Source organism: Salmo trutta, chromosome 25 (genome assembly GCF_901001165.1).
Source record: "Salmo trutta chromosome 25, fSalTru1.1, whole genome shotgun sequence".
NCBI classification, from domain to species: Eukaryota; Metazoa; Chordata; class Actinopteri; order Salmoniformes; family Salmonidae; genus Salmo; species Salmo trutta.
Window position 1 is genome coordinate 35,403,498 of NC_042981.1, and position 144,179 is coordinate 35,547,676.

At 42.4% G+C, this 144,179-nt stretch overlaps 4 protein-coding genes across 12 annotated transcripts; 2 read left to right on the top strand and 2 right to left on the bottom strand.

Annotated features, from left to right (window-relative positions):
• Positions 1 to 19,690: 19,690 nt before the first annotated feature.
• LOC115162491 (C-C chemokine receptor type 6) lies at positions 19,691 to 32,703 on the bottom strand. 2 transcript variants are annotated; one of them, XM_029713840.1, is made up of 4 exons: positions 29,127 to 29,470; positions 21,404 to 21,760; positions 20,855 to 21,265; positions 19,691 to 20,737 (listed from the first exon to the last, which is right to left on the bottom strand). In XM_029713840.1, exons 2-4 carry the CDS (start codon positions 21,749 to 21,751, stop codon positions 20,363 to 20,365), a joined length of 1,134 nt encoding a protein of 377 aa, XP_029569700.1. In that variant the 5' UTR covers positions 21,752 to 21,760; positions 29,127 to 29,470; the 3' UTR covers positions 19,691 to 20,362. The 2 variants fall into 2 exon arrangements, with proteins under 2 accessions (XP_029569700.1, XP_029569701.1); XM_029713841.1 differs by lacking the exon at positions 29,127 to 29,470 and adding an exon at positions 32,667 to 32,703 and having other exon boundaries at positions 19,703 to 20,737.
• Positions 32,704 to 32,804: 101 nt separating this feature from the next.
• Positions 32,805 to 91,495, top strand: LOC115162488 (beta/gamma crystallin domain-containing protein 1). Of its 8 annotated transcripts, none has more exons than XM_029713829.1 (22): positions 32,805 to 33,296; positions 56,050 to 56,188; positions 59,165 to 60,552; positions 62,777 to 63,927; positions 64,194 to 66,889; positions 69,561 to 69,599; positions 70,734 to 70,852; positions 71,088 to 71,402; positions 76,964 to 77,090; positions 77,204 to 77,239; positions 78,060 to 78,247; positions 78,426 to 78,552; positions 78,755 to 78,900; positions 86,190 to 86,316; positions 86,533 to 86,562; positions 88,142 to 88,254; positions 88,460 to 88,592; positions 88,769 to 88,908; positions 89,360 to 89,483; positions 89,768 to 89,926; positions 90,179 to 90,344; positions 90,788 to 91,495. In XM_029713829.1, the coding sequence occupies exons 1-22, from the start codon at positions 32,953 to 32,955 to the stop codon at positions 90,874 to 90,876; spliced, it is 7,896 nt and encodes a 2,631-aa protein (XP_029569689.1). In that variant the 5' UTR covers positions 32,805 to 32,952; the 3' UTR covers positions 90,877 to 91,495. The 8 variants fall into 8 exon arrangements, with proteins under 8 accessions (XP_029569689.1, XP_029569691.1, XP_029569695.1 ...); XM_029713831.1 differs by lacking the exon at positions 32,805 to 33,296 and adding an exon at positions 34,768 to 34,976; XM_029713835.1 differs by lacking the exon at positions 32,805 to 33,296 and adding an exon at positions 54,944 to 54,960.
• A 281-nt stretch (positions 91,496 to 91,776) lies between these two features.
• rtn4ip1 (reticulon 4 interacting protein 1) lies at positions 91,777 to 116,861 on the bottom strand. Its single transcript, XM_029713839.1, has 9 exons — positions 116,339 to 116,861; positions 115,388 to 115,545; positions 112,594 to 112,662; positions 109,909 to 110,033; positions 108,980 to 109,028; positions 108,340 to 108,476; positions 107,880 to 108,063; positions 103,511 to 103,603; positions 91,777 to 92,037 (listed from the first exon to the last, which is right to left on the bottom strand). Exons 1-9 carry the CDS (start codon positions 116,616 to 116,618, stop codon positions 91,909 to 91,911), a joined length of 1,224 nt encoding a protein of 407 aa, XP_029569699.1. The 5' UTR covers positions 116,619 to 116,861; the 3' UTR covers positions 91,777 to 91,908.
• Positions 116,862 to 116,931: 70 nt separating this feature from the next.
• qrsl1 (glutaminyl-tRNA amidotransferase subunit QRSL1) lies at positions 116,932 to 120,874 on the top strand. Its single transcript, XM_029713838.1, has 10 exons — positions 116,932 to 117,042; positions 117,411 to 117,570; positions 117,682 to 117,780; positions 117,873 to 117,969; positions 118,093 to 118,254; positions 118,364 to 118,655; positions 118,766 to 118,958; positions 119,556 to 119,673; positions 119,858 to 120,063; positions 120,359 to 120,874. Exons 1-10 carry the CDS (start codon positions 117,019 to 117,021, stop codon positions 120,574 to 120,576), a joined length of 1,569 nt encoding a protein of 522 aa, XP_029569698.1. The 5' UTR covers positions 116,932 to 117,018; the 3' UTR covers positions 120,577 to 120,874.
• The last annotated feature ends 23,305 nt before the right edge of the window (positions 120,875 to 144,179 follow it).

Genomic DNA, 144,179 nt, shown 5'->3' on the forward strand with positions numbered 1-144,179 from the left:
AGTGATACAGAATAAACGTGTAATTAAGCTGACAAATGGATGTCGTAATTGTTAATAATATTGGCTCCTCGCTGTTTGTGCGAAAGCTGACGATACGCAGGAGCGCAGATTTGAAACACTGGTGGGTCTGTCATTACAAAATTGCTTTGATGTTGCTACCTTGAGTTTTTGAATTAAAAATTGAATTTGGGGTGATTTTTATTAAGGACGGGATTCACTTGCTAATTGGCCCATATTTCAGACTTCTAAGCATGACCAGTGCCAGCAGCATCACTATGGATAATAATCACGAAAGCCAGCTCTGTCTACTGGTAAGTGAGGAAAGCTAGCTAGCAAATTTAGCTGGCTAACAAACAGATATATCCACACACGATTGCTTGCAAATGTGTATATCCTACCGGCGGTTGATTAGCCTACAGCCAAATAAACATTCAGGCACTTGCAAACTTTGCTGGAGTTGCTAGCTGCTAACGTAATTGTTGTCCTCTTGGATGTAGTCGAGTTTACTATTTATTCAACCCAATAGTTGCTGAGGATCGACAAGAGATCAAGCAGATAATGACACTGCTGGTGCACGGCAATAGGCGGCCTATATTATTGTTGAACTTGTCTAGCTATGTACATTTGAATTACATTTTACTGCTGTAACGTTCAAAGCAGACTCAACATGTAAATTGTAATTTTCATACAGTAGAGTAACTTACATGCTTGTTGTAGGCTACAAGCAAACTTGAACACCAGCTGTCTGATAGGCTACTGACTGATCTAAGGCTGGGTGGTAGCCCAGCGGCCGCTTGAGAACTCTCAGAGCACGTTATTAAGTCTTGCCTGGGTTTGTTTATATTATGTCTTGCTTGGGTTTGTTTTGTCTCCCGACAGTTTGATATTTCATCATCACAAATATGTAAATGAGAATTACTGGGTCTGGCAGGATACACACTTACGCTCTAACCAAACTGCTTGCCGCCTTTGCGCTCATGTTGATGTTGTACCCCCACACCAGACAAGATCAGGGAACACAGGTTGAAATATCAAAACAAACTCTGAACCAATTATTTTAACTTGGGGACAGGTCGAAAAGCATTAAACATTTTTGGCAATTTAGCTAGCTAGCTTGTTGTTACTAGATCATTTGTCCTGGGATATAAAAATGGATTGTTATTTTACCTGAAATGCACAAGGTCCTCTACTCCCACCATTAATCCACAGATAAAACGGTAAACCAAATGTGTTTCTCATCATCTCTCCTCCTTCCTTCAAGCTTCTTTTTCTTCTTTTGACTTTATACGGCGTTTGGCAACTAACTAACAACTAAGGTGCATTACTACAACCGACTGCAGTGTGGACGTCAGCTCATCTTTCAATCACCCACAAGGGTATATGTTCCTAAAAACCAATGAGGAGATTTGAGAGGCAGGACTTGCAGCCCGTTGAGCATCACAAATAGAACCAAGTTCTATTTTAGCGCCTGGCCACGCAGATGCTAGCAGCAGTGTGGGTGCAATGACTGAATAACATGTATGTGTATGTTTATTTTGCAACGTACGTGACGTGTCCGCTCTGGTCAGCATGTTAGGCTACATTACCCTGCCCTGATCACAGTCAACACACATAGGGCCTATTTAAGAATTAATATCATGGAATATAACAGAATAAAATACACAAGCCCACACAATTTGAGTTTCAAAAGTGTGGAATTGCTGTCATATAGGCCAAGGCCTAACTAAAAAGGTTGTATTTCAAAACAGAACCCACGTCCTCATTTTTTGCCCATCCTCTTTATTTTTGCCCGTAAATTCGGAAGTGGGACACTTTCTGCATTTCCATCTTCTGTAACCTCTTTCAGTGTGCAGTCCCCCAGATTAAATGCCAAAGCAAATTAATAAAATGACCACACAGAGTTTTTACGTTAGTTTAGTTTATTTTGTAAATATTTTCTAAACACTATTTTCTTAAAACTGAATTGTTGGTTAAGGGCTTGTAAGTAAGCATTTCACAGTAAGGAGCCTCGGGGACTACACCTGTTGTATTCAGCAATTTTATTGATTTGATTTACTAGGGGGTAACTAGCCCCCACTAAGAACAATGTCTTATTGCTGACACAAAAAAGCAATGTTTGGGGGGAAAAAATGGTATGTGGAGGAAGGTCATGCTTAGCCGAATACACTATAAAGATAAATAAATGGCTGCAGTTTACAGTTTTTTTAGCTATTTCATGAAATGTTGTTTTTAGAAAAGGGGTGTTTTTTAAAAAAAGTAACGGGGTAAGTACGCGGGGGGCCATTTTCCCCGGTAGAAGATTATGGCATACGGTTTCGCACAAGTGTGTTAAAATTAATTAAATCCGTTTTATTTAGAAATGAGTATGTAATACTTAAAAGCTAAGTCTAGTTTAATTATATGGGGGTAATGGTGTTGCACATGTCACTATTAGTATCCGCACTATGAGGAGACTTGATGTAAAGTCTCTTTTTTATCTCACCTGCACATACATTTTCTTTGTTCTTCTTTGTTGTTCCTTTTCCATACAATCCATTATGTACAATTGCACCAAATATTATTGGAATAATGCAAGATTTGAAATCCCAGCAGTCTTTAAAATGACATTCTGGAGCAAAAGGTTTTCAATAGTTGTTTTTAATTCATAAAAAAATAATATTCATTGGAATATAATATTGGAATGGAATATAACTAATAAAATGAAATAACATTGGAATATAACATTTAAAAACAATAAATCATAACTTAACTAATTCAGTGTAACATTGATGTTGCAACTATTATGCTCTACTATTGCGCAATTCTAATTTGTACATAGGTCACAAATCAAGCTCCAGTAAAATTGGAGCACAACTCATGAGCCCACCTAATCCAGTCCCCACCTGGGACTGAAAACAGCTCCTCGCAGAAAAGACACCCCACATCCCCTTCTTTAGTGGCTGATGTGGCTTGTTCTACTGATGTTGATGTTTCTACTTTTTGTTTATGTCAGTACCGCCGCAGACTCTGCCTTCGTCTTCCTCGGCCTAGCCTCCTGGAGCCTCGGGGACAACTCCAATAGGACTGCTGCAGCTGGTGGTTGTTGTTGGTTTAAGCAAAAACAAACAAACAACAAGTACACATGTGTATTGGTACAATAGACACTTCTAATCACTATATGCAAGTATATACCCCCCCCAACAAAAAATGTATAAATCGTACCAACATTTGGAGCAAGGGTAGGCTGCAGGGTGAAGGTTGTGGCGGTAGAGCTGGTGGCTGTATCGGCAGAGGTGGCAGCGGCGGCAGTAGAGCACTGTGGTTGAATGGATTCTTTGCACTGAAAATAAACAACAAAAACAATACATTGGTGTTAGTACAATAAACACTTTCTACCAAGTACATGCTGCTTCTGCTACTTTTCGTTAATTGAAATTACTTTTTCTTATGGGCTCATTGCTCCTCTATAACGGCCACAAAGTCCGCCCACTGGCCCGGAAGGCCTCCACTCCTCTCTCCACACTGGCCACCTTGTTATAGGCCTTTGCGAAGAGGCCAACCATTTGGTATATACCGATCCTTTTCCCAGGATGGGTCGTCATCCACTGATCTGCTTCCCTGTTGGAAAAGGCCTTCAGACCCTTGGAGACGATAGGGTCTAATGGCTGCATCTTGTGGCTGCAGTGGGGTGGCAGAGTGATCCCTGGCCTCTTGCTGTGAGAACAGCCTCCAGGGTCTTATGGGAGTGGTGCCCATCAGGGACGCAACCAACACTGTGGGCGAAGTGGTAGAGCCAGTTGACAAAGATGGTACTGTCGACCCAACCTGAGTCACTCACCCTTCCAACGGACCCAGGAGTTGCTCCAACCAGCAGCTGTTTGTTCATCCTCTTCCGGGGGAAGATGAAGAGGGGCAGTACATACTGTCCCGCTGCACTGATATCACAAATTACTGTGACTGTGAAGCCCCTCTCTGCGCTGGTCATCTGTGCAACCTGCTGTTCCAAAAGGAATGTTAATCAAATAAAACAATTGACAGATCTTTTACCAAATGGTGGTGCTCTAAACATGCGCAAATTCCTATTGGAACACAGTCATTGTAATAGTGCAGGGCATGTGCAACGTGCCCTACCTTCATGTTTTGTCTTACAGGAATTATACACATATGAGGAGAAAGCTGAAGTCTCTACCTGTCCTCTGTCTGATTCCCAGTTCGTCCACTAGATGGAGGTAGGAGATCACATGTCTTTGCTTGGCCACTTGAAATCAGTTGCATCTGGTTTGGGTAGTGAGTCACCATGCCACAATGGCTGAACGGATTTTCAACCCCCCAAACTCAGGCCCTGTACTGGGCCCAAAACAACCACTCAGATACTTTACACCACTGACTGTATATATATATTACCTTATGAGTAATGGAATAATGAATGAATTACGGTCTCAAATGTTGTAATATTAGTCACTACTGGACTCCCTGACTAGCCATGTTATCATCACCCATAGTAGTTTGAGGCAATCTCTACCTACTCCCATCTTCACATGGTGAACAAAGAGCCATTCTCATTGTTGGATCCATCATTGGAGCGACCAAAGGGTAGATGTACTTCCTGCCCATGCATCACAGGTCCAAGAGGATCTTCCTGAAGTGGTTCCTGATCTTGCCCCCAATGAAGGTGTCGAGAATGGGGTTGAGGCAGCAGTGGAGGTAAGCGGTCGTAAAATACCTTACAGGAATTTTCTCTCCCTTGCCATGCAGCATTGATGGGAAAGAACCCTTTGTTACAAAGAGATACTTCCCGCTAAAACTCCAACATCCAAAAGTGGATAATGAAACAATATTTCTAACACAAAGAATGTGGGAAATGGTTGGGAGGGACTTAAAAAACAACAATGTCAAATAATTTATTGGTTTGTGACATCATTAAAGACGTTATAACAGAAACATTGTAACTTTAAGAGCTTTCACAATATATATATTTCTAAATGTTGTAAAACTTATATGATTAAATATGAAACTATTTGTTAGAAGATGACATGTGATTTTAGCCTTCTAAATTAGATAATTGTTTTTCATATAAAGTTTTACCCAGCCAGTAACCACGCCCACATGAGCACAGACATTATGCCAAAAGGATGGAACGCCCCTTTTGCCAGAGTGCTTATAAAGGACTCCTAAAGAATTATCATATTAGACCAAAACATGCCAGTTGCTGCCGGTGTGTAAAGTGGTTGTAGCTGTACCCTAAATAATCAACCATTGAGGCCAGACAGCATGGAGCGGTGGCTACACGGCTGACAAATGTTTTAAAAATACAAGACCAGAAAGCATGGAGCGGTGGTTATACGTTGAAATGGTTGCAATTTAAATACAGACCAGCGTGACCGACTGCGTGAGCTGAACGTTATGAAATGGTAAGACCCTCTGAAAGTCAACAGAGAAGAAGAAGACTAGACTAAGACATGGACCACCTGCAGCTCTGTATGTAATGTAGTCTAGGAAACTCGACCGAAGACGAGAAAAGAAGAACATTTCCCTCTCAACACCGTGCGGTACGTCTGATGTATCCTGTCAAAAAAACAGTCATGAACAAAGAAAGCCTACTACTACAACTGAGGACATTGTGACTTCTGGTGGACAACCAGAGACTTACACAACCAGAGACTTCTGTTGAACTGACTCCCCATAGATGGACCGGGCGATTTCAACAGAGGTACGACAAAGACATACATGCGTAAATATGTGTTGCATTTCTAAATCTGAATGAGCGGTGGTTAAGGTGCTAAATATCCATATTTACGCTAAGCGTATTTTCCACATGTATGTACAATGGGTCCCCTCTCTGTCTCTCCCACTCTTTCTTTCCCCACCCCTTTCATTGTGTAACAAGCCATCATATCGGGTTAGTCCACGAGGGGCATTTCATTAAATTATGTTAATAATCAATGTATAACCTATCCTGTGTGTGTGTGTTTCTGTAATTCTGTGTGATTATTTAGTTCATTAGTAAATAAATGATTAAGCCAATTTGTGTATCGCTGAATCATCATTTAGACTAGAGTTCATGCAGATTTGAAGTCAACAACGTTCAGAATGAGACTGATATGAGGTAATAATAATTAATGGATGACTAATATGATAACGGTATATTCTGATATATTCTTGAGTTAATTCGGGAAACGGTATTAAACAAACTTTTTCCGTGATGCCCCAAGATTGCTAATGAGTTAATTGTTACATGATTAATAATTAAGAGGCAAGTAGAAGGGAAAAAAAGTAAGGAACTTGTATGTCGGCCCTGTATTAATGAACATAAATGGTTAAAGAAAAGTGTGATAAATAAAAACATATACCAATTTTATTTAAGGACCAAAAAACTGATAGCTGTGCCATATAAATTGCAAAATACTTGGGAAGAGATTTTCGATGTGCCCAATCCATGGCACATGGTTTATGAATTGATACGCAAAACAACGCCGGATTCAAAACTTAGAATTTTTCAATTTAAATTACTATACAAAATTCTTGCAACTAATAGAATGTTACATATATGGGGGATACAATCTTCCCAGCTCTGCAGATTCTGCTGTAAGGAGGCAGAGTCATTAGATAATTTATTTTGGTACTGTCCATATGTAGCTCGTTTTTGGTCACAGGTCCAGGAATGGCTGAAGAATTGCAACATTTGCCTAGAACTAACGCTGCAGATAGCAATACTGGGTGATTTGAAAAGCCATAGTCAATCAATCAATAATATAATAATTATTTTAGCAAAAATGTTTATTTTTAATTTACAATCCGTAGAAGCTATGAGAATAGAAAGGTTCAATTGTTTTGTGAAGCATCACAGCACAGTTGAAAAATATATGGCAAATAGAAATCCGAAATGGATGATGTTGATGGATAGATGGGAGGGGTTGAATGGAGCTGAAGGGTGGGACTTATAACAAGATAAACAATGTGAAACATACAGGGTCTGTAAAATGTATATAGGTTCAGAACTTTTGTGATATAGCACAGTTACAAATAGAAATCAAACTGGATGGATATCAGAAATAGAGGAAGGACTAAAAACAAACAAAAAATAACTATTGTAAAATAGACTGTGTCTGTAAAATGTGTATAAGATGAATACATTGAAGGTAAAAGCCAAAGTGTTTATTAGTTTACTCCAATTGGGCGATCGGTGGTAGGGTTTGCGGGGAATAATAATAAAGGTATATTCTTTAAAAAAGTATGTATGTCTATATAGGTATGTATATGTATATATGTGTATATGTATGCATGCGTGTATGGATATTTATATTTACCAAAAAAATAAATGGGGGATTGGAAATGATGCAGACAATTACATTGACGGAAGCAATATTCTTTCCGCAATATTAAGCCCCTAAAATCTTTTTTTTAGGTAAAAAAAATACATAAATACGATTTTTTTTAAAGAAATTGTTACATGATTAATTTAATCACGTAATAATTAAACATAGTTAATCGATTTGATAAAATAATCGTCATCACATTAATGATAGTCACGTCACAACACGTCACAACAAATCTGCCTCTGACTTTACTGTGACATGAACGACATTGAAACATCAGGAGCTTTATTAGGAACTGCATCAGGAACCGCACCAAACCCGTACCTTGCAGACCACTGAGCCCATGCTCCAGTCATGCTGCTCATTGTAGATGATGAGTGGCAGGGCCACGATGAACAGCAGATCTGCCACAGCCACGTTCAGAAGGTACACGTCCGTCATGGTCTTGGCTTTCTTGTAGAAGGCATATGTGACAATCACCAACGCATTGCCACAGAGACCGAATGCACAGATGAAGGAATGGATGTAGGTCTGTATGACTATCTCCATATCACGGTTAAGATTAAGGTTACAGATATATTCTGTTTCGCTTTCATCAGGATAACCTTTAGTGTAGTCTTTTGGGTCACAATAATCATATTCATCTGTTTGCATCTCATTATGCACCTCCATGTTTATCACCTGTGGAGAAAAATATATATTTCTGCAGAAAATAGTAGGCCTTCTATCATGATTTAGTTATCGAATGTCATGATGTACAATCAAGTCCATGACAAAAAGAGAAGATATAAACATCACAGTAATTGTGAACTATTGTCTGTAGCTTCAATGTGACATGTCCTATTTTACACATACAGCAGTGAAAGTGTTCAACTGCGGAGTGCAAACCCTATTTACTGAGAAACCAACATGTCTGAGAGCTTGAGAACATCCGTTAGTTGTGAATGACCCCATTTTCTGTTTTGACCGAGAGTACATCAAGGCATGTGTAGGTGTATTTGTATTTCCTGATCTAAAGCACTGATCAGATCCTTATCAGACCCAAGGCTAGAGAAACTGAGACACATTGTACACAGCATCTCAGATCTGTTCCCACATCAACACTGAGAACACAGAGGAAGGTCTTAATGTGTCTTGTGGTGATGATAATGGACATGGGTTAGTGAATGGAGTACTATGTTTGCTTTAGTAAATATAGTGTACTGTTAGCCAAGGCTGTACTGACTTGTAGCTCAGGGGATTCAGTAATATTCCCTCCTATCACCAATAAGATCACACCATGTTATTGTTATTTTATTGTGTTACTTTTTATTATTCTTTACTTTAGTTTATTTAGTTAATATTTTCTTAACTCTTCTTGAACTGCACTGTTGGTTAAGGGCTTGTAAGTAAGCATTTCACGGTCTACACTTGTTGCATTTGGCGCATGTGACAAATAAAGTTTGATTTGATTTGACCATGCTTCATAGTAAGCACCTGTCAGGCCTTTCTGTTCAAAAGCTTTGGCATCATATCATTTCTAAGGTCTGAAAACACACGTCTTCAAAGAGTATCTTAAATAATACATCCCAGTCTTATTCCCCCCCCCACCACACAAACAACCTTGCACTTGTCTTTTCCTACTAGTACTGACCTTTCTGATAACTTCTTTATTGAGGAAACTTGTACTTACTACTGTGATATGTGGTTGTCCCACCTTGCTATCTTAAGATGAATTAACTAACTGTAAGTCACTTGGGATAAGAGCGTCTGCTAAAGGACTAAAATGGAAATGTCAAAATGTAACTTTTACTGAAAAGACTGGTTAATGCAAATCATCCCATGGCTTTGTATAATGTGCAATATTTTGGTGAAAAAGTGTACATGCGCTCCTCCCCACCAGCAATAGTAGAGGAATGGGAGGTATCCTCCCCACCAGCAATAGGTAATAGTAGAGGTTTGGGACATATCCTCCCCACCAGCAATAGTAGAGGTTTGGGATGGTATCCTCCCCACCAGCAATAGTAGAGGTTTGGGAGGTATCCTCCCCACCAGCAATAGTAGAGGTTTGGGAGGTATCCTCCACACCAGCAATAGGTAATAGTAGAGGTTTGGGAGGTATCCTCCCCACCAGCAATAGTAGAGGTTTGGGAGGTATCCACCCCACCAGCAATAGTAGAGGTTTGGGAGGTATCCTCCCCACCAGCAATAGTAGAGGTTTGGGAGGTATCCTCCCCACCAGCAATAGGTAATAGTAGAGGTTTGGGAGGTATCCTCCCCACCAACAATAGGTAATAGGAGAGGTTTGGGAGGTATCCTCCCCACCAGCAATAGGTAATAGTAGAGGTTTGGGAGGTATCCTCCCCACCAGCAATAGTAGAGGTTTGGGAGGTATCCTCCCCACCAGCAATAGTAGAGGTTTGGGAGGTATCCTCCCCACCAGCAATAGGTAATAGTAGAGGTTTGGGAGGTATCCTCCCCACCAGCAATAGTAGAGGTTTGGGAGGTATCCACCCCACCAGCAATAGTAGAGGTTTGGGAGGTATCCTCCCCACCAGCAATAGTAGAGGTTTGGGAGGTATCCTCCCCACCAGCAATAGGTAATAGTAGAGGTTTGGGAGGTATCCTCCCCACCAGCAATAGGTAATAGTAGAGGTTTGGGAGGTAAATCTAGTGGATTCTATGCCATGTTACTGTGTCTTACTGCTGCTTGCTTCACTCCTTAGCACAATCAGAATACAGAACCTATGTGGTTGGTTTATGCAAGAAGCTGTATGCAATGTTGTATATAGCAGCTTTTATGTATTATGCTTTATACTTTAACCTCTCTCGGGTATGTGGGACGATTTCGTCCCACCTACGTAACAGCTACTGAAATTCCAGTGGCGCGATTTTTGAATCGTTAGAAATACTATTACTTCAATTTCTCAAACATATGACTATTTTACAGCTATTTAAAGACAAGAATCTCGTTAATCTAACCCCACTGTCCGATTTCAAAAAGGCTTTACAACGAAAGCAAAACATTAGATTATGTCAGCAGAGTGCCCAGCCAGAAAAAATCAGACAGCCATTTTTCAAGCTAGCATATCATGTCACATAAACCCAAACCACAGCTAAATGCAGCACTAACCTTTGATGATCTTCATCAGATGACACACCTAGGACATTGTGTTATACAATACATGCATGTCTGTTCAATCAAGTTCATATTTATATCAAAAAACAGCTTTTTGCATTAGCATGTGACGTTCAGAAAAAGCATAACCCCCGCAAACTTCCGGAGAATTTACTAACAGTTTGCTAAATTACTCACGATAAACGTTCACAAAAAGCATAACAATTATTTTAAGAATTATAGATACATTACTCCTCTATGCACTCGATATGTCCGATTTTAAAATAGCTTTTCGGATGAAGCACATTTTGCAATAATCTAAGTACATAGCCCGGCATTACAGGGCTAGCTATTTAGATACCCACCCAGGTCAGCCTCCACCAAAATCACATTTCCTATAAGAAAAATGTTCTTACCTTGCTTGTTCTTCATCAGAATACACTGCCAGGACTTCTACTTCAATAACAAATGTTGGTTTGGTCCCAAATAATCCATCGTTATATCCAAACAGCGACGTTTTGTTTGTGAGTTCTAGAATGCTTCTTCACGGTCTTGCGCATGGCGCATTGGCGTGTCAAAAATGTCTAAATATTCCATTACCGTACTTCGAAGCATGTCAACCGCTGTTTAAAACCAATTTTTATGCCATTCAACTCGTAGATTAGTGATAATATTCCGACCGGGAGTATGCATTGAGCCTAAACAGCCGAATAAAATTTCTCCTCAGGAGCGACTCGTGCACGCGCCTCATTCAAAGGTCCTCTGAGTCGACACTTACAAAAGGTGATAATGTGTTTCAGCCTGAGGCTCCCTCGTAAACCTTCAGGTTTTTCGCGGGTTCTGAGAGCCTATTGGAGCCCTGGGAATTGTCACGTTACAGCTAAGATCCTTATTTTCAATAAAAAGATGCAAGACGCACGACTCCTTGTCAGACAGGGTACTTCCTGCTTGAAACCTTGTCAGGTTTTTGCCTGCCATAGGAGTTCTGTTATACTCACAGACACCATTCAAACAGTTTTAGAAAATTCAGTGTTTTCTATCCAAACCTGAACAATAATATGCATATTCTAGCTTCTGAGTTGGTGTAGGAGGCAGTTAAAAATGGGAACATATTTTTTCCAAAATTCTCAATACTGCCCCCTAGCCCAGACAGGTTAAACATTATTTTGTGTTTTTCTCAACGTTTTTTATTGCTATAATACTTTGAATATTACACAGTGCTTTATGCAATAAACTTGTCAAGAATACAACCTCAATTCTGAGTACATTATCAGTACTGAATCCAAAGGCTTTAGTATCGATATGCATAGTAACAGTTCCCCACTATTGGTGGATGTGAACCTTCCTCATGGTGCAGGAAACTTCAGTCTGGGGGAAGACCCTCAAGTCTCTACAGTATCACTTTGTCTCTCTATACTAAGGCCCTATTCCCCCTACGATACGACAGATAAAGGACAGTCTGAGGAGTGGATTGGCGAAAGAGATTTTTACTTTACATCCTTGCCTTGTCTTACGTTTCATTGTGGCTGTCAAGACAACATTCTTGGTCCTCAGCTCAAATTGACCGTAAATATCACAATAGCCAATAGACAGTAAGCACAAACTATTTAACAATCCAAGCAACTTTTCTTCTAAAACGTATTACACTATTGAATAATTCAACTAAACCATATTACACTCTTGAATAATGCAACAATTCACAAGCATGTCCTAGCACATTAAATTAGTCGACAATACACAGCTAACTCCCGCAAGCTAGCGAGATAGATAGCTAACTAACAACATGCTTCATGATCAAGTAATGTTAGTGTGGCAATAATTAACGTTTACCCCTCCCGTAGCTACGAATATAAAAGTACAGAAACATTATCATACAGTGTTATTCCTATTATAATATAGGCTCTACAGCTAGGTAACATTAGCTAGCTAAGCAAAATTATTTCTGCATCCTCCTCACATCACCGTGCTGGCTGTTAGCTGAATGCTGATGTTTAGCTGAGCCATAGCTAGATAGGACCGCTTACACTTGTTAGCGTATTACATTTATCGTAGAACAAACCATGCTTCATTTTATAAATATCATGGAAGTCATTATATGAGGAAAAAAATCACATGAGGTAAAAGCAAATTGCTAATGAAAACGTTAATTCCTCAGGGGTGCATGCTTATTCCCATCCTGTACTCCCTGTTCACCCACGACTGCATGGCTGGGCACGACTCCAACGCCATCATTGAGTTTGCTGACGACACAACGGTGGTTGGCCTGATCACCGACGATAATGAGACAGCCTATAGTGACCTGGTAGTGTGGAGCTGATCGTGGACTACAGGAAACGGATCCCCGAACATGCCCCCATCGACGGGGCTGTAGTGGAGCAGGTCGAGAGCGTCAAGTTCCTCGTGTCCACGTCACTAAAGAATTATCATGGTCCACACACACCAACGCAGTCGTGAAGAAGGCTGAAAATATTTGGCATGGGCCCTCAGATCCTCAAAAAGTTCTACAGCTGCACCATTGAGAGCATCTTGACTGGGTGCATCACCGCTTGGTATGGCAACTGCTTAGCATCAGACCGCAAGGTGCTACAGAGGGTAGTGCGTAAGACCCGTTACATCACTGGGGCCGAGCAACATGCCATCCAGGACCTTGACACCAGGCTGTGTCAAAAGGATGGCCCTAAAAATATTCAAAGACTCCAGTCACCCAAATCATAGACTTTTCTCTCTGCTACCGCACGGCAAGTGGTACCGTTGCACCAAGTCTGGAACCAACAGGACCCTGAACAGCTTCTACCCCCAGGCAACAAGACTGCTAAATAGTTAGTCTGGGTAGCTATTAAGTATTTAACTATCTGCATTGACCCTTTTAGCACTAACTAGTTTGACTCGCTGCTGCTACTGTTTATCCAACCTGCAGTTGAAGTCGGAAGTTTACATACACCTTAGCCAAATACATTTAAACTCAGTTTTTCACAATTAATTTTTTTATTTTTTTATTTCACCTTTATTTAACCAGGTAGGCTAGTTGAGAACAAGTTCTCATTTACAACTGCAACCTGGCCAAGATAAAGCAAAGCAGTGTGACACAGACAACAACACAGAGTTACACATGGAGTAAACAATAAACAAGCCAATAACACAATAAATAAGTCAATGACACAGTAGAGAAAAGGAAAGTCTATATACAGTGTGTGCAAAAGGCATGAGGAGGTAGGCAATGAATAGGCCATAGGAGCGAATAATTACAATTTAGCAGATTAACACTGGAGTGATAAATGAGCATATGATGATGTGCAAGTAGAAATACTGGTGTGCAAAAGAGCAGAAAAGTAAATAAAATAAAAACAGTATGGGGATGAAATAGAAATAGAAAACTAGAAATAAACATAGAAATAGATAACATAGAACCTAAACCCAAAAACACCGAAACACACAAAACAAACACCCTCTGCCAGGCCCTAACCAAACTACAATGACAAATAACCCCTTTTACTGGTCAGGACGTGACACCATGTGCAGTTGCAAACCGTAGTCTGGCTTTTTTATCGCAGTTTTGGAGCAGTGGCTTCTTCCTTGCTGAGCGGTCTTTCAGTTTATGTCGATATAGGACTCATTTTACTGTGGATATAGATACTTAGGTACCTGTTTCTTCCAGCATCTTCACAAGGTCCTTTGCTGTTGTTCTGAGAAGTATTTCCACTTTTCGCACAAAAGTACGTTCATCTCCAAGAGACAGAGCGCGTCTCCTTCCTGAGCGGTATGACGGCTGCGTGGTCCCATTGTGTTTATACTTGCGTACTATTGTTTGTATGATGAACATGGTACCTTCAGGTGTTTGAAAATTGCTCCCAAGGATGAACCAGATTTGTGGAGGTCTACAATTTTTTTTCTGAGGTCTTGGCTGATTTCTTTAGATTTTCCCATGATGTCAAGCAAAGAGGCACTGAGTTTGAAGGTAGGCCTTGAAATTCATCCACAGGTACACCTCCAATTGACTCAAATGATGTCAATTAGCCTCTTACATCTACACGTTCCGCTAGCGGAACGTCTGCTCCAATATCCAATGATGGGCGGGGCGCGAAATTCAAACTCCTCTAAATCCGAAAACTTACACTTTTCAAACATATGACTATGTTACAGCTATTTAAAGACAAGACTCTCCTTTATCTAACCAAACTGTCCGATTTCAAAAAGGCTTTACAGCGAAAGCAAAACATTAGATTATGTCAGCAGAGTACCCAGCCAGGAATAATCACACAGCCATTTTTCAAGCTAGCATATCATGTCACATAAACCCAAACCATATCTAAATGCAGCACTAACCTTTGATGATCTTCATCAGATGACACACCTAGGACATTGTGTTATACAATACATGCATGTCTGTTCAATCAAGTTCATATTTATATCAAAAACCAGCTTTTTACATTAGCATGTGACGTTCAGAACTAGCATTCCCACCGAACACTTCCGGTGATTTTACTAAATTACTCACGATAAACGTTCACAAAAAGCATAACAATTATTTTAAGAATTATAGATACAGAACTCCTCTATGCACTCGATATGTCCGATTTTAAAATAGCTTTTCGGATGAAGCACATTTTGCAATAATGTAAGTACATAGCCCGGCGTTACAGGGCTAGCTATTTAGACACCCACCCAGTGTAGCCTTCACCAAAATCACATTTCCTATAAGAAAAATGTTCTTACCTTGCTTGTTCTTCATCAGAATACACTGCCAGGACTTCTACTTCAATAACAAATGTAGGTTTGGTCCCAAATAATCCATCGTTATATCCAAACAGCGACGTTTTGTTCGTGCGTTCTAGACACTATCCCAACGCTAAATCTCGGCCACGAGCATGACGCAAAATATGACAAAAAATTTCGAAATATTCCATTACCGTACTTCGAAGCATGTCAACCGCTGTTTAAAACCAATATTTATGCAATTTATCTCGTAGAGAAGCGATAATATTCCGACCGGGAATCTGCCTGTCTGTAAACTGAGGAAAAAACCGAAAGCCGGGGGCGGGGCGTGTCACGCGCCTAAGGCTTAGTCCATTGACTGACCACTCAGCTTTTGCTCTCGTGTGCTTCAGCCAGGGCTTTGAATGACATCATTCCTGTTTTTCCCGGGCTGTGAGACTCCATTGTTGACGTGAGAAGTGTCACGTAAGAGCAGAGATCCTTTGTAAACGATAGAGAGAATCAAGAAGGGCAAGAAATGTTCAGACAGGGTACTTCCTGAACAGAAGCATCTCAGGTTTTTGCCTGCCATAGGAGTTCTGTTATACTCACAGACACCATTCAAACAGTTTCAGAAACTTTGGAGTGTTTTCTCTCCAAAGCTAATAATTATATGCATATTCCAGTTTCTGGGCAGGACTAATAATCAGATTAAATCGGGTACGTTTTTTATCCAGCCGTGAAATTACTGCCCCCTAGATGTAAGAGGTTAACCTATCAGAAACTTCTAAAGCCATGACATCATTTTCTGGAATTTTCCAAGCTGTTTAAAGGCACAGTTAACTTAGTGTTTGTAAACTTCGGACCCACTGGAATTGTGATACAGTGAGTTGTATCTGTATGTAAACAATTGTTGGAAAAATGACTTGTGTCATGCACAAAGTAGATGTCCTAACCGACTTGCCAAAACTATAGTTTGTTAACAAGAAATTTGTGGAGTGGTTGAAAAACAAGTTTTAATGACTAGGTGTATGTAAACTTCCGACTCTAACTGTACATACCTCAATTACATTGTACCCCTGCACATAGAATTGGCACTAGTACCTCGTGTATATAGTCAGGCTATCGTTACTCATTGTGTATTTATTCCTTGTGTTATTGTTTTTCTTTTATTTAAAAAAATGTCTCTCTGCATAAGTAATCATTTCACTGTTAGTCTACACCTGTTCTTTACGAAGCATGTGAGTTGCTTCTTTCCTGGACATCGGAGGCTCAGTGCAGTCACGCAAAAACTACACCGTTGAAATTTAAATATATGGTGACAATTTCAGAATGTAACAGGCTTTTACTTCAATTTCATCAAGTTAAAACTCAATAAAGCAAGTCTCAAAAAGAAGGAAAATATCTGTACATTTCAGCTGTTTCAAAAACATTGCTCAGCTATTACATGTTTTCATGTAAGACTGCTGGCTCAACGAGACATCTGTTTTCACTGCCCTGCTTAGAGGGGGGCAACTGTCAGGTTAGTCTCCTGTGCTCCTTCCGGATGTAGCGGTTGAGTTGTGACAAGTTCAAAAGTTTACATTGAAGTAAAATGTGTAGTCAAGATTATTTTTGCGAAAAGTCCAGTTAGTGTGAAGACCCTTTACTAATTCTTGTAAATCATCATAGGGAGTTTTGTGAAAAATGTACCTTTATGTTCAAGGTTGCCCTAACAACACATGTTGCATACAATGGTTTCAGCAGTGTCTTTTACACTCGATCAAGATTCTTGCACTCTGTGGTGTTGTGATTTTGATCTTTGTGAACTCAAATCCAGTCTTATGTAGGTCAGAAAAGGGGGCCAACTGTAAGTGTCCCTTTCCTGCAGTCACTGACCAAAACCGCCCTTTTTTGTCCCAAAGGAGATTATTAATAATTTTCATAATTAAAAATAATTAAAAATGTAACCAATGGAAATCTGGTGTTTCAGTCTTCTGTGATGTACTGTATATAACGTGTAATATTGGGATGCAAACTCAAAATTCAATACATTTCAACTCTATATCTGTCACGTTGGTATGAAGAGTTGAGAGACAAGCGCAGGAATGCATAATAGGGGTTTTTATTACCCCAAATTACAGTGTGCCATGTAAAGGCACGGGGACGAAGACCAGGGATCCGTAACAGTACCCCCGCCTGTGCAACGCAACGACACCGGCCTCGAGGACAATCACAGGAACGCAGTGCGGGTCGATCAGGACCCGATGCAAATGCCGAAGTTGCGTCGTCATTGGACGGGCCAGTTGCAGCTGCCGAAGTTGCGGTGCGTCAGACGGACCAGTAGCAGTGGCGTCGGACGGACTGGTTGTGGCGGGTGTCGGACCAGCCAGTTGTAGCAGCTGAAGTTGCGTCGTCGGACGGGCCATTCCCGCTGTCTCCCTTATTGGTCGATTATTCTGTCACATCAGTATGAATGATTCGGGAGACAGGCGCAGGAATGCGTAATGCAGATTTTTTATTTCACCCAAATTACAGTGTTCCGTGTAAAGGCACGGGGATGAAGACCAAACAAACACTATACAAAACACAGGGTTGAAACCCAAACAAAAGAACGAGGACGAGGAGTACCTCAAATAAATACACAATCGCACAATGATTATCACAGGGGATGAAAACCGTAATCATCTGCACAATACAAGTGGCACAAAAGCCAAAACAACACTGCACAGGTACTCACGCGCACCAAAGGACATTGTAACAATAATCTACAGCCCAATGGAACCAAAGGGCACACTTATACAAGTACTAATCAGTGGGAATAGGGGACATGTGTGCGTAATGAAAGTTCCCGGAGGGATCCATGACAATATCTGACATGGTACAGGTGTCTTCTTTTTTTAAGCCCATAACCATGTGTGTGAGGTGTATAAGTTTGTTTCAAAGTAGATTTGTTTAAGACTACCAAGAATCACTCTGTGTGACCCTGATTTAGCCTACTGCAGTAATTAACCAACAGCTACATAGCCACCTAAACAATGCTGCTCACAGCTCAGCTCGAAGACAGTTTCATGTCTACAGATATTGTTCTCTTAGGAAGTGTCAAGCTTGGGTGTAGTGGGTGAGGAATCAAATGCAGGAAGCTGCGATACAGGGTAGTGGCTTTAATAAGCACAACGGCAAAAACACAAGCCTTCCCAAAACAGCGATCAAAGCGCACAACAAAACAAGGTGCTCCAAACACAGGGGACAAAACACTGTTGGTGCAAACACACGCACTACTGCAAAATACAAAATCAGAGTGTCACCAAGCAAAGCAAACAGAGAAACACAATCACGTACAAAAACCATACATCCTACGCTAACCTAAATAACCCCCCCTTTCTAATGACTAACCTAAAACAGGTGCGTGCCTACCTAGACCTAACCAAACGAAAGTGAAACAAAACAGGGATCGATGGCAGCTAGTAGTTCGGCGACGACGACCGCCGAGCCCCGCCCGGCCGAGGAGGGGCGCCACCATCCGTCACAGTCGTGACAGGAAGATAAGAGGTGAACTGTGTGACTGAAAAGCTCAAAGCATTTTCTATCCTCTTGGAGTCTGTTGTACTGCTATATAGCACATTTTCGATTCTTCTGCCATATTTATAGCTATAGTTTATAGTGCATATAATACACCATATGATATCACTGATTGTCATGACAACCTGAAATCAGTCAAAAATACACTATTCACAATGAGTACGTATCTCAAGCAGCCTAAGGATGCTTTGACTGTCTATATGATTAGATTTTGTTGAAGTGTGTCATCATTAGGTGGCGTCTGTGACACAAATACTGTAGACCTTCTCCTATTATGAAATCATTCCAATTATACCGCAGTTGTACAGCTGTGTTGTCGTCTCTACTTTTAGCTTCCGTTCCTCCACTCTATCTATGCCTATTGACTCTGCTCATCCTTGAACGCTTTCATGTGGAAACTTAGTATGAAGTTGTTTTATTTTCTCTTACCCTCCTCTAATTTTGCTCAAACCAAAACTCTATTTGTTGTTCAAAGGTGTCTTACCTGAAAAGCTTATAAATATAATAAAAAACAGGATGTTAAGAAAATAAAGTGGAAGGTCTTAATGGGTCTTGTAGGGATTATGAGCACAGAGAAGGGAGAGTACTATGCTTGCTTTTGTAAATACAGTATACTGTATTCAAAGGCTTCAGGGGAGAGTGGGGTAAGTTGAAGCATTTTTTAAATTCAGCACACTCCGTCAAGGGAAATATAGTATTATTTCTAACAAAGATATCTACATATATTTCAGGATGTTGTGTATCCCTGGAAATAATCAGAGGTCATGTAACCATTACAGTTGTGAAAACATAGCTTATCCCAAAAAATGTGTTCTCTTGAGACAACTTGTAGGGTAAATTGTGCCGCGGGACAGAGTGTGCAAAGCTTTCATCAAGGCAAAGGGTGGCTACTTTGAAGAATCTCAAATATAAAATATATGTTGGTTTAACACTTTTTTGGTTACTACATGATTCCGTATGTGCTATTTCATAATTGTGATGTCTTCACTTGTATTCTACAACGTAGAATATAGTACAAATATAGAAAAACCCTTGAATGAGTAGGTGTGTCCAAACATTTGACTGGTACTGTATATATATTTTTTAACAATACAAACTTACACATACAAACGACAACATCACACAAGCATCAACTACATCACACCTGCTCAGACCCACATGCTCACACCCCCATCTCCAGCTCCTGCATCACTCTCCACCATATGGCCTCAAACTGCAGCATTTTGTATCTCTCCGTAGCCCACACACTTTAATTTGGAAAGCTCCCCTTTGGGACCACATTACTTTTACTGAAAGACTGGTTTATGCAAAACATCCCATGGAACTAGTGAATGCTTATTTGTATTTTAGAGAGATGAGATCTGTTCTAGACAAATACATTTACTTTAAAGACACATAGCGTCATTGTATTCTATTAGATTGCATCCAGTACATTTTTATTCAATTGTTTTTATGTTTTAGTAATTCTTGGCTATATTTTGACAAAAAGCAGTATCATGCTGTGAAACAAATTGGCATTGATAAGCAAAGAGGAATATTGGACATTAGAGCAATTTCAATACATAATGATCAGCATCCATATGACAAATACCATGTACTGTAGCTACAGCATCAAACAAATGCTCATATTGAACATAACAGTCACTACTGGACTTCCTGACTAACCATGTTATCATCACCCGTAGTAGTTGGAGGTAATCTCAACCTACTCCCATCTTCACATGGTGAACGAGGAGCCATTCTCGTTGTTGGATCCGTCAGTGGACTTGCGAGTTGGGATATAGAGGTCAGAGGTCATGCGTGAGGAGCGACCCGAGGGGTAGATGTACTTCCTGCCCAGGCACCACAGATCCGCCAGGATCTTCCTGAAGTGGTTCCTGAACTTGACTCCGATGAAGGCGTACAGGATGGGGTTGAGGCAGCAGTGGAGGTAGGCCACGCTCTTGGTGGCGGTGAGGGCGGTGAGGATGACCTTCTCCCCCTCACACTCCCTCTGCTGGAACAGAGCCACTGTGTGGTAGAGCAGGGTCATGTTGTAGGGCAAGTGGCACAAGATGAAGACCACGACCACGGCTAGGACCACACGCACTGCCTTAAGTGAGAGAAGAAACAACAAGATAAACTTAATTGCCCCTATAAGAAACATTGACTGTATTCTTAAAATTAAACATTCTAATTCTATGACTAGAACTTAGGTGGATACTGGAACCTTGTGCCTCTGGGTGCTGTGGGCCCTCAGGAGGGTCCAGATGATGCTGGCATAACAGAGGACCATGACCAGGATGGGCAGGAAGAACCCCATGGTCACCTGCAGACTGGGTACCAGCACTTTAATCAGCCGGGCGGTCTTGTTACTTTCGAACTGCACCTGGCACACGACTATAGTCTTTCCCAACCTGTTGTTCTCCTCAACCCGCTCGTTGTAGATGACTGTGGGGATAGACAAGGCTATGGCCAGAGTCCAGATGGCTGTGCAGATGAGGCGGCTGTAGATCAGGGTCCGGGAGCGGAGGCCGAAGGAGCGCCTGGCCTGGACGACGGAGATGTAGCGGTCTCCACTGATGCAGGCCAGCAGGAGCATGCCACTGTACAGGTTGATACTGTAGGCTCCTCGTAGGGCCTTAGAGAATGAAGAACATATTCTTAGAATTCCATGCAATGTGGACATCTGCCTCTGACTTCACTGTATAACATGAACGACATTGAAACATCAGGAGCTTTATTAGGAACTGCATCAGGAACTGCACCAAACCCGTACCTTGCAGACCACTGAGCCCATGCTCCAGTCATGCTGCTCATTGTAGATGATGAGTGGCAGGGCCACGATGAACAGCAGATCTGCCACAGCCACGTTCAGAAGGTACACGTCTGTCATGGTCTTGGCTTTCTTGTAGAAGGCATATGTGACAATCACCAACGCATTGCCACAGAGACCGAATGCACAGATGAAGGAATGGACGTAGGTCTGTATGACTATCTCCATATCACGGTTGAGATTCAGGTTACAGATATATTCTGTTTCGCTATCATAAGGATAACCTTCAGTGTAGTCTTTTGGGTAATAATAATCATATTCATCTGTTTGCGTCTCATTATGCACCTCCATGTTTATCACCTGTGGAGAAAAAATAGATACTGCTCAAAAAAATAAAGGGAACACTTAAACAACACATCCTACATCTGAATGAATGAAATAATCTTATTAAATGCTTTTTTCTTTACATAGTTGAATGTGCTGACAACAAAATCACACAACAATAATCAATGGAAATCCAATTTATCAACCCATGGAGATCTGGATTTGGAGTCACACTCCAAATTAAAGTGGAAAACCACACTACAGGCTGATCCAACTTTGATGTAATGTCCTTAAAACAAGTCAAAATGAGGCTCAGTAGTGTGTGTGGCCTCCACGTGCCTGTATGACCTCCCTACAACGCCTGGGCATGCTCCTGATGAGGTGGTGGATCTCCTGAGGGATCTCATGAGGGATCTCCTCCCAGACCTGGACTAAAGCATCCGCCAACTCCTGGACAGTCTGTGGTGCAATGTGGCGTTGGTGGATGGAGCGAGACTTGATGTCCCAGATGTGCTCAATTGGATTCAGGTTTGGGGAACGGGCGGGCCAGTCCATAGCATCAATGCCTTCCTCTTGCAGGAACTGCTGACACACTCCAGCCACATGAGATCTAGCATTGTCTTGCATTAGGAGGAACCCAGGGCCAACCGCACCAGCATATGGTCTCACAAGGGGTCTGAGGATCTCATCTCGGTACCTAATGGCAGTCAGGCTACTTCTGGCGAGCACATGGAGGGCTGTGCGGCCCCCCAAAGAAATGCCACCACACACCATGACTGACCCACCGCCAAACCGGTCATGCTGTAGGATGTTGCAGGCAGCAGAACGTTCCCCACGGCGTCTCCAGACTCTGTCACGTCTGTCACGTGCTCAGTGTGAACCTGCTTTCATCTGTGAAGAGCACAGGGCGCCAGTGGCGAATTTGCCAATCTTGGTGTTCTCTGGCAAATGCCAAACGTCCTGCACGGTGTTGGGCTGTAAGCACAACCCCCACCTGTGGATGTCGGGCCCTCATACCACCCTCATGGAGTCTGTTTCTGACCGTTTGAGCAGACACATGCACATTTGTGGCCTGCTGGAGGTCATTTTGCAGGGTTCTGGCAGTGCTTCTCCTGCTCCTCCTTGCACAAAGTCGGAGGTAGCGGTCCTGCTGCTGGGTTGTTGCCCTCCTACGGCCTCCTCCACGTCTCCTGATGTACTGGCCTGTCTCCTGGTAGCGCCTCCATGCTCTGGACACTACGCTGACAGACACAGCAAACCTTCTTGCCACAGCTCGCATTGATGTGCCATCCTGGATGAGCTGCACTACCTGAGCCACTTGTGTGGGTTGTAGACTTTGTCTCATGCTACCACTAGAGTGAAAGCACCGCCAGCATTCAAAAGTGACCAAAACATCAGCCAGGAAGCATAGGAACTGAGAAGTGGTCTGTGGTCCCCACCTGCAGAACCACTCCTTTATTGGGGGTGTCTTGCTAATTGCCTATAATTTCCACCTGTTGTCTATTCCATTTGCACAACAGCATGTGAAATGTATTGTTAATCAGTGTTGCTTCCTAAGTGGATAGTTTGATTTCACAGAAGTGTGATTGACTTGGAGTTACATTGTGTTGTTTAAGTGTTCCCTTTATTTTTTTGAGCAGTGTATTTCTGCAGAAAATAGTAGGCCTTCTATCATGATTTAATTATCAAATGTCATGATGTACAATCAAGTCCATGACAAAAAGAGAAGATATAAACATCACAGTAACTGTGAACTATTGTCTGTAGCTTCAATGTGGCATGTCCTATTTTACACATACAGCAGTGAAAGTGTTCAACTGCGGAGTGCAAACCCTATTTACTGAGAAACTAACATGTCTGAGAGCTTGAGAACATCCGTCAGTTGTGAATGACCCCATTTTCTGTTTTGACCGAGAGTACATCAAGGCGCGTGTAGGTGTATTTGTATTTGTCAGATCTAAAGCACTGATCAGATCCTTATCAGACCCAAGGCTAGAGAAACTGAGACACATTGTACACAGCATCTCAGATATGTTCTCACGTCAACACTGATGTGACTAAAACAGGTCAACATGATGCCAGTGAAGCCTGCTTGTCACATACAGATGAGACAAGCACATTGAGAATCAGCTCCCACACGGAATTATCATGACTGTCATGACTTCTGTTTGATAAGAATGATAAACATGACCGAAAAGACAAATTGTTTAAAGCATTGTAAACTACACTATATTACGCAAGTACTGTAGCTATATATAAGGGATAATAGTCAAATAGCTGTAGAGATGTACAGTGACATACTGTATGAGGAACAATCTGACTACGGTGTGATATTGTCATGCTACCACTCATATGTTACACACGTGCTATGTTAAAAGACTCTTCCCTGTCTTTCACTCAACAAATGTTCCTGTTTCACATTTAGCTTCCCAACCACACTCTGTATCTCACTGACAGCCATTTAAATGCAATTAATTGCAAGATTCTCTGTGCTCAGTGTCACAATAGTGCTGGTCCACAGTGTGAAGACATTCATCTCTCAATCATCTAAGAACGGTTACGAATGAATGTGCTCATAGTGCTCAAGGATTTGCTCGTGCCTTGGAATGTAATGTGATTAATTGCAGATCCTCTTCAAATAGTAAAAATAATACACGGGACTTATACAGTATAGAGCTTTTCAAGGACCCAAAATTGCTTTACAACCATAGAAACAAAACATTCATCTGAGCTCTAAACCAGAGGTGGGACCAAGTCACTATTATTCGAGTCACAAGCAAGTCACAAGGTCCAAGTCTCAAGTCAAGTCCGAAGTAGAACAGGTCAAGTCCAAGTCGTGCAAGTTTTATCAAGTCCAGTCTCAATTTAAAAAAATACATATTTGTGCAATTATTTGTTCAACTACAAATCTTTGTCTACATATTGAGGCTAGCAGACAGCCATTTTTATTAGCTGAATTATCCTATGTAATTGTAAAATATAGACCTTGTAGCAGTGGTAAGGGCCTGTAATCAGCAGAAGGCAGGGCAGGCTGAAGTGCTCAGAGTGTAGATTTATTTCCAGGTCTTGGTGATCCAATGGTGAAAGTGTCATATTATACAAAATATACAAGTAGATTTACCAAATATTCACGGATATACACGGGCAATAGCCCAAAATAAATACCCTCTGTGTCAGGCTTAACCTGTCCTATCTGAACCAACACAGGTTGAGGGCAAGACCGCACAGCCTTCCCTTGAGAAACCACATTGAATCTGTCTAACAGAAGCTCAAACAGGTAGCCTACACACACTGAGTGTACAAAACATTAGGAACACCGTCCTAATATTTAGTTGCACCCCCTTTTCCTCTTAGAACAGCCTCAATTTGTCAGGGCATGGACTCTACAGTACAAGGTGTCAAAAGCGTTCCACAGGGATGCTGGCCCATGTTGATTCCAATGCATCCCACAGTTGTGTCAGGTTGGCTGGATGTCCATTGGGTGGTGGACCATTCTTGATGCACACGGGACACTGTTGAGCATGAAAAACCCAACAGCGTTGCAGTTCTTGACACACTCAAACCGGTGCGCCTGGCACCTACTACCATACCCAGTTCAAAGGCACTTAAATCTTTTGTCTTTTGATTTATTATATATTTTTTCAGGGGGTGGCTCAGCATTAATATATGCTGATATATTAATATATTCATATCAATGTAATTGTCTGCATCATTTCCAATCCCCAATATATTTTGGGGGTAAATGTATCTATATACATACATACATACATACATACATACATACATACATACATACATACATACATACATACATACATACATACCCATATATATATATATACTGCTCAAAAAAATAAAGGGAACACTTAAACAACACATCCTAGATCTGAATGAAAGAAATAATCTTATGAAATACTTTTTTCTTTACATAGTTGAATGTGCTGACAACAAAATCACACATAAATAATCAATGGAAATCCAATTTATCAACCCATGGAGGTCTGGATTTGGAGTCACACGCAAAAGTAAAGTGGAAAACCACACTACAGGCTGATCCAACTTTGATGTAATGTCCTTAAAACAAGTCAAAATGAGGCTCAGTAGTGTGTGTGGCCTCCACGTGCCTGTATGACCTCCCTACAACGCCTGGGCATGCTCCTGATGAGGTGGCGGATGGTCTCCTGAGGGATCTCCTCCCAGACCTGGACTAAAGCATCCGCCAACTCCTGGACAGTCTGTGGTGCAACGTGGCGTTGGTGGATGGAGCGAGACATGATGTCCCAGATGTGCTCAATTGGATTCAGGTCTGGGGAACGGGCGGGCCAGTCCATAGCATCAATGCCTTCCTCTTGCAGGAACTGCTGACACACTCCAGCCACATGAGGTCTAGCATTGTGTTGCATTAGGAGGAACCCAGGGCCAACCGCACCAGCATATGGTCTCACAAGGGGTCTGAGGATCTCATCTCGGTACCTAATGGCAGTCAGGCTATCTCTGGCAAGCACATGGAGGGCTGTGCGGCCCCCCAAAGAAATGACTGACCCACCGCCAAACCGGTCATGCTGGAGGATATTGCAGGCAGCAGAACGTTCTCCACGGCGTCTCCAGACTCTGTCACCTCTGTCACGTGCTCAGTGTGAACCTGCTTTCATCTGTGAAGAGCACAGGGCGCCAGTGGCGAATTTGCCAATCTTGGTGTTCTCTGGCAATTGCCAAACGTCCTGCACGGTGTTGGGCTGTAAGCACAACCCCCACCTGTGGACGTCGGGCCCTCATACCACCCTCATGGAGTCTGTTTCTGACCGTTTGAGCAGACACATGCACATTTGTGGCCTGCTGGAGGTCATTTTGCAGGGCTCTGGCAGTGCTTCTCCTGCTCCTCCTTGCACAAAGGTGGAGGTAGAGGTTCTGCTGCTGGGTTGTTGCCCTCCTACGGCCTCCTCCACGTCTCCTGATGTACTGGCCTGTCTCCTGGTAGCGCCTCCATGCTCTGGACACTATGCTGACAGACACAGCAAACCTTGTTGCCACAGCTCGCATTGATGTGCCATCCTGGATGAGCTGCACTACCTGAGCCACTTGTGTGGGTTGTAGACTCCGTCTCATGCTACCACTAGAGTGAAAGCACCACCAGCATTCAAAAGTGACCAAAACATCAGCCAGGAAGCATAGGAACTGAGAAGTGGTCTGTGGTCCCCACTTGCAGAACCACTCCTTTATTGGGGGTGTCTTGCTAATTGCCTATAATTTCCACCTGTTGTCTATTCCATTTGCACAACAGCATGTGAAATTTATTGTCAATCAGTGTTGCTTCCTAAGTGGACAGTTTGATTTCACAGAAGTGTGATTGACTTGGAGTTACATTGTGTTGTTTAAGTGTTTTGAGCAGTGTATATACACATACATAGACATACATACACATATACACTTTTTTTAGAATATACCTTTATTATTCCCCGCAAACCCTACCACCCCTTCCCCCAATTGGAGTAATCTAATAAACAATAACACTTAGGCTTCTACCTTCAGTTCATACATACTATACACATTTTACAGACACAATCTATGTTACAATAGTTATATTTTGTTTGTTTTTAGTCCTTCCTATATTTCTGATGTCCATCCAGTTTGATTTCTATTTGTTACTGTGCTATTTCACAACATTTCTGAACCTACAGTATATACCATTTACAGACCCTGTATGTTTTACACTGGTCTTGTTATTATTAGTCCTACCCTTCAGCTCCATTCAACCCCTCCCATATATTTTTATTAATCACAAATTTCTTTATCCATTTTTGGTCTTTAATGCAGGGCCGACAGACAAGTTCCTTACTTTTTCCCCCTTCCACTTGGTAATGCTGCAATTAGTTGGTTGCAATTTTGGGTAGAGCAGACATTTCCATATGTCTGTGTTAGCTGCATGTGTGACATCACTCCACCAGTCCTACTTATGATATCATTTACAAAAATTATACTTAATAAAAACATATATATATATATAAAAAAATGTTTTAATCAATTAGTATATTTGAGTTTAACCACAATATTTGTTGTTTTATTTGTTATGTCTTTTCAGGTGTATTAAACTGAAATTGCAACCAACTTTCTAAGGCTTGTTTAAAAAATAACGATATTTTGGAGATGAATTCATTTTCAAATAACTGAAAGTGAGCAGTCTTCCCTGTAGCTCAGTTGGTAGAGCATGGTGTTTGCAACACCAGGGTTGTGGGTTCGATTCCCATGGGGGGCCAGCACAGGAAAAAATGTATGAAATGTATGCATTCACTACTGTAAGTTGCTCTGGATAAGAGTATCTGCTAAATTTGTAAATGTAATCTGAATAAAGGGAAAAAGGCCATTCTTGAACATGGGGTGAGACATTTTTACTCATTTACTAGAGAGCCATTTCGGATTCAAGTATAACTTTTGTATGACTGATGCCTTTACTGAGAGGTCTAATGCTTTAACATTTAATATTTTCTGCCATCTGAATTCATATTCGTTATATAAATAGGCCCTTTTAATTTTGTCTGGCTTGCCATTCCAAATAAAATTGAATATTTTTTGTTCATATAATTTAAAAAGCAGGTCACTAGGTGTAGGAAAAACCATAAGCAAATAGATTAACTGTGATATGACTAAAAATGTAATCAGGGTGATTTTTCCACAGACAGGTATTTTCCTTTCCATGGTAGCAAGATCTTATCTATTTTTGCTAACTTTCTATTAAAATGTATTGGAGTGAGATAATTTCTTTCTTCCGGGATATGTATGTAAATCTTTTGTCTTGATGGTTCACCACCCTCTGGCACACATATACAATCCATGTCTCAATTGTCTGCCTCAAAGCTTAAAAATCCTTCTTTAACCTGTCTACTCCCCTTCATCTACACAGACTTTAGTGAATCATACAGTAGCTTTCACCTGGATTCCCCTGGTCAGTGTATGTAATGGAAAGTCAGCTAACGTTAGCCACCAAGCTAGAATTCACAACATATCATACGTTTTGCAAATTTGTAACATATTGCACGTTTTGAAAATTTGGGAACACATAATACGAATTGTAATTTGTAACATATCATACAAAATGGGTAATGTAAGTCCACAAATTAATACATACCATACAAAACGCAACATATAATGCTAAATGGGGTGTCCCGGATTTATGTACAGAATAATATGAAATGCTCTGAGACCAGGTTGCAGGCTCAAGGAAGGGAAAGCCTGTGGTGTGTCAGTGAATGAGTGAGCGAGCAGGTGTTGTGCATGTGTGTGTGAGAAATAACACTATTTTGCTACGTCAAAGGTTTTACAAGCCTCATTCATTACTAGACATTATTTCAGATGTAACTAAGAACCAGTTTATATCAAATACACTTCATAAGTTATCAGTACATACCTGTAGACAAGCCCTTGAGAGGACAGGTTGCTAGGATACAAAACAGTTGATGAAAAATGTTCTGGTCAGGTTAAGCCCAAAATAAAGCCTTCTAAATCAAATCAGGCAAAGCCTGGTCAATCTTGTAAGCTAGGATGCCCAGATATATTAACTTGATTTGAGAGTACTCCTGTTAGGCTATAGTCTGGGATATCCCAGACATTGGAGCAATGTAAGCTAGCATTGGTATATTGCCTGATGCAACGGTCTGTCTACAGAGACTAGTTTGGCTACCTTACGATCTCTGCAGACAGAAGTTACTGTGTGTGGGGATCAGGGTAGAGAGGTTCAGTCTGGTTGGTTGTGTCTCTCCTGGGAGGTGGAAACCTCACAGTGTCACAGCTACTAGCTTCTGCACAGATAATCTTATCTCTGTTTATCTGATCTCTCTTTTTTGATCTCATCTCCTGCACATCTGCATCTCGCCTGTGTTCAAAGATACATAGGCTTTTATGTAATGCCTACACACACCCAGTGACATCTTGATATGCAAATCAAACGTTCAATTGGTAGTTTGAGCATTTTCAGTTCCACATGAAAATGAATTGACATTTGAATTTACATACATGAACACTTAGGCCCAACATTGTAGGCATAAGGTCTGAAAGGATATGATGGGAATAGGCACTATGACAATAGCTCCACCTTGCCCTCTGACAGGCTCAATAGAGTTTTTACCACATTGCTTATACTTATAGTACTAACCTCTTAGATGTTAAGTCGTCTATTTGGGAGACTTTGAGTGGTTCTGGACCGGTTCTGACTGATATTTCGGTGTACAATGCACTCTGTGAACTTCACAGGGTCCAGTGCCTTATAGCAGTGGTAATCAAACCTCTTCTCAGGGAGCCCTAGATGTTTCACAATGTTGTTGTAGCCCTGAAGTAGCTCACCTGATTCACATAGTCAAGGGCTTGACAAATTGAATTGTGTGCTATCTGTGGAATAAATCAAATACATGAAACATCTGGGGGTTGTTGAGGAAAGGTTTGAGAACCACTGCCTTATAGTGCCAGAAGGACTCATCTGTCTGCACTCCGCTACCACGAAGTGTCAAGTTTCACAGCCATAGGGAGTGATGTGTCCAGTGGCGACCCGTATTTCAGGGCAGGTGGGGCAGAGGCCCACTTGTTTTGAGCCCCACATTTTTAGCAATAAATAAATATATATATAAATATATTTCTTTTTTGGGCCTTCCCTGTTTTGCATGTTATTTTGGCATTAATACGTGTAACATATCAGTTTGCAAACAATGTAAAAAAGAGGGGGGGGGGGGGGGGGGGCGAGCCAGCAAAAAATAGGAGCATTGCGCCGTGATTGGCTCAATGTTCTGTCACTCATGGGAACAATACATCGTCACCAAGTTTACATCCTTAGTAAAGGTAGACATCCAAAATTTCCGCCCTTTGGGTCCTGCCATATAGTAATATTACAAGTGCCCTTCCAAGAAGGCTCAAGGTCATTGACCACAGATAAAATGACGTAAAATCACGTTATATGTACAGTAGCTTTGATTGGACTGATCATGTCAACATCTTACTTTCAAAGTCTTAGCTAGCAGTTATCATCATGAATCAAGTCGACAATCTCCTGGCAAATCCTTTTTAATCCTTGTCATATGAAGAGAAATAATGAAGAGGAATTATAGATAAAACGTATCGGTGCTCATCGGCCATTGGACATAAAGATTACACAACAAGTTGGAAATCGCAAATTCAACAATGAGTCGTTTGGAAGGAATCAGTGGCTAACTGCAAGCATTGCAAAGCAACCAGTAGCCTGCTATTCAATGGAGTGGCTGTGTGTTTTTTGCTTCTGAGTTCCCACCATAAATCCAGGGAATGCCAGACTTTGATGATAAAGTTTGATGACAAAATTTGCCCACAATGGACCGCCGCGCCACCTTCATGTTTAAGTGAGCACATCACAAGCCAAGGTGAGTCCAACAATGTCTTGTATGCTGCTGCATAAATTATGTAATATGCAAGGGAGATATGTATACTGTAGCTAAGAAAGTAATACTAAGTGTATGTTGTGTAGTAAGTTGTTTGTAGCACATGTGCCTCACCCTAATAATTTGGTCTATTTTCACCTCCTAATTTCACCTAACGTTACTGTTCTGACTCGGTGGTGCTGCACATGTACTGTAGTCTATAACCTGTTTTTGAGAAATCAGCTAATATTGTAAGAGGTTTTATTGTCTGCTTATATGCCCCCTTTATTTATCCTACGGTTCTGACTTGGTGTACAGGGAAAAAACTGTAAGAGCAGCCCATGTTCTGCATTCTGTCGCTGTACATTTCAAAAGTGCTGAACACAGTTTTATTGACTACGTCCATCTTACTGTAGATCGCTCATAAATGTCTTAATCTAAATTACGGAATGCCTCTTATCCGCTCATCGTTCTCTTATGCCATAGTTTGTATACCTCAATTGTCAGTAGAAACCACATTTGTTTATGCAAGTCAGCCATGTCAGCTTTGTTTTTTAAAAAGGCAGTAAACAAGGCTGAATTAATTGTTTCGCTGCCAGACAAGGCTCCGCTGATAGCCAGGTGTAGCATTGGTAAGGATTCACTCCATTGTGCTGGAAGGAAAGCTCTGCTATTGGGGAACGTTTTATGTACAACCTAACAGTTTGTGGGCACCGCTTGTCGCTGTTATAGTGCAATTAATGTATTGTTTAGTACTGTGTTGTGTAGTGTCTTTGCTGGCATGCATCTAAAACAAATGTGGGGACTTTGCCCCACCAAGATTTACATGCCAAAATTGCCACTGGATGTGTCACATTTTCTGGCCTATCCAGACAAATCATTGATTTCCTCTGCCTCTGAGCGACAGAGCCGAGGCCAGGAGATGGCATTTTAAATCCTCCCCTAAAGTGAATAGGGTTGGGGACTAGAGGTCAATTTGGATTGTTTCATGCCATTGTAGTCCGTGTGGATGAGAAACTGGTCCTCTGGTTCTTCCAGATCTCAATTGTATTCTGCCATGTGAATAAATATATCAATTTGATATTGAACATTCCATATATGGCCAGCAGGGAGGGCCAACATGCATAAAATGCAATTATTGAGACAGTAATTTGGCTATTATGCCACAAAATGCCCACTTGATACAGTTTGGATGGATATAGCATAGCCTACATTTTTATGTGAGACACAAAGTATAAACATTTTTTCTTGTCCAAATAAAACACCCTATAACTGAAATATTTTGATATTGTATTGGCATAGGCCTACAAGTAAAGGACAAAAGGCTTTGGACATAAAAACGTTTTGCGTACTATTTGCAATATTGAGTGCCAGCGCCAGTCAGATAAGTGGATACAGCTCTGCTTGAGCAATGTGTGATTCATGTATGTAATTATGAATCAACATAATTATTTTTGGTTTTGTATACAATGAAGTATATATACATCATTGGTTATCACTGTGACAGATATGAGCACCCTTTACCTGTAGCTGCGGGTGGCTCTGAAAGTGAACAAAGGAAATTCTACCTGTGTGCTGGAACTCTTTTAGAAACCGGAAGACGACACTCCGCAGTAAAGGAGTTATGACATTTAGGAGTTCCACTGAGACAGACTTTTATCACCTGCGCTCCCTGCGCATTTGCAAATGCGCTCTTGGCCACTTGGCATGCGTTTTTTTTCTCTTGCTATAGCTTGCAAATAGTCTGCGTGGATCGGTTCAATCAACTTTTTGTTTTTCTTATTTCGATTTCTGTATAATATTTTCAATTCAATGTATTATCGACTTCATTGAAAATCATAATTTCGGGCAACCATGAGTAAATCTGGAACATTTAAAATAAATAATTTGTTTCATAGAACAAAGTCACTGGATAAAGTAAACAAGGACGGTGGAAAGCATACATGTAAAGATGCAACTTCATATGTAGATGGAGAGCCTGCAAGCCCTTTACCGTCGAGTCGCGGACTTGTCAGCCCACAAGATGGGACGTTTCCCGGTGATATTCTACCTACATGTCCGCCGAGCGAGGAGAAAAAGAAGAAGAAACGGTTCCTGTCCTTTAAGCTCAAGAAGAAACGCTCCAAGGACTCAGGGAGCATCGACGACCCATTGTTCTGTACCGGTGCCGACGAGCTCGACATCTTCAGCAGTAACATGTAAATGATCATCTTTATGAAAATTTGTGGGGACTGGGGTAGGCCTATTATCGCCTTGATTTGTTGAACAGGCTACACTATTTATTTAGGTAGCCTAGTTAGGTAAGACATAAAATAGATAGGCCCACCTATCCTAAATTGCCCCAATGTTTCATGCCATTATGACAGAATGGATGGCATATCTTACCGTGCAGTGCTACCTGCATTGATACCTGTCAGTGCCAGCTTAGTGCTCAAATGTAGGCCACAATTTAGGCTATGATACAGGTAGGCCTACCTCAGGCAGAGTTATACTTCTGACAACAAATCAAATTGACTGATTTTAACAGTATGATTATTTGCCTTAAAGCTCACCTCCATATTCAATAATAGGGAATGTTATTGAGAAACAGGCTATTTGCAATAAGAGATGTGATTAAGAATATGTTTAACCAATATGGCCCGAGATGGTGTAGTATATGGTGTAGGCTAAGGGCTGTTCTTAAGCACGACGCAACGCAGAGTGCCTGGATACAGCCCTTAGCCGTGGTATAATGGCCTTATTCCACAAACCCCTGAGGTGCCGTATTGCTATTATAAACTGTTTAACAACGTAATTAAAAATAAATGTTTTGTCATGCCTTTGGTATACGGTCTGATATACCACAGCTGTCAGTCAATCAGCATTCAGGGCTCGAACCACCCAGTTTATAATATGTTTTAAATCCCTGTATGGTTATCACAGATCTTCTATTGACTGATTGCCTAATCACACTGTCTTTGTCTTGTATGGGGAGCAATTATTATAAGAACTGGCTACTTTAATGTATAAATGCATCATAATCTGCACAGTGTAACAACAGCTAGTGTGTGTGTGTGTGTGTGTGTGTGTGTGTGTGTGTGTGTGTGTGTGTGTGTGTGTGTGTGTGTGTGTGTGTGTGTGTGTGTGTGTGTGTGTGTGTGATGGGTTGGTTAGCAATGTTGTTGGGATTGGCTACTGGATTTCAACAGATATGGGCCTATCTGATATGATGGGCTGGATAAAACGTCAAATTTGGCCAACTGCTTAATTTTCCCACCAAACAATGAGTCATAAGGAGTTGGCAAGATAGCACAAGCATATATGGGATCAGGCCAGGTAATATGCAGTTAGGGTGTAATTCTCCACCTGCACTCTCCCATTTGTACTCTCATAAAGATAAAGTGAGCTCCTCAAATACTTACTGTATGTGCATATTATAGTATAATAGATTACAGTCCCAGTTAATCCTGTATTTCAGTCGGGCCTACAATACATAACAACTCTATGGTATTCCAGGTAACACTATAGCTAATACTGTAACAAACCACCACTAGACCAGACATATGTTTCTCAAGTTAAACTCATTCCTCCAATTATGGTCCCTCATGTATTACTGCACTGGAGGTGTTTGGCGACTAAATGCGTTTTGATGTATTCATGTTGTTCTAAACGCAGAGCGGAGTGTATCTTTTCCCTTGTGGCAGTTTGCATAGGTAAACCAGTGAGGTGTCGAGTTCCTGCTCGTCTAGTCTGGTCTTGCTCAGGTTTTGGTCACTGTTGAAGGGAGACAAGTTTGATCTGAAGTTTGGGTCGTGACCGACATCCTTCCATCTGTGAGACATAATGGGGAATTTACCAGCAAGCAGCAGCAGTATAACAATGGGAAAGACAATAACAAGGTGTGAGAAGGGTAACGGGGTAAATTAGGTGAACATTTAAATGGGAAGTTTATGTTAATCCAGGGTTATCCAACCATCTTCCTGGAGAGCTACCCTCCTGTAGATTTCTGCTCCAACACTGGTTGTAGATAACCTGATTCAGTTTATCCTCCAGCAAATTAGAATCATTTAGATTCGCTCCATCCCGCTAGATTAGGGTCGGAGTGGAAAACCTAGGAGACAGTAGCTCTCAAGGAACAGGGTTGGAAAGCCCTGTGTTAAACTGTGTTTTGTTGTTTGTTCTTAAATGGTTTAGGTGAATTTAAGTGTCCAGTCTGTCATTTTAACAGCCTGGATGGGGTTGAGGAAATATGTCTCAACGTATTTTGAAGCTATACATGCTTTATCACATGACATAAACAGCCATGACATCTGCTAATTGTTCATGACGGTTATTTCATGATTACGTCATCCTTACGATGGCGGTAATGTCTTCAGGTAAAGTGTAACCGACACAATGTGGAGTGCCTGGACACAGCCTTTAGCCGTGGTATATCGGCCATATATCACAAACCCCAGAGGAGCCGTATTGCTATTATTAACTGGTTACCAACGTAATTAGAGCAGTACAAATAAAGGTTTTGTCACACCCGTGGTATACGGTCTGATATACCAGAGCTTTCAGGGAATCAGCAGTCAGGGCTCGAACCACCCAGTTTATAATATTCAAAAAGCAATGGGTACCGTATATCATTGAAATTGCCATTGAACACTAACAGCAGATAGTCACTGTCACACTTGTATCTATGCAACCTGGATGTCTGTGTTACTATGTGGTGTAAATACTATTACTTTCAAAAAGCTGTAGACTCTCCTTATGGCTATGCAAGTGTACTGCACATATTTTCCATTATAAACCAAATTGCATAACACACCCCCAACAACTCTCCCTACTCGATGATGACAGTCAACCATAACCTAACCATAACCAAATGTATCTGTCTGTTCCACTGTCAGACAGATACATTATAAATCCTTATGGTGGGACTCTCACGAACATGGTGCTATCCAGTGTAATTGGCCTTGCAAGTATGCATGCGTTAATTCAGAGAAAGGGTTGTGTCCTTCTACACATTTTATGTTTTAGCATTGAACTTTGACTACTGACTAATCCGGTGTGATGATGATGATGATGATGATGTAGTGTGGATCATATACTTGGCTGAGGAGGTGGCCTGGCCAGCCTTACATCATATTTGAATAGTGGATCAGAAACCTGCTGCACCGGTGGGTCCATGCAGTGCAATCATATCAACCTGAGCTCACTGATGTGTGATCCCTGCAGGCCAGACAAGGAGGAATATGACTCACACGCACAAACACACGCACGCACTCGTTCAGCAAATTATTCTTGAGACAGAAGAGGTTTTCAGAGTCCATGTAAATGTTCGCTAACAGATCCTATCTGTTCTTGAGGTTAGAGGAGAGCTGCTGTAACTTTTTATTGCAATACCACAGTGACATCACCAGTTAGTGACTGTCATCACAGATTGCCAGGTGGGCTTACTTTCTGTCCTGTGTTTGTTTGTTCATCGTAGGTCAAAGAAACACAGACCATTCAGTTTACGTACAGTAACATAGCTTTGTACAGATATGTTTTCAGAGATATGCTTTAAATTCCTAAACCTTCTACCGTACTCTGTCAACAACACCCCTATACAAACAAACGTATTTATAGCACCCTAGTACTGCTCTGTATTCTCAATCGTCAGGTATAAGTGTCATACTCGTTTTTCTCCACTTTGAATGGCACAGGTCTTGGGCTCAAAACAGCTGTCATTGCAAGGTTTCAAATGGTCCTCAGCTGAAATTCTATACAAAGCAGTTATAGCAACGGGATATGTAATGATTTTGGATTGTAGCACAATTGCCAGACCGAAAGCCAGAAAGGTGTAGCTCGTGGCTCCAGCATGCTTGAATGTATGGTTTTGGATTACCAAAGACATGTCATCCATCCAAATGTTAGCGTCATTAACTTGATAATCCATGTCCTTCAGCGGTCCCACTATCATTTCTTCAACAAAACAAGCACCCTTTCATTTTTCTGCCCACCCATACTGGAATTATAAGACCGACGACCAATCCAAAACAGAGTGCCACACACTCATAATGTTGAATAGTGGGAAGGGATGTATCTGTTTTAGATATGACCCATATAGTCAGTTTGCACAGTTTGACCAAACATTAACAGCCTTACAGCGTGGATACATTATCTGCTTATCATACTATAGAACTGACGGATTGCTTTCAGTAATGCACTGTAAATGGTGTTTTGTAACAGAAATGGGACACTCTGAGTGTGGTGCAGTTGCTCTCTTTCTGTGCTTTGTGAGTTTTTTGAGTTACGGCATCTTGTTTATGTTCCTGTCTTTTATATTTCCAAGCCTGCGGCTAATTGGAATTGGACCAGTACTGCACTGTGTATCCAGTTCAAATTCTGTGCAACTTCCAGCGTGAGTTTACTGTGAACACTGAGGCTGTACTAGCTTAAAGTTACAGTTTCAGACAGTGGTCAAGTAGGCTACTGTGGATGATTATAATGTAGGCCTACCAGAGTGGCCTACAGTACCATCAAAAACAATGGAGAAAATGCATCCCATAACATTTTAACATGGAAATAGCTGTTCTATCATTCAGCCTACAGTAGCAGTCAATGTGTGTGATTTGATTTGTGGTGTTCAATGTAGGCCTACATTCCATGAGACTTTTGAAAAAAAACATGCAGGGCTTGACATTAACCTGTTTATCCACTTGTCCTTCAGACGAGGAGGTGACTGAACATGTTGTTGTGTTTGATGCAAGAAACCACTTTGCAAAATAGAACGGATTATTATTCCCATACCATTATGACAGAGAATCAGCCAAATGATGCTACCCTCTGGCTATTGGCTACTTAGCTTATTCAAGCCTGTCTCGAAATACAACACTGCCCCTTTAAGACAAAAAAAAATGCTCTTTACCTGACTTGTTTTTCAAAGATGTCTAGAAATGCGCATGTTTTGTGCTCCTGTACGAAGCAACCCCTCCCCCATTGCTGACTACAAATGATCTATAACTGGGCTAATAACTAACTAACTAGCAAAGGATATGAACAAATGTGCACACATGGCTTCATGCAGCTCTGGCTTTAGTCTCAAAACAAGCGCATCTACTCACGACCGCTCATGCTGTAAAAACAGCCCATTTCAAAGTGAATGGCACAGATGCATTATGGCAATGGTCTATTTGCATAAGCCAACTGCTGTTATGGCGCAACGGTCTGTGTAGAGAACAGGACTGAGTCCTGCCTGTCAATGCGATAGAATCCTAATCCGATGTGTTTTGCCTGCAACTACATCTCTTGCAGCGTTAGTTTAGTTTCGGTATGTTGCGTTGAAAGTGGCTAATACTGCGTTTATTCGATCACAATTCCCACAGTAAAGGGAAACGTTGATAGTGTTAACTAACGGGGAAAACTCTAGAAAGTTAAAACCTGTCTGGGCTAGGGGGCAGTATTTTCACGGCCGGATGAAAAACGTACCCAATTTAAACAGGTTACTACTCTGGCCCAGAAACTAGATTATGCATATTATTAGTAGATTTGGATAGAAAACACACTGAAGTTTCTAAAACTGTTTGAATGGTGTCTGTGAGTATAACAGAACTCATATGGCAGGCAAAAACCTGAGAAAAATTCAAGCAGGAAGTGGAAAGTCTGAGAATTGTAGTTCGTCTTTTGATTCTCTATCGAAGCTACAGTGTCTGTGGTGTGACGTTGCACTTCCTAAGGCTTCCATTGGTTGTCTAAATCCTTCAGAAAGTGGTTTGAGCATTTTCCTGTCACTGGGCAGAGTATAGGAGCTCAGTTTCTGAGTGGTCTGCCTGGCAACAAAGGGATTGGATAAGCGCGGTCACGCCGTTCCTTCTTTTTCTTCTTGAATGAATATGCTATTGTCCGGTTGGAATATTATCGCAATTTTACGTTAAAATTTTACGTACCATAAAGATTGATTTTAAACAGCGTTTGACATGCTTCTAAGTACGGTAATGGAACATTTTGACTTTTCGTCTCTCGTTCCGCGCTCGCGCGTTATGCCTTTGGATAAGTGACCTGTACGTACGAACCAAACGGAGGTATTCTTGTGGAAGTAGCAGTCCTGGGAGTGCATTCTGACGAAGATCAGCAAAGGTAAGAGAATATTTCTAATACTAATTCTGAGTTTAGGTTGCCCCGAACTTGGCGGGTGTCTGAATAGCTCACCGTGATGGCTGAGCTATGAAAAATGTGCTTTCTCCATAAAGCTATTTTAAAATCTGACACAGCGGTTGCATCCAGGGGTAGTCTATCTATAATTCTTTAAATAATTGTTATATATTTTGTCAACGTTTATGATGAGTATTTTTGTAAATTGATGTGCACATTCACCAGACGTTTTGGTGGGAATACATTTTCTGAACATCACTCGCCAATGTAAAATGCTGTTTTTGGATATAAATATGAACTTTATCGAACAAAACATACATGTATTGTGTAACATAATGTCCTAGGAGTGTCATCTGATGAAGATCGTCAAAGGTTAGTGCTTCATTTAGCTGTGTTTTGGGTTTTATTGACACATATCCTTGCTTGGAAAATGGCTGTGTGATTATTTTTGTCTATGTACTCTCCTAACATAATCTAATGTTTTGCTTTCGCTGTAAAGCCTTTTTGAAATCGGACAATGTGGTTACATCAAGGAGAAGTGTATTTTTAAAATGGTGTAAAATAGTTGTATGTTTGAGAAAGTTGAATTATGACATTTTGTTGTTTTTGAATTTGCTGCCCTGATATTTCACTGGCTGTGTCCCGCAGGCCAGCGTCCCACCTAGCCCATAGAAGTTAAATCTCGTGCTTATCTGCAGATGCTGATATTTCATCTGCACAACAGACCCTGGGGAGCTGCGCTCCCACGCATCTGCTCAGCTTAGAGGGAACATTGGCTATGAGCCTTACAGACAAGTCTCTATCAGTATCGTTGAGCGTTCTACTGCTCTATATTCCTACTAGGCTCTGTACTGACAGGATCTCCAGTATGATGTATAACAGCCAGGTTGTGGTGAGTGCCTGGGGGAGGGTGTAGACAGGGCCAAGCAGGTTGTATGATAAATGAGAAGTGGATTCTAACACAACACCTGTGGTTTCTCTTCACACCGTAGGATTGCTCCTACACTCCTACGCTGTAGTTTATAGGCCTACCTGTGCTCCTGATTAACACACGCAAGGCTATGGTATGGTTATGACTCATTTACAATGGGTTTGTACAGTAACAACTGGAAGGATGGTCCTCTTTGTGACACTAATATCATTGTTTCCTACTGATGGTTAAAGTAGTCTGCTCTCAAATCCCCAAATGATCTTCTATGGGTGTGTGTATACCGGTTGTCTTTGTCTTCATTATCTACTACTGAAAGGGTAGTTGCTTTAAGCAAAGAGTAGGCTGTGCCCCTGGACAACTAGCTATGCATGGCCATTGGCCAAAGTACAATTTACCTTCTGGGATGAATAAATATGGATATTCCTCTCTGTGCTTGTTTATGTTTACCAAGGTTTCAACTACCTTCATTTTGCTTGTTTGCTGAAGATTTCCTAGGAGATACATTCCAGTTTAGTCCCCTGAAGTTAATGTTATGTGTTATTCTACCTGTAGGAGATTTCAATTGTTAAGACTGTGATGATATGATTCATATATTAATTCATTATGAGTTTGGATGTTTTGATGTTAATGTTTATTGGTTTTGTGGGAATGTGGCAGTTCGGGTACAGATTGTATGAAATCAGTTGTCTCCTGTAGAAGTAGACACATACAGTATCTGTAGTAAAGGGTTATTTGCATTTCTGTTGATGGAGTTTGCCATGGGAACTCAGAACAATAAACAGAAGTAGCCTTACTGCCAAATGCTGCAGATCAGAGCAGAGTCAGTCTATTAGTGGTCTGTAACCGGCTCCCTGCTTTCCCTTTGATCCCAGCTCGCCCGGGGAGAGTGTTTGTATGAAACTTCTTGTAAAGCGAAAGGAAAGATGGCATCATGATTGACTGATAATATTGTGGTGAGACGCACCACGCAGACACAGTCACGAAGCTCATCAGCTGACACGTTTCAATCATAGAAATAGAATATGTAGATGAACCATTATCATCCTCTCTGTATAGACAAACTCGATTGCTCTAGTTCCAATCCATTTTTCTCTTATTTAAACATTCCTTGCTCGATGATTCATGTTACTTTTCTTTACCAGATACTAGATCTGTATAAATCTTCTCCGATGTGACATAATTGATTTCACTACCTGTTCCGTGTTCCCTAGATCATCAGAGTCACTCCAGTGGAATGCACTTAGCAAGCAAAGCTTTGACAAATAGTTTCCTACTTTAGGACCATTAGATAAGACATTGATTCACCATTCTGTCCATATCAGCCCTTTTGACATCATCCCCTACTGACAGACAGTATTTCTGTCTGGATTCCTAAACCGGTGTTGGCCCTACTTCACTCCCAGGGGGAGGTTCTGTAAAACTCTTACATATGGCACAAGGCCTGTCAGTGGAGAGCATGAAGGACTGTTGTCAAAAGCATAAAAAAGTACAATTAAAAACTCTAATCGGTCATGGCAAAGGTTGAGGGGAGGCATGTCTGTGCTATCCTAGGTATTGAGCATTATCATATTGAGCGCTTGTGTGAGTTTGAGTGGATTAAGAGAGAGTAACAGACAGGGCCCTGCTGGTAGAGACAGAGTAGAGGGTGAGGTCAGAGAGAGGGAGCAAAAAGAGGGATGGAATGAGGAAGGGGATGGGGTGAGGTTGGAGTGAGGGATGGGTGGGAGGAGTGAGTGAGTGAGAGGGAGGAGTTGCGAGGAGTTGCGAGGAGTGGGAATGAGGAAGTGGGACAGTCTCCATGAGCTCAAGATGTGTAAAGCATATTGCCCAGTGCTTTCCAAAGGGTTGGGAGATGTGTTTGGAATTGAACTGTCATGGCTGACTGGTTCTGGAGGCTAGAGAACTAGAAACCTTAAAAACATGTCTGCAGTGAGCACTTGTCTCCAATGAAATAGAATGTGCATGATGTGAACCGGAACCAAGGTTGCGAGATCCTATTGAATTTGCTCTCCTGAATGAAATGTGTTGTTTGCCTAGTTCCTTTATGCTTTATTTAAAAATACATACAGAAAAGAAAAGGTTAACAACCATTTAAACCCAATGACTGAGGCGTCATGGCAAGGTCACAGTTACCATATCACAACTATCCCTCTGAGTGACAGTATGTTGGTCCCTGCTTTACTGGTCTTCATTGTTTCCCCTCCCTACACTTCTCTATGTTGACAGATGTCTCTCCACACCTCCAGGAAAAATGGATGCTTTAGGCATCACTCCATCCCCAACACATATTCACTGACACAATCACAGTGCCGACAAGGCCGGACGTAGCCTACAGTTTGTTACTGACACTGATGGGTATTTTGTAGGTTATGTTGTTGTATCTCGTCAAGGCCAACTCTTGATTTTGAGACAATGAATCAAGGCTTTGCTTTTCAATGGTCAATTAAATTCAGCTTAGTACACCTGTCTTACCCTACCAATCGGCATCCAAAATAATAGGTTGTATTACTTTATATTGTTCACGTGCGGAAGCGAATTAGGGCCAAGTGAAGAGACATTTGATTTATGTAATCAGTAGCGTAACTTTGGATTACCAGAACTCAGTAACGTAATCTGATTACATTCTGTTACTTTTAGATTACTTTCCCCTTAAGTGGCATCAGAAGAAGACAAAAAATGTATGTTACCAATTGAACAACATCTATTTCAGGATAAATCAATGTTAAAGTTTACATAGCTGGCCATATATGGATGTTACATTTTCCTTTATGGGTTGGTTATGTAGGCTTCTTCTAACCCATCGCTTTCTACTACATATAATAATAAGATTAAAGTATATCTTTACATTAAAAACCAAGGTCTATCAGAATTCCAGTCATTCCAATAAATGTTATACCCCTTGATCTTCAAGAATAGGATTTAGAAATATGGAAGTATAGATTAGCCAAATTGTTTTACCTGAGCATGACCCCAAAACTAAGGACGTATTAGCCAGCCATGCTCTGTTGTTTATGATTTTGTTGTCATGGAGGACTGATTCGAGTTCAAAAATAAATCCTGCGCTCATGGAATGACATGCTTTGAGCACTACTGAAAAGTGCTATTTACATGTGAAAAATGAATGCCATATGCTGCATCTGCTATAAGCCTGTTGTTTACCTTTTTGTTGGTGACACTTTGATATCTTGATAATATGCAGCTGTTTTAAAGGGCAAATGCACAGATAAAACAATTAAAAAAAACGGTCACCTCTGTTTTGGTAAAAGGCTGAGGAATGGGCCTGTCAAACTAGACCCATTCTCAGATTAATTGACAGAGCTATGGATGCAAGGACTGACCATCCATGATATAACAATGATTGTTTTAACCATGTTATGAGGCTACACAGTGTTTGTTACATTTACAATGTTTGCAACATTGGAGTAAAACAAGCCTATATTTTAGGTTCTCATGAAGTGCGACAGTTGAACTAAACTCATGAGGCATTTATAAGTTTTATTCTTCAAGAATCAATGCATATACATGATATCATTTATAAGTCCAAAAATGGATGTAGCAGCTACAGATTGCCCCTTTTAAGTCTATCAAAAGTGTGCGAGTTTGAGCATGTGTCCATTAGGCCTTTGGATTTTTTTCTTGTATCAGCATGAATTAGATTGAGCAATTAAAGCCCCACTTTTATTCCATAGGCTTGGATCCGCACCATGCAGCTGTTGCACAAGCACATTTTTTCACTCACTGGCTTTCTACTAGTTTCAAAAGCAATGATTGATAGGCATCTTAAACTACTTGAATTCAACCGTTATTGGGTTCAAATACACATTCAGGTTTGTGAACAGCCATCCACAACAACCACAATCTGTAAAGCTTAAATAGCTAAATGAGAGATCAGCAGTGTGATTCACATGAATGCGCTATGATATAAATAGTAAGTGTTATCCGTATCGCCGTAGACTACACCACTGCTGTCATCTTTACCTCCAAGCATTTGTTCAAGTTGGATAATGTTTGGATGCCGACAGCAGTCGCACCATTGGAAGACATAGCTTGGACTGTAGCCTACAAAAGCCTATTCGTGCTCTTTTCCCGCGATCCATCAAACACATTTGGTGTGTCGTCATAGTGGTCTCTGACTTGTGGTCAGACTTGCTCAGGTGGAACAAACTTAAGTGTCAAAGATTTTTTAACATAACGGAATACAGTTACCGTTTTTTTGGAACCATTACTCCCCAACCCTGGTCTTTTCAGAAGGGGGAACCACACGGACTTGGATGAGTCCGTTCGAGTATGTGTAGTTACATAGGAAGAGATGGGTGGGTTGTGTGTGTATGCAGCTCTGTGTGTATGGGGGGGTAAAACGTAAGGGCAAAACAAACAAATGGTCATCAATATAATGATCTGATACACTTGTTTAAACAGGCGTCGCTGCACACGCACTCATGCACACGCATACACCACACACACATTAAGTTTCCCCCTGGCAACTTCAGACTGGATGGATTCTCCCTTTCTTGAAATAATCATTGATCTAAATATTGATCTGTTAGATCAATGATCAATAAAGAAATAATCACTTATCTGACATGACTTGGTTGATAGCATAGCGTAAAATCTCCTTTCACGTATCCATCTATCGGTGATGTTTTCAAGGATGTTCAAGGATGTTATCCCAAAACAGGGGCATATTGTCCATTTGTAAGGGTTGCGGAACTGGTGGCAGTGAAGTCAGACGCAGCAGAGCAGAAGTAGGTAATAGCCGGAGCAGTTTAATACAAAAACCCACGACAATACAAAATAACCTACATGGGTACAAAATCCGACGGGCACCAGTAACATAGAGTACAAGCACTTACAAACAAACAATTCCACACAAGGACATGGGGGAGCAGAGGGTTAAATACACAACAATTAATGAGGGAAATGGAAACCAGGTGTGTAAGAAAACAAGCCAAAACAAATGGAAAATGAAAAGTGGATCGACGATGGCTAGAAGACCGGTGAAGCCGAGCGCCGAACACTGCCCGAACAAGGAGAGGAAACAACTTTGGTGGAAGTCAGTGACAGTACCCCCCCCCCCCCCCCCCCCCGACGTGCGGCTCCAGCAGCGCGCCGACACCGGTCTCGGGGACGACCCAGAGGGCGAGGTGCAGGGCGATCCGGATGGAGACGGTGGAACTCCCGCAGCATTGAAGGGTCCAACACGTCCTCCACCGGAAGCCAGCATCTCTCCTCCGGACCGTACCCCTCCCAGTCCACGAGGTACTGAAGGCCCCTCGCCCGATGTCTCGAATCCAGTATGGATCGAATGGAACCGGAACCTCCCGCACCTCAGACTCCTGGAGCGGGCCAGCCACCACCGGCCTGAGGAGAGACACATGGAACGAGGGGTTAATACGGTAATCTGGGGTAAGTTGTAACCTGTAACTCACCTCGTTCAGTCTCCTCAGGACTTTAAATGGCCCCACAAACCACGGACCCAGCTTCCGGCAGGGCAGGCGGGGTCGCAGGTTTCGGGTCGAGAGCCAGACCCGGTCCCCCGGTGCAAACACCGGGCCTCACTGCAGTGATGGTTTGCGCCGGCTTTCTGGTGTAGCATGGCGCGCTGAAGGTGAACATGGGCGGCGTCCCATGTTTCCTCCACGCGCAGAAACCAGTCGTCCACTGCAGGAGCCTCGGTCTGACTCTGATGCCAAGGAGCCAGAACCGGCTGATACCCCAGTATGCACTGGAAGGGGGAGAGGTTAGTGGAGGAGTGGCGGAGCGAGTTCTGGGCCATCTCTGCCCAGGGCACGAACGCTGCCCACTCCCCCGGCCGGTCCTGGCAATAAGACATAAGAAACCTAACCACATCCTGGTTTACTCTCTCCACCTGCCCATTTACTCTCGGGGTGAAAACCCAAGGTAAGGCTGATCGAGACCCCCAGACGTTCCATGAACGCCCTCCAGACCCTAGAAGTGAACTGGGGACCCCGATCAGACACTATGTCCTCAGGCACCCCTTAGCAGCAGGCCGGGAGTATGGGGGTGGGATCCATGGGCCGCTCCTCTGTGTCATACAGCCGGGACAGTGCGTCTGCCTTACAGTTCTGGGAACCTGGTCTGTAAGAAAGGGTGAAAACAAAACGGGTGAAAACCATGGCCCACCTTGCCTGGCGTGGATTCAGTCTCCTCGCCGCCCAGTTGTACTCCAGATTGCGGTGGTCAGTCCAGATGAGAAAAGGGTGTTTAGCCCCCTCAAGCCAATGTCTCCATGCCTTCAAAGCCTTGACGACAGCCAACAGCTCCCGGTCCTTCACGTCATAGTTTCGCTCCGCCGGGCTGAGCTTCCTCAAGAAGAAGGCACAGGGGCGGAGCTTCGGTGGCGTACCCGATCGCTGAGAGAGCACGGCTCCTATCCCAGCCTCAGACGCGTCCACCTCCACTATGAATGCCAAAGAGGGATCCGGATGGGCCAGCACGGGAGCCAAGGTAAACAGAGCCCTCAGGTGACCAAAGGCCCTGTCCGCCTCAGCCGACCACTGCAAACGTACCGGTCCCCTTTTCAGTGGTAATGGGAGCCGCTACCTGACCAAAACCCCGATAAACCTCCAGTAGTAATTGGCAAACCCTAGAAACCACTGCACCTCCTTTAGCGTGGTGGGAGTCGGCCAATTACGCACGACTGAGATGTGGTCACTCTCCATCTCCACCCCTGAGGTGGAAATGCGGTACCCTAGGAAGGAGACGGACTGTTGGAAAACCAGACATTTCTCAGCCTTGGCGTATAGGTCATGCTCCAACAGTCGACCAAGCACCTTGCACACCAGGGACACATGCTCGGCGCGTGTAGCGGAGTATATCAGAATGACATCAATATACACCACTACACGCTGCCCGTGCAGGTTCCTGAAAATCTCATCTACAAAGGCTTGGAAGACTGATGGAGCATTCATCAATCCGTACGGCATGACGAGGTACTCATAATGCCCTGAGGTCGTACTGAACGCCATCTTCCACTCGTCTCCCTCCCTGATACGCACCAGGTTGTAAGCACTCCTGAGATCAAGTTTGGTGAAGAATCGCGCCCAGTGCATTGACTCAATCGCCATGGCGATAAGAGGTAGCGGGGTAACTGTACCTCACAGTTATCTAATTAAGACCTCGATAATCAATACATGGGCGCAGACCTCCCTCCTTCTTCTTCACAAAAAAGAAACTCGAGGAGGCGGAGGAAGTGGAGGACCGAATGTACCCCTGATGCAGGGATTCAGAGACATATGTTTCCATAGCCACCGTCTCCGCCTGTGACAGAGGATACAAGTGACTCCTGGGAAGTGCAGCATCTACCAGGAGATTTATCGCACAATCCCCCCGTCGATAGGGTGGTAATTGAGTCGCCTTCTTTTTGGAGAAGGCGAGAGCCAAATCGGCATATTCGGGGGGAATGCGCATGGTGGAGACCTGGTCTGGACTTTCCACCGTAGTAGCACCTACGGAAACCCCTAAACACCTCCCCGAACACTCTTGCGACCACCCAGTGAGAGCCCTCCGTAGCCATGAAACAGTGGGGTCATGACAAGCTAACCAGGGTAGACCTAGCACCACGGGAAAGGCTGGAGAGTCAATGAGAAAGAGACTGATTCTCTCCGTGTGACCCCCCTGCGTCACCATGCCCAGAGGAGCGGTGGCCTCCCTAATCAACCCTGACCCTAATGTTCGACTATCTAAGGCGTGAACTGGGAAGGGTGAAGCCACAGAAACGATGGGGATCCCTAAACACCTGAATCGACGAGCGCCTTATGCTGGGAATGCGGGGAAAACTCAAGAAAAGTGATGAACAAAAACGTGTGCAACAGAGGGCTCTGGGTGAGAATGGTGCTTTCTCACCTGAGGTGATGCCAGAGTGCCCTGCCTGCTGCCTCGACCCCCAGAGGAACCAACCCGGCACTGACAGGCAGTGTGACCTCTGCGGCCACAGATGGTGCACGAGATGGAACCTCCTCCGGTCTCCCTGAGCGCAGCACCTCCCAACTCCATGGGCATCGGAGCGGTGGTGCTGGGGGATGGAACCAACAGACCCCGATCTGGACGTCCGTGGGTATCCAGCAGGTCATCCAGCCGAATGGACAGGTCCACCAGCTGGTTGAAGGTAAGTGTGGTGTCCCTGCAGCCCAACTCTCGACGGACATCCTCGCGCAAACTGCAGCGATAGTGGTTGATCAGGGCCCTGTCGTTCCATCCCGCTCCGGAGGCCAGGGTTCAAAAGTCCAAAGAGAACTCCTGTGCGCTCCTCGTCCCCTGCCGTAGGTGGAAAAGACGTTCACCCGCCGCTCTGCCCTTGGGCGGGTGGTCGAAGACTGCCCGGGTAAACTCCTCAAAATGCTCCAACACCGCATCTCCTTCCACCCACACGGTGTTGGCCCACTCCAGGGCTTTCCCCGAGAGGCATGAGACGAGGGCGGACACCCTCTCACGGCCTGAAGGAGCCGGGTGTACGGTTGCCAGGTATAAATCCAACTGCAGTAGGAACCCCTGGCAGCGGGCAGCCGTCCCATCGTTCTCCCCGGGGAGGGTGAGGCGAATCCCACTGGAACCGGGTGCAGGGGGAGTGAGTAGTGGAGGCTCCTGTTGTGCTGGGGGAGGCGCTGGAGGAACTCCCTGTCTCTCCCAGGGGTCCATGATTTGGACAACGCGGTCCATGGCGGCACCGAGATGGTGCATCATCGCCTCTTGCTCCAGGACGGCAAGACAGGGACGCGCAATCCTTCTCCGTGCAGTCCGTGACATATATTCACAAGATAATAAGCATAGGCCTATGAGACTACTTCAGTGGAAGTGTACAACACCATGCCATTACACACACATTTGTAATTTAAACTTTCATTTTGACACATAGGCAGCTGACCTAGCTGTCACTCTCTAAAATACTATGCAAGGTGTTGGCATACGCAGGGGATTGGGAACATCACGGGCAAATTATGTGTGTGATTTTGGTTTTACTATCCTTGTGGTGTTCAGAAGTCCTTTACAAGGATAGTAAAACATGGACAAATCTGAGAAGTGGGGACATTTCGCAAAATACTATTTTAGGTTTAGGGTTACAATTAGGGTTAGGGTAAGGAGTTAGGGTTCTGGTTAGGGTTAAGGTTTAGGTGTTAGGGAATATAGGATTTTGAATCAATTGTTTGGTCCCCACAAGGATAGTAAAAAAAATGTGTGTGTGTGTGTGTGTGTGTGTGTGTGTGTGTGTGTGTGTGTGTGTGTGTGTGTGTGTGTGTGTGTGTGTGTGTTCATTCAGAGTGGTTACATTTCAGAGTGGTTACATTTCCCCAGCCCAACCCTCAAAAGTGTCGCTGCTCCTGATGCCTAGACAAGGGATTGTAAAACATGGAAGGTATCCAGCTTTGCTGTGACTCAGGTGACTCTCGTGTGTGCGTGGGCTTATGTGAATACTTGACTGGGTGTTATTGACAGGTAGTGTTTTCTCCACTTTGAGGCAGGCCTTTCTGTCAAGTTCAGAGGACTTTGATTGGTATGATAATTAAAGAAGGCCTTCTGAGGCTGAAGATCCTCCATCCCACCTGGCTTCATTGTTTCCATTCTAGAGTAACATCAGGAGCCCCATTTATACCTGATTCTAACATGTGTCCTTTGCCCTGATCTTGTCCACATACTGATTGTCCCCACATTTTTAGACAGCTGGAGACGTTTAAAAGACACATTGTGATCTGATTGGGATCAGATCTTCCTGGCCTCCCCAGGAAGTAGTCGAGCACACATTGTGTCTGGATATTTTACAGGTGTAGACAGATTTGGGCAGTGAAACCATTAAACCATTCATCATTATCCCATCATCTAAAATCATTGACAGGTGGCGGCGCACTACTGACTTATGACATCAAGTCTTAAAATAAAGAAATATAATATAAATATCCGTCAAATATTTTGCATTTAGGGAGACTACGAAATCGGGTCACAACGCGGATACAGTGGACAGATAAGAGACACATCTTCATGCCATGTGTAGACGCTTTTCTGAAAACGTGGGCACAATCAGAATGTGAACAATATTAAGACAGAGGACGCATGTTTGTGCCTGTTATGAACAAGGCGAGGGGGTGTGAATGCAGTCTGTCTCTACAGTATGTATGCAGTAATTTGGTGCTCCAGGTTCAACTAGACGAGAATAAGTGACTGTCACCTGCAAAGTTTAAGTTTAGATAACCTGTGACAGTCTATTGGTCTGTTTTCAGTCCAGTCAATGGAATGTGGCTGGTACAGTCTGAGACTAGACATACAAACTGTTACAACTGACCCAGATTCAGCTTTAGCTAGTTAAAATGCCAGATTAGCTGGGGGCATGTGACAATGATCTGACTTTGGTATATAGCACTTAACATTAAAGGTGTAACTCTTGTTATTTTTACATCCAAAGCCAATACAATGCAATCTGGGCCAGCGTATAATAGGTGTGTGTGCGTGTGCTGCACATCCTGTTATTTGTGCGTGTGTGTGTGTGTGTGTGTGTGTGTGTGTGTGTGTGTGTGTGTGTGTGTGTGTGTGTGTGTGTGTGTGTGTGTGTGTGTGTGTGCGCGCACGACCTTCGAAAGACTATTGACCCTGTCAATACAGTTCCTATCATTCTGCAAACCATGCACAGTAGCAGGATATTCATGTAATGTGTGATGGAGTGTGTGGAGGGAGGGAGTGTTTCTGTTGTTTGAGGGGACTGGTTAGAAGTCAATAAGTACTCTAGCTTCTTTTGGGCAAACACAGTCTTTCTAGAGGACTAAAATGCAAACATAACCCTGCTTTGAACCTCACCCCCCCTGAACACACGCACTGTATATACAAAGACAAGATCCCATACCGTACGTACCGTATACACACCGACCCACAGAGTGGTATTCAATAAAGACCTAGGGATCACGCTGACACCAGTCATCTTCTGGGGAAATAAAGCTATCTTTGTTGTGCTGCAGTGAATACAGGACTTATTGCAACATACCGACCTGCCTGTTTGAACGAGACGTGTTTCCTAGCCCTTCTCCCTTGGTTTTACTAAGAACCAGTCTAATTTCTCTGCCGCCAACAGTTATCCCAAGAACTGTTGTATTGCTTCCATTTTGTCAGAAATCACTCAACCGTGACTGTGACAATTAAGTCCTAACTGCGCGAGTAACATTTTTTATTAGTCGCATCGAACTGAGCTGCACATTCTACATGCTCACCTCACTCCAAACGTCCTATATTTTAGGCTAGAGTGTGGTTATCCTAGAGTTATTTTTGCAGGATAGTTGCTTGGCTTTGGAACATTCTCAGCACATTGAAGGAACTTGAGAAAATAATATCATTTTCTTGTCATTTCATTACTTTAACAGAACGTTTCCTAAAAGTTCAAACATGGTTACGTTTGATAAAATGTTGGTAATGTTCTAAGAACGTTCTCCAACTTCTTTGACATTGGGAATATTCTCAAATGTTTCAGAGAACGTAAAGAAACAATGTTCTTCTTTGAGAATTTCAATATTTCAGCATAACGTTTCCTACAGGTTTCCTCATGGTTCTATCTAAAGTGATGTTCTCAAATTGTTCTAAGAAAGTTAAGAAACAACGTTCTTCTGTGGGTACGTTTCCTACAGGTTTCTTCATGGTTCTATTTAAAGTAATGTTCTCAAATTGTTCTGAGAACATTAAGAAAACTTTCCATAAAAAAAAAAAACAAGAAAACTTCCAGAATGTTCAGAGTTCTAGAAATGTTATTTAAAAACATATACTGTACACTGTTCTCAGCGTCAACAAAACTGTCTCTATCCTCTGTGTTGTTAAGTGTGTTCAGCTGTGTTTGCCGCGCCCACACATTTGCCACACCTGGTCTTAATGATCGCTTGTTTCCTTTGAAATAGGGTCTGTTTGAATAGACTCAAATAAACAGCTTTGTATGAGTTATAAAAACATGGCATGCTAGCTCCATCCTGGTGGAGCAGTGGACTTATTCCATGGATAGAGAACAGAAGAAGATCATAGGTTTGAATCTCACATGCCACAATAAAAAATACATGTGTTTGCATGATTAATGCCCAAGCAAATACATTTCTATGTGTCCTATCTGTGCTTTGAGTTCAAAACAGTTAACCCAAACTAAGCTAGTAGTGTTGTTAAAAGTCTTATTGAAACATGTTCTCAGAACATTATTTAATTACCTTCAAATAACCTGTTATTTACATTCTCAGAACGTTATTAAAACCTCCCCGGAAAATTCCCTGGATTTTAGGTTGCACCTCAAAATATCTTGAATCATGACATTGAATGCCACTTCAGAAGTCTATTAAACCTCTTAATAAAGCATAGCAAAAAATAATTGGTGTCATCAAATCATGGGCTGGTGCAACCAACTGAAAAAGTTAGTCTGGAGCCCTGAAACTCATATAGTACATTGCTATTCTGGACAAAAGCTCTGTCTTTCAGCTTTCTGCTAAACTATGCATAGTTGCGCAATGTACAGTATGTGCACAGAGTGCTATATAATGTTTAATGTTCATATTCTCTGTCTATTAAACGGAAACACATGCATCATTCAGCTACCATTGTAAGCTGCTGTCCAAACCAGAGCCGTTTAAGTGTGTTTTGGAGTTTGCATTAGATTGGGCCTGGCAAAAACAAACGTATCTTTCATCAATAGCCACTGGTGAGTCACCCAGCCAGCCCCACTCATAACTTGTAGAATAGTGTTTGAGTCAGGCCTTGACTTTCCTCCATCCCTTGTTTGACTTTATGAAGTCCCACAGCGTCCACATGTTTTTTCCATGTGTATGTTTATTAAAACATGTTTGTGTGTTTGTTTCTGTGTGATGAGTGATGCGATTCATGTGACTGTTTTGAAAACCTAGGCAAGTTGGCATTGTCATGGCATCGCACTGTGCCAAGTTGCAAGCTGTGCCAAGTTGCAAGCTGTGCCAAGCTGCAAGCTGTGCCAAGCTGTCCAGTGTGTGTGTGTGTGTGTGTGTGCGTGTGTGCGCATGCCTGATACACTGCCTTTTTGACAAAACAGCCGTGCTGCGTGAGTGACCAACGGTATTGCACAACAGTTCATTGAACTTCCAATATGTCTAAAACATTGTACAACAGTTAAATTAAGGCTGGTGTTACAGGAAAGCTTATTCAAACTGTTAATGTTACACTCTTAGAAAACAATGTTCCCAAATAGCTTCTTCTGCTGTCCCCATAGGATAACCCTTTTTGGTTCCAGGTAGAACCATTTTGGGTTCCATGTAGAACCCTCTGTGGAAAGGGTTCTACATGGAAGCTAAAATGGTTCTACTTGGAGCCAAAAGGGTTCTACCTGGAACCAACAAGGGTTTTTCAAAGGGTTCTCCTATGGGACAGACGGTTTTAGAAAGCACCTTTTTTTTCTACGCGTCTACCCGGTTCCTCTTGTTATACAAAATTGTGCCTGATCTGAAGACGCGCTATCTCCACAGCTCTGTACTGTGTGGGTGACATCAGTTGGCATGGCGTAACAAGAGGAACTGCCCCTCCATACCTTCAGGCTATGCTCAAACCCAACACTCCTAACCGAGCACTCCATTCTGCCACCTCAGGTCTCTTGGCCCTCCCACCCCTACAGAAGGTCCGCTCCTGCTCAGCCCAGTCCAAGCTCTTCTCTGTCCTGGCACCCCAATGGTGGAATCAGCTTCCTCCTGAAGCCAGGACAGCAGAGTCCCTGTCCATCTTCTGAAAACATCTGAAAAACGACCTCCTCAAGCAGTAACTTAAATAATCTTCTTCCTCACCTCGACCCCCCCCATTTTTTTACAAAAATACATTTAAAAAGAACACTTAACCAGCACTTGCACTTGACCCCCCTCCCCACCCCCCCTTTCTAGCTCTGATTCAACTGATAGCTACATGATTGAGGAAAGATGTACTTTCTATGCATGTGATATGTGGTTGTCCCACCTAGCTATTTTAAGATGAATGCAAGTTGCTCTGGATAAGAGCGTCTGCTAAATGACTCAAATGTAAATGTAACAGAGAAAGACTCCAGGCAGGTTGGAGCTGGTTGGTTTGGGCCTTGGCTTTGTGTCAAGAGTCTGCAAACTGCTAAATTGTTAATGGTTTCTGTGGTCTTTAAATGAACTTATAGTGCATAGTTGTTGCATTGAATAGGCCTATGTAATAGTGAATATCCATTATTTAACTAATGAAAGCAATTAGCATTCATATGTATTGTCATCCTTTCAGATCTTTTCATTTCAAGCCGCGTATGTGAGATATCATGCTCTGCCAGACGTCTTCACGTAGACACAAAGAGAATGCATCTGCGCTGGATGCTTCCTCTGTGGAAGTCTTGCAAACTCAACATAATTTTGCAGAAAACAAATTAATAATCAACACCATTCATGCATGATGTCCCATGAATTAAAAACATCCCTGGTTCATTCCCAATTCATGGCTCATAGACGGAATGTTGTAGCACACCTTTCTGCACAGTTTACCCAACGTCACCGTACCAGTAAATCATTAACAAAAGAGACTGGCTTCAAAGTGTTGGCAAATTTGGCATGACCAGGGTAACTAAACATATGCCTTGGGGAAACAATAGATTCTGTAGAATGGCAGTATGTTTTATTATTATTCTGTATGATTCCTCAGTCAACTTTGAAGTCAGTAAAATGTAATCTGATACACTCTCTTGTGGGCGAAGATGGTATATTAAAGCCAGAAAATGCTGGTCAGCTATCTTGGAACAAACACAGCGTCCTCTTGTGGTGAGAAATTCCCATGACCAGCCATTTTCACTTGGCAAGGGCTTAGGTGGTTGAAGGTTCCCGAACATAGAAGATAAAAATGTAAGTGAATAGTGTAGACGATTATTGTATTGATTGATGTGAAAAGTGTTTCTCTAGGTACTGGATTAATCTTCAACATTGCTGAATTACTTTCTGAACATTTCGCTCCTCTTAAAACACCCCTGGTGTTGCACACGTATCTACAATGGAATGCTGTCGACCATTCTGCATTCGGGGAGTGATGACCATAGCTCACTATTATGGGATGCCACAGTGGGTGAGCTAGCCTAATTATTTCTGAACATTTCACCCCTCTTAAAACACCCCTGGTGTTGCACACGTATCTACAGTATCTACAGAGGAATGCTGTTGACCATTCTGCATTCGGGGAGTGATGACCATAGCTCACTATTATGGGATGCCACAGTGGGTGACCTAGCCTAACTGCTTCTGTTGACAACACAGAGTCTACTTAAAAGCCTTTGGGTATAGTGATGACAGGCAAAACCTCCTGAAAACAGACCAGTGCCTCTTCACACGCATGTCCCAGAATCCACGCTGTGTATTCTAACTGCTGCACACACACACACACTGGTGTGACTAAGTGTGGATTGAATGTCGTCTGACCAGTGTCCCATTTCTCTCTGCTATTATTGTTGTTGTTGTCTGCCGAGCATGATGAAGGTGTCAACACTTACAATGAATGCTCTAATGGACTCACCCCATTTGGAAGCAGGAAATATTTTTGGTTGTGTTTGTTCCTGTACTGCAGTACATGCATGTACACAGTGTGTGAAGAGAACAACAGATGCCATAGTTGAAACAGGAAACACAAGCGTTGTCGTTTTGTTCTTTGACAAGTTGATGTTTAATAACACCTGTGAAACAGAAAAGTATGGTTATGTTATTTTCAGAGGGTCAAGCAGTCATGGGAGGTGACTGGACTTTTGTACCTTTCATTTTGACAAGGTCATATAACATTAATGTGATACCAATGTGGGTCAAAGGATAAGGATATGAAAGAAAAGAATGAGAGGCTAAGCGAGTAGGCGCCGGATAGAAACAAAGTTACATGTTATCAGTGGTAATGGGTGAGAAGATCTGCCTGCTCTAAGCCTAACAGTACCTATCTTTCTCTCTCCGTGACAGGAGTTTTGATCAGCTGAGTGTGTCGACAGAGTACAGCGTCAACAGCACCAGGACGGAGGGAGACAGGGACGCTACCTCCATGTTCAGCTTCGACATGTCAGCCTTCAACAGCCTCAGCCCCACCAAGTCCAGAAATAAGGTACGTCACAATATAGTAGAGTACAATAGGAGTCCTCGTTTGTGTTGTGGAGAACTAATCAGGAAATACCCATGATATACTGTATCTGAATTATTGTACTTTCAAACCACCCCCTCTTTACCTTCTGTAGGAGTTTTTTATTTAATTTATTAGGATCCCCTTTAGCCAACGCCAATGGCTCCGGCTAGCCTTAGGACAGACTCATCTAAGAGTGATGTTGAGATGAATGATGAAATGTGACTATAGTATACATAGTGGCTAATCATACTGTACCATACATGTTTACCATAGTTCTACAATTGTCCAAAGTATGTGTCAAACACAGAGGACTTTCAGAGTGGTTAGAATAGTATCCAACCCACTTGATAACACTTGATTTAAAAAAAAATTATAATAATAATACACTTTTTTCAAATCATTTGAGGGTGACAGAATCTGTCTCTTAGCTTAGAGACGTTTACACCTTACTACTGATTGTTACTGCTTGCACTGAGCCTGGCCGATAAGTCATATAAAAAGGGTGCATAGGAGGGCAGTATTGACTCACTTTGCAGGGCATCAGCTGCAGGAGAGGCAGTGTGGTTACAGGATGCCTCTCCAGATACACAAATCCTCTGCAGAATGTCTTTACAATGTCCAAGGAAATCCATATTGATTGTGTCATTTGCACAGGCCTGTGCGGAATTTGTGTATCTGGAAGGCATCCTATAACCACACTGGCCGTAAACATTTCCTACAGCAACTGAGATTCTTCAGACAGACCCCTCAATGTAAGTTTATGACTCCGTTTATACTAAAGCGTTGCATTACGCAATATTTGGGTTTGGAATAACGATCTATATGAGCATTTCTTCAGTGCCTGGAGGTATTAAGATGAATGTAAGACTGATGTTCTTGATCAGCATCCTGTCAAATTGTATACAAATCATTAAAGGGGCGAAAGGTCCAATTAAAAGATGTCATAGATGTCCTAGGTGAAATGGCATGCTAGAAATGATTCTTTCGGATTACATTTCTCACTGTGTAATTCTCCATTGACACAGACTTGTCCAACCTGTTCTCCAACCTGGAGTAATTAATGGGGTAGGATTCACTCTGTGTTCTATTAATATTCATCCAACTTTTACAAGTACATAATTGAGCACGTTCAGCCATTCAAGAAGAATGATGTTTTTCCTGGAAACCTGATTACTGGGGTAGACTTTTATTTCTATGCTAGGCATACAATTTGGAACATAAACTGGAGTACAGTACTGTAACCCAAAGTCTGTGGTTTCTCCTTTCATGTGTTTCCTGACCTGTCTGAGGCCATTTGGAAACAAAGGAACAATGAGCTCGGTTTCAACAGGATTTTGTATTAGGTAAAAGTCCTGTTGAGATCCAGACTCTTCTGTTAAACCATTTCTACTACTGAATGAAGGATGTGCACAGGTCCATATGAAACAATGCCAGCAAATCATTCAACTTGTGTCAATTTAGAGGGAAAGGATCAAAATGTGTGTCCTTTGCATGTGTCGGAGTTGGTCAAAACATTTATACTGTACACAACTGAAACATGCTGCGATTTGCATACTGTGTTACGTACAACCACAAGAGGTGGATTATTTCCTTGTCTCAGTCCAACTGAAAGTAGCTCTCCTGTCCATGGTGTTATTATATTGATAAAGTGGTTTCCAGACTACTTACTTGCTCCAGTTTGATTGAGAAAGGAAGGGTGGGGTTGTTAGGCAGACATCCGTGTCCATATATTCTCATTGGATCGTTCATTCCTGTGAGTTGTTAGCTATGTGAAAGCTCTTTCACAATAGCCTATATGCTGCACTGTACTTGGCAGTACAAATGGATTTATGCCCTGAAGCGATGTACTGTAGTTTGTTTGATAGTCTACTCAAGGCTAGACATATACAGATACACACATACATCACACACAGACTGTCTGTCTCTCTGTGAAGCTCATTTTTTTCCCCTCCCACATTGTTGGATTTGGCGGCGTTATGACTCTTATCCCAGCTTAGCAGGAAGTTAAAAAGCGGATAAACATTAACTTTTTGCAGCTGATATGCGAGTGGTCAACTGGGCTGGAGTGGTGCAGTATATGGTCAGTATGTTGGGATTCTAAAGAAAGGAAATCTACCGGTTAAATTCCAGCAAGTGTCACTAAAATGGTATGCAGCGATCTCATTCTTTTTGTGTTAGTGTGTATTATCTTTTGTTATGATCTGTATCCTGTTCCAGCCTGTACTAGGAAACAGGCAGAGTGTGCTGTGCTTTTGTATGTATGCTACTGTGTCACCTGCGTTTTTATCTAGTCAACTTTTATGTGACGTTTATGTTTTATTGATTCGATGGAACCCAGGTCTCCCTGGAGAACAGTGGCAAGTGTCACTGAATGGACTATCCTGGCTAACTGAAACAAGCAGACCATGTCGTTATTGACTTACCTGGCTAAGTATAGGTTGAATAAGACAGAAATAGATTGTATTTGCTATTAGATAGGATATTAATCCAATGATACTGTATAGATCTTATTACAAACTAGTATTATTTGATGACCTTCCCATTCCTAGTTTGCCTCGTTGGTTCTCATTCCACCTATCCCGCAGTGGGTTTTAATACCTGTGGTTACTGACTTGTGGGCATGGCAGAAATGTTCCTGTAATGTTCTATCTGTCCAATGTTGTCATTACCCAGGTGCTGTAGCAGCCTGGTCATGTTCAACCTGGCTGTTAGTAGAAAGACATCTTCACTATTCAGCTTGGCTGGTGTTTGATTTTGACAAGAATCTTTACCTAATCTTCGAGGTTATCGTTAAGGATATTAAGGTAAAATGTACTAAATTATATCAAAGGACTGAAAGAAGTGAGATGAGAACCAACCTCTGGCTATTTGTATAGCTGTGCCAAAAACAACAGGTGTGTCTGTTCTCCATCTGGGTATTTATTTGTCTTTTTTTTTTGTCTCTCTGTCTCCTCCCAGAGCTCGGACGGAATGTTTAACCGCATCAGCAGTTTATTTTCCACCAAGAAGAAGAAGAGCCGGAGTGGCTCACTCTCAGCAGGCTCAGAGGATGGATCCTGGCTGGGTCCTGGCTCTCCCATCTCTCCCCAGTCCCCTGGTTCTCCTCTCTCCCCCCACCAGAAGGACGGGCTGAGGACCACCACTACCCAGAAAGAGGGGGAGGTAGTGGAAGTGGGAGCTGGGCCAGTGCTGGAGAGTCTGTCGGAGCTCCAAGCGAAGGGGTCGGTGTTCAGTAGCAGCTCCAGCACTAATACATCCAGCCTAGCCTCTCTGGTGGTGGCAGACACAGGGGACCTGCCGTTTGCAGACAGTGACAGCAGCGGCCGGGGCAGCGTGAGGGAGGTGCAGGTATGCAGGGTCAGCCGGGCGGAAGCAGAGTCAGACGGAGAGGCAGACAGGAATTCTGGGAATCTGACTCCCACGAACTTGTCCCCCTGCGGAGCAGAGCAAGCCCCAGAGCTCGGCCTCACTAAGGACGTGGTGGAGGAGGTGAGCAGGAGGCTGCAGGTATATCTGAAGGAACAAACCACTGTGGAAGACGGAGAGGGGTCGGAGTGGGGCAGCCCAGTGGTCCAAACCACCCTCAGGTCGTTTGAGCTCTCTCAATCTCACCTTAAGACTGACGTCACCTCTCTCGGCATCGAGTCTAAAAAGACCTCTCTGAAAACATCTGTTGGAGGGAAGGGGAGTTACCAGCTGGGAGTGACTCTAGGCTCTCAGTCCCACACCCCGTCCTCCTCAGACCCACAGCCAGAGGGTGAGGAGGGAGAGAACAGCCCAGCCATGGGGAAGAAGAACAGGAGAAGGGCTCTGAAGCCCACCAGCATCAGCTCGGCTGAAACAGCGCCCCCCAGCCAGATGACGTTACCTGGGGGAGAGGGGACGAGGCGGCACTCACCTGCGAAGCTGCACAAACCTGTGTGGGTGGAAACACTCCTGGGAGAAGAGCCCGTACCTGTGACTGTGGCCCCTGTGGAGTACACTGATACTGCCGGTGTCCTGGCCACTGTAACCCTTTCAGCGGTATCCGGTGGCAGAGAGCCAGAGCTGGCTGTGTCCACAGCACCAGTCTCCAAGGACTCCGAAACAAACACAGACCGGCCAGAGGCGACCAGTCCAGCAACAGACTCCGAGTGCAGCCCCCCTCTAGACGATCAGACGGCCCTGAGCAAAGAGGAAAAACGCAGGAGTGTGAAACTGTCCCCCTGTGAGAAGCTTTTCACTAAGAAGGTGTATGTGAGCCCTGAGCCCAGTTTTGATGGGGATGAGCAGACAGAGAGAGAGCTGGAAAAGAATGACATCGTAGACTTGGCTTCAAAGATTCCTCAGAAGTCTGAGGTGAAACTGTAAGTGTCTTTATTTCACTTTTTTGGGAGTCTTTTTAATGAGCACTTTGATCCTTGAGAGGGAGAGCGAGACAGAGAGAGAGAGGTGTGCAACCTAACCTGTGTATTCCCATGTCCTTTTGTGCCAAAGGAGAACAATAAGAACCGTTTGTTACACAGCTGAAAAACTCCTGCGTCATTAAAATGTTCACCTACAGTACTAATTCTTTACTTTGACTGAATGATACTGACAAGACTACTGTATGTACGGTAGGCGATTGACTATACAGTACAACAATATCTTCTTATGTATTCGTCACAAAATACTGTGCACAGTCAGTCAGTCTTTACAACCGAGTCAATAGGCTACCCTAAATTGTTAAGAGTCTGCTGTTGAGCAAGAACAAAAAATACAGGGGAACCATTTCAATATTGTAGTATACTGTAATTCAGTGGAAAATAAATCATGATGCAGCAGTTATTTGAATAATGCAACAAGTAAACTCATGAGCAACTGTTCCTCTTACCAAGCTAATAAGAATTTTGTTAAATTATGCTAGCAACGACCATGACAGCTTCAGATGTAGGATCTTAATTTGAGCCAGTTTGCTACAACAGGAAAATAATCCTGCAGCAACAGGAAATATTAATTATTATGTGGATTATAATGAATTTACATTTTTGGTAGGGCAAATCAAGTCTGACATTTTAAAGTGGAAATTCCAAACTTTAGAAGCCTTTTTATACCTCAAATACACTACAGGTTTGCATTTCCTGCCGTGCAGGAACATTCTCAGCAACAAAAGAGTGATCAAATTAAGATCCAACATCTGTACCACTGATGCAAAGCCTATTATCTTAACAATATGGTTAAGACTGTTAACTGCGTCCTCTGGCACAGGGGATTCTGAAGAGAAAATATCATAAATGTTCAGCCCAACCAAGATTGTCTTAAAACAACTGTTTTTCAAATTTACTGTAACATTTCACACTAGTTATTTTGGAGGCCACTTTACTGGAGTAAGCAGAAGTTTGTAAACAGAACATTCATAGTAGATAAAGGTAGGACGTGTAAAATATAATATATATTGCATGAGATGTAACCTGCTAACTAAAATCACTGAAAGAAAATAAAAAATAGTTTGTTCATATGAGCTGTTGTTATATTTCAATCAAAATGGAGGGCATCTCATACTGGGCACTCATTGGTTCATTCAACATTGTTTCCACGTCATTTCAATGAAATTACTTTAAACTAATGTGGAATATACATCTGTGATCACTGGGCTGTGTTTACTTCAGGCGTTATTTCCATCCTGAATGATGACTCATGACGAAAGTTACTCTGAAGTCACTCACTTTGTTTGACTAAAAGGTTTACTAAAAACAATACAATGCTGATAAAAGTAAGGCATGCCATTCTGATATCCATCTTTCAGATGTAGTATTGTCACAAGGAATATGTATTTAGTTGGATCATATTCAGGTGGAATAGCCTGTTTTTAGATTAAAACTATTGTTATACTGTACCTCAATGGAATCAAATTTCTACTGTTCTACTGATACCTGAGGGGATGTTCTGCATTGCTGAAAGTTTTAATTAAGAGCAGAAAAATATGTTTTGTCAAGTTACACAGAGCAGAAAGATTTATTTCAGTTTCACTTTGCACTTATGGGTATTGCCAAAGGCTGTTTTTCTTTATCTGAAGAATGTGTTTATATATTTTAAAGTTGAATGTATAACTCAGGTAGTATCAATGTCATGTAACCTGAGTTGAACAAGCACACCTGTTTGTGGTGACAAGTTTATTCTGCACACTAAATTGTTTTCCCCTCCTCCCCTCAAAGTTAACCTTTTACTGCAGTGGGCTAAATCAGGATCATGCAGAGTGATTCTTGGTAGTCTTAAACAAATCTACCTTAAAACAAAAGTATAGACCAAACACACATGGTTATGGGCTTAAAAAAAGAGGACACCTGTACCATGTCAGATATAGAAGTGAAATGTGTTAAATTTTGAGTTTGTATCCCAATATTTCACTTTTATATACATCACAGAAGACTGAAATATAACAAAACTGTTTGACATAGAAACACCAGATTTTTATTTTATTAAACATTTTTATAATCTTTATTAATTAAAGAAAAATATAAATAACATTCTACCCATGAGGCGAAAGAGGGAGCTTTTGGTCACTGACTGCAGGAAAGGGCTACTCACAATTTTTCTATCTTTTCTCTCCAGGCTGCCAAGCCTCAAAAAGGTGAATGTAAATCTCAAGGAACCAAACAATGACTGTATTATCTCTGTGGGAGAGATAACTGAGGGTACAGACTTTGACCTAAGCCACCATGAGCCCAAAGCTGTAGACAGTTCCCCAACCCCAGATCTGGATGAGGCCTCTCCAACCACAACCATGCCAGGACGCAAAACACAGCCTAACACTGGGGGTTCAGGGATTAGAGGTCAGGGGATGCCCCAGGTCATCCCGTCTAAACCAGGGGATAAAGTAGGACATGTTGCCAGTCGGTTAAAGAGCCCACCTCCTTCTGTTGGACCCAAGTCCAAAGCTAGCCTGGGCATGGCTAAGGGAAAGGGTCTCACAGATGGTGGAAAGTCGGGGGTTTCTAGTGGGGCTCCATCGCAAAGGACAATTAAAGATGGCGGCGAGAAAACAGGGGACATGCCGTCTACATCAAAGGGTCAACTCACTGCAGGAAAAACAGAGGTCACCGACAGCCCCAAGTCGAGAATCCCCAAAAAGTCATTATCAGAATCTGCATCAAAACCCCCAGTATCACCAGACACAACCTCAGTGGTTGATGTTTCAGTGGTTGTGCCTGTGTCTGGTTCCAAACAACAGAAAACTCCTGAACCTAAACATTTAATGATGAAAACAGACATAAAGCCTATCGTTGAGGAGGTGAAGGGAGTGGGTTCAGGAGAAAAACAAACTTTTGGGCCTGTTAAGTCAGAAGAGGTCTCACCTACTAAAGTACCACTCATGTCACCTGTCAAGTTCAGCAAAGACAAGAGCAAAGAGAGTTCAGATAAGGTTAACCTGGTCAATGGACTGGAGAAAGACCCAGAGGACAACACTACTACAAGTGAACCCAAAGATGTGAACAAACAGACTCCCACACGCCCAGACAGCAACAACAGCAGCATGATACCAAAGAGTCGGTTACCCAAAGCCCCTGACAACTCTTCGGTCAGAAAGGCAAAAAATGGCAAACCCCAAACCATCGACACAGGCAGTAAAAAGACCAAAACCACTGAGAGAGCATCAGGTGTCAATAGTAGGCCTTCCACACCAACCAGTCCAAAGCAGCAGGAGCTTCCCAGCCCAGAGGAAAGGCCCACAGATGAGACCCTGATCCCTGAACCTGAGAAGGGTAAGACAAATGTGTCTTACACATTTTAAACATGAAGTATTGATAAGATTCTCTGCTTGCTTATGGCATCTGTCTAGCTAACACACTTTAGCTGTGTGTTTAGTAGTGGTAATGTTTCAGAATTGTTTAATTGCTTTGATGGACTTGAGGTGTTGTACATTTCACATATTTTATAGAGGGATAGCTCTCATTTTGCATTGTATGATTAAAAATGAACCAACACACCGTTATACGAATTGTCTGACTAACTAATGTATCACCAACAGGAAGCAAGCTGCCTTGCCCTTTGCCAACAAACTTGCCCCAACGGCGCTCCAATAAGAGCACTCCACATGACGATGGTGACACACCCACCTCTCCCGCACTGGTACCAACCAAGTCAGAGAAACCTGCCTTCCTTAGACTGAAGAAGCAGAGTAACATCACATCTCCCACCATGAACAAGACTGCTGAGGATGCTGGGAGTTTGAAAAGTCCAGTGAAAGATCCAAGTGATTCTGTAACCATGGCTAGCAAGCTTCCGATGTTGCGTCAGAAACCCCCCCCTAAAGGAAAACCCAGCAAACCCCTTAAGAAATTTGAGCAAACTGTGAACTCTGAAACACTATCTGAAACACAATCTACATCTGTACAAGATCATGTGTCGCTGATCACAGATAACTCTCAGATAGAAGATCAACAAACCACACCAGCAACAGGCTCCTCACTAGCAGCAGACTGTAGCACTGAGCTTGTAAAATATCAAACCGATAAACCAGCAATCACTGGAACGAAGGAATCACTGAAGGACAGCAGTAGTAGTACACCTGAAACAAAACTGGATGCAAAATCGGAAATTGCCCAGGAAAAATCCCTGTCAGTCAGAACTACCTGTATTACACAGAAACAACAAACCAAACCACCCCCAGATCTCTCATCAGCGATTGGCAGTGACTATGTGGAAGCCTTAACAGATACACCACAGCTGCTGACAGGTAATGTAGAGCCAGGTGTCGTTGTGGAGAAACGCCCATCCGAACCAAGCCCCATTGTGTCTGCCTCAGGCACACCTACCCATGAGGAAGTAATAGATACATCTACCAAGCCTGCATTGACTGACCGCATTCATACTGACACTGACACCCGAACCAATCAGAAGAGTAATGAGAGCAATGACAATACCTCTACAGCATCAGAGAAGCTCATATCTGGTGCTGGAGAGGAAATAGGTAGTACGAATCAGCCTGTGGAAAATGGCCTGGATGAAGCTAAAGAAAGCTCACCCCAAAATGCCTCCACTGTGGTTGAAAGTGGAGATAGTCACAATATGGCAACACAGCCAAATCTGATTGGCTTGGAGGAAAAATCACAGGCACTAGCTAATGTTCAAACCCCAGATATAGTACCTATTGGTAATGCCATAGTTTCTGATATATCCGTAGTTTCTAGGGAAGAGAGTGAATTACAGAAGGAGGGAGAGCCAGTGAAGGTCTCAGACATTCTAACAAAGGGTGGGATTGTTCAGAAAACAGTTGAAAATGGAGAGGTCCAACTGAACAAAGAGGTTCCTTCACTGACACATAATTTGGCAAATGCACATAGGCAGCCACACAAAGGAAAGAAACAAGAGGACAAACCCCATGAGGCAGCCAATAAGAGTACCGTAACTAAGATGGACGCAAAACAGGAATCAAAGTCCATAACCACAAAGGCTAAGGAGAAGAAGGAGAAGGTGACAAAACAAGAAGATAGACCGAGTGAAGGAGTGACTAAAAACACAGTCTTTAAGATATTAGACACAAAACAGGAATCAAAAACCATAAGCACAAAATCTCAGGATGAGAAGGTATTGGTCCTCAAAGAACCCCCTAAAACTAAAAAAGCAACCCCCAATACTGAACTGCCTCTTCAGCCGCCAACTTCTCTGAAGCACCCCTCTGCCCTTAAACCTCTCCCTTTGAAACAGGCCTCTCCCTCCAGCTGGTTAGATGTGGAGCACAGATCCAAGCGGGAGCAGAAGAAGGAGACCAGGAGGAGGCTGGACTGTTCTGCCAGCGAGGATGAGAGTCTGGCTGAGTCTGACGATGTGGAGGACTTCATCAGGAGCATAAAGGAACTGGGCACCCCCTTTTCCCTGCCCTCCAAGAGGCACCACAGTCATCCCAAGACCCCCTCACCCCCCTTTAGTCTGCCCGCCATCAAGGAGGACCGCTTCGAGAACCCATTTGATGCTGAGGGCTTTCAGTTTGGCCTGAAGAAGAGGACGAAGGATAAAGTAACCCCGGCCATGTTGATAAAGAAACAGCCTCACAGGGAGGAGAAGACACGGACAAAACAGAATAGAGCAGAGGGTAGCCTTCTCTACAAAGCTCTCCAGTCTCCATCTAGAGCCCTGAGCAAACCAGGGTATCAAACAGACAGGAAAGATGGAGAGGTGGAAGTGAAGGTAGAAGTGAAGAGGGAGGTGGAGAAGGAAGAGGAGCAAGGGAAAGGAGAAGAAACCGGGCAGCTCTCGTTGCGGCTTGGAAGGATGTCCATACTGTCCAAATTGTTGAGTTCCCCCAAGACTTCCAGAAAAGGCAACGTGGATCCTTCCTCCTCAGTCTCTAATGGTGCTCCTCCTTCTCTTACAACCCAGGGCACAGTGCCAGGAAGGGCGGGCGGGAGCGGTATGGATCCAGGCCTGCTTGTGGGTGTGGGGGCAGCTTGTGAGTCAATAATCAGTCCCTCTTCACCTCCTTTGCCCTCATTCACTGAGCTAAAGCTACCAGATCACCTGGAGAAATATCTCAAGAAAGACAAAGGAGCTTCACAGAGTAATGTTACACAGAGTGCTTTGGTTAGTACTGTAATGGACCTAGGTCAGGGTGCTGGACTTCCTCCTCTAAATATGGGCGTAAAGGGACTTACGTTAGGACATCTTTCAGCCAATAACCACCTCCCAAAGGCCCCTCTGAATGGTCTTCTTACAGCCAACACAAAGGTAAGAGTCTCAGATGACTGCATGAAACCAACTGACAGTTTGGGGTTTTGCATTGTTGCTGTGTCTACCTTCTTTTATTTCTCTGTCTAAAATCTCTTTAGCCAGGTAGGGCAGACCGGGGTTGGTTGTCTCACAGGTTGGTCAATTTATGTCAGGATGACAAAACATTGAAGTGAGGGGAATTTATGTGTTCTTCTTCATAGGTAAAAAAATATATATAAAAGAAATATCCACGTATCCTCTATCCAACAGTTATGTTTGTTGAAAAGTTCTTATTTCGGAGTTCCTAGGTCAAGCCATGTGGTAACTAGCATCTTAATTAGGGGGTGGTTGGGGATGGTTGTCACATGGAATGTGGGTTGGTTGTCACTATCAACTCCGTTATAACAAATCCCAGTGAAGGTCTCAGACATTCTAACAAAGGGTGGGATTGTTCAGCTCTTTTGTGCTTGTGATATAAAAAGTTCCCTTCATTGCCTCTCTCACACATTTTTTCTGTCACTGGTGCTGAGAAATACGCACAAGAGTAAAAAGTGTGACACCAACCCCGTTCTCCCCTACTTTGACTAGATTTAGAAGTTATTTTACATAGAGACAATACAGAAGTGTATGATTAAGACACACACTACCGGTCAAAAGTTTTAGAACACCTACTCATTCAAGGGTTTTTCTTTATTTTTACTATTTTCTACATTGTAGAAATATAGTGAAGACATCAAAACTATGAAATAGCACATATGGAATCATGTAGTAACCAAAAAAGTGTTAAACAAATCAAAATATATTTATATTTGAGTTTCTTCAAATAGCCACCCTTTGCCTTGATGACAGCTTTGCACACTCTTGGCATTCTCTCAACCAGCTTCACCTGGAATGCTTTTCCAACAGTCTTGAAGGAGTTCCCACATATGCTGAGCACTTGTTGGCTGCTTTTCCTTCACTCTGCGGTCCGACTCATCCCAAACCATCTCAATTGGGTTGAGGTCAGGGCATTGTGGAGGCCAGGTCATCTGATGCAGCACTCCATCACTCTCCTTCTTGGTATAATAGCCCTTACACAGCCTGGAGGTGTGTTGGGTCATTGTCCTGTTGAAAAACAAATGATAGTCCCACTAAGCCCAAACCAGATGCAATGGCGTATCGCTGCAGAATTCTGTAGTAGCCATGCTGGTTAAGTGTGCCTTGAATTCTAAATAAATCACTGACCGTGTCACCAGCAAAGCACCCCCACACCATAACACTTCCTTCTCCATGCTTTGCGGTGGGAAATACACATGCGGAGATCATCCGTTCACCCACACCTCGTCTCCCAAAGACATGGTGGTTGGAACCAAAAAGGCTGGTAACTAATGAACTTGTCCTCTGCAGCAGAGGTAACTCTGGGTCTTCCATTCCTGTGGCGGTCCTCATGAGAGCCATTTTCATCATAGCGCTTGATGGTTTTTGCAACTGCACTTGAAGAAACTTTAAAAGTTCTTGAAATTTTCCGAATTGACTGACCGTCTTTCTCTTTGCTTATTTGAGCTGTTCTTACCATAATATGGACTTGGTCTTTTACCAAATAGGGCTATCTTCTGTATACCACCCCTACCTTGTCACAGCACAACTGATTGGCTCAAATGATTAAGAAGGGAAGAATTTCCACAAATTAACTTTTAAGAAGGCACACCTGTTAATTGAAATGCATTCCAGGTGACTACCTCATGAAGTTTGTTGAGAGAATGCCAAGAGTGTACAAAGCTGTCATCAAGGCAAGGGGTGGCTATTTGAAGAATCTCAAATATAAAATATATTTTGATTTGTTTATAACTTTTTTTGGTTACTACATGATCCCATATGTGTTGTTTTATAGTTTTGATGTTTTCACTATTATTGTACAATGTAGAAAATAGTATAAATAAAGAAAAATGAGTAGGTGTTCTAAAACTTTTGACCGATTAGTATAGCTATGGTTGTCTCTACCTGCTTCTATTATATTCGCTCAGTACCGTCACTGCTTTACTGCTTCAAACCGATAATTCACTTTAACAACTGAATGAGTTTTGACCTGCAAGGCATTATTTTATGGGATGGGCAGGTCCTTCAGAAACGGTTCACCTTGTACAAAGTTCTGGCAGTGACAGTATTATCTATCCCCAGGGCAACGCATCATTAAATCACCTCAGGTCCAGCTTTTTCTTTTGGAATGTTGAAATCCATTCACAAGTTTTAGATCTTTACAAGTTGTCTCTTAGAAACAAGCCATACATTGTTTACAAGGAAAGACTAGAAGAAAAGGCATTCTTCACAATACATGTTTCATATACGTCCAGAACGACCTCATTTTGTGCACCGGTTTTTTATCAACATGCGAATAGCCCTACTTCTCTCATGCTGTTCTGTTTATATGATCCAGATGCCATGATTGCCATCTTACTTCCTTCCCAGCAAGGAAGCAGGGGGTGTAGACCAACAGTGTTTTCTTCTTACACACCAAATACCGTGTAGATGACTAACTATTGATGTTCTTAAGCTGGCAAATTTTTAACTGCTACTCTTTTGAGTTATTTTTATCAGGAGGCGGTCCATAGTTTTGTCGGGAGTACAGGAAATACACAGGACACTTCTGCTTTTCCACCCCCCAGTCCCTCAGAAGAAAATGAAAGACAGCATGCTCTCTTTTCCTTTGCAGATTCCAGAAGCGAGAGGGTTTCATAAACGGCCTGGGAAGGTACAGTTGACTTTACATTAAACTAACTAACCAATATCCAGTGTTTTACAGTAACACACTGATATTATAATATGATGCAAGGTATACACCTAGTGGTGTTTTGGAGAGTTCTAAATTATTTACTCTCATATAATTATTCATATTTCATGGTGATAATCTGGATAGATATTTGATAAAACAACATCTGCAGTAGTCAATTCTATTTTACACACTAAAAATAAATGGTTCTATATAGTGCCAAATAAGGGCTATTTGGCTCGTAACGATAGTGGATCCCATTTTGGTGTTATATAGAACCGTTTTTTGAAGGTTCTATAAGGAACCATGCTCATAATGTTCTAAATGGAACCTTTATTGTGATTTAAAGAACCATATCCTAAGGTTCTATAAAGAACCAATAAATAAAGGTTCTATATAGCACCAAAAAGGGTTCCGCTATCATTATAACCCTTTTTGGTGCTATATAGAACTGTTTTCAATGGTTCTTTACCGAACCTTTATGGAGAATGGTTTTATAAAGAAACTTTCTCAATCTACAAAACCTTTTGAAGAACCATCAGGATTTTTTATTCTGGTTAGCCATGTTATATTGTAAAAAAAAAACCTAGGTGTCCTTATTTTGTTAATAACAAGTTGAATCAGGTGTGCGTGTGCTAGCTCTGGAACGGCTGGGTGTCCCTAGGAGAGAATTCAGAACCACTAATTTAGACAACGGTTCTCAATTGACGCAAGGCCATACGTGAGTTTTTCACTAGGCACCATCACTGGCCATAGTCATATTTAATATGTAACAGATTAGATCAACTGGAATGACACTCACTCACGGTTGCACAAAAAGATATGGGTGCAAACCTCACCCCAAAATATTCTAATGAGCCACCGCCCCTACACTTTAATTATCACTAAAACAGGAAATAAGCCTTTTCTGAACTGCAAAGAACCATTGAAGGGCTCAAAGGGTTCTTTGAGTCATTATGGTTCCACATAGAACAATCACCCTTCCCAAAGAACCCTTGAGGAACCCTCTTTTCTAAGTGTGTTTAAGAAATTGCAAGTGGCCATGATACAATCACCAAGTGTCACATGTAATGACCATGAGATATACTTACTGTCAATCTCTACTCCCTGTTGTAGATAGTGCTCCATGAGCAGGCTCAGTTTGAAGGAGAGGCCTACGAGGTGTTTGGCGACGTGGAGGATGCCTCCATGATGAAGCTGTCTCCTGTCATCTCAGTCAGGGTCATCAGGGGATGGTAAGACTGTTTGTGGGGGACAGCATTCTTTCCCTCGTTCCCTCACTCTTTATTCCATCAATAGATGCTTAGATTCATAAAAATCTCACACACATAAAAATGTTATTGACTTGACACAATCCTTTATGAATTGATGAATGTCTCATATTAACAAAGCATGACAGCAACTCTAAACATATTGTCACTGTTATGAACATGCCTGTGTGTCATCTGTCATCACTTCCTGTCTGTGTAGCTGGCTGCTATATGAGAAGCCAGGGTTCCAGGGGCGGACCATCGCCTTGGAGGAGGGCCCCATGGAGCTTGTCAACGTGTGGGCAGAGGAGGTGACATCAGGGGCACTGGACCAGATGGGTCAGCCTGTCCCAACTTCACCCATGATCATTGGATCCATCCGCCTGGCTGTGAGGGACTACAGTTTACCTCAGATTGACCTGTACACTGAGGTGAATGGTCTGGGGAGGATGTCATCATTCTGTGACGACACCATTGAGATCTGTTCCTATGGGAACATACAGAACACCGGCTCCATCAAGGTCCACTCTGGAGTGTAAGTTCTACCCTCATACCAACAAGGTTGAAGGTCCAAATCATAGTCCAGATATTGCTATAATATTAAATTGAATCCAGTATACTGTACTACATCGCCCCAGCAGGCTTGCTATTGCTCAAAAGCGTGTTGAAATGGATGAAACAGTGTGCAAACTATCATTTTTCATGTTCACTCACTATTGTGTGTATGCGTTATTGTTGGCAACTCTTCTCATAGACGGAGCTTACGTCACTTTAGATATACCGTGTCATATGAAATACACAATAAGACCTGAGAGTGTATTGGTCTGGCATCTTCTGTTTCCTCAGTGGAATGCAGGCTGGGCTGTTTGTTTGTTGGAGTGACTTAAACCTGCAGTTAGATGTTTTCACTCAGTCACACAAACTGTTGTTGTTTTCTATATACAGTAGTTACCTTGGTGATTTTATATATGTGACCGACCGGCTCGATTCGGTCTTATGTAGCAAAATTTGAAATGGTGCTTTTTACATTGGATAAAAGTAGAGACTCAGAGCTAGAAAATGGTATTTCATACACTACAGTTAAGGAACAATGGGAAAGTAATTCTGCTTTGAAAGTTGATAAACTTGTAACCTCACTTTTGAGAAAATGGCCTTTGAATGTTTTGGTACACCTACTGGAGACCTCTTTGTCTACACCCATTCAGCATCATTCACACCCTCTTAAGCTTTAGCCCCACCCATCTCTTTAAGGGTTGATCCAAGTGTTCTGTCTTAACAACAGCAGTCAAGCACCCGAGCTAACTGGCTAACGTTGGTTAGCTTGCTAGCTACTACCAGATACAAATGCGAGAACAGCTTACTCTGACCATTTTACTCGCCCTAGCAGAGCTGGTTAGGCTGTTTTTATGTTATCCAGAGCATAGTGTTGAGCGTTTGTAAATTTGTCAGTTATTCTGTGCTCTGGCACACTCAGATGAGAGTGCTCTAAAATCGGAGTAGATAGCCAGAGCGAATTTACCAGCTACATCTATCAACAGTTGTTGTAATGACATCATTACCATTCTATTGAAATTGTTACTTGCATAGTAGAGTCTTTTGGTAAGACATGTAGCTAGCTAGCTAGCTAAACAATGAACCATAATCCAAACTTATTACATTACTAACCTGCATGAATTTGCACGTAGCTAACCAACAGGTTCAATGTTAGCTAGCATTAGGCTATAACTAGCAAAGCAAATGGCTCTGAGAAACAAATAATATTAATACACAGATCATACACGTAACGTTAGCTGACCTAACAACAGCAGTCAAGCACCCAAGATAACTGGCTGACGTTGGCTAGCTTGCTAGCTACTTCCAGACACAAATGGGAGAACAGCTCACTCTGACCATTTTACTCACCCTATTGAAATGGATACTTGCATAGTGGAGTCTTTTGTTAACTTCTTTTGGCTTGGGGGCGCTATTTTCACGTCCGGATGAAAAGTGTGCCCAAAGTAAACTGCCTGCTACTCAGGCCCAGAAGCTAGAATATGCATATAATTGGTAGATTTGGATAGAAAACACTCTAGTTTCTAAAACTGTTTGAATAATGTCTGTGAGTAAAACAGAACTGATTTGGCAGGCGAAACCCCGAGCACAATCCATCCAGGGAAATTTTGTTTGGAGGTCAATCTGTTTTCCATTGGTTTTCTATGGTAAGCCGTTTTAATAGAAATATGCTTGCAGTTCCTATAGCTTCCACTAGATGTCAACAGTCTTTAGAAATTGGTTGATGTTTTTCTTTAGAGAAATGAAGAAGTACAGCTTTTCAGAACGAGGGTCCAGCCTAGGGCTCTCTAATGTTTTGATGCGCGTGACCAGGAACGCGCTTTCTTTGTTTTCCTCCGGAATTGAACACAGTTTATCCTGTCTTAAATTGTATCGATTATTTACATAAAAAAAATACCTAAAGTTGTATTAGGAAAGTTGTTTGAAATGTTTGGATCAAGATTACAGGTAATTTATAAGATATTTTGTAGTCATGTTGCGCGAGTTGGAACCGGTGTTTTTTTTTAAATGAAACGCGCCAAATAAATTGACATTTTGGAGATATAACGATGGAATTAATCGAACAAAAGGACCATTTGTGATGTTTATGGGACATATTGGAGTGCCAACAGAAGAAGTTCTTCAAAGGTAAGATATGAATTGAATCGTTATTTCTGACTTTTGTGTCGCGCCTGGCGGGTTGAAATCTGATTTCCATGTGTTGGTATGCTGGGTGCTGTCCTCACATTATCGCATGGTTTGCTTTCGCCGTAAAGCCTTTTTGAAATCTGACACGGTGGCTAGATTAACAAGAAGTTGAGCTTTAATTTGGTGTATTGCACTTGTGAATGTATGAAAGTTCAATATTTTTTTAAACATTTTTTTTTATTTGGTGCTCTGCCATTTCACCGGATGTTGTCAAATCGATCCTGTTAACAGGATTTGAGCCATAAGGAGTTATTAAGACATGTAGCTAACTAACTAAACAATGAACCATAATCCCAACTCATGAACGTTACTACCCTGCATGATTCTGCAGGTAGCTAACTAACCAGGTTCAATGTTAGCTTGCTAACATTAAGCTATAACTAGCAAAACAAATGGCTCTGAGATACAAATAATATTACTACACAGATCATACACGTAATGTCAGCTAGCGAGCCAGCCAGCTAACGTTAGCTAGCTAGCTAACAGTACACTAACTTAAAATGAAAACGACTTTCTGACAAAAATGTGAAATGTGTAATATCTGAAAATGTAGCTAGCTAGACTATCTTACCCATATGGATGGACACTTCTCCCTCTCTCACGGATGCCATGGTTGCCCTTAGTTTGAAGATGTAATCCTGAGACAGGTGTTTTCTCCTTAGCTATCAGACTCTAATTCCACTGATTTCAAAACTCGGTCCTCCAGAAAGTGGAGAGCAACACTTATGCATTTCTACTATGAAATATATATTTTTTAAAGCCACATTAGACAGGATTACCTACACATAACGTTACTGACCAGCTCAAATAGACAGAAGTGTACTGCATGGCAGACCAATCCGAATTAATTTCTGTCAGTGGAATTTTCTATCCCAATGATAATAATTAACAATCAATAAGCCTTGACTAATCCCCAAGGTTTGTAAGACACTCGGTTAAGAATAATTAGGCAAGGACTCAGCTTTCTGCAAAAGGTTTGTACGGTTTATTCAGAGAACGTTCTGAAGTCCATTACACAAAGACATTCATTATATGCTAACTCTCCACTTACGCACATACCTCCACACAAACAGTAGGTGAGTTGTATCCCTCCCTGGAGTTCTCATCACTGTTAACCTCTCTGGGACATCTGGGATGCTAGCGTCCCACCCGCGGGACACACTATCAACAGCCAGTGAAATAGCAGGGCAGCAAATTCAAAACAACAAAAATCTCATAATTCAAATTTCTCAAACATACAAGTATTATACACCATTTTAAAGATAAGATTCTCCTTAATCTAACCACAGTGTCCGATTTCAAAAAGGCTTTACGGCGAAAGCATAAAATTAGATTATGTTAGGACAGCGCCGAGACAAGAAAAACCACACAGCCATTTTCCAAGCAAGGAGAGGCGTCACAAAAACCAGAAATACAGCTAAAATGAATCACTAACCTTTGATGATCTTCATCAGATGACACTCCCAGGACTCAATGTTAAAAAATACATGTATGTTTTGCTTGATAAAGTTCATATTTATATCCATAAACCCTATTTTACATTGGCGTGATGTTCAGAAAATGTATTCCCACCAAAACCCTCCGGTGAATAAGCACATCAATTTACAAAAATACTAATCATAAAGGTTGATAAACTTTACAACAGTTATTGAAAGAATTATAGATATACTACTCCTTAATGCAACCGCTGTGTCAGATTTTAAAATAGCTTTACGGCGAAAGCACATTTTTCAATATTCTGAGTACAGAGCTCAGCCATCAAAGCAAGCTATACAGTTACCCGCCAAGTTCTGGAGACAACTAAACTCAGAATTAGTATTATAAATCTTCCCATACCTTTGCTGATCTTCGTCGGAATGCACTCCCAGGACTCCCACGAGAAATGTTATTTTTGTTCGAAATACTCCATATTTATGTCCAAGTACCTCCGTTTTGTTCGCGCGTTCAGATCACTAATCCAAAGGCATAACGCAAGAGCGCAAAACCAGAGATGAAAAGTCAAATAGTTCCATTACCGTTCATAGAAACATGTCAAACGATGTTTACAATCAATCCTTAGGGTCTTTTTAACATAAAACTTTGATAATATTCCAACCGGACAATAGCGTATTCATTACAGAGGAAAAAGAAGGAGCGGCGCGCCAACGTGCCCGCGCAGTAAACAACTCACTGGTCCCAGGCAGTCCACTGATTGACTGAGCTCCTATTCTCTGCCCAGTAACAAGTTTCTAAAGGCTGTTGACAGCCAATGGAAGCCTTAGGAAGTGCAAAATGACCCCACAGACACTGTAGTTTCGATAGGGATTAGATAGAAAAACTACAAGTCACTTCCTGGTTGGATTTTTTCTCAGGTTTTTGCCTGCCATATGAGTTCTGTTATACTCACAGACATCATTCAAACAGTTTTAGAAACTTCAGTGTTTTCTATCCAAAACTACTAATAATATGCATATCCTACCTTCTGGGCCCGAGAAGCAGGCAGTTTAATTTGGGCACGCCTTTCATCCGGATGTCAAAATACTGCCCCCTATCCTAGAGAAGCTAATCACTACCCAGTGCTGTCTGTTCCTTTCCCCCGAGATTAGAGAGACCTTGAGGGTCACTCCCTTTCTTTTCTAAGTTACTCAAAGTTCCTCAGCTGTTGGGTCAATCACAGTCTACTTGTTGTTTTCTTAGGCCCACTAACACACACACATTTCATTTTTGTCCCGGGCCTCTACGAGACCTTATGGGCCTTTCGATTAGTACTTTAATTATTCATTATACATGCTACATAACTACTAAGTGGTTACGTGACAGGGTTGGATTCTTTAATCATTTACCTTTAAGCATATTATTCCCTTATCAATCTCTTGGCATGTCCAGCCCACTCATTATCTCAGCAAATCATGGCTAGCGGGAAGGTTGCTTCATTTTTCTGTGGCTAAACCAACTAGGCTTGTAATTTAACAATATTTTTCGTATTTACAGATGACATACATGTTTGTTATTAAGACACATGAAGTTCATTTTGCATTTTGATAAAAATAAAAAAAGTTTATGTTCAAATGGCTCTCCTGTGAAGTAGTGACGTGCAACATACGTCTAGTCTCCTGAAACGAGTCACATATATCGTCATTTTAGATATAGTTTAGGATATCTACTCATGTCTGTCTTCTCAGGTATGAAGCAGAATCACGGGGCTAACACCCTGAACTTGTATTGGGATTTTTTTTTAATGACTAGCAAGTGTCTAATCTGTGTGTGTGTGTGTGTGTGTGTGTGTGTGTGTGTGTGTGTGTGTGTGTGTGTGTGTGTGTGTGTGTGTGTGTGTGTGTGTGTGTGTGTGTGTGTGTGCGCCTTTTCCCCGTCCCGTAGCTGGCTGGTGTATGGTGACCCAGGGTTTGGGGGTCTGCTAGCGGTGTTAGAGGTGGGAGAGTATCCCTGTCCAGAGACCTGGGGATTCCCTCAGCCCTTCATCGGATCTCTGAAACCCCTCAAAATGGTATCATTATGGCATCCTTACTTATTTTCTGAAAATCACTTTCCCCATATAGGTTCTACTGTTTTATCTTTATGATGTTAAAAGCCTACTCTGTGGTTTTCCGTGTCTTACAGGGTGGGATAAAGGTGGAGCATTCTAATGAAGTAAAGGTAGGTTTCCCCTCTGTGAATTCTTCTGTTTTATAGCTATTTCCATGGCCATTCATATTTACATCAATGTTTAAGGATGAAAAAAATAAACATAGTCAGTGAATGACAGTGGGAAGTTTCAACAACTGCAAGAGCCTCTTATCACAAAACTCATAATATACAATTGCTTGTATAATGTTAGTCTTGTGACACGGCCGAAGACGAGCTGTGATATGATGACATGGCATATTATTATAGCACCACAGCCATCCTAAATCCTCTGCCTTATCAAATCTGTCCATTGTGAATCAGACAGACAGGCCTGTTGTTGCAGGTGAATTGGCCAGTGACTAGTGAGAGAACTATGTGTGCACTGGCAGCTCTATGGACACATGGCACCAGTGTGCTGTCTCTGCATGCTCTCACTCTCTCTGTCTAACCCAGAAGACAGGCCTGTGCTTACCAGTAGAGCTGTTTGTTTAGGTCAAGTTCAATAGTCAATCTAAAATGTAGAAATATGCAAGCGCAGTTTATGCGTTTCAAGGGGCTGATAATGTAGTTGTCTGGCAAAGTATGTGCTGAACATTTGTGTATCCATTCAAGCATATGATTCATTTATAGGTTAGGAAAAAGTACCACGTAGACATCTGGGCTTAAATTACACTGACAGACAGGCAGTGGTGAAATACAGTATGTTTTGGCCAGATGGCACAGGGCCTAGGGAGTTGGAATCTGTGGTATGAGGAGCATGTAGCTCTGGCATGGGGATGGGGACGGGCATGGAGAACACTGCCCACCTCAGCACATCAGCCTAAACTTAAACCCCTTCTCTCCCCCTCAGGCTCTGGTGTTCGAGAGGCCGTGCTTCGAGGGCAAGTGTGTGGAGATTGACGATGATGTGTACGACTTCAGAGAGGGAGGAGATGAGGAAGATGGGGGGGAGGAGGAGGAGGAGGAGGAGGAAGAAGGGAATCCAGTCAAAAGGAAGACATTGTGTTCTGTGGGATCCCTCAAGATCCTTAGAGGACTGTAAGTACTTGTGGTTGATCTCAGCTGACATACTGTACAGTAAGGAATAATGTTGTAGAATTGTGTATCTTATCTAACTATGTTATTAACCTATCATAACACAGATTAACGGTTTATTAATTCTGTACTGTATTGGGTTGTATGTACTCGAAAATCACCCTCCTGATTGTCCCTGTAGCTGGGTGGGCTATGATGAGCCAGACTTTGAGGGTCACCAGTATCTCCTGGAGGAGGGGGAGTACCCTGACTGGAGGGAGTGGGGAGGCTACGGAGATCAGCTCCTGTCACTACGCCCTGTATGCACTGTAAGTATTGCAACTCTATTCAGAGCTATGTGAACATGACCATGGTTTAACTCTGTTTAATCTATTTCCGACCTGTCTTTGATTGGTTTTGATGATTCAAAGTATGAATGGTCAGGTAGTTAAAAAGATGGGTCTACTTTGATCTTGTTAATCCAGAGGGGCCATTTGAATGGTGTTTGTGTGTACATTCCCTGTGTTGTAGGACTTCCTGTCTCCCCATGTGAAGCTATTCAGTGAGAGGGACTTTGGGGAGAGAGGGGTCCACATGGACCTGCTGGGGCCTGTCACTAACATGGAGGACACCTGCTGCGGCCCCAAGACGCAGTCCATCAATGTCCAGGGTGGAGTGTAAGTCAAATTCTCTGACAGTCCTATGTAGCAGGCCTTGCATCTACTGAAACACGGTGTGTCACAACTGCACCAAGGCTTGGGCTTGCTGTGCTAGAGATATATAGGTGGGTCACTCCTATCCTCTTTCCTCTTATTGCACGCTTTTAATTTGCATACTTATCCAAGATGGCATAGCAGTCAGACATCCTCATCTTGTCGTGTCCCATTTATATATATATTTACATCTTTTCTTCGCATATCTTTTTATATATTTTTTTCTAAAAACTCAACTTCAAAACACTCTCCTGCAACCCACCTCAACAGTTAAAAAAAGAAAGTATTATTTACCTCAAATCTGAAATCCACAACAGAAGCTAGCCAGAAGTTAGCCAGTTCACTAGCTAACGTTAGAATTCAGCTAACCACGGTTGGCGGTCATCAGCTATCCTTTAGCTCAAAAAGCTATCACCAGTTTTGTACAACACGACTCAGACCAGAGCATACCGGACCTATTTTCTCTCCATATCCCTGGATTTCTACAGCAAGCTCTGGACATTTACACCTTGATCTTGCAGCTGGCTAGCTGCTATCTGAGTGACTATTGGCTAACGTCGGTCCCGGAGCTAACATCAACTATTCCGGAGCTAGCCAGCTGAAGAGTTCCATCAGCCATTCCTGGGCTACAATCACCTATCCGGACCCGTTTTACTGCCGATGCGGAGCCCCATCGGGCCTTCACGACTGGACTACCGATGTTATCTGCCCGAGGGAGTTATCCAACTGGCCCAAATCCTGGCTTAGGAAGACCACCAAAAACTCTGAAATCTCCATCCCTAACTACAACATTTTCAGACAAGATAGAACGGCCAAAGGGGGCGGTGTTGCAATCTACTGCAGAGATAGCCTGCAGAGTTCTGTCCTACTATCCAGGTCTGTACCCAAACAATTTGAACTTCTACTTTTAAAAATCCACCTCTCTAAAAACAAGTCTCTCACAGTTGCCGCCTGCTATAGAACACCCTCTCCCCCCAGCTGTGCTCTGGACACCATATGTGAACTGATTGCCCCCCATCTATCTTCAGAGCTTGTGCTGCTAGGTGACCTAAACTGGGAAATGCTTAACACCCCGGCCATCCTACAATCTAAGCTTGATGCCCTCAATCTCACACAAATGATCAATGAACCTACCAGGTACTACCCCAAAGCTGTAAACACGGGCACCCTCATAGATATCATCCTAACCAACTTGCCCTCTAAATACACCTCTGCTGTTTTCAACCAAGATCTCAGCGATCACTGCCTCATTGCCTGCATCCGTAATGGGTCAGCGATCAAACGACCTCCACTCATCACTGTCAAACGCTCCCTGAAACACTTCAGCGAGCAGGCCTTTCTAATCAACCTGGCACGGGTATCCTGGAAGGATATTGACCTCATCCCTTCAATAGAGGATGCCTGGTTATTTAAAAAAATGCCTTCCTCACCATCTTAAATAAGCATGCCCCATTCAAGAAATGTAGAACCAGGAACAGATATAGCCCTTGGTTCTCTCCAGACCTGACTGCGCTTAACCAACACAAAAACATCCTGTGGCGTTCTGCAATAGCATCGAACAGCCCCCGGGATATGCAACTTTTCAGGGAAGTTAGAAACCAATATACACAGGCAGTTAGAAAAGCAAAGGCTAGCTTTTTCAAGCAGAAATTTGCTTCCTGCAACACAAACTCAAAAAAGTTCTGGGACACTGTAAAGTCCTTAGAGAATAAGAGCACCTCCTCCCAGCTGCCCACTGCACTGAGGATAGGAAACTCTGTCACCACCGATAAATCCACTATAATTGAGAATTTCAATAAGCATTTTTCTACGGCTGGCCATGCTTTCCACCTGGCTACCCCTACCCCGGTCAACAGCACTGCACCCCCCACAGCAACTCCCCAAGCCTTCCCCATTTCTCCTTCTCCCAAATCCAGTCAGCTGATGTTCTGAAAGAGCTGCAAAATCTGCCTTGGCTTTTCTAACTGCCTGGCTTTTCTAACTGACAATCTGGACCCTTTCTTTCTAAAATGATCTGCCGAAATTGTTGCAACCCCTATTACTAGCCTGTTCAACCTCTTTCGTGTAGTCTGAGATTCCCAAAGATTTGAAAGTAGCTGTGGTCATCCCCCTCTTCAAAGGGGGGTACACTCTTGACCCAAACTGCTACAGACCTATATCTATCCTACCCTGCCTTTCTAAAGTCTTCGAAAGCCAAGTCAACAAACAGATTACCGACCATTTCGAATCCCACCGCACCTTCTCCGCTATGTAATCTGGTTTCAGAGCTGGTCATGGGTGCACCTCAGCCACGCTCGAGGTCCTAAACGATATCTTAACCGCCATCGATAAGAAACAATACTGTGCAGCCGTATTCATTGACCTGGCCAAGGCATTCGACTGTCAATCACCATATACTCATCGGCAGACTCAATAGCCTTGGTTTCTCAAATGATTGCCTCGCCTGGTTCACCAACTACTTCTCTGATAGAGTTCAGTGTGTCAAATCGGAGGGCCTGTTGTCCGGGCCTCTGGCAGTCTCTATGGGGGTGCCACAGGGTTCAATTCTTGGGCCGACTCTTTTCTCTGTATACATCAATGATGTCGCTCTTGCTGCTGGTGATTCTCTGATCCACCTCTACGCAGACGACACCATTCTGTATACTGGCCCTTCTTTGGACACTGTGTTAACTACCCTCCAGACGAGCTTCAATGCCATACAACTCTCCTTCCGTGGCCTCCAACTGCTCTTAAACGCAAGTAAAACTAAATGCATGCTCTTCAACTGATCGCTGCCCGCACGTCCAGCATCACTACTCGGGACGGTTCTGACTTAGAATATGTGGACAACTACAAATACCTAGGTGTCTGGTTAGACTGTAAACTCTCCTTCCAGACTCACATGAAACATCTCCAATCCAAAGTTAAATCTAGAATTGGCTTCCTATTTCGCACGAAAGCATCTTTCACTCATGCTGCCAAACATACCCTCGTAAAACTGACCATCCTACCAATCCTCGACTTCGGCGATGTCATTTACAAAATAGCCTCCAATACCCTAATCAATAAATTGGATGCAGTCTTTCACAGTGCCATCCGTTTTGTCACCAAAGCCCCATACTACCCACCACTACGACCTGTACGCTCTCGTTGGCTGGCCCTCGCTTCATACTCGTCGCCAAACCCACTGGCTCCAGGTCATCTACAAGACCCTGCTAGGTAAAGTTCCCCCTTATCTCAGCTCGCTGGTCACCATAGCAGCACCCACCTGTAGCACGCGCTCCAGCAGGTATATCTCTCTGGCCACCTCCAAAGCCAATTCCTCCTTCGGTCGCCTCTACTTCCAGTTCTCTGCTGCCAATGACTGGAATGAACTACAAAAATCTCTAAAACTGGAAACACTTATCTCCCTCACTAGCTTTAAGCACCAGCTATCAGAGCAGCTCACAGATTACTGCACCTGTACATAGCCCATCTATAATTTAGCCCAAACAACTACCTCCTCCCCTACTGTGTTTATTTATTTTGCTCCTTTGCTCCCCATTATTTCTATTTATACTTTGCACTTTCTTCCACTGCAAATCTACTATTCCAGTGTTTTACTTGCTATATTGTATTTACTTCGCCACCATGGCCTTTTTTGCCTTTACCTCCCTTACCTCACCTCACTTGCTCACTTTGTATATAGACTTATTTTTCTACTATATTATTGACTGTATGTTTGTTTTACTCCGTGTGTAACTCTGTGCTGTTGTATGTGTCAAACTGCTTGCTTTATCTTGGCCAGGTCGCAATTGTAAATGAGAACTTGTTCTCAACTTGCCTACCTGGTTAAATAAAGGTGAAATAAAATAAATAAATAATGAACTCACACACACACACACACACACACACACACACACACACACACACACACACACACACACACACACACACACACACACACACACACACACACACACACACACAGCACTGGAGGGCACAAACATGAAAGAGGTGTGTGAATGTCACGCTTAGTAAAGTAATACTGAACGCTAGACAATGGGCGGAGGAATGAGAGCGCTCTCTAGGGCTATATATTCTAAAAGATGAGATTAGTGTGTAAAAGCACAGTGCTCGAGTCAATATCAAAACTCTATGAGCTTTGTACGTTTTTCGAAAGGGAGTGGCCATGTTCCAGACATGAATTGAATCACCTTCAGCTTCATTAGCTATTAGCAGGATGGATGCCGGTGCTCTTTTGTATACGGTATATTCCGTTGTCACAGTGGTTCATAAGCTATCACAAAAGCCTCTGCGTTAGAATGAAATTAGAACTTTCACTTTCATTTTAATGTATCAAACTATTTAGTTATGTAAGGCCAGATTGTGACCCCAGTTAAGTGCATGTAAATGGAACAGAATTCCTTTTTATGCACTTGTCTTTCTTTGTGTAATCTGACCTTGAATTTAAGCATGAGAATAGCATGCTATTCTCACATAGTTAGATCCTAGAAACCAAGGTGTGGCAGAGGTGTATTCTGACCTTTACTTAATTCTCTAATAATTCTACCACATTTACACCACCATTCTCCATGCACTGTAATTTAGAACTTCATAAGAGCTATTGATAAGAGCCAGGTAAATGAAATGAGTAATCCGTTTGGATAAGGGAATTGTAAATATAGGCCTAAATAACACTTGTTTTGGATCTATTTTACCTTATAATCGCTGGAGACTAATGTGAAACCAGTCATATGGCAGCAAACTGAAGTATATCAAGCATATCCCACAGTAAAGTTTATGAAATGCTGTGCCATTATGCAGAATTTTTTGTGTACGGCCTTTTAACATGCAAGGATGGGCACTCTCGAATGTCTTAATTATAGGTTACCTCGACTTTCTCTGTCTCCTTTTTCTATCATGTTAAATATTAGCCACTTTCATTATCAACCGTCAGTAGGACTAATAGCCACACATATTTAGCTGCTAATTTACTGTTAGTTCCCTTCAGTTGGTAAAGCCTACATTATCATCCATTTAATGACATTGTTTTGTTTACCTTAGTTTGCTTCCTCTGTAAACGCCGTTACGGTTGTGTGGTTGTTGCTGAGGATCCTTAGGAACAGTTGATAATAACAAAAGATATGTAGGCTAATTAAAATGGTATTGAGTGGAGCGCAGACCAAGCCGTAACCGTTTGAACCCGACACATAGCACAATACTTGGCCGTGTCGTCACACTGTTCCATGGTTAGGGCAGGCAAAACATAAGTGTATAGTACTATTGTACACTATTCTCTCTATTATAATTATATGTTCACTAACCTTCCAACATTACCATGGGTTAAAGAACTGAAAGTGGCAATTTTCAGAATGAGTCACACCACAGTTTTCTTTATTTCATGTATAAAGTTTCCCCAAACCAGTTTCTATGATTCATAAATACTTTCCTAAACCTAAATAATCTACAAGATCAGAGTATTTATAAATCTACCAATTGGTGCTGAAACGGAGGCGAGTATGCATATATTTAAATGTCTTTCTTTAATTGATTCCTACTATTCTGAACCTGTTCTCTCGAGTCTGTCGCCAAAATTCCTACTATAAGGTCCACCGTATTTAAAGGGATGGCTGAAGATACATCTACTGAAAAGCCTATTGAATGAAAACTCCCAGAGAAAAACTGTTGGCAAGTGGGAGGGTTTTAATTGGTTGAATTAAATGTATTCAGAGCGTGCAAGGTAGCCACACCTGCAGAGCGCATTACCCGACTGAATAAGTTAAGTCTGAATACCAAATGCTGAGGAGTGCGTAGGAAAGGCGTACATTCTTAAATTGGAATAGGCCTTGTAGAGCATAATCCTACATCTTATGTAGTTCAGAATGAACAACTGAATGGGGATAACCCTTACATAATCTCTTTATACCCTTCTACTGTTTACTCACTAATTGTTTTATAGTCTTTCAAAATGCCAGGGTGGTTTGTTTGGTTAGTAGGGAGCTACAGCTAGTGATTTAAGTTATAAATATCTAATGCTAGGGCTGGTGGTTTGGTAGTAATATAATGGAGTTACAGCTAGTGATTTAAGTTATAAATAAAATAAAACTTTATTTGTCACATGCGCCGAATACACCTTACTGTGAAATGCTTACTGACAAGCCCTTAACCAACAGTGCAGTTCAAGAAGAGTTAAGAAAATATTTACCAAATAAACTAAAGTAAAAAATAATAAAAAAGTAACACAATAAAATAACAATAACGAGGCTATATACAGGGGGTACCGGTACCATGTCAGTGTGTGGGGGTACAGGTTAGTCGAGGTAATTTGTACATGTAGGTAGGGGTGAAGTGACTATGCATAGATAATAAACTGTACAAAACAAATGGAGGGGGGGTGGAATCAATGTAAATAGTCCGGTGGCCATTTGATTAATTGTTCAGCACTCTTATGGCTTGGGGGTAGAAGCAGTTGAGGAGCCTTTTGGTCCTAGACTTGGCACTCCGGTACCACTTGCCGTGCGTTAGCAGAGAAAACAGTCTATGACTTGGGTGACTGGAGTCTCTGACAATTTTATGGGCTTTCCTCTGACACTGCCTATTATATAGGTCCCCTATGGCAGGAAGCTTGGCCCCAGTGATGTACTGGGCCGTTCGCACTACCCTCTGTAGCACCTTACGGTCGGATGCCGAGCAGTTGCCATGCCAGGCGGAGATGCAACCGGTCAGGATGCTCTTGATGGTGCAGCTGTAGAACTTTTTTTGAATCTGGGGACCCATGCCAAATCTTTTCAGTCTCCTGAGGGGAAAAAGGTTTTGTCGTGCCCTCTTCACGACTGTCTTGGTGTATTTGGACCATGATAGTTCGTTGGTGATGTGGACACCAAGGAACTTGAAACTCTTGACCCGCTCCGCTACAGCCCCGTCAATGTTATTGGGGGCCTGTTCGGCACGCCCTTTCCTGTAGTCCACGATCAGCTACAGGGCGGTAATCATTTAGGCAGGTTACCTTCGCTTCCTTGGGCACAGGGACTATGGTGGTCTGCTTGAAACATGTAGGTATTACAGATTCGGTCAGGGAGAGGTTGAAAATGTCAGTGAAGTTAGAGGACTAGAGACTACAGTCAAATGAGGCCTATAATGATCATATTCAGACCACCTGTTTAAAGTTTATATAATATGGGAGGGAATGATGCTATTTACAACATGTTATATTGTAAAATTGTACCGTATTATGGGGTGTCCTACTGTAAGTGTTAATTTACCAGATCCAACCTGTTGTGTGCTCTAAACAGGTGGGTTGCCTTTGAGAACCCAATGTTCTCCGGAGAGCTCTACGTTCTAGAGAAAGGCCTCTACGGAAGCCCAGAGGACTGGGGAGGACAGAACCTCAAGATCTCCTCACTGCAGCCAGTTTTCCAGGTAAACATGTCCAAGAACTTTTAATGGGTGGACTAGGGAAAGCCGTTGTAAAATAAGAATCACAGTAGTATCACCTTTATAGTATCATACTTTATCATACTAAGTTTTTACTTGCATGACACTGATAAGTTATGAGGTTGGTGAGGACACTTTGAAATTGTTTATCCAGTGACGATAAAGAATGTAATCCATCATTTCCTTCTTTATTACTTTCAGGATAACCTGGGTGGATCAAGCAAGTTCAAGGTAAAGTCAGATAGTGTTAAACAAATAATATTAACTATCTTAACATAGTCAATAGTGTATGGGAGTGATTATACCATCAATTTGCATGAAGAGTAGCCTACGTTCAGTGCTGTAGTGGAGGTTATAAGCAGGTTTACGCCATATACCCACTTCTTTTTCAGTGGGCATTGCGTATACTCATTTCTTAATCCCCATGATGCGTATGAAAGTAGTGGAGTGGAGATATACCCCAAATCAATTAACAAGGCTGGTGGACCAGATCAGAATGTTTAGCTTAAAATGTTGCTAAACTAATATTTCTTCACATTTTCAGCACAGCAATGTGCACACGGCGGTAGACCTAGAACGGTGCAAATGTTCCAGAATGCAATTTGCGGGAAAACACTGCTCTAAAATCCATACCACACGTGTGAGCGGTTTCATGGACAGAGTTGGAAATATCTGTTAGAAATGTAGAGAGGGGAGATCTAAAGATGCAACAACTATCATGGGTTGCTAAAATGACTAGGATAATGCCTTTAGCTGCTAAACAATGAAAGAAAGTTAAAAGAAAACCAATAGAACAGGAGAAAGCATATGAGGAAGTCTTTATAAAATAATTGCCTCCAAGTTTCTATGGTGGGATTTTAGCTATAGGCTACTTTGAAGCATGCCTCATAATATGAAGTAAAATGTCCAGGTTTTAAACAATTAAGGAACAGGAAAAATATAGCGACGCTAATGATAACCATCTTCTGGTAGATCAGGTGTCAAACTCATTCCACAGGGGCCGAGTGTCTGCGGGTTTTTGCTCCACCCTTGTACTTGATTGATGAATTAAGGTCACTAATTAGCTAGGGACTTCCCTAACCTGGTTGTCTAGGTCTTAATTGAAAGGAAAAACCAAAAACCCGCAGACACTCGGCCCCCCATGGAATGAGTTTGACACCCCTGTGGTAGATGGGAAAGTCTTTCCCAAAAATCTTCTCAATTAAATGTTAACTAGCTACAAAGTAGCCTATGCCTACCTGTCAGAATGATATTATTTGCGTCAATCCTGTGGACATTTGTTTTGCAAACTCCATCTCATATGCTACAAAAAAACACTACTAACCAAACAACAGTGCTAGGTGCCCGAGCACTTGAATTAAAGGGTAACTACACAATTAAAAAAAAAATGTATTCTATTTTTCCCAGACCTCAAAAGTGGTGTGCTGATGTGGTTTAAGCATTGTTGTGGTCTGAGAACATCCAATTTTGTAGTTTTACTATTAAACCTGTGAATTTCAGACTTAGTTGACAGCATCATTTATCTGTTTCAATAGTAGGCCTACTTTTAGACTATTGCACAGTACAGCTTGGGTTGGCCTAACTGTGAAAGACCAATATGGATTTATCATTTTAGGTCATTCAGACTGTATGTCACTGTTTCTCATAGAATTCTTCACACAGGGCACCTTTGCTTAGCCGGGTTGGCCGCTGAGGATTTTCTTTGCAAAATTAGAGTATACCCACTTCTCCAGGCCACACTACCTACCTGTAATCCACTGTACATTATGGCGACCCTGTCTCATGTCAGTCTCTGGTGTATGTACTGTAGGTCCAGCTGTTCTCAGAGCCTGGGTTCCAGGGCAGAGTGGTGGTACTGGAGGACAGTGTGGAATCCCTGGAGGAAGACTTCTCCCCTGGCTCCTGTAGAGTACTGGCTGGGAGGTGAGCAAAATAATCTGCTTTAAATGCAGCATGTAAACATCAATACTGGACCTTTTACTGTGCCTTTTGATAGGAAAAAAATACTGAAAGTGTGGGCTTTCCTTTTCTGTTGACGAAGACGTTGTCAAGAGCCAACTGAACACTCAAAGGGGACTTAGTACTGGAGAGAGCTATGTTGACTGTGTGCCTCTATGCTATGTTCCAGCTGGGTGGCATATGAGGGATCCAAGTTCACAGAGCACATGTTTGTCCTGGAGGAGGGAGATTACCCCAACACTGAGTCAATGGGCTGTCTGGGTCCTGACTCTACCATCCGCTCCATACAGACCATCAGCCATGTGAGTAGAGTGGATTATGTGTGTTGGCATGGTATGCACGCGTACAGTATTTGTGAACCTAAGTCATGTCTGTGTAAAGTGACTGCATATCTTAGAGATGTCCTGTACCTACAATACCATAATGATGTATAAGCTCACGTTTTTACCCACCCTCCCCTTCCCCCTTGTCCCTCCAGGAGTTCTCCCTCCCGTCCATAACGTTGTTCAGTAAGGTTGGCTGTAGAGGCCGTAGGGTGGTGCTGACGGGAGAGACGGTGAACCTGCAGCTGGCTGTGGCGGACAGACGCATACGCTCCCTGGTGATCCACGGAGGAATGTAAGTCATACCTGGATAGATTTGACCGTTTTTATTAGGCGATCAAAAACAAACATTAACATTTTAAAGAGAGAGTTTAATTTACAATTGATCTTGGTTGGTTGAAGCACTGTCTAAGCACCTAATAAACCATCAACCAGGCCTCTATTTAATCTGTATCCCTGAAGCGAAGCAGATTGCGCAATATAAATGTAAAGGTAATTTCCGATTGAGCCGACATGCAGCGTTTGCAGTGAACGCAGTCTCCGCTAACGCGGGGGCATTGCCTTTAAATTTCAATCGCGCTGTAAAACTGAACTCCCGCGATATGGATTGAATAGAGCCCATAGTTTTGCTGGGCTATTGTAAACTGAAACGGTGTAGGAAGGTTGATTGTTTACATTTGAGGTGTGTCAGATTTTGTATAAGAAGACCAACTGACTGTGTTGGACTGATTTCTCCTGCCCTACAGTTGGGTGTTGTATGAGGGTAGTAACCACCGCGGCCGTCAGATCCTGCTACCGCCAAGCGAACTGAATGATTGGTGTAAGTTCAGCAGCTGGCCACGAATCGGATCCCTGCGACCACTATTGCAGGTATGGAAGCGGGGCATGGTTCCATTTTAGATTCACATATTGCTGTCTATCCAATACAGTTTTCCCTATAACTAAACAACAGTCAATGGACTGCATCCTGTACGCAACTCAACTTTTGCACTAATCTCATTTTGTCATCACTGCATGAATTACCCCATAATGCAAATGATATGCAGCCCCCTCAAGTTAGGATTTGGATAATGACCACTGTCGGGTGAGAAGAACTCTTATCTAGCCTAGTCAAGCTAATGTTAAGTGTGTTGTTTGCCTATTGCCCTCTACAGAAGCAGGTGTACTTCCGTTTGCGGAGCAGGGAGACGGGTTATGTGATGTCCCTGTCAGGGCCTCTGGATGAAATCAAGCTTTTGCGGGTCCAGGCCCTGGAGGAGACAGGGGGAGCGGACCAGGTCTGGATCTACCATGACGGAGTTCTACGCTGCAAGGTACTTCATGGGCTCAAGCTTTTGCACTGAATCATCATTTCCACTCATTCCATCGCCACCAACTTCAAGTGTTGCAGAACTGGCTTCCTCGTTCTTTCAACATAGTTTCATGTCACGTGTTGAGCATATCCCAGTGCAATTGTCAATTATCTCTCATATAAAATCAAATGAAACTTTATCTGTACCATGCTTGTCAGTTTGTATTCATACAGAATCCCCTCACATCTGAACCCATATTCTCTAACTCTACAGCTGGTGGAGGACTGTTGCCTGCAGACATCGGGGAGCATTATCATGGCGGGCAGCAGGCTGAGTGTGTCTCCTCCGGAGCCAGGGACAGACAACCAGCTGTGGACCATTACCCCAGACGGCCTGGTCCGATGCCACCTCAAACCTGACCTGGTGCTGGAGATTAAAGGTCAGATCACTTCTTCTGCTCTCTCTCTCTCGGCTAGCCTTACTATCATTAGCTAAGAGCTACAAAGATAGGAGCTCTGATGTTCAGCTCAGTCCCCATAGTTATAGTCTGGCTCCATCTGGTGGTAGGTTTAGGAAGTGGTAGGTTTTGGTGGTAGGTTTAGGAAGTCTCTTGTATTATCCATCTGTTGCCACATCCTCAAGCTATTGAATAGGTAGCCTACACCAAACCTAAAGATACACTCTCAAACTTTTGTATAATTTCAGCCAGTAGTTTTGAAAGTGGTGCTCACGAGACAAAAGTGGTTCCCATTTTGTGTACGTCATTTCATATGATATTTTACGTCCTGCCCACTTTTTTTTGCAATTCATATAATATGTTAGGAATTTGTTGTGCTTAAGATCCTGGAGTGCACCTTTAACTGTATTGTCTTCTTTTCACAGGTGGACAAAGTTATGACAAAACTCAAGTGATTCTCAACACATTTGATGAGAGAAAACACACCCAAAGATGGTCTTTGGAAATCCTGTAATGGAATGTCAACCTGGCCCTTGCCCTTCCACAGCAGCTCTGCCTTGGCACTCAGAGCTCTGTGATGCAGCTCCACCGTGGGGCCCATACTCTTGCTTCTTGATCAAGTTTCTCCATGGGCCTTAGTGCTCTGTGATGCTGGTCTGCAGTGGGCCTCCATACATTCTGCAACATTTGTTGAGCTTGAGAGCAGAAATCACAAACCGTCTTTGTGAATTACAACCATAAACCAGTGATCTACACTCTGAAGATAAAACTACACACGGCTATAGAACTATCGAGCAAGGAGCACAGCATTTTACTTTGAGGACTTGACTGATGCTGTACAAATACCACAATTCATTTGTTCACTTACCTCTCATTGAGCATACCAAAGAATAACTGTATGGGAATGCGCTAGTGTCTCTCCTGTATTCATATCATTTACAATGACTTAAGCCCTGTATTAATGCTCAGTTTATCCACAAATCTCTTTTCTATGGTACTTTACCAGTCAATTACTGAGATGTCTGTTTTCTTACAACAATGTTGTAAATGTATATCTTTTTTAGCACACTTATTGTTCTATGGTCACATATTCTTAATGTCATATATGAACACTCCTTAAATTCTCCAAATAATGTTTTGTGTAAATGTTTTTTCATATCTTTTGAAGTCAACTTTATATTTTTCTACTTTACTACAGACATCCCTGCACAGTACATTAACTGCTGCAGGTGTATAGATTTTGTTGAATGACTAAATATCAATTTCAACACTGTGCTACAGTATCATGCTAACCACTGTCTTGCTTGTAAATATGTCAACAAAATGCTGTTACATCTACAAAAAAAAATAGTTTCCTTGATTGGTGTTACTATGGCGAAGAATCTCAATTACACTTTCAATGAAAATCACAAGGTCAAGGACTTGAATACATTTACTTATCACATAGCTACAACAGGCAGCCTAATCTCAGACACACAGTCATAGCCTTAGCACAGACGATCATAAAGGATAATTTCTCATAATGGATGCCTAAGGACTTCGCTGGTTACTCGGATGAGTCCTCTCCGCTGCTGATCTTGACCACAGTCTTCCCCCGAGCGTGACCCTTCTCTACCTTCAGCATGGCCTGGGGCACCTGGGAGAAGGTAAACTCCTCCTCCACCACCGCACGGATCTGCAGGAACAGGAAGTGCAGTCACAGGAAGTAAAGGGTGCATTGTTGGTAGTGCAGTGCACAATTCTGCAACGGGCCTTTGAATGAATCCTGGCCAAATTGATCTTCCGAAAATGAATAAAAGAAAAAGTTGAGTCAGATATGGTGTATCTGTTGGCAGAGTAGCCTACATTGAAAAACAGAGAGAATGGCTGTGATGGTGATTAGGCCACCGAGCCAGTTCCTCTTCTACACAGAATGACCTGATCCTTACCTCCGAGTGGATTGAATGAAGATAACCTGTAATTGAAGTGGTGAGGATGTACTGACATCTTTCACAAACTACGACGTCCACCAACACTGTACACAACAGCACCCTGTTCAGCCTAAGATGCTCTCATCATGTAGTGTATTGTATATTTGAAAATGAGTTTAAAAAAAATACATGAACAAAACAGCTCACTGAAGAGAAAATTACATAATTGACACAGTATACCCCATATTCTGTTGCTAACCTAACACTGTAATGAGTCAACACACACATTTGCATCCTGTTGTGTTTGTTGTCATGACAAACATACCAACAGCATGGTAGGACAACCAACTGTAGAGGATCTGGTGACCAGGCCAGGCTGAAGCTAGCCGTCACCGTTTCATCAGAACAGAATGGAACCATGATGTCATGGTGGAACGCTTCCATAATACCCAGGCAGGCCATGAAGAGACAGGAATCTGTCCCGCTTCCAGGCTGGGGAGTGGACCCGGGGGCTGACAAAGGGCCCGGATTAAGGGCCTAGCACCAGGATTACACTGGCATTCCATCTTGGCCGGTCAGGACAGCCCCGACATAGCAGGTGATTATCTGGTCTGACCATACCAAACCCAGCCTGCCTCACTGTCTGTCTGACAGAGGAGAAGGGGAGGTGTGTGTCGTGTACGTGTGTTTGTGTGGCTTCAGCCATTTGATGGCTGAAGCGTAGCGATTAGTTCCTCCACTTGGCCAAGGGGGTCATAAAACCCCCACTATTGACCAATATAACGTGGCACTCAGATGTAATGGTGCCACTATTGACCAATATAATTTCACCCTTTCATCAATAGGCGCTATATGACATTTGCCAACCATATCAAAAGGGATATTTCAGGATTATCTACTTCCCCAGAGTCAGATGAAATCGTGGAAACCATTTTCATGTCTCTGTGTCCAGTATTAAGGAAGGTAGAGGTATTTTGTGAGCCAACGCTAACTAGCATTAGCGCCATGACAAAGTCTATGGGTATCTGCTAGGATGCTAGAAATAATTTCATGGCTGTCTTCAGCTTTACAAAAACTCTGTATAGAGTAATGAAGTGGGTGCCCACTGACCCGCTGGCATGGGAGACACACATACACTCACAGTGAAGTGTGTCACATCCCCCCTTTGGGCAAAGACCCATCCAGGTCTTTTGTACATCTCACTCACCCTTTTATGTCAAAACGGGCAGAGATGATCAAGTCACAACCATCTGCTCCACTATAGGTGCTATGGCCTAGTTACCTACTGTCTGTCTCTGAGTGAGTGAGTGAGTGAGTGAGTGAGTGAGTGAGTGAGTGAGTGAGTGAGTGAGTGAGCATTCACCTGTGTCTAATTCTCTGTGGTCACAAGAGTAATAGGTTGAGGTTTCTAAGGCAGCCTGTGTTCAAAAAATATATAATTTAACGTACACTTATACAAAAGCCATATAAACGTAAAAAATGTCAGACTCATGAATTGACGCATTATTATTATTATTATTATTATTATTAATAATTGAGTCTCTCACTATTATGGCATGTTGTTGACCATCTATTCCCTTCTGTTACTATACCATGTTAATGGCACAACCAGAAACCCATGAGGGAATGTCTATTAAAAGACTTACCCCTCATGGAAGACTATTAAAGGCCTAGTGCCTTTAAAATGATTTATTGTGTGTTTTTATATAAAAAAAATCTGAATTACAACTATATATATACACTTGTAATTCAGATTTTTTTTTAGGGCGCCCCTGCTTCCAGCAGCTACATGTACGGTTCAGAATATTAGGGAATAAAAGAAAGCCATCTAAATATATGCATATTTGTCATCCTGAAAATGTCCACATTCAGTTCTTCAACCCATGGTAATGTTGGAAGGTTAGTGAGCATAGAATTATAATAGGCAGAATAGTGTAGAATAACCTTGTCTATTGCCTGCACTAACCATGGGGTTCAAACTGTTATGACTTGGTGTGGGCTCCGCTCCATAAAGATTTAAATTAGCCTACATGCATTTTATTATTTTTATATTATAAACTGTTACTAAGGATCCTCAGCTACAACCACACAGCAGTGAGGTGTTAACAGAGGAAGCAAATGAAAGTAAATTAAACAAAGGAAATAAATGGAATTATAATGTAGGCTATACCAACTGAAGGAAACAAACAGTAAATTGAGAGTTGAATATGTGGTTATTAGGCCTACTTACGGTCGATACTGACAGTGGCTAATATTTAACATGAAAGAAATGTTAAATATTACAACTACTGTTTATTGACTGATCAGATAAGACTCTTTCATTCAATTGGACCACAATCATCTCCACCCCTAAATAGGGATGGCACTAAAATTAGGTCATAAAAGGACAACACAGAGATTGGAAAATACATTAGGCAATTCAGCTTCGTTGCGTTCTTCTAAACGGAGAGTCATATTCATCAAATCAAAGACCATGAACTGCCTGATGATCTTCATGCTAGTGGCTCTTTTAATCATTGCTTGTAAGTCAAATCAAATTCATTCTTAAAAGGCAGTACATGTGCAACAGCTCCTCTAACTCAGCTTCGATTATACAGTTGAACAGCAAACATAATGTTTTTAACTGTTTTTGTAAAATGTAAAAACTATAAACTGTAAAAACTATTTTAAAAACTTGATAAATGTGCTATAATGGTAGGAAATAATGAGATTTACATTTTTCTGGTAATTCCAGGTGGAATACAAGAGGCATCTGCATCTCTACACTTATGTTTCATTAGTGGGGGCGGGTGCAGAAACCTTCGTTTGTGCCTTGCTTCTGGTGGTACTAACATTGGAAAAATAGGATGTACATGGCCGAATGTGTAAGTTTATCAATGACCGAAACTGACTTGATAAATCAGAAATGCAGTGTCCCATTATGAATTTCAAATACATTCCAATTACTGTATGCATAGCAGTAATATCAGACTGGACTCACGTTTGCGATTTTACGTAAATATTTGCTCCTCAAATAAGTATATGGAACGTTTTGTATCGTTACTAAAAACTAAAAACAGAAGATTACTAGTGGAGGTTGGTTGGGGAGGATGACTGGTGGGTGGGTGTGGGGGGCGACTAGTGGGGGTGGGGGAGAATGCCTGGTGGGGGTGGGGTGACTGGTGGGGGGGCGTATACTGCGGCCGAGTAGCAACCCAAAGGTTGCGTGTTTGAGGTGCGTCCGGGACAAGTGTAGCATTTTAGCTAACCCTTCCCCTAACCTTGACCCAATTCACCTTTTATTAAATTCTTCTAACCTTTATCGTTTTACGTACATTTTCTCCTAACCGCTAACGTAAATTCTCACCGTAATTCTTTGTTGTTAGACGCAACCAGCAATTTGGTCTCAGAGAAAGATCTATATTACTATAGGTCCTCCCAAGACATATGATAAGATACACCATCCAATTCGTATGCTATTGTACGGACGGGTACGACCTATGATACTATATCTCCTATAATTCGTATGATATTGTATAATGCATTGACCACTATTCCATTCATAATGTAATGTAACGTAACGTAGGTACCCTTGCACGAGCCTTGGCTTGTGCAAGCCGGAACATCTCACAGGGGCACATTTTATTTGTCATATGCTCAAGTACAGTGAAATGCTTAACTTGCAAGCAGTACCCAACAGTGCAGTATTTAATATTTTTTATAACTAATGAGGAAAAAATAAGAAAAAACACCAGTGGTGTGAAGTACATAAGTAAAAATACTTTAAAGTACTACTTATGTAGTTTTTTGGGGGTATCTGTACTTTACTATTTATACTTTACTACATTCCTAGATTTTTTTTCTTCTTTTTACTCCATACATTTTCCCTGACAACCAAAAGTACTCATTACATTTTGAATGCTTAGCAGGACAGGAAAATTGTCAAATTCAAGCATTTATCAAGAGAACACATGGTCATGCCTATTGCCTCTGGCCTGGCAGACTCACTAAACACAAATGAATCTTTTGTAAATAATGTCTAAGTTGGAGTGTGACCCTGGCTAAAAACAAGAAAATTGTGTTGTCTGCTAATATAAGGAATTTTAAATGATTTATACCTGTACTTTTGATACTTAAGTATACTTAAAACCAAATACTTTTAGACTGTTACTCAAGTAGTATTTTACTGGCTGACTTTTACTTGAGTAATTTTCTATTAAGGTATCTATACTTTTACTCAAGTATGACAATTGGGTACTTTTTCATCCACTGACAAATACACAACAAATAAGAGAGGAAGCTATATACAGGGTAAATTTGGCGCGGCAAGTGGTTAGAGCATTGGTTAGAGCGTTGGGCCAGTTACCGAAAGGTTGCTGGATTGAATCCCCGAGCTGACAAGGTAAAAATCTGTCATTCTGCCCCTGAACAAGGCAGTTAAGCCACTGTTCCCCAGTAGGCCGTCACTGTAAATAGGAATTTGTTCTTAACTGACTTGCCTAGTTAAATAAAGGTTAAATAAAAAGGGATTGGTGTATTTGAGGTACAGTACATGACCAAAAGTATGTGGACACCTGCTCATTGAACATCCCATTCCAAAATCAGGGCATTAATATGGAGTTTGTCCCCCCTTTGCTGCTATAACAGCCTCTACTCTTCTGGGAAGGCTTTCCACTAGATGTTGGAACAGGGACTTGCTTCCATTCAGCCACAAGAACATTGGTGAGGTCGGTCACTGATGTTGAGTTTTAGGCCTGCCTCGCAGTCGGCGTTCCAATTCATTCCAAAAGTGTCAGATGGAGTTGAGGTCAGGGATCTGTTCAGGCCAGTCAAGTTCTTCCACACTGATCTCGACAAACCATTTATTTTTTGTTGTATTTTATCCCCTTTTTCTCCCCAATTTCGATCTTGTCTCATCGTTGCAAACCCCAACACGCTCGGGAGGCAAAGGTCGAGTCAGGCGTCCTCCAAAACATGACACGCCAAACCGCGCTTCTTAACACCCGCCTGCTTAACCCGGAAGCCAGCAGCACCAATGGGTCGGAGGAAACACCGCTCACCTGACGACCAAGGTCAGCCTGCAGGCACCAGGCCCGCCACAAGGAGAAACTAGAGCGCAATGAGACAAGTAAAGTAATTATTGTGGCGTTAAGATTTCCCTTCACTGGAACTAAGGGGCCTAGCCCGAACCATGAAAAACAGCCGGAGACCATTACTTCTCCTCCACCAAACTTTACAGTTGGCACTATGCATTTGGGCAGGTAGCGTATCCGCCAAACCCAGATTCGTCCGTTTGACTGCCAGATGGTGAAGCGTTATTCATCACTGCAGAGAATGCGTTTCCACTGCTTCAGAGTCTAACGGCGGCGAGCTTTACACCACTCCAGCCGACACTTGGCATTGAGCATGGTGATCTTAGGCTTGTGTGCGGCTGGTAATATATACATTGGCAATAAACAGTATGTGAACCCTTTCAATGACCTGGATTTCTGCATAAATTGGTCATAAAATAGACAAACACTTAAACTAATAACACACAGATTATTGTATTTTTCTTGTCTATATTCAATACATCATTTAAACATTCACAGTGTAGGTTGGAAAAAGTATGTGAACCCCTGGGCTAATCACTTCTCCAAAAGCTAACCTGGAGTCCAATCAATGAGACGAGATTTGAGATGTTGGTTAGAGCTGCCCAGCCCCATAAAAAACACTCACAAAATTTGAGTTTGCTATTCATAAGAAGCATTGCCTGATATGAACCATGCCTCGAACAAAAGAGATCTCAGAAGACCTAAGATTAAGAATTGTTGACTTGCATAAAGCTGGAAAGGGTTAGAAAAGTATCTCTAAAAGCCTTGATGTTCATCAGTCCACGGTAAGAAATTGTCTATAAATGGAGAAAGTTCAGCACTGTTGCTACTCTCCCTATGAGTGGCCATCCTGCAAAGATGATTGCAAGAGCACAACGCAGAATGCTCAATGAGGTTAAGAAGAATCCTAGAGTGTCAGCTAAAGACTTACAGAAATCTCTGGAACATGCTAACTTCTCTGTTGACGAGTCTACAATACGTAAACACTAAACAAGAATGGTGTAAATGGGAGGACACCGCGGGAGAAGCCACTGCTGACCAAAGAAAAACATTGCTGCACGTCTGAAGCTCGCAGAAGAGCACCTGGATGTTCCACAGAGCTACTGGCAAAATATTATGTGGACAGATTAAACTAAATTTGAGTTGTTTGGAAGGAACACACAACACTATGTGTGGAGAAAAAAAGGCTCAGCACACCAACATCAAAACCTCATCCCAACTGTAAAGTATGGTGGAGGGAGCATCATGGTTTGGGGCTGCTTTGCTGCCTCAGGGCCTGGACAGCTTGCTATCATCGACGGAAAAATTAATTCCCAAGTTTATCAAGACATTTTGCAGGAGAATGTAAGGCTATCTGTGGCGGCAGGTAGCCTGGCGGATAGGAGCATTGGGCCAGTAACTGAAAGGTTGCTGGATTGAATCCCCGAGCTGGCAAGGTAAAGAAAATTGGTCGTTCTACCCCTGATCAAGGCATTTAACCCACTGTTCCCCGGGCCCCGAAGACGTGGATGTCGATTAAGGCAGCCCTCCGCACCTCTCTGACTCAGAGGGGTTGGGTTAAATGCGGAAGACACATTTCAGTTGAATGCATTCAGTTGTACAACTGACTAGGTATCCCCCTTTCCCTATCTGTCCACCAGTTGAAGCTCAACAGCACAACGACCCAAAACACAGAAGTAAATCAACAACAGAATGACTTCAACAGAAGAAAATACGCCTTCTGGAGTCCTGACCTCAACCCGATTGAGATGCTGTGGCATGACCTGGAGAGCGGTTCACACCAGACATCCCAACAATATTGCTGAGCTGAAACAATTTTGTAAAGAGGAACAGTCCAAAATTCCCCCTGACCGTTGTGCAGTTCTGATCTGCAAATACAGAAAACGTTTGGTTGAGGTTATTGCTGCCAAAGGAGGGTCAACCAGTTATTAAAACTAAGGATTCACATACTTTTTACAGCCTGCACTGAATGTTTACACGGTGTGTCCAATAAAGACATGAACACGTATAATTGTTTGAGTGTTAGTTTAAGCAGACTGTGTTTGTCTATTGTTGTGACTTAGATGAAGATCAAATGACATTTTATGACTAATTTATGTAGAAATCCAGGTAATTCCAAAGGGTTCACATACTTTTGTAAACTGGAGTAAACAGTAATGTAAACAGGAGTAATAGTGACCAGTAGCAGGCTAAATATACTGAACAAAAATATAAATGAAACATGCAACAATTTCAAAGATTTTTCTGAGTTACAGTTCAAATGAGGAAATAAATCAATTAAAATACATTTGTTTGGCCCTAGTCTATGGATTTCAAATGACTGGGAATACAGATATGCATTGGTTGGTCAAAGATACCTTTAAAAAAAATGGGCCTGAGGATCTCGTCATGGTATTTCTGTGCATTCAAATTTCTATCGATAAAAATGCAATTCTGTTCGTTGTCTGTAGCTTATGCCTGCCCATACTGTAACCCCACTGCCACCATGGGGCACTCTGTTCACAACGTTGACATCAGCAAACCGCTCGCCCACACAACGCCATACACGTGGTCTTGTGAGGCCGGTTGGACGTACTGCCAAATCCTCTAAAAACAACATTGGAGGCGGCTTATGGTAGAAAAATGAACATGAAATTCTCTGGCAACAGCTCTGGTGGACATTCCTGCAGTCAGCATGCCAATTGCACGCTCCCTCAAAACTTGAGACATCTGTGGCATTGCGTTGTGTGACAAAACTGCACATTTTAGAGTAGCCTTTAATTGTCCCCAGCACAAGCTGCACCTGTGTAATGATCATGGTGTTTAATCAGCTTCTTGATATGCCACACCTGTCAGGTGGATGGATTATCTTGGCAAAGGAGAAATGCTCACTAACAGGGATGTAAACACATTTCTGCACACAATTTGAAAGCATTTCTTGGATCTTTTATTTCAGCTCATGAAACATGGGACCAACACTTTACATGTTACGTTTATATTTTTGTTCAATGTCGATAGATACTAATGTTAATGGCAATCAATAATCAATGAACAGCAGCATAGTGGTAGCAATAAATCTAATCAATAATCGATTTAGCAGCAGCGTAGGAGAAGCCCATCTTCTAATTCTGTAGCGTGAGGCAGCTTGAAGTACAAGTACACCCCCTACAGGATGCGAGTCTATCATAGGGCCTTTCCACCAATCTATATCCTTAACGCTGAGTGCCAAGCAAAGACGGATTGGTTCACATTTTTACTGTCTTTGGTATGACTTGGCCGGGCATCGAACTCCCAACCTTCCAATCTCAAGGCAGACACTAACCACAAGGCCACTGAGTTGGTTGTAAAGTAATGTATCATACTAAATAGAGGGGAACAGATTTATGTACCAAATCTTACGAATTTCCCAAGGCCAGGTTGGTAATATTCAATGTTTTATAAACAGCTATAAATGTTGGTGCTGCGTATTTTTCCAAACCAAATCTATTGGATGCTTTCTCTTTCAGATGCTGTAAATGATACCGGCCAGAGTCTTGACAATGGCCACTGAGGATCCCATGGAACATTCACCAAGAGTAGGGACTAGAGGGTGTTAACTCCTGTGTCTTGGCCAGATGCCCAACTGGCAACTCCTACTGAATTGACTATTCCTGTTTGACCCTTTTGTCATGATTTGTACTTCCCTTTTGCAGAATAAAATTGCAATGAGAAAATACTATTTGTTTCATTTTCAATTACACAACACTATAATCACAACAACATTTGAAAGGTATTCACACATGCTTTCTTGCGGCACATGAAATAGACCTACAACATGATGCTATGCCTTGACCTGGAGTACTGGTCCCACTTTCATTGTATAGCTGATATACTTTAAAGCCTAAAAGTACAGTAAAACTGATGCTACGAGGGCTCCCAAATAGCGCAGCAGTTTAAGGCACTGCATCTCAGTGCTAGAGTCGTCACTACAGACCCTGGCTCGATGCCTGGTTCGATCCCGGGCAGTATCACAACTGGCCGTGATTGGGAGTCCCATAGGGAGGCGCACAATTGGCCCAGCGTTGTCTGGGTTTGGCTGAGGGTAGGCCGTCATTGTAAATAAGAATTTGTTCTTAACTGACTTGCCTAGTTAAATAAAGGTTACATTTAAAAAATTTAAAAAAACATTTAAAATACAATAGTATAGAGCCAGGTTATGATATGGCACTGTGCGATAACACAAATAAGTGTTCTGAAGCGGGTCAAGTTTTACAGATGAATTTCCTTCCCTCTTTAAGAGAAAACTACTACATTCGGAGTTGCACATAGCTGCACTCCTCACCAAGTCAACAGCCTTCACCTATCCGTCATTCAGAATGCCTTTGTATGGGAATAGCGATCCCGGTTACAGCAGCATGGCGGCCAGCGCAGGCCCCAGGCTCTAAATCAGTCTGGGTGGTTCTGAGACCCACTGTTGATGCTGAAGCCCAAAACCAGAAGAATCCAAATAGCAGCACATGTCCAAGGAGGGACTAAGGCTTGTGACTGGGGGACCAGGGTGGAGGAAGGTGCGCTCCAGCCTGTTGCTGCTCTTCTGGCTAGGTTGACTGGCCATGCTGGGCGCCACTATAGTCATCAAAGGAGCACTCGGCCAGTTCCGCCACATCTTCTTTGGTGGCAGAGGACACTGTTCTTCCGCCCTGCAGCCAGCCTCCTTCATGGACATAGTGAGTGCCAGACCAGGGGGCTCCCGAGTGGCGCAGCGGTCTAAGGCACTGCATCTCAGTGCAAGAGGTGTCACTGCAGTCCCTGGTTCGAATCCAGGCTGCATCACATCCGGCCGTGATTGGGAGTCCCGTGGGACGGCTCACAATTGGCCCAGCGTCGTCCAGGTTTGGCTGGGGTAGGCCGTCATTGTAAATAAGAATTTGTTCTTAACTGACTTGCCTAGTTAAAATAAAAAATAAAAACAAATCTGTATGCCCTACCTGAAGTCCCTTGGGGTGGGAGCTCAGATTCTGGAGAGTTGTGGTCTAGGAGTTCAGTTCAGAGGACGATGACAGGAAAGTCTCTACCTGCCCGGAGGGGCTCCCAACATCTCATTGGTGGATTTAGATGTGAGGTCACGGCAGCCACGCACAAATCACTTCCTGTCCGGACAGGAAGTGGCCGTTGCCATGGAGATACACCTGCAAAATCTCCAGGGAGACATTTTGCAGAGTCTGATGGTGGGCAGTGGTGAAGCATCACAGGGGCTGCAGAGGCTACTCATGTTTCTGGTGATGACACTACCTGGAACACCTGTTGTCAAATACAGCAAAGAACTCAGCCATTCACAGAGCATGTCTGTAGAGGGCAGGGCACATGATCAGACCAAATGGGCAGGGGGATCCTCAGGGGGAAACGGGGAAACTCAAAAGCTCCAGCTTGGATCTCTTCCGCTCCCTCAGTCACTCCCGGTCTAGAGAGGAAACCCTCCTTTTTGGCAGCTTCAACTTCCAACACTTCCTCCATCCCCTTCTCCTCCTCCACCTTCTACCCAGCCATGCCATCGCCCCCCATCCTGGCCTTCCTACGCTCCTGGGGCTGTGTTCACTTCCTGGTTTGTGACCAGCTCGAGGTTGGACTGCCTGAGCCCCAACTCCTTGGAAACACTGAGGCTTCAGCCACAGAAGAGCGTCGTCATCAAACTATGTTTCTGGCAGCTAAGTCAGCCTACTGGACTTTGATTTAATGGACTATAAATAATGTACATAATGTACATTCTACAGTAAAATGTAATAATTTGACTTCAAATTATGTTTAGTCATTAGCATTCTTACAAATCAACTTCCTTGTTGTTGTGAGAGGCCGTATTTGACAGTTAAGTGTTTTGCCAAGGCCAAAACTGCCATATAAAGAACGTAGTTCAATTCTGTTAATTCCTTCAACATTTCAATTTGTCTTAGTTTGATTCAGATTACAAAAGTCAGGTTACAAGTCAACTGGAAGAGGTTTTCATCAAATCCAAAGACCATGAACCGTCACATTCACTGTTAGTCTTTGTAAGTATTCAACATTTCTTGGATGGTTGCATAGTTTATTATTATACCAATAACCATTCAGTCAGGATGCTTTCAGCACCTGTTATTCCGCTTGATTACTCTTATAAAAAGGGAAAACAGCTGGTGGCTCAACTGAGAAAGTGAACGCTAAGACTGAACAGTACCTTTCCCGCATCCACCATCTCGCTGATGTCATCCAGGGCAAGTCCGTTGGGTGCAAACATCCCCCAGCGATAGTGCACTCCCTTGGATAAATGCTAGGAGCGACAAAGGAGAAAAAGGGAGATGAACAAGGTTTTATACACTCAAATAAAACAAAGACATTGATGTTGGTGTTGTCCACCCATACACAGACTGTTGGTGTTGTTGTCCACCCATACACAGACTACTGGTGTTGTTGTCCACCCATACACAGACTATTGGTGTTGTTGTCCACCCATACACAGACTGTTGGTGTTGTTGTTCACCCATACACAGACTACTGGTGTTGTTGTCCACCCATACACAGACTACTGGTGTTGTTGTCCACCCATACACAGACTATTGGTGTTGTTGTCCACCCATACACAGACTATTGGTGTTGTTGTCCACCCATACACAGACTGTTGGTGTTGTTGTCCACCCATACACAGACTATTGGTGTTGTTGTCCACCCATACAGACTTAAATGCAGATGGTTAAGTAAAGATGTGTCTCAGATGTACTATATATAAACTTTAACAAACTACAAACTTCACATACAAATGTATCAGTCCATAATTAGGTTGAGATTATTACCAGTTTATAAATCACTCCTAACTAGTGGCCTGTAAAATAGAAACATGCATATGTAGATGAGCACCTTTGTTTGAATCTCTGGTTATACTTGCCTTTGTTGCATGTGGTATATCCGTGGTTTATAATGCTCTTCATTACAAATGCATTGGTTTTATTATTCTGCTGTCGATCACTCACTATACCATTGTGAGGCAGTGTTGGCACACACAAGGCAAGACACCAACCCACACAGACAACGGCATCCCTGGCTGTATCAACTGCCTTCTATCCCAGACACCATACACACAAAGCACTTTTTTTTATTAAATGAGGTGACATTTTAACCCAAAGAGGACTGCCTAAGTGTCAAAGTATGTCAGGCGACAGGGTGTTGAGCGCCCCTCTTTCATGAAGGCATTCCCTATCCATTATTTTTCCCAGCATCGAGATGGCATTCCCGGCTCCATTCCAAATGGAAAAAGGAGATGGCTGAGTGCTAGGGTTTGTGGGTGGTGTCTCAGAGGGGGCATGGTCCAGGGGAAGGTTCCTCAACATAAAGCACCTAGGGAGATTATAGGGGTTTTAAACGAGGACAACTTCGACTGGCAAACCGGTTGTCTGCACTTTAGTTCTGATTACACTGTGCTTGCACTATGAGCACTAAGAGTTTGCGGAGAAAGAAAGGTTGGAACTGAGAGGTTGGGTTATTTCCTGTCTTAACCCACAGACTACATCCGTCATTCATTATTTTCCACTTTTGAGTTTTTGCATTCAGTGCTTTATTCTACCGGTGCCCAATCTTCTGCAATTGCAGAGTTGCAATTGATCGATGGAGAAAGAGATGTTTAGGAGAGCCACTGTGTGTGTGTGTGTGTGTGTGTGTGTGTGTGTGTGTGTGTGAATAAGATTTCCAAAGGAACTGAGGTTCTCATTTTGACACCTAACAAACCAGGTGAGCACACACTGTCTGTATTAGTAATATTCAAACAAAATACGCCTCCAAAGTATCTAACCACCAAACCAAAGGTAAACATTTAAACATGAACCAAATCTGTTAAGTATGCCTCTTTCAGTCCTGTCTGAGGGCTGTTTCCATGGAGACGCCAGGCCAGTAGTTTGAAGAGCGAATTGTACCCCGTTGTGACATGCTCCCTCTCTGGGGACAGAGGCCTTCTCTCTACCCAAACTACCCAAGGCCCACTAATACTGGGGTGGCCGCGAGATCAGCTCAACACTCCCACGTCATTGCATCCAGCTCTGTTTCCCAAAAGCCTAGGGGCCATGTTTTCCCATCGTTGGCCCCAGACCTTAGAGGCCACGCTCCATTAAGCACTTTGTAGGCTGTCTTGGAAATGAGAGATCATATGATGTAGAGAGCGGAGAGAGACATTAAGGTGTAGAGGGGAGAAAGAGGGGGAGACCAGTGGGTGTTCAAAAAGTGATAGACAGTATGGGGTGTTGATAAGGTGTGTTGATTTAAGTTCCCCCATATCTTCTATATTCTAGCCAAGGTCTGACACTTTCTACTGTCAACACTGTCCCGGGACAAACCCCATGGTACAACTCCACCGTGCCAATCTACCTATAGTGGGGGAGAAAAACAGTGCATGTTTCCATGGGGTTCCCCCAAACCATGTCTTCACACACACCCACCTTGTCTTCAGTTTCTATTTCCCAGAGACAATGTTTTTCCATTTCTGTTACTAGATACTATTACAGTACTGATAAAGTGAGAACCTTATGGCACTGGAGTACAATGTGTTCCAAGTCCTACTTCAGCCTAGAAGTGCTACAGTATTCCAGCAGTGCTGTATTCAATGAATGCAATCCGCACATCACAGTTCTGGTTCTCCCCGATAAGACTCTCTTAAACATACTGTAACCACTACTAACTACAGTTATCTGTAGTTCTGTGTGTATTGTGTGGTGAGTGGGCGTAAGAAGAACAAACTTGGCACGCACAAAGCCTCAAAATGCACTGCACATATTGCGGTTTGTACACCACAAAATGCCAACAGGATGCTAGTGTCACTCTGTCGGGGTGAGATGACAAGCAAGGGGAGTGAGATGGGGTTTTGCTTTATAAGGGGACACTGCAGATGTCTTGTAAGTGCTTTACTGCACATGTTCAAGGCAGAGGTCTTATACAGTACCAGTCAAACGTTTGGACACACCTACTCATTTAAGGGTTTTTCTTTATTTGTACTATTTTCTACACTGTAGAATAACAGTGAACACATCAAAACTATGAAATAACATATATGGAATCATGTAGTAACCAAAAAAGTGATAAACTAATCAAAATATATTTTATATTTGAGATTCTTCAAAGTAGCCACCCTTTTCCTTGATGACAGCTTTGTACACTCTTGGCATTCTCTCCACCAGCTTCATGAGGTAGTCACCTGGAATGCATTTCAATTAACAGATGTGCCTTGTTAAAAGTTAATTTGTGGAATTTCTTTCCTTCTTAATGTTTTTGAGCTAATCAGTTGTGACAAGGTAATGGTGGTATAGAGAAGATAGCCCTGTTTGGTAAAAGACCAAGTCCATATTATAGCAACAACAGCTCAAATAAGCAAAGACAAACAACAGTCCATCATTACTTTATGACATGAAGGTCAGTCAATACGGAAAATTTCAAGAACTTTGAAAGTTTCTTCAAGTGCAGTCGCAAAAACCATCAAGCGCTATGATGAAACTGGCCCTCAAGAGGACCACAAAAGGAAAGGAAAACCCAGAGTTACCTCTGCTGCAGAGGATAAGTTCATTAGAGTTACCAGCCTCAGAAATTGCAGCCCAAATAAATGCTTCACAGAGTTCAAGTAACAGACATCTCAACATCAACTGTTCAGAGGAGACAGCGTGAATCAGGCCTTCATGGTCAAATTTCTGCAAAGAAACCATGACTAAAGGACACCAATAATAAGAAGAGACTTGCTTTGGCCAAGAAACACAAGCAATGGAAATCTGTCCTTTGATCTGATGAGTCCAAATGTGTGATTTTTGGTTCCAACCGCCATGTCTTTGTGAGATGCAGAGTAGGTGAACGGATGATCTCCGCATGTGTGGTTCCCACCGTGAAACACGGAAGAGGAGGTGTGATGGTCCTTTGCTGATGACACTGTCAGTGATTTATTTATCAGACAAGGCACACTTAACCAGCATGGCTACTACAGCATTCTGCAGCGATATGCCATCCCATCTGCTTGCACTTAGTGGGACTATCATTTGTTTTTCAGCAGGACAATGACCCAAAACACACCTCCAGGCTGTGTAAGGACTATTTGACCAAGATGGAGAGTGATGGAGTGCTGCATCAGATGACCTGGCCTCCACAATCACCCGACCTCAACCCAATTGAGATGGTTTGGGATGAGTTGGACCACAGAGTGAAGGAAAAGCAGCCAACAAGTGCTCAGCATATGTGGGAACTCCTTCAAGACTGTTGGAAAAGCATTCCAGGTGAAGCTGGTTGAGACAATGCCAAGAGTGTGCAAAGCTGTCATCAGGGCAAAGGGTGGCTACTTTGAAGAATCTATAATAAAAAAGATTGATTTGTTTTGACTTTTTTGGTTACTACATGATTCCATATGTGTTATTTCATAGTTTTTATGTCTTCACTGTTATTCTACAATGTAGAAAATAGTACAAATAAAGAAAAACCCTTAAATGAGTAGGTGTGTCCAAACTTTTGACAGGTACTGTATGGTTCTGTGATCACCTGTATAAATAAAGGACACAGAAAATGAAATACAGAAACGCTGCCACAGTTACCTTGAGGGCCTTGGATGCCACGGTGACCCCGGTCTGGAGCATTCCATCAGCAATACCCAGCCGGTCAGTGTTACAAAGGAAGGGCGTTACCAGTGTTACATACTTGGCGCCACACCACGGCTTCAGCAGGCCCAGAGCCCAGCTCTCTGTGTCCCCGCCCACATTATCCAGAACCAGATCAAACCTAGGATGGAGGAAGAGAGGTAGAGAGAGATGGAGAGAGACAGAGAGAGAGTTCATTTTGTTACATGGAGAGTCATTTTCCCACACACCAATGAGAGTTGACTGTGGCTATGAGAGAGATGTGCCCAAGCCTTGATTACAGCAAACTGACCAATGGGGAACACTCCTCATCCTATTCAGATAAATGCCACCATGGAGGTTTTAAAGTATGTCTGCATGTGCTTCTGTATGCTTCTGTGACAAGGGAAAATGTGTGTGTGTTTGTGGGCGAGCTCACTTTTCCAGCGCCCTCAGGGGCACCTCAACAGGCCCAGCTGTGTAGTCTACCACGTGATCCACCCCTAGACCCCTCACCAGCCGCTCGGCATTCTGGGAGCAGGTTACTGTCACATGGGCTCCCCAGGCCTTGAGCATCTGAGACGAGAAAACAGGATCTACATCATCATCATCATCACACTCTTTGCGGGTACCTGGAATGATGTTGATAATATCAGTAAGACTTGTGTAATAGAAGTGAGCGAGGGTGCAGCCGGCACACATATCATCTCTTATAACAGGAGAGATCCGATGAACCAGCACTGAATCCCTGATGTAAGATACATGTGCAGATTGAAGTCACAGCAAAAGGCTGAAGTGGCACACAAGGACACCCGATCCAAGACGAGCGTATAACATCCCTGACATAATTATAAACAGCTGTCCATGGAACAGAATTTACAGGATTTAGATAATATAATTGTTTGTTTATTTTTAAGGATCTTTCTTTTCCACCATTGTTTTGTATTATGACCACGCAGCTATAGTCACCGCGATGTGGTTTGAATACCTAAGATTGAAAGCAAACAGAGTCACATTGAAGATTAAGTCATGAATCTACAGAATGAGAGCATCATGGTTATCATCAGCAGCATGATCACCTGTATGGAAAATGTTCCGACTCCTCCTGAACCTCCCAGGATCAGAATGCTGTATGAGGACGGAAAACACCGGATTAAAACACAAGAGTCATGATGGAGTAAACACAGAGTCATGATGGAGACAAACGTATGTCCTTTACTAATCCAGGTTTTTGAGTTTGACTTTGATGTACATTTAACGTGTGTACAAAACACTCACATTTAACTGAGTGTACAAAACATTAGGAACACCGTCCTAATATTGAGTTGCATCCCCTTTTGCCCTCAGAACAGCTTCAATTCGTTGAGGCATGGACTCTACAAGGTGTCGAAAGCGTTCCACAGGGATGCTGGCCCATGTTGACTCCAATGCTTCCCACAGTGTTGTCAAGTTGACTGGATGTCCTTTGGGTGGTGGATCATTATTGATACACACGGGAAACGTGAAAAACATAGCAACGTTGCAGTTCTTGACACACTCAAACCAGTACGCCAGGCACCCTTACCAAACCCTGTTCAAAGGCATTTAAACTTGTCTTGCCCATTCACCCTCTGAATGTCACACATACACAATCCATGTCCCAATTGTCTCAAGGCTTAAAAATTGTTCTTTAACCTGTCTCCTCCCCTTCATCTATACTGATTAAAGTGGATTTAACAACTGACATCAATAATGGATCATATCTTTCCCCTGGATTCACCTGGCCAGTCTGTCATGGAAAGAGCAGGTGTTCCTAATGTCTTGTACACTAAGTCAAAGTCATACACAAAAATGTGTCCAATTGTTCAATATGTTGCATGTGAACCAGGTGCTTCAGGGTCCAGTGCCATGCCAGCCACTGATGAAGCCCATTTCCAAAGAACCAACTTTGCCCACATGCTCATTACCCACAGGCCTGAGAGAGAGAGAGAGAGAGAGAGGGTGTGCATGTGTGTATGTGTGTACTTGCCGTTTTTTGGCACAGTTGTCCTTGTTGAGGCCTCCTGTGTTGACTAGGGCAGACCAGGCTGTGGCAGCCACGTAAGGAACAGCCGCCGCCTCTATGTGACTCAGACATTTGGGCTTTTTGGACACCTGGCTCGGACACAAAATGGCGCACTCAGAAGTAGGTCACAAATATCTGTCCATATGTCAAAAGGTTGTGGTAAGGATTAGGGGGAAGAGAAATCTGATCCTAGATCAACTTCCACCTTGAGCCTGACAAACCTCCCACCAAACCTGTCACTATCTGAAACGGTTCAGTAGCCATCCATTAAAAGTTATGCATTATGATGCCATGTAAAAGCTGACTTATCTGTCTGCAGTCCTAATTTCTCCTCCTCTTCACATAGAAAGGTCAGCGTTTCCCCTAAATGCATTTAGCAGGGGCGCACTGCGACATTATTTGTACATACAGTACCAGTCAAAAGTTTGGACACACCATTCAAGGGTTTTTCTTCATTTTTACTATTTTCTACATTGTAGAATAATAGTGAAGACATCAAAACTATGAAATTACACATATGGAATCATGTAGTAACCAAAAGTGTTAAATCAAAATATATTTGAGTTTCTTCAAATAGCCACCCTTTGGCTTGATGAAATTTTTACACACTCTCGGCATTCTCTCAACCAACTTTAACTGGAATGCTTTTCCAACAGTCTTGAAGGAGTTCCCACATATGCTGAGCACTTGTTGGCTGCTTTTCATTCAATTGGGTTGAGGTCGGGTGATTGTAGAGGCCAGGTCATGTGAAGCAGCACTCTATCACTCTCCTTCTTGGTCAAATAGCCCTTACACAGTCTGGAGGTGTGTTGGGTCATTGTTGAAAAACAAATGACTTGTTGTAGCCATGCTGGTTAAGTGTGCTTTGAAATCTAAATAAATCACAGACAGTGTCACCAGCAAAGGACCATCATACCTCATCCTCCGTGCTTCATAGTGGGAACCACACATGCGGAGATCATCCGTTCACCTACTCTGCATCTCACAAAGACATGGCGGTTGGAACCAAAAATTACACATTTGGACTCATCAGACCAAAGGACAGATTTCCATTGCTTGTGTTTCTTGGCCCAAGCAAGTCTCTTCTTATTATTGGTGTCCTTTAGTAGTGGTTTCTTTGCAGAAATTTGACCATGAAGGCCTGATTCATGCATTCTCCTCTGAACAGTTGATGTTGAGATGTGTGAAACATTTATTTGGGCTGATATTTCTGAGGCTGGAAAGTCTACTGAACTTATCCTCTGCAGCAGAGGTAACTCTGGGTCTTCCTTTCCTGTGGCGGTCCTCATGAGGGCCAGTTTCATCATAGTGCTTGATGGTTTTTGTGATTGCACTTGAAGAAACTTTCAAAGTTCTTGAAATGTTCCGTATTGACTGTCCTTCATGTCTTAAAGTAATGATGGATTGCCATCTCTCTTTGCTTAGTTGAGCTGTTATTGCCATAAGATGGACTTGGTCTTTTACCAAATAGGGCTGTCTTCTGTATACTACCCCTACCTTGTCACAACACAACTGATTGGCTCAAACGGATTAAGAAGGAAAGAAATTCCACAAATTAACTTTTAACAAGGCACACCTGTTAATTGAAATGCATTCCAGGTGACTACCTCATTAAGTTGGTGAATGCCAAGAGTGTGCAAAGCTGTCATGAAGGCAAAGGGTGGCTACTTTGAAGAATCTTAAATATATTTTGATTTGTTTAACACTTTTTTGGTTACTGCATGACTCCATAGTTTTGATGTCGTCACTATTATTCTACAATGTAGAAAATAGTCAAAATAAAGAAAAACCCTGGGTAGGTGTGTCTAAACTTTTGACTGGTACTGTATATCATTTTGGGGATGGTAAAACGTTTTCAGTGTAAACTTAAACGACTAAAACCAGATACAAAGCATGTAGAAAAGATAATGGAGCAATATTTTTCTAAATAAAAGAATCGTTGAACTAACAATCACCTAAATCGGGGAGAATATAAAATTTAAAAAATGTAATGTTTGACTCAGATAGCATAAGAACACGGAATAAGCCATGGGAAAATGTGTTGAACTGCAGGAAATTAGCTTTAAAACTGCACATTTTCTCTCAGCCCCATAAATAAATGCATAGAATTTCAGGAAACTATCTTTGAAACTGTGAAATGTTGTCTCTGCCCCATGTAAAACTGTGTAGAATTGCAGGAAATTAGCTTTACAATTTTGAAATGTAAAGAGGGCCTCTAAAACCACTCTATTGGCCACACCCACGCTAATCAAAGGGGAAACACTGAAGCCATTAATGACCATGCCTCACTGAGCAGCAGCCACACTGCCTGCAGCTTTTCTTCTCAAATCTGAGACCAATTGTAGTCTATCCCAAAAGTCCATTCCAGCCTAGCAACATAATTTAGCTCACAAGAGATACCTAGTATTGCCTATACCAAGGTATCCAAACACTACTGTGCATTGTCTCTTGAACATGCTAGAGAAAGCAGAGTATCCCTGGTAGTGGTAAAGAAAGTCAGATTTAAAAAACATATAGTAGTTCAACTGAAATGTTAATTACTCGTACACATATTTGCATGTACAATGTAGAAATAAGCAAACAGTGGTTTTGGTAAAAAAACACTAAAAAATACAACATAAAACAAACGGGTCAGAAAGAAAACAGTACCTCATTTGCACTCAACACCACAAACTCAGCCAGGCTGCCTTGTTTCCATGGGGGAATGGCTGCCCACACCTGAGAAGAAAAAAAACAACGGCTTAACCAACCATGCACTAGTATGACCCTGCATGGGTGGCACAGATACAAATATTGTGACATTTTTTATTCTCTGTTTGGATATACACTATATACACAAAAGTACGTGGACACCCCTTCAAATTAGTGGTTTCGCCTATTTCAGCCACACCCGTTGCTGACAGGTGTTTAAAATCGAGCACATAGCCAAGCAATCTCCATAGACAAACATTGGCAGTAGAATGGCCTTACTTAAGAGCTCAGTGACTTTCAACATGGCACCGTCATAGGATGCCACCTTTCCAACAAGTCAGTTCGTCAAATTTCTGCCCTGTGAGAGCTGCCCCGGTCAACTGTAAGTGCTGTTATTGTGAATTGGAAACATTTAGAAGCAACAACGGCTCAGCCGCGAAGTGGTAGGCCACACAGAAAGGGACCACCGAGTGCTGAAGCACTTAACGCGTAAAAATTATCTGTCCTCGGTTGCAACACACACTACAGAGTTCCAAACTGACTCTGGAAGCAACGTCAGCACAAGAACTGTTCATCGGGAGCTTAATCAAATGGGTTTCCATGGCCGAGCAGCCACACACAAGCCTAAGATCACCATAAGCAATGCCAAACGTCGGCTGGAGTGGTGTAATGCTCGCCACCATTGGACTCTGAAAGCATTCTCTGGAGTGTTGAATCATGCTTCACCATCTGGCAGTCCGACGGACTAATCTGGTTTTGGCGGATGCCAGGAGAACGCTACCTGCCCCAATGCATAGTGCCAACTGTAAAGTTTGGTGGAGGAGGAATAATGGTCTGGGGCTGTTTTTCATGGTTCAGGCTAGGCCACTTAGTTCCAGTGGAAGGAAATATTAACGCTACAGCATACAATGACATTCTAGACGATTCTGTTGGAAAACTTTGTGGCAACAGTTTGGGGAAGGCCCTTTCCTGTTTCATCATGACAATGCCCCCGTGCACAAAGCAAGGTCCATATAGAAATGGTTTGTTGAGATCGGTATGGAAGAACTTGACTGGCCTGCAGAGCCCCATCGAACACCTTTGAGATTAATTGGAATGCCGACTGCGAGCCAGGTCTAATCGCCCAACCTCACTAAAGCTTGCGGCTGAATGGAAGCAACTCCCCGCAGCAATGTTCCAACATCTAGTGGAAAGCCTTCCCAGAAGACTGGAGGCTGTTATAGCAGCAAAGGGAGGACCAACTCCATATCAATGCCTATGATTTTGGAATGAGATGGTCAACGAGCAGGTATCCACATACTCTTGGTCATGTAGTGTATGTTATGTTTACATCCATTTAATGGGATAGTGTTTCACTGCAAGCCACAGGCCCACCTACTGGGGAACCAGGCCCACCCAATCAGATAAATAAAAATAAAAAATGATGCTCTACTTGTCAGTGAGGGGATTAGATTAATCTGGCCCGGGCACCCAGGTAGGTATGTTTCGCACCACGTGAAAGATGATTGCATTCGTTTAAAAACCGGGTTGCCTCCCGGGCGCGACCCAGGTGCCCTGTTCAAAGCCCACGCGAAGTTGGCTCAAAACCAAAGTGACATAATTAAGCACGAGGAGTAAATAGTAGCATTCTGTGTTTTCACATGTAAAAGTGATTGCTTTGGATAAAAACGCTTTATCTGCCTTAACAATGAAAATGTGTTTGAAACGAAGCACCATGCTACCTTGTTGACAACATGACTGAGTGGCGCAGATTACTGTTCCATTTGAGAAGGGCCCTCCTCCCTCACGGCTTTTTCACGTCACGGGCCACAGACCGGTACTCAGCATAATCGAATCCGCCCAGTGTTCCAAACAGGACATTATTTGTCTTTTTACCTAAACATGCAAACACCATCAGATAGAATTCATAGCAAGCAGTGCAGTGCACTAATAACTAACTGTAAGTCACACCCCCATTAAGCCACGAATATGACTCTATTGACAAATACAATATGTCACTGTGATTCTATGGCTATATGCACCATGCCACTGCCTACTTCATTTATTAATTTAGCAAACAAGACAGCTCATAATCCAGTGCTTTTTATCAGACAACACACCTATATTTTAGCTTTAATTAGCTTTAAAAATGCAACATTTTCACTCAGCCTCATGGCAAAACTTTGTAGAATAGCATGAGATTAGCTATGAAACTGCACATGTTCCTCTCTGCCCCAAGGCAAAATCTGTAGAATTGAAGGAAATTAGCTTTAAAACAGTAACATTTTCTCTCAGCCTCATAGCAAAATGTGTAGAATAGCATGAGATTAGCTATAAAACTGCACGTTTCTCTTTGCTCCGTGGCAAAATGTGTAGAATTGCAGGAAGTTGAATCTATATTCTTTGACCCACCCATCAACCAATTAATGGCTACGCTACTGCCCCAAGGTGGTGCAATTAAATGTAACATTATACAATAAGGTACTCCACAACTGCACTGGATTAAGTAAACAAAGCACTAACAGAAGAGCCAAAAAACAGACAGCCCCTCATTGTCATAACATGCTACAATGACATGACTTCATGAAGAGGCACTGTGGAGCCACATTGTATTTATACTATAAGCCACACACACACACACACACACACACACACACACACACACACACACACACACACACACACACACACACACACACACACACACACACACACAGAGAGAGAGAAAGTGTCGCCCGATTCTACTCCATCCTGGGGCCCGTGTTTGTGTTACCTCGTCCCCCTCTTTAAAGTAGGCTGATGCCACATCCAGACCACACTCCATGATGACTCCGGACATATCGCGGCCCAGAATGAGGGGGAACTCACTGCCCGACTGGTTGATGTTCAGGGGGTCTCTCTTCATGGCCATAGTGGCAGCCCCATACCCACCTGAGAGGGCAGAAACAACACAGAAATGAGGCCTAACCAGATTAGAAATAACCACAAAAACAGTCCATGTGGAGACATGTGGATTCAGTTACGAACAGAGGCCACAAGATGATGAGAACACAGATTAACTGGCAAGATCATCACTGAATATGCCGAGAGGTAACCATGAAGAACTCAATGCACCCTACCTCCTCAAATAGCACATATAGGCCTGGCTGTGGTTTACCAGTCGTTGAGTGGTGGGAGCGGGTAAGGAGTTTGATGATTCACAATTCAACACCCAAACCACAGGTTTCGTCAGTCTACTTTCCCTTTGCGTCAGAAGAGCTTTACTCGTTACCTGGTGTGATCCATTATGCCCACACAGCTCTCTCTCACACAGACCATATTTGAATGGCAAAAAAACAGATGCTCAGTCAACTCTGAATGAGAGCAGTTTAGACTGAGGGATGTTGAATTTCCTTTTCACTAGTGGTGTGTGCACAAATGTGAAAATGTCTTGCATCTGTCTTCATATAGGTACAGGAGCTCCACAATACGTTTGAGCTGATATTCTGTAAGAGGAACAGGAGCTCAAGCAGTAGAACATTTGAGGTGCTGGTACTCAGCTGTGGTGAGCTCCTGCCCAAGTCAAGCACAGGCTATATGTCAAATATCTGATAGTCTATGTTCTCTAAGAACTGAAGGTTATAGGAAAACCACTGACATGAACAATGAAGAGGCAGCCTATAGAAAAGTTACCTCACGGGAATCAAACGTGCTAGAAGACCACATATCTTTATCAGGCACCAACCTCTCATGCTGACGTCAATGGGGTTTAGACCTGCGGCATGAACTTGAACGACGACTTCATTCGGATAGTTGATGATTGGGAAGCCGGCGTTTTTAGTGAACCGTAGGACATCATTGCTGCCGTATCTATCGATAACCCAAGCAGGCATTATTGTCATACGGCTGTTTGAGGTGTTGAACAGTCTCCTCTGATCTCCATGGACCAATGTTTTCACACATGGTGTTCTACTGTTAAGGAGACACGACCACCAACTGCAAGCCAACTGTCTCAAAGGAAGCATGATTATCTCCAGATATCAATTGTCAATACACCTCCTCTTCAATCGTGTACTCTGCACATTAGTTATCAAGCCATGCACGCGACTACAATTAGCTCAATGACTGATATCTAATCTTTCCATTCATTAGACAATACAATGGGCAAAGTTGCAGATACTATAGTTTTTACAGTCTGGAAGGACAGTGTTCACTTAGCTCTGCACTTAATCCCGCTGCTTCCTCGTCTACTGCTGGCAGCGTCTGACAGCTTCTACTCAGCCAATGGTAGTGCGGTTTACTCATCCCCCATCCAATCACAGAGCACGATGTTGGGATTCCAGAAGCGAAACAAACATGGCAGCCTCCTGTCGCTGAAGGTTGCTGTAGATTTCCCAGGTTGATTTGGCCCATGACATAGAAAGTATGCTGAGCTTGTCTATAAGAGAGGTACGTTTAATCAACTCGTTACCAGTAACATGAGCTAGTTTGTATTTGGTGTACTTTATTGGCAATAACGACTAGTCTGCTAGTTGCAATGTAATGTAGCTAGCTAACGTTAGCTACCTAGCTACACATATCAACTGATGCAAAGCCTTAAACTCTGGGAGTTAGTTGGCTAGCTACAGTATCACATATAAAACATCAATGTATTAGTCCACATCCCCACAGAGACATGGTTAAAGTTGAATGGCACAGATTTCCAACCATTTCAGCAGTGTACTGTATAGTCATGTTGATTCAGTAACCATAATGTTCACAAAATGGAAATCATTGTGATTATTATAGAATCATACACATTTCACATTATTTGGCAGGTGTCCTTGGCTCTGCGGGAAGGTAGGATCTCCCCCACGGAACTGTGTCGAAAATGCCTGGACCGCATCAAGAAAACTCACTATCTCAATGCTTACATCACTGTGACAGAGGAGCTTGCATTGAAACAGGCACGGGAGGCTGAGAGTAGGCTCCTCAAAGGTGTGTGTTTCCTGTCTGTCTGTATCTGTTTGTTTCTGTGTGCTGTATGTGCATGTTTTGTACAGTGCAGATTATGATCAGGTCTTGCCTTATTATCTTTCTTTCCTACAGGTGCACCCAAAGGTCCACTGGATGGGATCCCCTTTGCTGTGAAGGACAACTTCTGCACAGAGAACATCAAGACCACTTGTGCCTCCAACATGCTGAAAGGTATGTCCCCTAATATCTAAAAAAGGGATTCATTGCTCCTCATTTGAGTTGAGTGCATTGATAATCCTAATCCCCTGCTGTCTGTTTTGTAGACTACACTCCTCCATACAGTGCTACAGTGGTTCAGAAGCTCCTTGATCAGGGTGCTGTTCTCATGGGGAAAACTAACCTGGATGAGTTTGCAATGGGGTAAGCCTCTTAAACACATTTCAAGAACTATGCATACACTAAGAACTATATTTATTTGCAGAATTACTAGAGTATTATCATCTTCTGGCCTTCATTTACATCCCTCCCTCCATCCTTCTCCAGTGCAGGCAGTACTGACAGTGCTTTTGGACCTGTCCGGAACCCCTGGAGCTATGCTGCCCCTTACAGAGAGCAGACAAGGACTGAAATGGACTCTGACTGGGTCATCACTGGAGGCAGCTCTGGAGGAAGTGCTGCAGCCGTGGCCTCTCTCACCAGCTTCCTGTGAGTCTGCAGACCCAGGGCTGCGTTCAAGAGCTTTGGACTTTTCCAAACTGAAATGACAATTTAAACACAAAAATGATTTATTGTTTCCATGTTCTGGCACTTGCAGCTCTTTAGGATCGGATACAGGTGGCTCCACCCGTAACCCAGGGGCATTGTGTGGTGTTGTGGCCCTGAAGCCCACCTACGGCCTAGTGTCCAGACATGGCCTCATCCCCCTGGTCAACTCCATGGACGTCCCAGGCATCATAACCAGGAGTGTCCATGACGCAGCTACAGTCCTGGATATTCTCCAAGGCCATGATGTCAAAGACTCTACTACCATAACCCATAACCCCTCCACACTGACACACCTATTTGATGACTTTGATGTCAGGAACATCTGTGTGGGCATTCCCAAGGTGAGCTTTCCCTATTCTCCCAGTAGGATCAGGCTTCTCCGCTCATTCCAGTGGTTTAACGTGGAGATTGTTGTTCTGGTTGTGTTGTGTGTCCTTTCCCTCATCGTCAGGAGTACCACGCCCCAGGTCTGTCCCAGGAAACCCTGGCCCAGTGGAGCCGTGTGGCGGACATGTTTGAGCAGGCGGGGGCACGGGTGGAGCAGGTGTCCCTCCCCCACACCCAGCACTCGATCGTCTGCTACCACGTCCTATGCCACACCGAGGTGGCATCCAACATGGCACGCTTTGACGGCCTGGAATATGGTACAAACCAGGTTTCGATATTTAATACCTTGCGCTGAAAATGTTTTTCTAATTGCCACTTATGGATTAAGTTGTATTGAATTGAGTGGTTCGATCTATCTGACTGTCTGGCTATGCCATTGTTTGATGATCTATGGTGTGAATTTATTTCGCTCACTAAATGCAAGACGAAGGTAATTTCATTTGAAAGCCCAACAAAGTGAAGTTTTCCTTGACGTTACATTTATTGTAAATGCCCTATAGCCAGCAAAGCCCATGATGGCTACCTCTGTTTATTTTCATTATTGCTGTATGTGTAGGGAGGCAGGTAGCCTAGCTGTTACAGCGTTTGGGCCAATAGTTTGCTGGATCGAATACCCGAGACGACAAGGTGAAACATCGGTTGATTTGCCCTTTAGCAAGGCACTTGACCCTAATTTGCTCAGAAAAGACGTACCACTATGGCTGACCCTGTAAAACAACACATTTCATTGCACCTATCCGGCATATGTGACAATAAAACATATCCAAAAAACAACAACATAATATTTTTTTACAAGGGATTTGTCATTGTAAAGCAAGATTGATATGATATTATTTGTGAATTGTTCTTCACAGGCCACCGTAGTGGGATTGACAGTTCAACAGAGGCCATGTACAGCACCACTCGCCACGAGGGATTCAATGATGTTGTACGAGGAAGAATCCTCTCCGGGAACTACTTCCTGCTCAGACAGTAAGATACATCAGACACATATTCAGTAAAAAAATAAATAAATCAAAAACATTTTAATTTCAATAGCTTACTTAGAGCAAATAAAAAAAATACTTCACATTTCTACTACTGTAAGATGAGTGATCAAGCAGAAATTAGAGTTTCTGGACAAAAGTTAAGATCTCTCACAGGTTGCCTCCCTCAGGAACTACGAGCACTACTTTGTGAAGGCCCAGCAGGTGCGGCGGCTAATAGCGGAGGACTTCAAGCGAGTGTTCAGCTCTGGTGTTGACGTGCTGCTCACGCCCACCACACTGAGTGACGCTATGCGCTACACGGACTTCATGCAGGAAGACAACCGCACACGCAGTGCCCAGGAGGACATTTTTACACAGCCTGTCAACATGGCAGGTACTGAGGAAACACACACTCCCCCGACACTTCAAGGGAAATAATGTTAATCTTTTAACTCTCCCTTTTCAAAGTAATTGGGTTGGAATTCATAGTTCGGTCAACCCATTGATTTAGAAATCAAATTAAGGTCTATCTCAAACAGTTAATCTCCAAAAGGAAACCGATCACTTTGAGGGCAGTTAAAGTTTCACCCGTCTTTTATCCCCGCAGCCACTGATCTTCAGATAACCTTACCCTCCCAACCTTTCTCCCTTCTCATATTTACCCCTTCAACTTTCTATTTGTACCCCAGGGCTCCCTGCTGTTTCCGTGCCAACAGCATTATCAAACAGAGGCCTTCCCATTGGCCTGCAGCTGATAGGCCCCGCCCTCCAGGACAGGAAGTTGCTGACGGTAGCCCAGTGGATAGAGCAGAAGGTAGGCTTTCCCCCCATCCGTTACCATGGAGATGCTGGAGAGGGGGAGATGGGTGAGGAGGTCTATGAGAGAGAGCAGACCTCCGTTGTATGAGGAGAAACATGGACACTAAACTGATGATACAGACCTACTCAGATGGATGATGGTCAAGGAAAGGACATACTCAGAAAAAGGCCTTTTCTGGTTACTTTTCCAGGGTACTACCACCGGATGAACCCACTTAAAGTGATGCTCCAGAACTTTTGTATAATTTCAGCCAGTAGTTTTTCAAAAGTGCTCACGAGTGTGAAGGAAAATCTATCCATTGCATCACATACAGTACAGTTCAATGTGTAATGTTAATAAAGGAACACCATGAAATGTTGCTCCCTTGTGTTTGAAGATAAACAAACTGTTTCAGTAGTATTTGATTTGTACAGAGAACCCTTTCACGTGTTGCATTAGGAGCATGTTTACACATCTGTCTGATCATAATGGCCATTATAAATGAGACTTTATCTTGTGAAATGTGTACTTAAAAGCTACTGCTGTGTGTCTGCAGAGTTTTCAGGCTTTTATCAATGTTTGTACTTGGAACAAAAGAACACAAACCACTTTCCATACACAGTGCAAATAGGCAATTTTAATCTTATATACTAATGTTTACCTTATCAGAATATGTTTTGATAACTTTGAGAATGGTTGCTAATGTGTGCAGTTCCAAGCAATACTCATGAGAGGGTTGTGAGGAGACCAGTTTGCCTTAGGTTAGATTACCATACCCTGAGGCACGGTTAGTCACATGGCACAACAAACACAGGGTAGAAAGTCTGGTATAGCTCATTTCAACCCCTAAAGGTTACGTTTAGGATTGGGTGTAGGATAATCTAGGCCCGTATTCACAAAGTCTCAGTGTAGGAGTGATGATATAGGATTGGTTTTGCCTATTAGATCTTTAGGGGGGAATTCAGACCTGAACTGTATTCCCTTTTTATGCACTTTTCTTTCTAAGTGTATTCTGGCCTTGAATTTACGCTTGGGGAAAAGCCAGTGCCAGCAAGGTATGCATTTGGAGTGGAGATCAAATGTAGGTCTGGGGGAGGTGTGTCTACAGATACTATGACCTTGACTTAATTCCACCACCTTTACGTTCTAGTGGAAAATCACTTAAAAAGTATCCAATAGAAATAACACCATTCTCCATGTACTGTAATTTACTAAATTGATGAGTAGGAACAGTTGAAGTCGGAAGTTTACATACACCTTAGCCAAGTACATTTAAACTCAGTTTTTCACAATTCCTGAAATTTAAACCTAGTAAAAATTCCCTGTCTTAGGTCAGTTAGGATAACCACTTTATTTTAAGAATGTGAAATGTCAGAATAAAAGTAGAGAGAATTATTTATTTCAGCTTATTTCTTTCATCACGTTCCCAGTGGGTCAGAAGTTTACATACACTCAATTAGTATTTGGTAGCATTGCCTTTAAATTGTTTAACGGGTCAAACGTTTTGGGCAGTCTTCTACAAGCTTCCCACAATAAGTTGGGGGAATTGTGTCCCATTCCTCCTGACAGAGCTGGTGTAAATCGGGTTTGTAGGCCTTGCTCACACACGCTTTTTCAGTTCTGCCCACACATTTTCTATAAGATTGAGGTCAGGGCTTTGTGATGGCCACTCCAATACCTTGACTTTGTTGTCCTTAAGCCGTTTTGCCACAACTCTGGAAGTATGCTTGGGGTCATTGTCCATTTGGAAGACCCATTTGCGACGAAGCTTTAACTTCCTGACTGATGTCTTGAGATGTTGCTTCAATATATTCACATTTTCCTACCTCATGATCCCATCTATTTTGTGAAGTGCACCAGTCACTCCTGCAGCAAAGCACCCCCACAACATGATGCTGCCATCCCCGTGCTTCACGGTTGGGATGGTGTTCTTCGGCTTGCAAGCATCCCCTTTTTTCCTCCAAACATGATGAAGGTCATTATGGACAAACAGTTCTATTTTTGTTTCATCAGACCAGAGGACATTTCTCCAAAAAGTACAATCTTTGTCCCATGTGCAGTTGCAAACTGTAGTCTGGCTTTTTTATGGCGGTTTTGGAGCAGTGGCTTCTTCCTTGCTGAGCGGCTTTTCAGGTTATGTCGATATAGGACTCGTTTTACTGTGGATATAGATACTTTTGTACCTGTTTCCTCCAGCATCTTCACAAGGTCCTTTGCTGTTGTTCTGGGATTAATTTGCACTTTTCCCACCAAAGTACGTTAATCTCTAGGAGACAGAACGCGTCTCCTTCCTGAGCGGTATGACAGCTGCGTGGTCCCATGGTGTTTATACTTGCGTACTATTGTTTGTACAGATGAACGTGGTACCTTCAGGCATTTGGGAATTGCTCCAAAGGATGAACCAGACTTGTGGAGGTCTACAAAAAAAATTCTGAGGTCTTGGCTGATTTCTTTTGATTTTCCCATGATGTCAAGCAAAAAGGCACTGAGTTTGAAGGTAGGCCTTGAAATATACCCACAGGTATCAGATGCTTCTAAAGCTATGACATCATTTTCTGGAATTTTCCAAGCTGTTTAAAGGCACAGTCAATTTAGCATATGTAAACTTCTGACCCACTGGAATTGTGATACAGTGAATTATAAATTAAATAATCTGTCTGTAAACAGTTGTTGGAAAAATTACTTGTGTCCTGCACGAAGTATATGTCCTAAACGACTAGCCGAAACTAAAGTATGTTAATATGAAATGTGTGTAGTGGTTGAAAAATGAAATGGATTGACTCCAACCTTTAATGACTCCACGTGTATGTAAACCTCCGACTTCAACTGTAAATGAGTAATCCGTTTGGATAAGGGATTGTAAATATAAATGACAATTGTTTTAGATCTATTTTACCTCATGATTGCTGGAGACAATGTGAAACCAGTCATATTTCAGCAAACTGAAAATTCTGACAACATGACAGGTATTTTGGCCTCTTTTCCACAGTGGAGTACAAATAGTTGTATTTATTCAGAATTGTAATTGTAGGTCTATGGCTTCATAATTTGTGGGGCTGAAATTTGGAGACCCAAGCCGAGGCTGTAGCCTATGGAAACGTGCGCACTGAGAAACCTGTGTGCTCTGACAGCAAGTTGATTTATGCGCTCTAGAATGTTTAAATTATATGCCAGATTATTATTTACCATTTCTATCATATAAAATATTAGCCACTATCGATAGCCACTGTCAGTAATACCCACTTACATAATAACTGTCACTTTAGTGCAGTGACTGTTAGTTTCCTTCCAATTTGTAGCCTACATTTTGCATCATTCCATTCCATCGTTAATTTACCTTTCTTACCTCTGTCACGTCCGTGTGGTTGTTCCTGAGGATCTCTAGCAATAGTGGATCATATTAGGCTAACGTATTGCAAGTTATGCAATCATTTCGGACATGTGGCCTATTTGAATCATTATGGAACGCAGATCATACGTAGCAGTTTACACCTGGAGCCTGGGCATGGTTCATGACAAGTGGACCATAGTCATCAAAATTCTGTAATTAGTGAAGATTAGCGTAGACTTGAAGGGCTATAATTCAACCCCTATTGTACACTTTTCTCACCTTACAATATTTCATGAATTGAAGAATTGAATATGACAACTTTCAGGATGACTCAAACCACTGGATTTGTATTCCCCTATATATGTTGTGTGTAAACGATGCCACACCTGCAAATCCCGTTACGAACCTGCATACGGTAAATCTGAATACCAACTATTGAGAAGTCCTTAAATCAAAACCTGCGAAAATGAAATAGATTTCCGAAGTCTGAATCGGGCTCGATCAGACTTAAGAAATGTACCCTTTCTTACCCACACCCTTCCTACGCACTTCTCAGTAGTTGGTATTTAGACTTACCTTATGCAGGTGCGTAATGGGCTTTGCAGGCGTGGCTCGCTTGCGCACTGAATTAATGTAATTCAACCACTGAAAACCCTCCCACTTGCTGGCCAACAGAGTTTTCATTCAATAACATTTTCAGAAGATTTCTCTAAAGCCATCCCTTTAATGTTTTTTTTCTCTGGACAGACTCACTAGAATATATGGAGAGAGCAGTTCTGAATATATGGAGAGAGCAGTTCTGAATATATGGGGGAGAGCAGTTCTGAATATATGGAGAGAGCAGTTCTGAATATATGGGGGAGAGCAGTTCTGAATATATGGGGAGAGTAGTTCTGAATATATGGAGAGAGCAGTTCTGAATATATGGGGGAGAGCAGTTCTGAATATATGGGGGAGAGCAGTTCTGAATATATGGGGAGAGTAGTTCTGAATATATGGAGAGAGCAGTTCTGAATATATGGGGAGAGTAGTTCTGAATATATGGAGAGAGCAGTTCTGAATATATGGGGGAGAGCAGTTCTGAATATATGGGGGAGAGCAGTTCTGAATATATGGAGAGAGCAGTTCTGAATATATGGAGAGAGCAGTTCTGAATATATGGGGAGAGTAGTTCTGAATATATGGAGAGAGCAGTTCTGAATATATGGGGGAGAGCCGTTCTGAATATATGGGGGAGAGCCGTTCTGAATATATGGGGGAGAGCAGTTCTGAATATATGGGGAGAGTAGTTCTGAATATATGGGGAGAGTGGTTCTGAATATATGGGGAGAGTAGTTCTGAATATATGGGGAGAGCAGTTCTGAATATATGGAGAGAGTAGTTCTGAATATATGGGGAGAGCAGTTCTGAATATATGGGATCAACGAAAGAAAGCCACGCAGTTCTAAATACACACATATCCCTCTCATTTTCAGCACCAATTGGTAGATTTAAAAATACTCTGATCTTGTATATTATTTTAGGGTTAGGAAAGTATTTATGAATCATAAAAAAACTGGTTTGGGGAGCCTTTACGCACAAAATATATTGGTGAATAAACAATACAGTGGTTGGTTTTAGTCATCCTGAAGGTTGCCATGTTCCATTCTTCAATCCATGAAATATTGGAAGGTGAGAAGTGTATAATAGGGGTTGAACAATAGTCCTATAAATCTATCCTAATAATCCTCACTAATCATGGAACTGTGATGACAAACAGTCCAGTCGTTGTGAAACTTTTGCCAGGCTACAGGTTTAAACTGCTATGTATGGTGTGGGTGCAAAAAAATGTTTTGTTACAGTCTGAAATGCTATGAATATGCTTGAGTTGTATAGAGCTATTAAACCGGTAACTGTCCATTACTGTCTTGTGTTCCTCTTCTCATAGCGCACAAAGGAGGTATGTGCTGCTGACTCCTTATCACTCTGGGCTCCAGAGGCCTAGCTCAAGGTTGAAATCTTCTTGCAGCTGCATAGGCTTTAAAGAACTCACCACTCCCCTCTCTTAGACATGTGGGCTGTGAGGACTAGTGTACAATGCTTTAAGGAAGTGGAGCCAAATACCCCTTCTCTCTCATGTAAAATTGCCTCCTTATAATGACTGTGTGTGTGACTCTGAAATGTTTTGTTTGCTCTCAGATTCATCTTGAATGTAATCTCCCTTGCAATTCTTGAATAAACTATTATTAACTGGATAATGAGCTCTCCCTGATCCTTGGATTGAGTTTTCCTCAACAATGGTCCATGCAGCTACATGTCCCAAATTATTACACAATTTGTAATATGTTAGCATAATATGATCCACTATTGCTAGCCATCCTCAGGAACAACCTCACGAACGTGACAGAGGAAAGGTAAACTAGCGACGTAATGGAATGTTGCAAAATATAAGGAAACAAAGTCAGTGGCAGTTCTAAATGTATTTGGGTTTAACTGACGTGGCTACCGATAGTGGCTAATGTTTTACACGATACAAATTGTTTAAAAAATACTGTGAAAAGTCCTGGGAAATGATTAAAACATTATATAAATCCTAACCTGGTAGGTTTGGCGCTATACTGCCATTTGCGTATGGCTAGAGAAGCCTATACTGTAGCTTGGGACTCCAAATTTCATCCCAAATTCTAAGGCCTGCATTTCATAAACTTCACTGTGGAAAAGGTGATACATTACATTACCAAAAGTATGTGGACACATACTCGTTGAACATCTCATTCCAAAATCATGACGGCCTACACCTACTCCCCCATCACATCCCCTCATCAGTGGACTCCAGGACAACCCAAAGACATTTAATTTAATTGTATCCAAGTGCTGTGGGTATTGGTAAGTTTATTCCGTAACAGTAGACACAATGTTATGGCTTGTTTCCACAGTGATTGATCAATATAATGTACCTTACATGTGCAAATGACCTGCCAACACTCCTGTCCATGTGATTTGCATGCTATGACAGACAATATAAACTCAGCAAAAAAAATAAACTGCTTTTTTTCAGGATCCTGTCTTTCAAAGATAATTCGTAAAAATCCAAATAACTTCACAGATCTTCATTGCAAAGGGTATAAACACTGTTTCCCATGCTTGTTCAATGAACCATAAACAATTAATGAACATGTGTAACGGTCGTTAAGACACTAACAGCTTACAGACGGTAGGCAATTAAGGTCACAGTTATGAAAACTTAGGACACTAAAGAGGCTTTTCTACTGACTCTGAAAAATACCAAAAGAAAGATGCCCAGGGTCCCTGCTCATCTGCGTGCACGTGCCTTAGGCATGCTGCAAGGAGGCATGAGGACTGCAGATGTGGCCAGGGCAATAAATTGCAATATCCATACTGTGAGATGTCTAAGACAGTGCTACAGGGAGACAGGACGGACAGCTGATCGTCCTCGCAGTGTCTGACCACGTGTAACAACACCTGCACAGGATCGGTACATCTGAACATCACACCTGCTGGACAGGTACAGGATGGCAACAACAACTGCCTGAGTTACACCAGGAACGCGCAATCCCTCCATCAGTGCTCAGACTGTCCGCAATAGGCTGAGAGAGGCTGGACTGAGGGCTTGTAGGCCTGTTGTAAGGCAGGTCCTCACCAGACATCACCGGCAGCAACGTCGCCTATGGGCACAAACCAACCGTCGCTGAACCAGACAGGACTGGCAAAAAGTGCTCTTCACTGACGAGTCCCGGTTTTGTCTCACCAGGGGCGATGGTCGGATTCACGTTTATCATCGAAGGAATGAGTGTTACACCGAGGCCTGTACTCTGGAGCGGGATCGATTTGGAGGCGCAGGGACCATCATGGTCTGGGGCAGTGTGTGACAGCATCATCGGACTAAGCTTGTCGTCATTGCAGGCAATCTCAACGCTGTGCGTTACAGGGAAGACATCCTCCTCCCTCATGTGGTACCCTTCCTGCAGGCTCATCATGACATGACCCTCCAGCATGATAATGCCACCAGCCATACTGCTCGTCCTGTGCGTGATTTCCTGCAAGACAGGAATGCCAGTGGGTGAACAGCCCGGATCTCAATCCCATTGAGCACGTCTTGGACCTGTTGGAATGGAAGGTGAGGGCTAGGGCCATTCACCCAGAAATGTCCGGGAACTTGCAGGAGCCTTGGTGGAAGAGTGGGGTAACATCTCACAGCAAGAACTGGGAAATCTGGTGCAGTCCATGAGGAGGAGATGCACTGCAGTACATAATGCAGCTGGTGGCCACACCAGATACTGACTGTTACTTTTGATTTTGACCCCCCCTTTGTTCAGGGACACATTATTCCATTTCTGTTAGTCACATGTCTATGGAACTTGTTCAGTAGATGTCTCTGTTGTTGAAACTTGTCATGTTCATACAAATATTTACACATGTTAAGTTTGCTGAAAATTAACACAGTTGACAGTGAGAGGACGTTTCTTATTTTGCTGAGTTTATGACACAATGTACTTGAATAGATGGAAAAAAGCTTTCACTTTATATCCTGCAATGAAACCAAGTCTTGAATTCTCAGAAATTAGATATCAATGAACAAAGTCATTTCCAAAAGGTGAGAGGAAATGGAACAATTTTGTGGGAAAGAGAAGAATGGACTTATGTAACTCAAAGTAAGCTGATACAATAAGGCAGAAGTGTGCAAGGCAGACATTACTAGTCTGATGGGAGAGGGACAAGCAAACAAGGGGCCCTCTTCAACAACTGCTGCGAATGAGCAGTTTCCACTCTGCACTTGTCCAAAGATTAGAATGGGTGACCATTGGCTCAACGCAGAATTCCAATTACGTGTACGCAGTCACCATACAATTGTCCCTCTGACATGCATACTTCATTCTCTGACATGCATACTTCATTCTCTGACATGCATAATTCATTCTCTGACATGCATACTTCATTCTCAGATGTGGTCTTTTGATTGACAGCACTCACACTCATGATTCAAAGCCCACATGGACAATCTAATCCCATTCAGTCTCACACATGCAAGATACTTGATTGTTAATGTTATAATCATTGACCACACACCACAATAAACGAGTCTACATTGTCCACAAAACATTATTGACAGTATTACATTCCTGATTGAATGGGAAAATGAGAAAATAGCCATTTGACTGTTCTGGGAGGTGACTAATTTTACTGCAAGGAGAATGGAGAGACAAAAAACAATGACCACTTAGTCCCATATGTATATAACAAATCTTTCTCTCTGCATGGTGAAGTTGGGGACTTTACATTGCAAAAATAACCAACGAACTTGATGTCTCCTTCCTGCTCATCCAAGTGGAAAACAGGTGAGGATGATAACCAGAACAGGGAAGTGTGTGTGTGTGTGTGTGTGTGTGTGTGTGTGTGTGTGTGTGTGTGTGTGTGTGTGTGTGTGTGTGTGTGTGTGTGTGTGTGTGTGTGTGTGTGTGTGTGTGTGTGTGTGTGTGTGTGTGTGTGTGTGTGTGTGTGTGTGTGTGTGTGTGTGTGTGTGTGTGTGTGTGTGTGTGTGTGTGTGTGTGTGTGTGTGTGTGTGTGTGTCCTGTTTAAACTGGGGATTAGCGACACAGCGGGGCACTGTCCACGTGATGGGATGCTGAATGTGGTTGTCCTACTCTTAATACAAATATAAACTTTGGGTTGCATAAACAGTTAGGCCTATCTCCAAGGAAAACATCTGACACTCCCCAAATGCAAATGAATTTAGTTGTTGCAATTTTAACCATGTTAACATAGTATACAGTACCAGTCAAATGTTTGGACACTCCTACACATTCAAGGGTTTTCCTTTATTTTTATTATTTGACCAATGAGAGTGATGGAGTGCTGCATCAGATGACCTGACCTCCACAATCACCCGACCTCAACCCAATTGAGATGGTTTGGGATGAGTTTGGACCGCAGAGTGAAAGAAAAGCAGCCAACAAGTGCTCAGCATATGTGGGAACTCCTTCAAGACTGTTGGAAAAGCATTCCAGCTGAAGCTGGTTGAGAGATTGCCAAGAGTGTGCAAAGCTGTCATCAAGGCAAAGGGTGGCTACTTTGAAGAATATCAAATATAAAATATATTTTGATTTGTTTAACACTTTTTTGGTTACTACATGATTCCATATGTGTTATTTTATAGCTTTGATGTCTTCACTATTATTCTACAATGCAGAAAATAGGAAAAATATAGAAAAACCCTTGAATGAGTAGGTGTCCAAACTTTGACTGGTACTGTACATACAAACAAACAAACACGGACACACATACAGACATAGTGTGTGTTATTAGAGTGGTGGTGATGCAACACAGCCTTGCCAAGAAATGGCAAGGGCACAGGCTGGGTTATCTTACAGCAATTGGCCAATAGCTGGACAGACATTTGATCTCTCCATTGTCCTGAGGGATTTGCTGTATACAATGCCTTCAGAAAGTATTCACTGCCTTGTCTTTTTCCACATTTTGCTGTGTTACAGGCTGAATTTAAAATGATTTTTTTACACGTTCATTAAAAATCAAAGCTGAAATGTCTTGTGTGAATAAGTATTCAACCCATTTATGTCAAGCCTAAATAACTTCAGGAGTAAAAATGTTTCACATAATAAGTCACATAAAAGTTGCATGGAGTAACTGTGCAATAATAGTGTTTAACTTGATTTTGGAATGACTAACTCATCTCTGTACCCCACACATACAATTATCTGTAAGGTTCCTCTGTCAAGCAGTGAATTTCAAACAGAGATTCAAGCACAAAGACCAGGGAGGTTTTCCAATGCCTCGCAAAGAAGGGCACCTATTGGTAGATGGGAACATTTTTTAAATTAAAGGATACATTGAATATCCCTTTGAGCATGGTGAAATTATTAATAACACTTTGGATGGTGTATCAATACACCCAGTCACTACAAAAATACAGACATCCTTCCTAACTCAGCTGCCGGAGAGGAAGGAAACCGATCAGGGATTTCACCATGAGGTCAATGGTGACTTTAAAACAGTTACAGAGTTTGATGGCTGTGCTAGGAGAAAAATGAGGATGGATCAACAACATTTAAATTACTCCACAATACTAACCAAAATGACAGAGTGAAAAGAAGGAAGACAGTACAGAATACAAATATTCCAAAACAGGAATCCTGTTTGCAATAAGGCACTAAAGTAAAACTGTAAAAAATGTGGCAAAGAAATTAACTTGATGTCCTGAATACAAAGCGTTATGTTTGGGGCAAATCCAACACAACACATCACTGATTACCATTCTTCATATTTTCAAGGATGGTGGAAGCTGCATCATTTTATGGGCATGCTAGTCATCGGCAAGGACTGGGGAGTTTTTTGGGGATAAAAATAAATGGAATAGAGCTAAGCACAGGCAAAATCCTAGAGAAAAACCTGCTTCAGTCTGCTTTCCAACAGACACTGGGAGACAAATTCACCTTTCAGCAGGACAATAACCTAAAACACAAGGCCAAAGCAACTGGAGTTGCTTACCAAGATTACATTGAATGTTGAATGAGTGGTCTAGTTACAGTTTTGACTTAAATCGACTTGAAAATCTATGTCAAGACTTGAAAATGGCTGTCTAGCAATGATCAACAACCAACGTGACAGAATACTTTCTGAATGCAGTGTATCTGCTTTGCTATCATATGGTAATAGCTGGTTTAGTTTCCCATTTCGATATGGATTCTGATTGCATGTGTCTGAGATTGTACACATGACGTGGGGAGAAGTTTAGTTTATAGGCGCTGTCCTCTTTCAATACAGATTTGGAACACACACAACTTTACCTGTGCCTGATAGTCATTCTACAAATAACATTTCCATATCATAATCCAATAACATTCTCCTATCTCCTTCCTAGCCTCGCAAGCTGGCTGATCTCGTGAGCTTACATGAATGTTCGCTGCACGGATATCATATGATAGCGCAGCGGTAATCAGTCTGGTAATTATGAGGCTATCGCCTTCCCCACTCAGGGTGAGATGCAGTAGGCCCACTGCGTCAGATAGATGGATTACAGAAAGGGCTAGTATGTCTGATGTTATTAGATCACCTTGGTGAATCATACAGTGAGGGAAAAAAGTATTTGATCCCCTGCTGATTTTGTTCGTTTGCCCACTTACAAAGAAATGATCAGTCTATAATTTTAATGGTAGGTTTATTTGAACAGTGAGAGACAGAATAACAACAAAAAAATCCAGAAAAACGCATGTCAAAAATGTTATAAAATGATTTGCATTTTAATGAGGGAAATAAGTATTTGACCCCTCTGCAAAACATGACTTAGTACTTGGTGGCAAAACCCTTGTTGGCAATCACAGAGGTCAGACGTTTCTTGTAGTTGGCCACCAGGTTTGCACACATCTCAGGAGGGATTTTGTCCCTCTCCTCTTTGCAGATCTTCTCCAAGTCATTAAGGTTTCGAGGCTGACGTTTGGCAACTCGAACCTTCAGCTCCCTCCACAGATTTTCTATGGGATTAAGGTCTGGAGACTGGCTAGGCCACTCCAGGACCTTAATGTGCTTCTTCTTGAGCCACTCCTTTGTTGCCTTGGCCGTGTGTTTTGGTTCATTGTCATGCTGGAATACCCATCCACGACTCATTTTCAATGCCCTGGCTGAGGGAAGGAGGTTCTCACCCAAGATTTGACGGTACATGGCCCCGTCCATCGTCCCTTTGATGCGGTGAAGTTGTCCTGTCCCCTTAGCAGAAAAACACCCCCAAAGCATAATGTTTCCACCTCCATGTTTGACGGTGGGGATGGTGTTCTTGGGGTCGAGTTGTGTTGATGCCAAAGAGCTCCCTTTTGGTCTCATCTGACCACAACACTTTCACCCAGTTGTCCTCTGAATCATTCAGATGTTCATTGGCAAACTTCAGACGGGCATGTATATGTACTTTCTTGAGCAGGGGGACCTTGCGGGCGCTGCAGGATTTCAGTCCTTCACGGCGTAGTGTGTTACCAATTGTTTTCTTGGTGACTATGGTCCCAGCTGCCTTGAGATCATTGACAAGATCCTCCCGTGTAGTTCTGGGCTGATTCCTCACCGTTCTCATGATCATTGCAACTCTACAAGGTGAGATCTTGTATGGAGCCCCAGGCCGAGGGAGATTGACAGTTCTTTAGTGTTTCTTCAATTTGCGAATAATCGCACCAACTGTTGTCACCTTCTCACCAAGCTGCTTGGCGATGGTCTTGTAGCCCATTCCAGCCTTGTGTAGGTCTACAATTTTGTCCCTGACATCCTTGGAGAGCTCTTTGGTCTTGGTCGTGGTGGAGAGTTTGGAATCTGATTGATTGATTGCTTCTGTGGACAGGTGTCTTTTATACAGGTAACAAGCTGAGATTAGGAGCACTCCCTTTAAGAGTGTGCTCCTAATCTCAGCTCATTACCTATATAAAAGACACCTGGGAGCCAGAAATCTTTCTGATTGAGAGGGGGTGAAATACTTATTTCCCTCATTAAAATGCAAATCAATTTATAACATTTTTGACATACGTTTTTCTGGATTTCTTTGTTGTTATTCTGTCTCTCACTGTTCAAATAAACCTACCATTAAAATTATAGACTGATCATTTCTTTGTCAGTGGGCAAACGTACAAAATCAGCAGGGGATCAAATAACTTTTTCCCTCACTGTAGAAGGTTGCCGATGACAAACAGGCTCAGGTACAGACGATTGGATGATTTCCCTGTCATTACCAGCAGGGAACCCAATCAAAAGTGGAAGATTTGATTTGACCCCTTGCGCGCTTTGGATCCTGAGTGTTAAATAGAAAGTGGTGCAGAACCACCAATGGGTTAAGAATGAGTACTGTGCATACAGTACATCATATGAAACATACTCAAGAAGAAGAATAGGAAATTTCACATGGGACACTTTTGTTATGTCATGCATGACAAACCCCATGTGTTCTCAGCTGACATCTCTCTATGCATCATCTCTCCACAGTGATGCATGGAGAAATGTCATCATAATTACATAACCTGTACATGCAAACATGCTATTTTAAAACCATAAAAATACCTTATGTCAATGTGTTATTCAAACTCAATGTATTGTATGCCAACATAATTATGTTCATTTCTGAAAGCAGTAGATCAACGAAAGTAGAGAGACATCATAAACTTGCTAATCACTATCATAAAAGGAAAAGTATACACACAACAACAGATGGCATTCATAAAGCACACATCTATGCATACACCCTAAATCACTTGACTGCACCCAAGCTCTCCTATTCCTGATCCACCACTGATGTGGATTCCACACCTGCTTAAAACAAAGACAAAGTACACCTTTGGATACTCTTTGAATAATGTCCCTGTTCCTTTTGCTCTGATGCAGCTATGAGGCGCTCTCAGCAGGCTTTGAAACCAGATACCTCTCTCTCAGCCAGGGACTGTGAGAAGGCCAACTGTATGGTCCCACGTACAGTATATCAACAAGGTGGCTCAGGTATGCTGACTCTAGTCAATGCCCACTTCAGCTCAGCTATAACAAGCCTCTATTGTTCTGGGGTTCCCCTTGAATACTCCCCTCCGATCTCTCTCTCAAACTCTCTGATCTCTCTCTCTCCCTTTCTCCTCTGCTGTCCCTCCCCCATCCCTCTCTCTCCAGCAACAAGTGGTCTCTAGGAGGATTGATCTCAGTTTCGGCTGTCTCTCTGTTTAATGAGTAAACACACAATGAACACTGGGAGAAGATAAGGCACAGATTGTATTCAGACTAATAGATGCCTACTGTGTATCGCTTAGTTTTTCTATCATGTAAAATTCATTGAGATGTTAATTATTAAGAAGGGAATATCCACACCCCTATTCTCTGCGCATTTGAGAAACAAATGACCTCTCCCTTTTGCTTGACAGGTATTGTATGTCACTGGCCTTCATGTTATCGGCCTAAACATTCATTAATCAGTTAAAAACTCTCCTCAATGTTGTCTCTGTCCTTGTAGAAGCTGGATTGAATGAGAACAGGAGAACATAAGGGAAAAACAGCTGACATTGGCTCTGAGCAGTCTCTGTGCACAGCAACACACTGACATTGTGCCTAAAGTATGTGTTTAAAGCTCTAAAGTGCATTTTGCCTGATTTAATAATGACCAGTGGCGATTTAAGCATGTAAAACTGTTAGGGCCTACATAAAGCTGTCCCAACAGCTTTATGTTGGGACAGAGTCCGAACAGTAGTCCCAACACCTTACCACTGCTCCACCTGGCTATCAGCGGAACCTTGCCTGGCAGCGAAACAGTGCATTCTGCCTCATTTCCTGCCTTAAAAAAAACATAGCTGATATGGCTGACTTGCTTAAACAAATGTGGTTTCTAATGACAATTGAGATGTACAAACTATGGCTCAAGGGGACAACAAGCAGATAAGAGGCAATCCATAATTTCAATTAAGACATTAACTTCTATGGGCTACGGCACACAGCCAGTGAAATATCAGGGCGGAAAATTCAAAAACAACAAAATGTCATAATTCAACTTTCTCAAACATACAACTATTTTACACCATTTTAAAGATAAACGTATTGTTAACCTGTTGGGGCTAGGGGGCAGTATTTGCACAGCCGGATAAAAAAACGTACCCGATTTAAACTGGTTACTACTCTTGCCCAGAAACGAGAATATGCATATAATTAGTAGATTTGGATAGAAAACACTCTAAAGTTTCCAAAACTGTTTGAATGGTGTCTGTGAGTATAACAGAACTCATATGGCAGGCCAAAACCTGAGAAGATTCCATACAGGAAGTGCCCTGTCTGACAATTTGTTCTCCTTCTGTGGCATCTCTATCAAAAATACAGCATCTGTGCTGTAACGTGAAATTTCTAAGGCTTCCATTGGCTCTCAGAAGGCGCCAGAAAGTGGAATGACGTCTCTCCTGTCTCTGGGCGAAAAACAGCAGGAGATTTTGTGAGTGGTCAGGCTGGGAACAGTGACACTGGAGATGCGCGTTCATGAGAATTCTAAAAACATTTCTTTCAGCCTTTGAATGAATACAACGTCGCCCGGTTGGAAAATTATTGCTATTTTACGAGAAAAATAGCATAAAAATTGATTTTAAACAGCGTTTGACATGCTTCGAAGTACGGTAATGGAATATTTTGACATTTTTTGTCACGAAATGTACCCTTTCGATACTGACCTGAACGCACGAACAAAACAGAGCTATTTGAATATAACTATGGATTATTTGGAACCAAAACAACATTTGTTGTTGAAGTAGAAGTCCTGGGAGTGCATTCTGACGAAGAACAGCAAAGGTAATCCAATTTTTCTTATAGTAAATCTGAGTTTGGTGAGGGCCAAACTTGGTGGGTGTCAAATTAGCTAGCCGTGATGGCCGGGCTGTGTACTCAGAATATTGCATAATGTGCTTTCGCCGGAAAGCTTTTTTAAAATCTGACACCGCGATTGCATAAAGGAGTTCTGTATCTATAAGTCTTAAAATAATTGTTATGTGTTTTGTGAACGTTAATCGTGAGTAATTTAGTAAATTCACCGGAAGTTAGTTCTGAACATCACATGCTAATGTAAAAAGCTGGTTTATGATATAAATATGAACTTGATTGAACAAAACATGCATGTATTGTATAACATAATGTCCTAGGAGTGTCATCTGATGAAGATCATCAAAGGTTAGTGCTGCATTTAGCTGTGGTTTTGTTTTTTGTGACATTATATGCTAGCTTGAAAAATGGGTGTCTGATTATTTCTGGCTGGGTACACTGCTGACAATCTAATATTTTGTTTTCGCTGTAAAGCCTTTTTGAAATCGGACAGTGTGGTTAGATTTTGTGGTTTTGGTTTTGTGTCATATATGCTTGCTTTGAAAATGGCTGTGTGATTATTTTTGGCAGGGTACTCTCCTGACATAATCTAATGTTTTGCTTTCACTGTAAAGCCTTTTTGAAATTGGACAAAAATAATCATACAGCCATTTTCCAAGCAAGGACATGTGTCAATAAAACCCAAAACACAGCTAAATGAAGCACTAACCTTTGATGATCTTCATCAGATGACACTCCTAGGACATTATGTTACACAATACATGTATGTTTTGTTCGATAAAGTTCATATTTATATCCAAAAACAGCATTTTACATTGGCGCATGATGTTCAGAAAATGTATTCCCACCAAAACGTCCGTTGAATGTGCACATGAATTTACAAAAATACTCATCATAAACGTCACAAAATATATAACAATTGTTTTAAGAATTATAGATAGACTACACCTGGATGCAAACGCTGTGTCAGATTTTAAAATAGCTTTACGGAGAAAGCACATTTTTCAATATTCTGAGTACATAGCTCAGCCATCACGGCGAGCTATTCAGACACCCGCCAAGTTCGGGGCAACCTAAACTCAGAATTAGTATTAGAAATATTCTCTTACCTTTGCTGATCTTTGTCAGAATGCATTCCCAGGACTGCTACTTCCACAAGAAATGTTGTTTCTGTTCGAAATAATCCATATTTATGTACAAATACCTCCGTTTTGTTCGTGCGTACAGATCACTTATCCAAAGGCATAACGCACGAGCGTCGAACGAGAGACGAAAAGTCAAAATGTTCAATTACCGTACTTAGAGCATGTCAAACGCTGTTTAAAATCAATCTTTATGTTATTTTTAACATAAAATTGCGATAATATTCCAACCGGACAATAGCATATTCATTCAAGAAGAAAAAGAAGGAACGGCGTGCTCGCGTGACCGAGCATATCCAATCCCTTTGTTGCCAGGCAGACCACTCAGTAACTGAGCTCCTATTATCTGCCCAGTGACAGGAAAATGCTCAAACCACTTTCTGAAGACTTTAGACAGCCAATGGAAGCCTTAGGAAGTGCAACGTCACCCCACAGACACTGTAGCTTTGATAGAGAATAAAAAGAACTACAATTCTCAGACTTTTCACTTCCTGCTTGGATTTTACTCAGGTTTTTGCCTGCCAGAGGAATTCTGTTATACTCACAGACAACATTCAAACAGTTTTAGACACTTCAGAGTATTTTCTATCCACATCTACTAATAATATGCATATTCTAGTTTCTGGGCCAGAGTAGTAACCTGTTTAAATTGGGTACGTTTTTCATCCGGCCGTGAAAATATTGCCCCCTAGCCCAGACAGGTTAATGAGCAACCTAAGACGGACGTAGTCAATTAAGCTATTTGTTCAGCACCATTTAAATGTACAGCGACAGAATTCAGAACATGGGCCGTTCTTACAGTATTCTCCCTGTACACCAAGTCAGAACCGTTGGATAAATAAAGGGGGCATATAAGCAGACAATGAAAGCTCTTACAATATTTGATTATGGTTTTCTCTAAAACAGGCTATAGATTACATGTGCACCACCAAGTCAAATCAAATCTAACTTTATTTGCCACATGTGCCGAATACAACAAGTGTAGACTTTACCGTGAAATGCTTACCTACAAGCCCTTAGCTAACAATGCAGTTCAAGAAGAAAATATTTACCAAGTAGGGTAATAATAAAAAGTACATAATAAGAATAACAATAACGAGGATATATAAAGGGGGCACCTGCACCGAGTCAGTGTGCAGGGGTACAGGATAGTTGAGCTAAACCTGTACATGTAAGTGGGGGCAAAGTGACTATGCAGTGGTAACAAGCAAACAGCAAGTAGCAGCAGTGTACAAGGGGGATCAATGTAAATTGTCCGGTGGCGATTTTTATGAATTGTTCATCAGTCTAATGGCTTGGGGTAGAAGCTGTTGAAGAGCCTTTTGGTCCTAGACTTGGCGCTCCGGAACCGCTTGCCGTGCGGTAGCAGAGAAAACAGTCTATAACTTGGGTGACTGGAGTCTCTGACAATTTTCTGGCCTTTCCTCTGACACCGCCTATTAAATAGGTCCTGGATGGCAGGAAGCTTGGCCCCAGTGATGTACTGGGCTGTACGCACTACCCTCTGTAGCGCCTTACTGTCAGATGCCAAGCAGTTGCCATACCAGGCGATGATGCAACCGGTCAGGATGCTCTCGATGGTGCAGCTGTAGAACCTTTTGAGGATCTGGGGACCCATGCCAAATCTTTTCAGTCTCCTGAGGGGGAAAAGGTTTTGTCGTCCCCTCTTCACGACTGTCTTGGTGTGTTTGGACCATGATATTTCATTGGTGATGTGGACACCAAGGAACTTGAAACTCTCGACCCGCTCCGCTACAGCCCCGTCGATGTTAATGGGGGCCTGTTCGGCCCTCCTTTTCTTGTAGTCCACGATCAGCTCTTCTGTCTTGCTCACATTGAGGGAGAGGTTGTTGTCCTGGTACCGCAATGCCAGATCTCTGACCTCCTCCCTATAGGCCGTTTCATCGTTGTTGGTGATCAGGCCTACCACTGTTGTGTTGTCAGCAAACTTAATGATGGTGTTGGAGTCGAAGTTTGGCCATGCAGTCGTAGGTGAACAGGGAATACAGGAGGGGACTAAGTACACACCCCTGAGGGGCTCCAGTGTTAAGGATCAGCGTGACAGATGTGTTGTTGCCTACTCTTACCATCTGGCGGCGGCCCGTCAGGAAGTCCAGGATCCAGTAGCAGAGGGAGGTGTTTAGTCCCAGACTCCTTAGCTTAGTGATGAGCTTCATGGGCACTATGGTGTTGAACGCTGAGCTGTAGTCAATGAACAGCATTCTTACATAGGTGTTCCTTTTGTCCAGGTGAGAAATGGCAGTGTGGAGTGTGATTGAGATTGCATCATCTGTGGATCTGTTGGGGCGGTATGCGAATTGGAGTGGGTCTAGGGTGTCTGGAGGATGCTGTTGATGTGAGCCATGACCAGCCTTTCAAAGCACTTCATAGCTACCAACGTGAGTGCCACTGGGCGGTAATTATTTAGGCAGGTTACCTTCGCTTCCTTGGGCACAGGGACTATGGTGGTCTGCTTGAAACATGTTGATATTACAGACTCGGTCAGGGAGAGGTTGAAAATGTCAGTGAAGACACTTGACAGTTGGTCCGCACATGCTTTGAGTACACGTCCTGGTAATCCGTCTGGCCCAGGGGCTTTGTGAATGTTGATCTGTTTAAAGGTTTTGTTAACATCGGCTACCGAGAGCGTTAACACACAGTCATCCAGAACAGCTGGTGCTCTCATGCATGCTTCAGTGTTGCTTGCCCCGAAGCAAGCATAAAAGGCATTTAGCTCATCTGGTAGGCTCGCTTGTTACTGGGCAGCTCGTGTCTGGGTTTCCCAGAATTCAGAACATGGGCTGTTCTAACAGTATTCTCCCTGTACACCAAGTTAGAACCATAGGATAAATAAAGGGGACATATAAGCAGACAATGAAAGCTCTTACAATATTTCATGATGGTTTCTCTAAAACAGGCTATAGGCTACATGTGCACCACCAAGTCAGAACAGTAGGCTAAGTTATGAGGGTGAAAGGGACCAAATTATTACGGGTGAGGCACATGGGCTACTAACAGCTTACTACACAACATACACTGAGTATTACTTTCTTAGCTACAGAATATATGTCTCCCTGGCATATTACATAATTTATGCAGCAGCATACAAGACATTTTGGACTCACCGTCGTGCTGTGCTCACTTGAACAGGAAGGTGGCGAGGCGGTCCTTCTTGTGGGCAAGTTTGCCATGAAATGTTGTCATCAAACTCTGTTATTCTCTGGATTTATGGTTCTTTCAAGACATCTGGGAACTCTGGTCAAACCATGACATTAGTCATCTTCAGGTCGGAGCTCTAGAAATAGGGTTGGGTTCCCGACTTGGAATTCCGAGTTGGATGACTGTTCAAAATGTATTTTCCCAGTCAAAACTCATTTTTCCAGAGTTCCCAGTTGTCTTGAACGCAGCAGAAGTCATGCTGGATTGACAGCATGGCCAATGTATTCAACCTTTTCTGGCCCATGGTGTTGCGCGTGAATGTTTATCCATTTAAGCTTTGAAAAGAGACCCTTAAACCCAGACTTGGACCACACACCCTCTCCACTAAATAGCAGGGGAAGCAAAATAGTGATTGCTTTGCAACGCTTGCAGTTAGCCACTGATTCCTTCCAAACCACTCATTGTTGAATTTGCGATTTCCAACTTGTTGTGTAATGTTTATGTCCAATTGCCAATGAATACTGATACGTTTATCTATAATTTCTGACAAGTATTGAAAAGGAGACAGATTGTCGATGTGATTGATGAGGATGACTGCTTGTCTAGCTTGCTAGCAAAGATTTCGAAAGTATGATGTTGACATGATCAGTCCAATCAAAGCTATGGAAGATATAACATGATTTTACAATTTTATCTGTGGCCAATGACCTTGAGCCTTCTTGGATGGGCACTTCTAATGTAAGTCTATGGCAGCACCCAAGGGGGCTTGGACTTTATAGCTCTCCCTGTAGATTTTGCGGTGACGTACAGAACACTGAGCCAATCACGGCGCAACTAGAAAAGATTATCAACCCCTACGCTCCATATTTTCTGCTTGCTGACCCTCCACCACAAAAAGCACTGATCTAGGCTGAAACACCTGTATTTTGGAGCTGCCTTACTCAAGAAAGCAAAAAAAGAGACCATGTTTGTATGTGGCTTTACTAATTCAAGTTTTTGTATATATTAATGCCAAAATAACATGCAAAACAGGCAACAACAAAAACATATATATACCTGAATGACGGGTGGCCACTGATAATGACATACAGTGGTTCCTCCTTTAAAAGTTGTGTCAGACCTTCCATGCTGCTGCAGCATTCTGTGACACGTCATTTAATTCTCAGCCATTTTTTCTGTTACTGAAAGTTATTGCTAGTTTGACCACCAGAGGGCATTTTTGAGAAGCATTTGATAGTATTCCGTACTGACATTACCAGAGAATTAAAAACTTTTTTTGTAATAACATAGTATATGGGATTGATTTTCAGAAATGTGGCTTAAATAATTTGATTAATATTACCGTGTTTCTATTCAGAGAAAAACGAAACCCTCAGGGTTTCCGTTAGAATGGAATGGAATGGAATGGAATGGAAAATATGGCACTGTACAACGTGATTGTCGGGAGTAGGCTACAGGATTGGAAAATTCTAAATGGTTTGCTTTCATTAGACAACTTTGTTCCAATATTTCTGTAAATCAGTGATATTTATTCCCATAGCAATTCGTTATGGGTCCATAACTAAATCCACATCTACATTTTGGAAGAGTATTTTTTATCATTATTTTATTAACGAAATGTGTTTATTTGTTTATTAGGCTACTGTGCAGTCTACAACACATACTGCAGTAAACACGGAAAGTGCCTAATGAATCTATTCCATGAAAATTGAAAAAGAAAATCTGTTAGGATGGAACAGAAATTATGGCGTTGTACAACGTGACGCTCATAAATTCAGAGCATTGTCAGATTGTCAGTTTGTAAATTCAGACCGTTTTGCTCTCAGAGCGCACACTGGACGTTCAGGCCGAGAAGTAGGGTTGATTTGAGCATTCAGGCCTTACAACGGCAGTCAAGCACCTAAGCTAACGTTGGCTAGCTTGCTAGCTACTTCCAGACACAAATGAGACCACACTGACCATTTTACTTGCCCTAGCAAAGCTGGTAAGGCAGTTTTCGTGTTAACCAGAGCGTTGATGACTGTAAATGTGCTGCTGGAAACAATTTAGTTACACTTTTTTTCCGACATTTACTGACACCGGCCATATTCAACGGGTGTTGAGCACTCATAAATTAATTATTCTGCGCTCCGGTACACTCAGACGAGAGTGCTCTGAAATCCGTGTAGATAGGCTGGACACATGACATTTTTAACAACGTTATTTTCTGATCAAAACTAGTTCATTGCATCCACCGTGGCGCCCAGTTTCATAATATGACCATATTTCCCAGCTGCTTTCTGTCGTTTTGAAGTGATCGCGAAAAAACAGGCCTTATTTTAGTGCATTTTTCACCCTGCCAGCTCCTATTAGTTATATTGAGCACCGTGGCACCAAGCTTATTGTTCAACGTCACAATTCCTGCTTCGCTATTGTTGGCAATGAGACCTACTCACGTTGTTTTATAGTTAAAATGTAAACAAACAAAATAAATTATTGGAACTCTGCGGTCTTCCCATTGTTTCCTATGGCGAAAATATAGGCATGTCTGTCTATTTCGCCAAATATCTCGCAATGTGTATATTTCAATTTTTTTCAAGTCGGACGCCATTTTAATTACGAGAATCTCCTCTTTCTAATTATGTAAGCATGGGCAGCTAGCTCGGTTGTCATCAAGTGCTAGCCCCAAAATACTTTTTGCCCTTGGATCGCTGAGCTCCCCCCATTGTTTTCCTATGTTTTCCTATGGTCTATATCGCCAAATATCTCACTGTGTATGTATTTTTTCTTTTCAAATCGGGCACCATTTTAATCAGGAGAATCTCCTCTTTGTAATTATGTATGTCTGGGGAGCGAGCTCATTTGTCATCGATCGCTAGACCAGAAATAGTCAGAAGTATTTATTTTTTCTCTTCTTTTTCATTACGCAGACATAAGCACAGTTGACACCATCGAGGTGCGGATCTTTTCTTTCTACACAAGTTGTTTTTTTCCAGTTTCGTCCAAAGAAACAGATTGTACTGGTAAAATAAAAAGGGATACATTTTTGTGGTGCCATTTCAGCGAAACGGAATTCTAAGCATCACTCCAGTCAAAACAGGCTCTGCGAACGTTCGATTCCAATCTTTTGCTATGGGCACGCGCTAGTGTTCCAGTTTAGCCAACGTTCTTAAGCCTTGGGTGAATTTTGACTCGTTCTATTGTCCAGCCTATAGATAGCCAGAGCAAATTTACGAAAGCACCCAAATGTCCATTGAGAAAGCACAACGACTATACCATTTAGCTAAGCTAAAAATTACGGGAATAATCAAGTCAATAAACGTTGGGTAGTTAGATAACCTATAGTTAATATACTGGCAAGTTTGATGTATAACTACTAACGTTAGGTAGCTAGCTAACATACCGGTGCATACTGCTGTAATGATATGCTATGTGGTTCGTAAGGACAGCGTAGCTAAAAAATTGTCAGCCAACATAACGTGTAAGGTAACTTATTTGAAGTCATTACTTTAATACATTGAGTAGCAAGCTACCCCTTGGTCGTTAGGGAAAATCTGGTCTGTGATAGGAGTTTTTTTTCTCACACCTAGCTCAGCTATTAGACTATTCTTTACTAAACGCTGAACAGTCTATTGTTTAGCTATTAGCCCCCCTCCCCAACTTGCAACAAATTGTTGTTCCCATCTCATTCCTTTCCCTCTTCCACACATCATCATTCTGCGCCTGAGTGGCTCGCTTGTGGGCGTGCTGGCAGGATATGGCAGAATCTTCGGTTGTATGTCAAG

Coding starts and splice junctions, on each gene's coding strand:
- LOC115162491 (XM_029713840.1), bottom strand. CDS start 21,751: ATGGAGGTGCATAATGAGACGCAAACAGATGAATATGATTATTATTAC. Junction 21,266..21,403: donor TGGGCTCAGTGGTCTGCAAG/GTACGGGTTTGG, acceptor TCATTCTCTAAG/GCCCTACGAGGAGCCTACAG. Junction 20,738..20,854: donor ACAGCACCCAGAGGCACAAG/GTTCCAGTATCC, acceptor CTCTCACTTAAG/GCAGTGCGTGTGGTCCTAGC.
- LOC115162488 (XM_029713829.1), top strand. CDS start 32,953: ATGAGTAAATCTGGAACATTTAAAATAAATAATTTGTTTCATAGAACA. Junction 78,901..86,189: donor ATCAATGTCCAGGGTGGAGT/GTAAGTCAAATT, acceptor TGCTCTAAACAG/GTGGGTTGCCTTTGAGAACC. Junction 86,317..86,532: donor CACTGCAGCCAGTTTTCCAG/GTAAACATGTCC, acceptor TATTACTTTCAG/GATAACCTGGGTGGATCAAG.
- rtn4ip1 (XM_029713839.1), bottom strand. CDS start 116,618: ATGCTTCCTTTGAGACAGTTGGCTTGCAGTTGGTGGTCGTGTCTCCTT. Junction 109,029..109,908: donor GACAACTGTGCCAAAAAACG/GCAAGTACACAC, acceptor GTCCTCATACAG/CATTCTGATCCTGGGAGGTT. Junction 108,064..108,339: donor CCCCTGAGGGCGCTGGAAAA/GTGAGCTCGCCC, acceptor CCTCCATCCTAG/GTTTGATCTGGTTCTGGATA.
- qrsl1 (XM_029713838.1), top strand. CDS start 117,019: ATGCTGAGCTTGTCTATAAGAGAG. Junction 117,571..117,681: donor TGAGAGTAGGCTCCTCAAAG/GTGTGTGTTTCC, acceptor TCTTTCCTACAG/GTGCACCCAAAGGTCCACTG. Junction 118,255..118,363: donor GCCTCTCTCACCAGCTTCCT/GTGAGTCTGCAG, acceptor TGGCACTTGCAG/CTCTTTAGGATCGGATACAG.